Consider the following 140,823-nt stretch of genomic DNA (forward strand, 5'->3'; position numbering starts at 1 on the left):
TCGAAACCCCCACTCTGGCAACAAAAGAATATATCTATGGATACAAGTTACTCTAACCCCTAGGCCCACTTGGCCCCCAGGAGGCATTCCAGATGATAACTGGACCTGGTGGGTTAAGGTACAGAATGGTTCATTAGTTCCTAGGTATACATTGTCTCTCTGGGAGCACATAAGGCGTGGGTTCCCAGTGCCCTCTTGGCTCCCTCCTGGCACCCCAGACCAAAGCGAATACTTTTGTCCCTCATACCGCAAATGGCACAAAGGAACAATTTAGAAGTCATGCCCTTGTAAGACATTCCACTTGAGGTGTTGAGAGCTAGATGACCTTGAAAGGGTGGGAGGGAATGTTACAAGAAAATAACTGTTGTTCCCTAATGGGTGACTACACAAAGGAACATTTTTGGAATTAGGTAATGCCAAGAAACATAGATAACTGCACACTACAAGGAATTTGCTAACAAATATAATGCCACGCTTGCTACAATAAAGCGGCCAGTCTAATACACTGCTGTTGTCTGTGTCCATTTTTTTTTTTTTTCGCCGACGCTGTTCATCCTTCGGGAACCCCTGGACCTGCTGGGGCTGCACCTCGGCAGGGTGAAAATGAAATTCAATGCAGGTTCATCAGTTATAACAAATGAACCATTTTGGTGGGGGATGTTGTTAATGGGGTGGGGGAGGAGTGTGGAGGCTATGCATGAGTGGGGACAGGTGTATATGGGAAATCTCTGTACTTTCTCCTTAATTTTGCAACGAACCTAAAACTGCTTTTAAAAGTAAGTCTATTTTGGGGGTGCCTGGGTGGCTCCATCAGTTAAGCGTCCAGCTTCCACTCAGGTCATGATCTCCCAGTTTGTGAGTTCAAGCCCCGTGTCAGGCTCTGTGCTGACAGCTCAGAGCCTGGAACCTGCTTCAGATTCCGTGTCTCCCTCTCTCTGCCCCTCCCCTGGCTCACACACACACACACACACACTCTCTCTCTCTCTCAAAAATAAACATTAAACATTTTTAAAAAATAAGTCTGTTTTAAAATATGTAAATTTTATCTCATTATAAATGATTGTAGAAAATTATTTGCACGGGGATTGGGATGGTTGGAAATTTGATGAATTAAGAGCAGCAGAGTACTCTTAAAGCTGACTCTTTAAGATGACTCTTTACTCTTTAAGATGACTCTTAAAGCTGATGGGTTTATTGGGGGATCATTTTACCATTCTATTTATTCTGTACATATTCAAAATTCTCTGTAATGAAGAAAAACAGGCAAAAAATGCATTGGTTAACAGCTGTTATTCGTTGTGCTCTTCAGTTTGTTTCAAAAAACAAAAACAAAAGCAGAGAGAGGGTTTTACTGGAAAGATATTGATGGCCCCCCGGAATCAGTGGAAGGCTCGGAGAAATGGCTTAACAAACACACAGAAACCAATGCAAGTCAAGGCCAGACACAAGGAGTTATAGCTATCGATTACAGGAAATTTTCCAAAAAACGGCTCCAATGACAGGCCTGTGATCTTCCAGTTTCAAGTCTCTCCTGGGCTCTGATAGAAAAATGAACACCACCATCTAGTGGTTCCTTCCTATACTTATGTGTGGTTGCAGATCTCTTGACTTGTTTCCCAGCTCACTACCATCTGAATTATGTCTTCTATGCATCCCTCAGAATTTTTTCATTGCTTGGTTTTTTTTTGTTTTTGTTTTTGTTTTTTTGTTTTTTTTTTGCGGGGAGGTGGGGAGGGAAGGTAGAATCAGGTTTACCATGGTCTAATTTATATACGGTAAAATTTTACTTTACAATTCTGTAAGTTTTGATAAATATAAACTATTTTGACAAATAGTTATATAACCACCGCCACAATCAAAATATGGAATAGTTTCACCAGTCCAAAAAGTCCTTTGTGCTCTTTTGAGGGAAATCTCTCCACCCATCCCTCAGCCCCCAGTGATCTGTTTTCTCTCACTATAGTTTTGCTTTTCTAAAATGTCATATAAATGGAATCATTCAATAGGTAGCCTTTTGAGTCTGGCCTCTTCAAGTTAGCAAAACACATTCATCTATGTTGTCACCTGTATTGACAGTTCTCCCCTCTCCTCACCCCCTTTTTTTGTTTTAGCTGAGTAGTATTTCACTGTATGGATATGACAGCATGTGTTTATTATCCATTCACCAGTTCAGGGACATTTGGACTATTTCCACTTTGGGCAATTATGAATAAAGTCACTATAAACACTGTGCACAGGTTTTTGTGTAAACATAAGTTTTCATTTCTCTTGGGCAATTACCGAGAATAGGATTGCTGAGTTGTATAATATGTGTATATTTAACTTTATAGGAAACTACCAGTATGTTTTCTAAAGTGGTTGTGCCATTTTGCACTCCAACCAATTTTTTTTTTCTGCTTATGACATCCTACCTGGTTTTCCAATATTGCCATGTTTTACTTCTAAATTTTTTTCTTGTGTTATTTTATGGGATTTTCAGAAGACTGGGAAAATGATACCAAAATATTTTAAGTAGCATATTATGTTTATTAACTAGTGACTAATTTTTAAAATTTATCTCCCCCTTTCGTGGTTGGGGTCTTGATGTTTGTCTTAATTTCAATAATGTTTTAGCGATTACTATGCCTGTTATTTTGCTATAAAAATTTCCCCATATCTTGCCATATTTTAATGTACATGATTTTTAAAATAAGGACAGAGTACATAATGCTTTAGTAAATGATTCCACAATCATATACAGTAAACACGTTGGTTTGGGAGCATAATTCATTCTGGAAACATGCTTGTAATTCAAAGCACTTGTATATAAAAGCAGATTTCAAGAACCATTGGCTCAGTTGTGATCATGTGATGTTCAGTATCACATACTATTTGTATTACAAGACACCGTTCCTTTATCAAGTTAAAATTTATTAGAAATGGGGGCATCTTGGGGTTCAGTCCATTAAGCGGCTGACTTTGGCTCAGGTCACGATGTCAGGGTTTGTGAGTTTGAGCCCCGCATGGGACTCTCTGCTGTCAGCGAGGAGCCTGCTTGGGATTCTCTCTTTCTCTCTCTGTCCCTCCCCATGCCCTCTCTGTCAAAAGTGAATAAATAAATAAATTTTTTTAATTTGTAATAAATGTCTGCTTGCCTTGCAGAATACTTCCAGAGCAAGTTACCCGCAATCCAAGGTTTTACTGTTTTGGGTACTCACAATGTGCTAGTCATGGGACTATATTCTGAAAGTAAATAATAGTTTGTATCGTCTTTTATCATTTTAAAGTGCTTTCATATAAATTATTTAATTCTATGTAAGTTAAGCTGATTTTAAGTGGCTAAGAGGTGGAGAGAGCTGGAGAAAGAGGTAAAAATGTGTGAGGGGGAGGTTGGGAAGTGGAGAAAAGAAGGACATTCATGAGTACTATGTCGGGTAACCATGTTCGTCCCACCCTGAAATTCCCTTGGGAGTCTTTAAGATACACCTTCACATTTTTTTATAGTCTTTTGAAATGCTAATTAACTGCTTACCTACTTTTTACAATTAGTGGAATTTTACGTTGGGCCACACTACCAATAGGGAAAGACATCTTAGATAAAATAGAAGTAGGTATGGAAAGGCAAACTTTGTCAAGTTTCTCCTTTCAGGAAAAGCATCTATTCTTGTAACAGGCCCAAAGTAAAGTTGGGTCATGCTGCTTTCTTCTACTCAGCTCAGATTTGTGGCATCTTGGTTGAACTGAGGCTCTGAATGAAGAGCTGATTACTAGGAAGATGTTGAAATAAAAACATAAAAACATCAAACTATTGGGGCGCCTGGGTGGCTCAGTCAGCTGAGCTTCCTATTTGGGCTCAGGTCATGATCTCATGGTTTGTGGGTTCGAGCCCCAAGTTGGGCTCTGTGCTAACAGCTCAGAACCTGGAATCTGCTTCAGATTGTGTGTCTCCCTCTCTGCCCCTTCCGCACTTGTAGTCTCTCTCTCTTTCTTAAAAATAAACATTAAGCAATTTTTAAAAATCATCAAATTATTGGTTACAAGTAGAACACCCTGTATTTGTATAAGTATTATGATGCCTATTGCCAGAATACTAAATTCGTGCACATTATGTGAAGATAAGTGATTTTTAAAAAAATTTTTAATGCTTATTCATTTTTGAGAGAGAGAGAGATCGTGAGCTGGGAAGGGGCAGAGAGAGAGGGAGACACAGAATCGGAAGCAGGCCCCAGGCCCTGAGCTGTCAGCACAGAGCCTGACACTTGGCTCGAACCCACAAACTGCGAGATCATGACTGAAGCGAAGTCAGATGCTTAACCAACTGAGCAACCAGGCGCCCCAAGATAAGTGGTTTTAATATAGGAAAACAGCTTATCAAGTCCTAAGGTAAAAATTCCATGGAAAGTGTTACCATTACTTGTATAAAAACAGATAGCATACTGCATTTCAAAACCTGGAGGACTTCATTTTCTTCACCCTCACTGCAAGCTGTTTTATGGTTACTTCTTTCATTCTTATATATATATATTTAATTTTTTATTATTTATTTACTTCTGAGAGAGAGAGAAAGAGACAGAGAGAGACAGAGCACAAGTGGGGCAGGGGCAGAGAGTGAAGGAGACACAGAGTCCGAAGCAGGCTCCAGGGTCTGAGCGGTCAGCCTAGAGCCCAAAGCAGGGCTCGAACCCACAGGCTGTGGGATCATGACCTGAGTTGAAGTTGGATGCTGAACCGACTGAGCCACCCGGATGCCCCTATTTTTTGTTTTTAATACACAAATGCTCCAACAGCAATATTATTCACAACAGCCAAGAGGTAGAAGCCACCCAATGTCCACTGGCAGATGAATGGATAAATAAAATGTGGTATATACATACACACAATAGAATATTATTTGGCCTTAAAAAGGAAGGAAATCCTGTCCCATGTTACAATATGGATAAAACTTGAGGACATTATGTTAAGTGAAATAAGCCAGTCATAAAAAGACAAATACTGTATGATTTTACTTATAGAAGTTGTACCCCTCTATTTCCTAGCTGTGGAGACGGGACAGGATTTGGCTGAATCAGTTCCTCCCAGCAGGATGTCAGTTTAGCTGCAAGAGAAGGAGACTAAAATCTAAGAGCACAGTGGGACAGAGGGCACAGCAGGGATAATCAATAAAAATATAATTATGATAATAATATCCAATGGTCTGCTTTAATGATATTTAAACATATGAATGTATCATATATGGGTGGTTATTTTTATTATATAGTCATTCCTTCAAGAAAGGATTAACTGCAAGATTTTTTTTTAAGGAGCTTTTATGGTGTATATTATCTTTTAAAATTTTAAAGTATTCTCAAACTTACAGCAAAGTTGCAGTAACAGTACAAAAAGCTCCCATTTGCCCTTCCCTTACAGAGGGCATTCAAGTTTTGCCAATTATCCCATTATATCCTTTATAGCAAGAGGACTCAACCCAGGAGCATTTACTCAGCTTCTTCTCCAATCTAGAACAGTTCTTCAGCCCTCCCTTGACCTTCATGTTCTAAGATTATTGGGCTAACTGTATTTTTTCCCAGCATTGCCCCACATTTCCAGTTCCCCATGTTCTTCTAGAGCTCTGTCTCTTAAACCAGACAAACTCTGTGCCTCAGTCAGTCCATGAATAGAAGTAGACCTGTGTCACTTATGAGGCTGGGGTAGAAAAAGCCATATAATCTTCTATTTGGCTCTCTTTCGCACACAGACACATACACACATTCCCTGGGAAGTCCTGAGGTCATGTATAGGAAATCCAGTTACTCTGAGGCTGTGGTGATGAAGAGACCATAGAGAGGTAGAGATTTCAGATGGGCTGCAGCCATTCCAGCCCTCAGCTGTTTGAATCTTCGAGATCAGGTGTCATAGATGTGAGTGTGCAAAAGTCTTCATGTGATTCTAGCTCTCAGCCTTTGAGCCACACTAGCTAAGGCCTAGTGGAGCCAGGCTCTGGGCTGTATCAGCTGATACCTTAGGATGGAGAAGAGTTGTCCCTGCTGAACCTTGTTCAAATTGTAACAAAGTAGTGTTGTTTTAAACCACCAGGTTTTTGGGTGTTTGTTGCAAGCCATTAGATAACTGGAACACTTGTAGACCATTATTTTGTGGAATGTACCTATATTTGGGTTTGCCTGATGTTTACTCACAGTTGGGTTATGATGTCCATTTGTTCCACTACCGTTGATGTTAACTTTGATCACTTGAGAAAGGATGTGCCTTCAGTTTTGTCCATAATAAAGTTATTCTTTTTTCCTGTATAATTATTATTTTGTAGAGATCTACTTTGAGAGAATGTAAATAAAACCTGTTTGTGACCCATCTTTCATCCATAAGTTTTACCATCCACTGATGTTTCTTGACTGAATTTATTATTTCTATGAGGGTTGCAATATGATAACTTTATAATTCAATTATTCTTTTGAGTTTTATTAGTTGACATTCTATTTATCACAAGGGTTTTCTATTTAATCATTCGTTGATTTATATCATCAGAGACTGATGGGCTCATAATTTAATCAATGGGTATAATTTGTTTACTGTCACTATTTTGATACATTGTCTCAGATTTGGCTAGCAAAGTCCTTTCAAACTGACTTCCCCCAAACTGACATGTCCCCATTATTCTCTGAACACTTCCTCACTTCCTGACACAAAAAAGATGTTCCTGGTCATCCTGTCCCTGCTTTGATCCTAAATTAACCTTTTCTCCAAGAAGACCTGGTTCTTGTGGGAGAATAGTATTTAGAAACTGCTATCTAGAGGCTAGGTTTGCTTGTTGCTACTGGTGGATACTGCTTCCAGGTTTTTTCTGTGCACAGAGACAAGTAAATACAGTAGAGGGTGGTGAGTACTAATGAAAGGGATATGAGAGCACAAAAAAGGAAGAGAGATCTAACCCAAGCCTTCATAGTTTTGGGAGGGGAACAGAAATATTCTAGACAGAAGATATTTATGCGCAAAAGGCCTGAGTCAAGAGAGAACATGTTTTGTTTAAGGAACTAAAGCAGTTTAATATGGCTAGAGTAGAGTGAGGTGGCATTGGTAAGAGAGCAGGATACAGTAAACAGGGGCTAGCCAAGTCTCCAAGGACAAAATAATGTTAGAAGTTTTAAGTTTATCCTGAGAGCAATGGTGAACTATTAAGATTCTGAGCAAGGGATATATGATTAAAAATCACTTTAGAACAGTTGGAGCATCTGAGTGGCTCAGTCCGTTGAATGTCTAACTCTTGATTTTGGCTGAGGTAGTGATCTCATGATTTGTGAGTTTGAGCCCCACATCGGGCTCTGCAATGATGGCGTGGAGCCTGCTTGTGATTCTCTCTCTTTCTCTCTCTCTGCCCCTCCCCTTCTCTCACTCTATCTCAAAATTTTAAAAAATTAAAACAAATTAAAATAAAAAATCATTTTAGAACAGTTGTCTTCAATTAAAAAAAACCCCTCACATTCCACCCTAAAAGGATTTTGAAAAACAATGTACTTCCTTCCACATTTTAAGTTGGCATCTAATATTTTTCATGAGTTTAAAAGCTAATCGTTTAATTTTTATTTATTTATTAAATAATTATTTTTGAGAAAGAGTGTGCACGCGAGCAGAGGAGGGGCAGAGAGAGAGAGGGGGATAAAGAATGTGGAGCAGGCTGACAGCCGTGAGCCCCATGTGTGGCTCAAACTCACAAACTATGAGATCATGACCTGAACTGAAGTCAGACTCTCAACTGACTGAACCACCCATGTGCCCCTAAAAGTTAATTTTTTTTAATGGGAGGTTTAAAATATCTTACATTTTTAAAGATGAAATGACCTTGGATTGTACCTGAAATAAGTATTTTATGATACGATACTCGCCAAATCTGAAAAGTCATGTAAAATTTCTATCTGTGGATTTTATCCAATGTTATTACCTAAAAAAATGGCTCCAGAAACCACAAAATTACATTTGTACGTATTAGGATCACTCATTTATGTTGCCTAAGTTGTCCCGTCCCCCCCACCCCGGGCAAAACTATGTATGAGACAGGTGAAGTTCTTGTAGGTTTCAGATGCTTCAATTACTCATTAAAAGAGGTTTTCAGGGGCGCCTGGGTGGCGCAGTCGGTTAAGCGTCCGACTTCAGCCAGGTCACGATCTCGCGGTCCGGGAGTTCGAGCCCCACGTCGGGCTCTGGGCTGATGGCTCAGAGCCTGGAGTCTGTTTCCGATTCTGTGTCTCCCTCTCTCTCTGCCCCTCCCCCGTTCATGCTCTGTCTCTCTCTGTCCCAAAACTAAATAAACGTTGAAAAAAAAATTAAAAAAAAAAAAAAAAAAAGAGGTTTTCAGACTTCCCTTCCAGCAAAGATAGAGGAACAGGAACTGGATTTATTCTTCTGCTGGAACAACAACAGCAACAACAAGAATTCAGACGAAATATATGAAGCAATGGTTTCAAAATACTGGATATAAAGCATCAAAGGACAGTGACCCGTGAGAGACAAGAAACAAAAGAGATGAGCCCTTCAGTTTCCCCAGCTACTGCCTTGATAATCTCTAAATTATAGATATAACTGTATTAATTAATAATCATGTAAAGTGTGAATGATCTAAATACTCCAATGAAAAGAAATGAGTAGATCAGACAATAAAAGCCAGACCCAATTATTTGCTGCCCATAAGAAACACTTTAAACATAAATACAAAAACAGGTTAAAGAGTTGCAAAAGATACCATGTCAACAATGAGTCAAGAAAGCAGGCATGCTGTTTAATTGTATTTTTTTTTTCATTTGTTTTTTAGGTAAGCTCTAGGCCCAATATGGGGCTTGAACTCACAACCCTGAGATCAAGAGTCTCATTCTGACTGAGCCAGCCAGGCACCCCAGGCATGCTATTTTAATATTGGACAAAGTAAATGTCAGAGTAAAGAATATTACCAGGGATAAAGAACGTCATTTCATAATGATAAAGTGGTCAATAACAATTTAAACATTTATGACCCTAACAACAGAGTTTCAAAATACATGAAGCAAAAACTGATGGAACTATAAGAAGTTGATAAAAATCACAAGTATAATTGGAGATTTTAGAACTCCTCTCTCAATAACTGATAGAACAAATAGAAAATCAAGAAGATAATAGTCTTGGTGCGCCTGGGTGGCTCAGTCAGTTAAGTGTATGACACTTGGTTTTAGCTCAGGTCATAATCTCGCAGTTCGTGAATTCAAGCCCCGCATCAGGCTCTACGCTGACAGTCTGGAGCCTGTTTGGTATTCTCTCTCTCTCCTCTCTCTCTGCCCCTTCCCTGCTTGTGCTCTCTCTCTATCTAAAAATAAATAAATAAACTTAAAAAAAGAATTTAATAGTCTTGAGCAATACTATCAAACAGCTTGACCTATTTGCCATTTATAGGACACTCTACATGACAACAGCAGAATACACATTCTTTTCAAGTACACAGAGAACATTCACCAAGATAGACTATATTCTAAGCCATAAAACAAACCTCAATAAATTTAAAAGGATTCAAATCATACAAAATATATTACAAAATATATTCTCTGACCACAATGGAATTAACTTAGAAACCAATAACAGATCTCTGAAAAATCCTCTAATGTTTGGAAATGGAATAACAGGCTTTTAGATAAGCCATGGGTCAAAGAAGAAATCAAAAGAGAAATTAGACACTATTTAGAACCAAATGAAAATTAAAATATCATATATAAGATTTTGTGGGATATCAGTAGAGCAGTTCTTCGGGAGAGACATAGAGCTAAATATATTAGAAAGGAAGAAGAAAAAAGAAAGAAAAAGAAAAGATCTCAAATTGATGATCTCAGATTCCAACTTAGTAAAATAGGAAAAGAGCAAACTAAACACAAAGTAAGAAGAAGAAAGGAAATAATAAAGATTAAAGTGGAAATCAATGAAATAGAAAGCAGAAAGACAATAAACCTAAGAGCTGTTCTTCGAGAGGATTAATAAAATTGGTAAACTGCTATCTAATCAGACTGAGGAAAAGCAGAAAACAAAATTACCAGTATCAGGAATGAGAAATTTGACATCACTACAGAGTCTAGATATCAAAAGGATAATAAGAGAATATTGCAAATAACACTTTGCCTATGAATTTGACAACTTAGACAAAACTGACAAATTCCTTGAAAAACACAAAATGCCAAAGACCAATCAAGAAAAAATAACCTGAACAGCCCTATGTCTTTTTAAAATTTTATTTGGTAGTTAAAAACCTTACTACCAAGAAAACTTCAGGCTCAGATGGCCTTATTGGTGAATTCCACCAAACATGTAAGAAAGAAATAAAATGAATTCCACACCAACTCTTTTAGAAATAATAATTCTATGTAAAATTTCAGGGAGTGCCTGCGTGGCTCAGTCGGTTAAGTGTCTAAATCTTGGTTTCAGCTCAGGTCATGATCTCATGGTTCAGGATTCAAATGGCACATCTGGTTTCACACTGACAGTGTGGAGGCTGCTTGGGATTCTCTCTGCCATTCCCTGCTTGCATTGTCTCTGTCTCTCTCAAAATAAACAAATAAACTCGGGGTGCCTGGGTGGCTCAGTGTGGGTTAAGAGTCTGACTTCAGCTGAGGTCATGATCTGAGTTCAAGCCCTGTGTTGGGCTCTGTGCTGACAGCTGAGAGCCTGGAGCCTGCTTCAGATTCTGTGTCTCCCTCTCTCTCTGCCCCTTCCCCACTCACACTCCATCTCTCTCTGTCTCTCAAAAATGAATAAATGCTAAAAAAAAAATTTAAAAATAAAATTCTACACAAACTTTCAACCTTATTCTCTGAGGCCAGCATTACCCTGATACCAAATCCAAAGACATTAAAAGAAAGCTACAAGCTAATATTCTTCTTTAAAATAGATACAAAAATTTGAAATCAAGATTTAACAAATCCAATACATAAAAAGGAAAATATATCATGATTCCTTCAAACTTGTCCCAAGAATATAGGGCTGGTTTGACATTTACAAATCAGCTCATCAATGTAATTTACCACATAAACTGAAAAAAGGCATATAATAATCTCAACAGACACAGAAAGAGCATTTGACAACATCCATTCCTGATCAAAACTCTCAGCAAAACAGGAACAGAGGGGAACCTCCTCAACTTGGTGAAGGCTATCTATGAAAAACCTACAACTTATGGGTGAAAGACTGAATGTTTTCCCTCTAATATCATAGTTCCAGTGAGATTGGGCACAGACATTTGGGAAGTTTTGTTTTGGAATTGTTGATTTTGGGGCCCAAAATGCCATTGAACATCTAAACTAGGGATTTACAGGGTAATATGGATCTGGAGCTCAGAAGAGAGAGCTGTTATAGAGCCTATTAAAAGATATTTTAAAACGAATTTATATTTTTAAAAACCCCAGAGAAACAAGGTGAAAAGTTAAGATGAGAAGAGGGTTAGGAATGGAAATATTGAAGAAAAGCAACACTGAAGCCTTCTCCTGTAGGAAGATATAGGAAGGAAGAGGGGCAAGAAAAGGTGACCAAAAGAGCATGAGCTAGCCTTAAAAAAAAAAAAAAAAAGTGACCAAGAACAATCTTACAGGTGAAAAGATACCTCTAATGGTGTGTCTGTAAGAGAAATCCAGTTTCAAGAAAGAGGGAGGGGTCAAGTCAAAAGTTGCAGAGGACCTTAAGATTTAAGGATTGTGGTACATGCTGATATGCTTAGCCATAAACACAGGTGACCATCAGAACATATTTAAAATAGGCATTATCTAGTATAGATGGGCTTTAGCCAATCCTTAATACTGGCACATCATATTACATTCCATTCCATTCTGGGTCAATATTGATGCAACTGAGTCTTTCCTATTGGTTACTACACCGTTCTCTTACTACACCGTAGGTTCATATGGATCTACCAAGAGAGCCCAGTATCCATGGCTTTAGAAAGTTCAAGTATCCATTTTTCAACTCAAAAAAGGGTAAGTGAAATACTTTCGTTGACTCCAAGGCCTGATAAGATTTGGGGCCTTTTGTTCCTGAAACTAATAAACCGTCTATCCTTTCCCAGATCAGGTACCCCTTACCTCCTATAATGAGAGGCAGAGAAGAACATTATCTCACCGAGCCTCATTTTTTTTTTATTAGTAAAAAATGTATAAGAACATAAATCCGACCTCAGTACTTTCGTGGAATTGGTTAGAATAAAATGGAGGTTTCGTAAATCAGGGTTGTCTTATTCAGGCTTCTTGACACCTGGACTAGAGCCTGACACATAGCATGAGCTCAGCAAATGGCTGTATTGTAATAATTGAATATTTGTTAGAAGGCTTTGTTAATCTGGAAGCTGTTCCAAGTGTTACTTATTCTCCAACCCCGATTTAGGCTCCCAGGTGACCAAATTTAAACAACTCCTCTTGATGGGTGCTAAGGAGTAGCTGGAAGGACTATAGCCCCCTCCCCAGAATAAATAAAAACATCGGAGGCTGTGCAAACAGAACTTCATGGCCAGTTCCCTGGCCCACCATCCCACCAGATTGCCGCTCCCAAACCTCTTCCTTTTGAAAATCTGCACCCGTTGTAGAACTTTTGGGACCCTATGTGAGCAAGTCTCGCTTTGATGTCTCTGGAGATGTTACCACAAAACTCTTCATAGTAGCCTTGGCCTCTTCAACGTCCCTCAACTTGAGATGCGGCCGCGAATACGGCTAAGAGCTCCCCCAGGGGCCCAGCCCTCGGGAGGCTTCTTAGTCCGCGCCCCCAGCCTCTCACAGTGGTTAAAGGATGCCGGCAGGCAGGCCTACGAAAAGCTCTCCGAGGCTTAGGGTTTTCTCGGAGGTGGACCTTGGGGGCGAAGGTGGGGCCGCCCGCCAAGGGCCCCTCCTCCCGCGGCCCGTTGCCCGGTGCGGGGGCGGGAAGGGCGGAGCCGGGCTGTTAGCTGCGGGCTCCTCCTCCCAAGGGCAGGCCAGGGGAGGCGGAGGCGGGGCAGGTTCCTAAATGGGGCGGACTTTGGCGGCGGAGGCGGGGCCAGACGCCGCGGGCACTTCTTCCCTTGGGCGGGCAGGCCGGAGAAGCGGCGGTTTTCTTTTCCCGGGGGCGGGCCTCGGCGGCGCGAACGGACCTGGGGGCGGGGCCGGGCCCCGAAGGTCCCTCCTTCCGAGGCGGGCTTGTTTGGCCGTGGCTGCAGCTGCGGGGTGTCCGCGGTTTGGCTGCCTAGCCAAACGGGCTCTGGCTCCTCCCAGTGGCCGGCCGGGGCGGAAGCAGGAGGCGGGGGCAGCGTGTGCGCTGCTGGTCTCCTCTCCCGCGGCGCTGGGGCCCGCGTTCCGCGGCTGCTGCTCGATTCGGCGCCTCGCAGTCGGCCAGCTCCTCTCGGCGCCCGCCGGCTTCTGGACCAGGCCTCCTTCTCAAGCCCCGGCCCGCGGCGTCGACCCCGCCAGCCCTCTAACGCCCCGTCTCATAGTGTGGCCACCGCTGCCGCGGCCCCAGCCCCGATGGCTCTGTGCAACGGAGACTCCAAGGTCAGTCTTTCGCGTGGGGGTCCCTGCCTCACCGCTTCCGGGCGCAGGCGAGGCTCCGGGGCCGGGGAACCACCGCTCGACCCCCCCCTCCCCCCAGCCCGTCAGCGCAGCCCTGCGGCCCGGGCAGCTGCGCGTCGGAGAGTCCTTGGTCGGGGCCTGTGGCATGTTTTCTCCTCGGGAGCGGCAGGTGCTTTGTTGATTTTGTCTGCGTGTCGGGGTTCCTGCGGCCGCCGGTCTTTGGGCGTCGGGGAGGGCGTCAGCTCCCCGCGGCCGCGCCGCTGGCCCCCGCCTCCCCCGCGCCGCTGTGGGGCTCGGAGCCCGGGGAGCGCGGCCGGAGGGTGGAGGTAGGGAGGCCAGCGGGTTGTGCGTGTTTGCTTCCTCAGCCCTCACCCTCGTCCCTTCGAGAGGCTGGGGGCCTTTTGTGGATCTCCGGGGACCCGCCGAAGGCAGGGCAGGGTCGGGGCCTCGCGTGCGGCTTTCGAGCCGTGCCGGCCTCCCGTCTTCCCGCCACCCCATTTCCCGCCTGCCTTCGGTGGGGCCCTCCCCGTACCCTAACGCCGGCCTTGGGGTCCGCGGCGGCGAGGCCGCGTGACTGCGGCTCCCCTCGCCTCCCCCCTCCTCCGGTCCTGGTCCCCAGGTCAGTCCCTGGTCAGGGCCCATGGCCCCTCACTCCGCTGCCCTCCCCCCCCCCCCCCATCCTCCGAGGGCTGGAGCGTGGGTCTAACCCCGCCCCCAGTCGCTGGCTGCTTTTACTCGTTTGTTGGCGGTGGATCCCCCTCCCCGCGGTGCGGATCCCTCTCCGGGACGCGAGCCGCGGCCGCCACCGCCGAGGGCTGGAGAAGTGGGGAATCCCGGCGTGCTGGAAAAGTTGCTAACTCGATGTGGGGAGAGCACGTTTGGGCCGCCGCTGCGCTTCTCGTCACCTCCAACTCACTTTTTCTTTAGACCTCTTCGTCTGTCTCGCTTCTGAAATTGAGCACCTTTGCTTTCACTTCTGTATTAAAATTTTCGTTGGCTTGGCGTTCTTTCAGACCCTTACAAAGTCGTTTTTGTCAGCGGGAAACTGCAGTTTTGAATTGGGATTAACTTGAGCAAGATGTACCTCCTGTATGCTGTTTAGAGCCTCGCTTTGAGAAATTACTTTAAATTTTATTCGGGTGTGTGGGATTTTAAAAGTCAGGTGGGAATTGGTGTTCTAAGTCAGATAGTAGTGCCTTACTCATGGTATTGTTTCCAAGGTGGTGCCTAAGTGTCACTTGCTAGTAGGTCCTTTTTTGCTAATGATTGCTTAGTTCCTCGTAAACATTCAAAAACTATTTCTTGAGCAAATGAGAAGAGATAGTAAGGTAGCGATATGCGCTTTTAAACCAAGGAAACTGATGCTTAGACTCCGTGAAGCTCTTGTCTCAGGATTATGAAGGTAAATGAAGACCCTGAAGTAGTTTCAGACCTCAGAAGCGAATGTAAACCTCATTGTACAGCTCTTTACAGTCTGTACATTTGCAAAGCATTTTTCTTCTCTCTTTTGAGACTTATAACTTAGCTTTGTGCTCATAGAAGAAATGACTGTACCAACAGAACTGAAACCTAATTTACAGACTTTGAAAAATATGTAGTGGTATAAGAGTATTTTCAGGAAATTAACTGGCAGCAGGAAGTTAAAGATTCAGTTTCCAATTTATTTGTCTCAGGAGTATGGAACATAAACTTTTTTTCTAGTTGACACTTTGGTTTAACTTGCATTTTAAAGAGAGTCTTGATCAATTTGATGTATTTGAGCTTCAAGTGAACTGCTGATTTTTTTTAAATTTCAAGGTCCTTTATGTTTGATAGCATACTCAAGCATGTGTATTTTTATTTTGGACTAATAGATGTGAACCGGATTGGAAGCATTTTCAGGAGGAGCCATCAGGGAAATAATATACTTCATTAAATATATTATTATTTCATGTACGAGTAAGGAGAAAAAAAAAACCCTACAATTAAACCATGATATGTCATTGACATCGTATTGACAAGTAAAGAGATGTAGAAGTAAAGTAGGTGAAATGAGATATTTCTAAGAGGTCTGTCTGGAAATCTGAGTAGGTATCTCTTTTCTATAGTTTACTCCTGAATTACTCTTCTCTGGAGTGAAATACAAGTACTGGCCTCAAGCTTTGGCCGCAAGCTTACTTTGTGCATAGATTGTGTTTCTGACAATTGTATGTAAATCCTGGTTCATAAATTAAAGAGGCGATTTCAATTTCTATCCTGGCACATTTCAATTTGTATCAGGATTTATTTTCTTTCTTTCTTTCTTTCTTCCTTCCTTCCTTCCTTCCTTTCCTTTCCTTTCCTTCCTTCCTTCCTTCCTTCCTTCCTTCCTTCCTTCCTTCCTTCCTTCCTTCTTTCTCTCTCTCTCTCTCTCTCTCTCTTTCTTTTTTTTCTTTCTTTTCTTTCTTTCTGTAATCTCTACACTCACTGTGGAGCTCAAAACCCCGAGAAAAACCTGGAGATCAAGAGTTGCAAGCTCAGGGCGCCTGGGTGGCGCAGTCGGTTAAGCGTCCGACTTCAGCCAGGTCACGTTCCCACGGTCCGTGAGTTCGAGCCCGGCGTCAGGCTCTGGGCTGATGGCTCAGAGCCTGGAGCCTGTTTCCGATTCTGTGTCTCCCTCTCTCTCTGCCCCTCCCCCGTTCATGCTCTGTCTCTCTCTGTCCCAAAAAATAAATAAACGTTGAAAAAAAAAATTAAAAAAAAAAAAAAGAGTTGCAAGCTCTACTGACTGAGCCAGCTATAGGCGCCCCTGTATCAGGATTTTCTAAAATGACATTTTTATGTGATACAAATCAGGGAGAGACCTAAAATCTGTAAAAGCATTTGGGCTGAATGGTTAACCACCTAAAGCAGAGGTTATTGTTTTCTTGGTTAAGGAGTTGACATAATGTTATTTAATTAAGAAGTTAAGATCATATTTAGTAATGTCTTTAAAAACTTTTTACAGCTACTTGATGTTGTATATGAATTGTATATAGGTCAAGTATGAGACATAGTAACTATTTTCTGTTTTACTGAGGCAGGATTATCAGAATATTGTTCTTTGGACTCCGTGTCAGGTTTCCCTTTTTTTTTTTTTTTTTTTTTTTTTTGCCTTATCTAAGCCTCAGACTCTTGGTTCCAGTAGAGGTGGGACCTGCTCCATCACCTTTCCTGACATGTTGACTAGGGTAATCATGCTTGAATTAATGTGTCTTTAAAGTTGATTGCATGTGATACAGAATCTTTAATGACATCTAATGTTAAACTTTTTTATTTAAAAAATTTTTTTTAATGTTTATTTATTTTTGAGAGAGAGAGAGACAGAGCTCCAGAGGCAGAGGGGCCAAGAGAGAAGGAGACACAGAATCAAAGCAGCTTCAGGTTCTGAGCTGTCAGCACAGAGCCCGACGAGGGGCTCGAACTCACGAACCCGTGAGATCATGGCCTGAGCTGAAGTCGGCCGCGTAACCGACTGAGCTACCCAGGCGCCCCTAATGTTAAACTTTTAAATTTGGCATTTCTAAATTTAAGTTTTTGAATTGAGTTGAAAGATGATGAGATTTTTTACCTGGGACGCATTGACAACTGTCCTTTTATGATAATCCTATATAGTATATATTTTTTTGAAAGGTCAAAGATGATTTTTTTTGCCTCAGATTTTAAAATATTTGTGAAGATGCTCATCTAGAATGTAAGAGCTGTTACAAAAGGAATAGTTTTTATTATTTCCTGTCGTTACATGGAAGGTTTTGAGACTTGGAAGGTTTTGAAATTCCTCCAGGAACCTCAGATAGCCTTGTCTTTAGCGAGGCCAACTTGTTACTTAAGGTAGATGATTGTCTTTTAAGAATTTTTTAAAGATGTAGACTTGTCTTATACTCGTCCAAATGTATTTGATACTTTTTAAAAGGCTATTTAATGAATTATATTCCAAAGGATGCTGTTTGAAGTAAAGAATAATTATTTGCTATACAGAACAATAAAGTGTAACTCTGTTATGATGCTTAAATTGTCTTCATGTTTCCTTCTAACCTAAACTCTGTTAGATGCTCAAGATGAATGAAGTCCTCAGGGATAAAACAATTCTGAAGCACTTTGTGAATCAATGGAAAAGTAGTCTCATAGAATTTGAGTATTTGTATAGCATATATAATTCTGAGTTGTGTAGAATAGAATGCTATTTTTTTCATGCATTTTGTAGAATAGAGACATTTCTGTATTTGCTTAAGAATCACAGTGGTTCAGGGGCGCCTGGGTGGCTCAGTCGGTTAGGCCTCCGACTTCGGCTCAGGTCATGATCTCGCGGTCCGTGAGTTGGAGCCCCGCGTCAGGCTCTGTGCTGACAGCTCAGAGCCTGGAGTCTGTTTCAGATTCTGTGTCTCCCTCTCTCTCTGCCCCTCCCCTGTTCATGCTGTCTCTCTCTGTCTCAAAAATAAGTAAACATTAAAAAAAAAAAATTAAAAAAAAAAGAATCACAGTGGTTCAAAAAAAATAGCTTTACTATAGTAATGATGTGATAGTTGGTTTTCTTCTTTTTTTAATTTTTTAAATGTTTATTCATTTTTGAGAGAGAAAGAGACAGAGCCTGAGCAGGGGAGGGGCAGAGAGAGAGAGAGACACACACAGAACTCGAAGCAGGTTCCAGGCTCTATGCTGTCAGCACAGAGTCTGACATGGGGCTCGAACTCCTGAACTGTGAGATCATGACCCAAGTCCAAGCCAGACCCTCAACTGACTGAGCCACCCAGGCGCCCCTATTAGTTGGTTTTCTTATTGGTGGGCTCTTGCCATGGCTTCAGGTTCATGGTTTGAGGATTAAGGACATGGTTATATAGTTATGTTGTACATTCCCTGATATAGGCCTTTATAATGTGATAGGAAGTAAGGTGTTTGGTTATAATAGTGTGACCATATATTCTCTTTGTCTAAACTGGGGCGTATAAGGACATAAAAGAACAGAAAAGAAGTTGCTGAAAGTAAATTTGTAATTGCTGTAAAATGAAATATTACCAAACGAAAAGTTTGGATTCATGCAATATAGTAAATGAATGGCAAAACTCCTGTAGCAAGAATGCTCAGATTACTGTCTGAACATTATGTGCAGGAACACACGACATCTCTTTTTTGCATATACTTTACAAACACCTTATTCACATTTCCCATTGAGCTAGTGGATGGTGGCCTACAGGTTTGGAGCATCTTGCAAGCTGAGCAGTGGCTGTGTGGCACAACTGAGCACTCAAGACTGGATAGAGTTAGCTATCCCTAGTTGCCGAGGGTCCAAGTGTACTTCATTTTATCAGAAATGGATAAAAAAATGGGTTATCAGATTGAACCTGAAGTTAGAAGTGAGAACTGTATATTGCACCTGCACTCTATGCAGAACTAGACGAAACCATGTCAGAAGGTGGAAATAAAAAGTGAAAGTATAATAAACCCATCTGATGTTATTTAAATGCAGCTATTCATAAGCATATGTGTAAAGCTGAAGAATATGTTAAGCTGGGTTGGGTGTTGGAATAACAGGTGTAAATTAGGATCCTTCTGGGCAAACTGCCATATGGTCACTTCAGTTATAGAGCACATATTGTCCTGAGTCTGGATCTTGATTTCACAGTGACAGGTATTTAAAATTTGGCTAAAATTTAATCCTAATATATATATCAGAGTAGTTATTTTTGAGTTAATAAAATTCTGAGTTATGAAAATTCTTAAAAATTGAGTGTCAAATTGCTTGTTTTCTAAAAGATGAGAACCAGCAGTGTTGAAACTGACCAAAAGGTAAAATAATCTGCTCTAATCTACCATAACAGATGTTTCCCAAACTTTTAAAGCTGCCTGGACTTGCAAAATTCTGTTATTCCTGTTTGTCACCAGGAGAATAGAATCCTTTTTCTGTCTTAAAACTTACAGAGATCTGTGTAAATTTAAGACACCCTCACCTTGTCTATAATTTGGAGAACTAGTCTTAGTAATTCTTCTCCTCTGAGTCTCATTATGAATGTAAATTTAAGACTCCAGAATTCTAAAATACTGCTTTGGACACATTTTGGATGAACAATCCCAAATTAATTTGGGAAAATTTAGATGAATATACAGTTATTAGAAAATACAGATAAATCATTGTTTTGATGTGTTTATTAGTAATAGTGAAACTTTTTATGCTGTGATTTTTCCTTCTTTAACTTAAAAACAATTTTTTTTTATGTATTTTTTTTGAGAGAGCATGAGCGGGGGAGGAGCAGAGAGAGAGGGAGACACAGAATCTGAAGCAGGCTCCAGGCTCTGAGGTGTTAGCACAGAGCCGGATGCAGGGCTTGAACTCAAACTGTGAGATCATGACCTGAGCCAAAGTTCGATGGTTAACCAACTGAGCCACCCAGGTGCCCCTTCCTCCTTTAACATTTTTTTTCCTTTAACATTTTATGAAAAATTTTCAAGCTAACAAGTTAGAAGAAATTTTAGTCACCATTTAGGCATACACCTAGATTCTACTCTTCACTTTTATTAAAACAGTTTTATTGAGATACAATTCATATACCATAAAATTGTGCCAATATAAAGGGCACAATTCAGTGGTTTTTAGTATATTCACAGATTTGTATGACCGTCATCACCACAGTCAATTTTGGAACATTCTCATCACCCCCAAAAGACATCCTGTAGCTTTTAGCAATCAGCCCTCCTTTGGCCATCTGCCTTTTTTTTCCCAATGCTAGACAGCTACTAATCTTTTTTGTTTCTATAAGATTTGCCTTTCTGAACATTATATATGACTAGAATCTTAAAATATGTAGTCTTTTGTGACTGGTTTCTTTTAGTATAATGCCCTCAAAGTTCATCTGTCTTATAGCATGTGTTAAGTACCTTATTCTTTTTTGTTACCAAATAATGTTCCATTGTATGGATATACCACCTTTTATACATTCATCAGTTGATGGACACTCTTGATATTATACATAATGGTTCTATGAATATTCGTGTACAAGTGTTTGTGTAGACATAAGTTTTCATTTCTTTTGGATGTGTACTGGGGTCGAATTGCTGGGTCATATAGTAATTCTGTGTCTAACCTTTTGGTGAACTGTCAGACTTTTCCAAAGTGGCTGCAGTATTTTCTATTTTCTGTCAGTAGTGCATGAGGTTCTAATTTCCCCACATTTTTACCAACACTTGTTTTTTGGATTATAGCCATCATAGTGGGTGTGAAGTGGTATTTCATTATGATTTAGATTTGCATTTCCCTAATGACTAATGATGTTGAACATCTTTTCATGTGCTTATTGTCCATTTGTATATTTTCTTTGGAGAAATGTCTGTTCAGATCATTTGCCTGTTTTTGAAAGTAGGTTACTTGTCTTTTTGTTGAGTTGTAAGAGCTCTTTATTCTAGTGACAAGTCTCTTATCAGAAATATGCTTTGCAGATATTTTCTGCCATCCTCTGGATTTTTACTTTTTTAATGGTGTCCTCTGATACATAAAAGCTTATAATTTTGATGAAGTTCAACTTATTTATTTCCTTTTGTCACTTTAGCTTTTGGTATCTCACCTAAGGAACATTTCCTTTTTTTTTTTTTTTTCCTTCAAGTTTTTATTTAAATTCATTAGTTAACATATGGTGTATTACTAGTTTGGGGAATAGAATTTAGTAACTGGTCACTTAAATATAGCACCCAATGCTCATCACAACAAATGCCCTTCTTAATGCCCATCGCCCTACCCACCTCGCCTCCAGCAACCCTCAGTTTGTTCTCTATAGTCAAGAGTTTGTTTTATAGTTTGCCTCCGAAGAAGCATTTCCTAATGATCTTAAGTCTTGTGTAATTGCCTATGTTTTCTTCTAAAGCCTTTGTAGCTTTAGCTTTTACATTTAGGTCTTTGATCCGTTTTGTTGTGAGACTCTTAAGTTATAATTTGGTGGAACATTTTCGTATTATTGCATTATCGTCATGAACTGTGAAATCTGTTCCTTCCAACTCCAACATCTGACTGAGTGAAATAAGGTACCAGATTTACAGCATTAGACTGAGCAGGTAACTTTTTAAAAAGTAATTAAAGAGAATTAGGAATAAAAGTATACATTTTTAATGGATGGTTAATTGGATGCTTAATCCACTTAATGGATTTAACCTGATAGATTTTTGGTTTTGTAATGGAGTGATTCTTAGATTTGACTGAATGTTGGCCTTGTTTTTGACACCATGGCAGAGCTTGACAATCTGGTCTCCCCCCCCCCCCCCCCCCCCCCCCCCCGAAGGCTGAAAGTAAATAGTTGCTTATTGTAGCATTGTTTTTCGGTTTGTGGAGACAATTGGTTTGAAAAGGTCACTAATAGGTATTTTGTTTGGCTTGTTTTTATTGAGGCAAAATGTGCATAGTTGAAATACACAGATCTTTAAGTGTACAATTTGAATTTTTTAAAATTTATTTTGAGAGAGAGTGAGCACAAGCAGGAGAGGGGCAGAGAAAGAGGAAGAATGACAATCCCAAGCAGGCTCTGTACTGTCAGCACATAGCCCAGCTTGGGGCTCAGACTCCCCAAACGTGAGATCTGAGCCGAAATCAAGAGTTGGGCGCTTGCTTAACTGACTGAGCCACCCAGGTGTTCAGTGTACAATTTGAATTTTGACACATACACACACACACGTATACATATACACACACAAACACACCCATGTAACCACTTCTCCAATCAAGATCTAAAACATTTCTATCATTTCCAAGTACCTGTGTGCCCCTTTGACACTTAATCCCTCCACTCCTCTAGCAGCAACCACTGTTCCCATTTTTATAACCAGACATTAGTTTTTGTCTGCTTTTGAACTATATATAAATGGAATCATACAGTGATTGTGGCTTCTTTCATAATGTTTTTGAGATTAATCCATGTTGTTGTGTCAGTAGTTTGTTCATTTTTATTGTTGCATAGTATTCCACTGTGTGGATATACCAGAATTTGTTTATCCATTCACATGTTGATGGCCATGTGTTCTGTTTCCAGTTTTTGTGGACATAGATGTTCATTACTCTTGGATAAATATTTAGGAGTGGAATTCTTGGGTCAGAGGAGAGCCCCTAATAGGTTTTGGTATTTTCTATTTTGTACAGTTTAAAAATATTTAGGTTATAATAATAAATTACTTGATACCTGGAAGAGATAAACCTTGGTATAGTAAAACAAACTTTAAAAAATTACATCATAATATTTTATCTTTAAGAGTATTTTCAAAAGTACCTTGTTCAGCTGTATTTTAATGGAAATAGTATGTGGTTTGTGGGCAAAGAGGCTACTTTTGGATTGGCTTTATAAACCTGTACCAGTAGAAATGAATCACTTCTTTATTTGATAATAACAGTCTGAATTTTAAATTCAAAAATAATTTGACAATAAAGCTGATGAAAATAGAATTGGATGGGGCGCCTGGGTGGCTCAGTCGGTTAAGCGTCCGACTTCGGCTCAGGTCACAATCTCATGGTCTGTGAGTTCGAGCCCCGCGTCGGGCTCTGGGCTGATGGCTCAGAGCCTGGAGCCTGCTTCCGATTCTGTGTCTCCCTCTCTCTCTGCCCCTCCCGCGTTCATGCTCTGTCTCTCTCTGTCTCAAAAATAAATAAATGTTAAAAAAAATTTTTTTAAAAGAAAATAAAATTGGAAGCACTTGATTTAATAAGGCTGGGTTTTTATTTTTGTTTTTATTATTTATTTATTTATTAAAAAAAATTTTTTTTTTTAACGTTTATTTATTTTTGAGACAGAGACAAAGCATGAACGGGGGAGGGTCAGAGAGAGGGAGACACAGAATCTGAAACAGGCTCCAGGCTCTGAGCTGTCAGCACAGAGCCCGACGTGGGGCTTGAACTCACGGACCATGAGATCATGACCTGAGCCGAAGTCGGCCGCTTAACCGACTGAGCCACCCAGGCGCCCCCCCCTTTTTTTTTTAAATTTTTTTTAACGTTTATTTTTGAGACAGAGACAAAGCATGAACTATTATTTATTTATTTAAAGTTTATTTAGTTATTTTGACAGAGGCAGAGAGAGCACGAGTCAGGGAGGGACAGAGAGAGAGAGAGCGTGGGGGAGAGAGAATCCCAAGCCAGCCCATGCTGACAGTGCAGAGCCCTACACAGGGCTCGAACCCAGGAACTGTGAGATCATAACATGAGCCAGAACCGAGTCCAATGCTTAGTCGACAGAGCCACTGAGGTGCCCCTGTTCTTTTTAAATGCAACCTTTGGAATTGATGCAGTATTTGCATATAAAAACTATTTTCAGGTTTTTGATAAGAAAATTTCTATCAGTTTGTCTGTGAGGCGTATTTTCCTTGTATGGCAAATCTTGGATTCACCAGGACTAGCTCTCCAGAGGTTAATTAATAGTGCCTCTAAGTGGTTCCTCTTCCCTAATGTCTTTCCTTCATTAGTTACCCCCTTAAAAAAATTTAAGTATGCATTTATGTTTTAAATTTACAAAGCTAGAGAATCTGTATAATGTGTATTTTTTTTTAAGTTTATTTATTTTGAGAAACAGTGCGAGTGGGGGAGAGGGGCAGAGAGAAACCATACCCAGCAGTTTCCCTGCTGCCAGTGCAGAGCCCGATGCAGGGCTCAAACCCACGAAGCTGTGAGATCATGGCCTGAGCTGAAACGAAGATTCAGATGCTTAATCGACTGAGCCACCCAGTCACCTTCAGTGTAATCTGTATCTTAAAGACAGGGTCATAGAGACCTAAGCATGATTATAGCCATTTTGTATACTTCTGCCCTGTGTTCTTACGTATTTTTGCATGTATTTCCAGGGAAAGCAGGATCATGGTTTTTTTCTTTTTTTTTTTTTAATTTTTTTTTTTCCCAGCGTTTATTTATTTTTGGGACAGAGAGAGACAGAGCATGAGTGGGGGAGGGGCAGAGAGAGAGGGAGACACAGAATCGGAAGCAGGCTCCAGGCTCTGAGCCATCAGCCCAGAGCCTGACGCGGGGCTCGAACTCACGGAGCGCGAGATCGTGACCTGGCTGAAGTCGGACGCTTAACCGACTGCGCCACCCAGGCGCCCCAGGATCATGGTTTTTTGATTTAGAACCTGCCATGGGTGCTTTGGTGTTAGTTTTTTGTGAAATTTCACTTTAGGTGGCAGTAAACATTTTCAGAAGGATGTGTCACACTGATTTATTGCTGACAAGTTTATGGGTCAGCTCAGCACTGCTGAGATCTACTACTTTCATCCTTCCGCCTAAGCCAAGATGTCTTATGGCATGGCACTCTCACTTCTGCTCTCATTACATAAGCCAAAACTAGTCTCATGGCTGAGCCTGATGTCAAGAGTGAAGAAACATATTCCACCTAAAACAGAATGAACTGCAAAGTCACATGAGAAACGGCATGGATGTGGGGAATAGTGAAGAAGTAAGGCCAATTATACAGTTGATTACATATAGAATGTTAAAAACATGCATATGTAGAGCAGAGGGTATGAAGTCCCTACCTAGCTAAACGGTTACAAGCACATGGTCAATCTTTCTTCACATATATTTACTTAGTGCCTCACAGAGTTACATACATATTCTCTATTTTGTATGTTAAGATTGATCAGTTGATTCAGGTATTGCCAACATAACCATTTATTATCAAGTTTCTCATGAATCTTTCACCTAATGATTTTAATAACCAATGCCTAGTTTAGTGCTTGTCATAGATCTGCTGTAAAGAACCAGTTTTTAAATTTTCAGCCCACTGATGCTAATGCAATAAATTTATAGACATGAAATTTAAAAATCTAAGACATAATACATAAAGACCCCCAATTTTTATTGTAGACTCAGCAGGAATAAAATTATTTTGTCAACTTGTTATTTAAGTATATGAATGTTTATGTAGAACTTACGTACCTTTTGTTAACGTACCTTTGGTCACAATTTCAGATCAGAACTGGTCCCTGGGTGAACCACAATAGCTTAGATCCTTTAGGATTGTAAAATGGTGATACTCTAATTCTGCTATAAAGAACTGTCTCTCATGAACTACATGGTTACTTGGTAGAGTTCCTACTGGAAAAGCAGAATGCATGCTTGATTCCTTCCCATTACTTTGACCAAATTTATTAATAGTTTTTTCAAGTTTTATTATTTGCAATAAAGTGTAGTTCAGGCACATATTAGAGTAGAAAGGGCTACATATAGAAGGGAGATTGTGTTTATGAAGTAGAGTAGAAGCATCTTGAAAAATGGACCATGTGCTAAACACCTGTGAAATTGTGATATCTCAAACTTCGCATTTTTTTCCTTAAAAAGTGTATTGATTCTTTCTAAGCTAAAATTCTTTTTTTTTTTTAAATGTTTATTTATTTTTGAGAGCGAGAGAGTGACAGAGCATGAGTAGGGGAGGGACAGAGAGAGAGAGAGACGGAGACACAGAACCTGAAGCAGACTCCAGTTAGAGCTGTCAGCACAGAACCCGACACTGGGCTTGAACTAACGAACCGGGAGATCATGACCTGAGCCAAACAAAGTCAGACACTTAATTGATTGAGCCATCCAGGCGCCTCCCTAAGCTAAAATTCTCAAAGGTATTTTAGGAGTAATAATTATGTGGGAGACAAAATTGAATCTCTTCATGAACTCAGTATGAAGAGATAGCTTTTTGATTATCTTTCATCTGTAAATAAAAAGTGTTATCCTAAGGTCATCAGAAAAGTGAAGTTTGGGGATAAATCTGTATTATTTCTTATTTTTTTTGTGTTTACTTTTGAGAGAGTATGAGTGGGGGAGGGGCAGAGAGCAAGTGAGACACAGAATTTGAAGCAGGCCCCAGGCCCTGAGCTATCCTCACAGAGCCTAGAACGGCGAGATCATGACCTAGGCCAAAGTTGGATTCTTAACCAGCTAAACCACCCAGGTGTCACTGTATTATTTCTATTTCTTTGTCTTTGCAAAGAACCTTTGGTGCTTGTTTATGTGAGTAGGTCCACATATGCTCACACCTGAAATCACTTTCAAAAGAGGTACTTTTTGTTAGAATAATTGATCTGAGTCACAATAAGAATGCAGAATCAGTAGAGAAAACTAAGGGATAATATAAAGAAAACAATGTATGAGGAGGGTGAGCAGAGATAAACACAATTCAGAACTTTTCCTTTCAATATTTTAATAGTATGAGAACAGTTGTTACTGAATGTTGTCTGTGTATGTGTATACACTGCTAACTTTAGAATGAGGTTGATTTGAGCTGATTCACAATGGCTTAGATTTACCTAGAGATAACCTTGTTTGTTTCTTAGTTGGTTAATGTTCGCCATTGAATGGAAAAACTGTAATAAAACTTTAAAGGATTTAAAAATCATGAGGTAAATAATAATACACTCTGATTTTCACCAACAGTGCAAGTTTTATTTAATTTAGAACTGGTTATGTAAGTATAGTTTATCCATCAGGTAACCTTGCCATAGATTTCTGAAAAGACCTCTTTTAGGATAATTGAAATCCAAGAGGAAAATAATTAATAATTTCAAAGAGTTTAAACACTGGTATTAGAAATTATAATGTTGGACTAAATTTTTATTTCCCTGCAAGTTAGATGAGACAGAGCATATAGACTTGTGGTTTTATTTTCTTACTCAGTGTTCATATGTATAAATTAAATCCATTAGATCTGTATTTAGCTCATCTGAGAAGATGAACTTCCTCAACCACTCCTGTGGTTAAGGTTTATATATGGGAGTCTGATAGTGTTTAAGTGGATGCTGGAAGTAGTATTAGAGTCCAAGCTAACCTGCTTTTTATTTTTTAATTCATTGATTTTAGGTCGTTCATTCAGACTGTGTTCATTATGTTTAGCAGTCGTGCCCTTGAACTTGAAAGGAGTTGTTGGCACCATAAATACAGGTTAGAAGAGGATTTGCAATGATTTTGAAGGATCCAGAGACATAGTTGGTTATTCAAAAGAAGATGAAGTTCGGATCAGAAGTACAAATTGATTCAGTAAAGGAGAAAAAAATAAAAATATGGAGATGGTGGTGGCTTGGTCCTATCTAACATGTAGAAATAAAGTAGGAGTGATGAATATACCTAGTAAGTGCTTGAAATTTCATTAGGGAAAAGAATTTTCTCAATGTATGAAATCATTAGCAAACTAAGAGTAGTAAAATGCTAACACAAAAAGTTTATGTCACTAGGGCCTTGTATTTTCCAGACCTGTTGAACACTGAAAACTTAAAAAACGTAGTAATTTATTGAGGGAATTCCAATAGAAGCTTATAGGTTACATAGATTAAAGGAGATAGAGAAAAATGAACTCCAGTGAACTGAGTGATCGTAATTTTTGTTCACAATGTTAATGCCTACACATGTGAAATTCTAAGATAAATAGAACAAAGTCAGTAATCATAACTTAAACAACATGAAGCAATTGAAGATGGGTAAGCATTGCATGTACAACTAAATGTATATGCAGTATTGTATATTATTGTATTGGGATGTCTCAGGACTTGTAGATTTTTCTCAGGTATAAAGCCATTTCCTGAGGGCATTTTATACATTTGTTACTTAAAATGAACTGCATAACTATCACTTGTATTCAGTAATGGCACCTAGAACTTTTTATATATGTCATTAGAGATTTATTTAGAGAGGCTTTTTTGAGAATCATAATAGCACTTACACACAGATAAAAATATATGTATATGAAATAAATTACTTTTAGTATTGCTAAACTTTCTTCGTGTTCAGTCTGACTCTTCTAAGAAATTACTTTTTGACTTGAGTTGTCCAGGAATTGTTTTTCCGCACATCTTCCATGACATCAAGAATTTTGATAATTCACCATTTCTTGAGAGTGCTCAGTTACTTCTGGGATTTTTTTCAAGGCCATTGACAACTCATTCTGCAAGTTTTCATGCTAGTACTTCCTTGATCTTATCAGAAGATGTCAATGGAAGTTTTTCAGGTAATGACCAGGACTCAGTCCTTATTCAAATGGTCTTTAAATGTTTTGCTGACTGAAATGTTAAGGGGTTGAGCTTGTCCAAAGATACTACGAGGAGTAATAAGCCACTGCACTTTCCAGGGGTCTTACTCAAGTGTTTGTAGAAAACATAGAAAAATGATGTACTTGGTGAATTACATAAAGCTCCAGACTGTCTATCCTAGATGAATTTCAGCCAAGCTCAGCTGTATTTCTTTTGCTGAATCCTTGGGGCATCTTTCTGCTCTGAAGGAAATTTTCTAAGAGACTCCAGGGAATCTCTTTCCCTTAAGGGATTTTATGTCAAGTTGTACGTAACTATGACCATGGCAGTGACAGCTGTGTCATTGAGCTAATGTAAAACTTAAGATATTGTGTGATTTTTGAGCTGTCTGGCTTCTTTCATTTGGCATGTCTGAGATTGATTTATCCATGTTGGGATTTTTCGGCCAGAGAAGACATGGTATAGCACTCTGTGGGACCATAGAGAGTTTAAACAGCAGTTTAGGCTTAAAGAGTAGGTCATGGCCTTCCTTGTAGGGCTTGGAAGGTATTTTGGACTTAATTGAACTTTATTCTAAGGGAAAGTCACTATAGGATATTAAGCAGGGGAAGGAGGACTTAAATCACAGTTTTTTTTCGTTTTAAGCACGCAGGCTTGTTAATCACCTGATCAAAGTCAGTGTCACCAGTAATGAAACAAAATGACATTGTGTCCTTGCCACCGTGTTCTGTCAAGAAGAGGCATGATTACATCACCAGTGTAAGATTGTTGCCAGAAAAATGTTTATCTGGAATCTAATCATAAGGCAACAAGTAGATCCTGCTTGAGGCGTGTTCTGCAAAAAGCTGGTCTGAACTTTTAAAAAATGTCACTGTCCTAAAAGATCATAAAAAGATGAATAAATCTAGATTAAAGGAGACAGTGACATGACAATGTGAGTTCAAAGTGTGTGGCTTTAGATGGGGTTCTGGGATTAAAAAAAAAAAGCTATACAGGACATTATTTGGTGACATTTGGGGAAATTTGTGTGTAGATACTATCAGTGTTAAATTTCTTGGGTGTGATAATATATTGTAGTTAGGTAGGAGAATGTCCCTGTTTGTAGGAAGTACATTCTGAAAAGGTTTTTTGGGGAGAAAAATGTCTATAATTGTTTTCTAGTAGTTCAGGGAAAGAAGTATATATAGATAGGAATAATGCAAATGTGGCAAATGTTACTAATTGTTGAATTTAGGTGGACAGTGCTGTTTCACTGTGCCATAGTTTTGGTTTGTTTGTTTTTTTCTTAAGTTTATCTTACTCCCAGTATGGGGCTTGAACTCATGACTCCAAGATCAAGAGTTGCATGCTCCTTTGAGCTGGCCAGGCACCCTTGTGCCATATTTTCATCCTTTCTGTAGGTTTAAAGTTTTTCGGGGGGGAAAAAAAAAGGAGGGTTGAACAAGCATATGGTAAGGTTAAGAGATAGAGGGTCTCTGATTTAACCCTTTAGTTGTAGGATCAGACTTTATTCAGTGTTGTATGTGAGGTGATGGTTTCTTATGAAAAACCTTCAGTTAATTCTGTTGACATTTCTTTAAAAAAAAATTTTTTTTTTTACATTTATTTATTTTTGATAGAGACAGAGCACAAGTGGGGGAGGGGCAGAGAGAGAAGGAGACACAGAATCCGAAGCAGGCTCCAGGCTCCGAGCTGTCAGCGCAGAGCCCGACGTGGGGCTCAAACTCACAAACCGTGAGATCATGACCTGAGCCAAAGTCGGACACTTAACTGACTGAGCCACCCAAGTGCCCCTGTTGACATTTCTAAAGTACCTAAGGTGTTGGATAATTTTATGAAGATGTACACTTTTTCCAGAGTATAGGTGTAGTGAGATTAAAAAAGTAAATACGTTCAAACTTCCAGTAGCCTTTTGGTAATGAAAGGATTATTCTGGATAGTTGAATATCCCAGATGACTAAAATGTGTGTGTGTGTGGGGGGGAGGGGTTGTTCAAAATATCTTTAACCCTAAAACTTTTATTTTGGCAACTGAAGGCTTCTAAAATGTCTTTTCTTTTCTTTTTTTTTTCTTTTGAGAGAGAGAGTGAGAGTGCGTGTACAAGTCAGGGAGGGTGAGAGAGAGAGAGAGAGAGAGAGAGAGAGAGAGAGAGAGAGAGAGAGAATCTGAAGCAGACTCCAGGCTCCAAGCTGTCAGCATAGAGCCCAATGTGGGGCTCAAACTCAAGAACTGTGAGGTCATGACCTCAGCTGAGGTTGGATGCTTAACTGACTGAGCCACCCAGGTGCCCCCTAAAATGTCTTTTTTGAAGGACAACTACCTGAATAACTTTAGTACTGATGAAATCCAGTTTCCAAAATCATTTATGTGGTATAATACTACCTTTCTCAGATACCAGTGGAACATTATTTCATTCATGAAAGCAATCTTTCTAAAGTAATAAAGCTTACTTCCTTTAAGTACCAAAATAATAAAAAATAAAATGAAGGTAGTCTTCCAAAAATACGATGCATATTTAAAAAAACATTTTTTTCTTTTAATGTTTATTTATTTTTGAGACAGAGAGAGAGGGAGACACAGAATCTGAAACAGGCTCCAGGCTCCGAGCTGTCAGCACAGAGCCCGACACGGGGCTGAAACTCACAGACTGCGAGATCATGACCTAAGCCTGAGTCGGAAGCTTAACCGACTGAGCCACCCAGGCACCCCAAAATACAATGCATATTTACCCACTTTCCTTCTGTAGTGCTGATTGTTTTGGGGTCTGAAAAGGCCTACATTTACATCCTGCTTTTGCCATTGTTTCCCTGCGCAAGTGACATAGTATCTGAGTCTCATTCTTCCATCTGTAAAATAGAAACACATACCATTATGAATAAGAAAACATGTAAAGCACATGAAATACTAGGTGTGAAGTAAATGCTAGTTCCCTTTTATTAAAAAAAATCTTTTTATTGTAAAATAAAACATGGGCACAGAAAACTACACACAACAAATGTATAGTTGGATGAATTATAAATCGTGTGTTTTTTTATTCAAAATATTGAAAGTTTTTTTCTTTAAAGTCCTATAATTTTGTTAAGCATATGTGTTGGTACAGAGCGGATTAACATGGCTCCTGTGCAAGGATGACATAAAAATATATGAAGTGTTCCATATTTTTCCACTTGCAATGATGTGGACGGAGCTAGAGAGTATTATGCTAACCAAAATAATCAGGAAAGACAAATACTGTATGTTTTCACTCATATATGGAATTTAAGGAATAAAACGACCAAAGAGGAAAAAAAAAGGCAAACCGAGAGACAGACTCTTTTTTTTTTTCAACGTTTATTTATTTTTGGGACAGAGAGAGACAGAGCATGAACGGGGGAGGGGCAGAGAGAGATGGAGACACAGAATCGGAAACAGGCTCCAGGCTCTGAGGAGCCCGACGCGGGGCTCAAACTCACGGACCGCGAGATCGTGACCTGGCTGAAGTCGGACGCTTAACCGACTGCGCCACCCAGGCGCCCCAAGACAGACTCTTAACTACAGAGAACAAACAGATGGTTACCAGTGGGGAGGTAGGCGGGGGGATGGGTGAAATAGGTGATAGGGATTAAGGAGTGCACTTATGATAATAAGCACTGTGTATTGTATGGAAGTGTTGAATCACTATAGCGTACACCTGAAGCGAATGTTACATGGTACGTTAACTGGAATTTAAATTAAAAAAGTATGTATTGAGATTGGTCATTCTGGTTTCAAAGTCTAATTTTGAGTCGTGTTCTTTTATGCCTTGTATAATTTTCTTAATATTTTTTAGTTCATTTAGGGGTGCCTGGGTAACTCAGTCAGTTAAGCTTCCAACTTTGGCTCAGGTCATGATCTCATGGTTTGTGAGTTCGAGCCGGGCATCTGCCTTTCTGCTGTCAGGCGGAGCCTGCCTCAGATCATCTGTCTGTCTGTCTCTCTCTTTCTGCCCCTCCCCCACTGTCTTCTTTCTTTCTCTCTCAAAAGTTAACAAACATTTTTTAAAAATTAAAATGGTACTTTCCAGTTTTGATCTGTTTCTCTTTTCAGCTTGCTCTTGTAGGGATGTTGTTTTATTCCTTACTCTCTTTTTTACTTTTAGTAATTTTGTATGGGATTTGACTTGTGTAATTTCTTTTTCTCTTTTATATGAATTTAATTTTCCTGAGTTTTTAGATGGAATCTTAGTTCATAAAACTTTCGTAACTTTAGGGGCGCCTGGGTGGCTCAGTCGGTTAAGCATCCGACTTCAGCTCAGGTCATGATCTCACTGTCCGCGAGTTCCAGCCCCGCGTCGGGCTCTGGGCTGATGGCTCAGAGCCTGGAGCCTGCTTCCGATTCTGTGTCTTCCTCTCTCTCTGCCCCTCCCCCGTTCATGCTCTGTCTCTCTCTCTCTCTCTCAAAAATAAATAAACGTTAAAAAAAAATTAAAAAACTTTTGTAACTTTATAGGGCTCTTTCTTCTGTTAAAATTATGGCAGATTGTTTTCTCAGGATTCCTTGCTCTGATCCTCCCCCCCCCTCCCCCCCCACCACTGTAGTTTGGCCCTTCTATTTTCCTTCCTCCTTGTCCTTGTCCTGCTTAATTTTGATTCTGCTCCCAGCAGTTGCTCCTCATTTGTGAGCCTTGTCCTACAAGGGAGCCCTGGCCCATTAGTTTATAAGGTTCATGGGTATTAAATTCCTTCCACCCGTTTAAGCCTTACCTTGGGTCTCCTACTACCCATGCACTATTGGATGGAGTTCTCACACCTCCCAGTGCAGCTGCTGTTCTTGAATTGGCCTGTGCTTTCTAATATCTGTTGATTGTTTTTGGAATTGTCCTATTCTCAAGTTCTTCACTGAAGCTAGGTTGTTTCCCACATAAATGTTTAACACCAGAGTTTATGACTATTGTAGTTTGTTCCCACAAGCTTGTATTTTGGGATTCTTGGGAGAATATCTTGTCATTTACTGTTTCATTTTGCTATCTAGTTGTTCAGTGATACGTGGGAATTCAGGAAGATACAAAAATGATACCATCTCTACCTTATGAGAATCTCTAGATTCTTTTGTCTTATTGTTAAATTAGGGTACTGATAGGTTTGTTTTTTCCCTTAGTATTATTGATGTTTTAAAAAATGTCATCATGATAAGATAACATGATAGACATCAGGTGAGTTGAGAGGGGTGTTAACCTTTCAGGCTTTTGTATTTACTTAATAGATTTTACAAATAGGTATAATAAAGTTCTCTGTTGTGTAGTGTTGAATTTCATTTGTCTCTACTATTGATGTGACTGACAACTTCTTTTCTCATTAGGGTCCTTTTTCTAATCTGTTAAGTTTGGAAGTTTAATTATCAAACTTTACAGCTCTGTGTGAAGTAGTAGTAAATAGAGTCAAGGTTTTAAGGGAAAGGAACTTTTGCTTTCGTTACTGGTGATCTTTTTGCTTTTCCCTGAGTTGTTGAAGATTTGTGCTGGATATAGGCACATTGATAGCCGAGGTAGAAATGAGGCAAGGATTCAGTATTTCCTCAGTGACCTCTGATGTCATGTGATTAAACATTTTCAAAAGTTGATGAGGAAACAGTGTACATTTTTCTTTTAAATTAGTTGATTTAAAGAAGTACAGCTAGTCCTCACTGTATAATAGTAAAACGACCATAAAAATGGTTGTGCAAACTAAATCATGCAAAGCAATTTTAATCAATGGGAAGATTACAGTGGTTTTATGACCTTTAAAATCTTTTGTCAAAACATTAATTTTACGTTAATTATAGAAGTATAGAGAAATAAAATACTGAAACTGCCCTTTAAAATAACTTAAAGCATTAGACACAGTGAGACTTATGTTTTCTTTGTAAAATACTGATTAAGAGTAGTTTAAATACTGCTTCTCTTTGCATCTTTTCTGTGCCTTGATGGCTTTTGACATTTTATCCTTTACACTTTGAAATGTCATGAAGTATCTCCAAGAGTTTCTTTAATGTGAAGTATTTTCCTTGGGTCACTTTCTCTGGTACATTGGCATCCTTTTCAACATAGTCACTTTCCTCATTGGTGGTGGTAAGTTTACCTTCACCAAGTTCTTCTGGCTGCACATCTAACCAAGAGGCACACAAACCACAGCAGTGTCAACAGTGTCATGGCCAGCAATTTCTTCCACAGCTTCATTTACACTGGATTCATATTTCACTTCTAGTGTCACTTTTCATTTCTTTGCTGCACTTTCTTTTTTTTTTTTAAACGTTTATTTATTTATTTTGAGGGGGGAGGAAGGGCAGAGAGAGAAGGAGAGAAGAAAGAGAGAATCCAAAGCAGGCTCTGCACTGCCAGCGTGGAGCCTGATGCAGGGCTTGAACCCATGAACTGTGAGGTCATGATCTGAGCTGAAACCAAAAATCGGACGCTTACCTGACTGGGGCCACCCAGGTGCCCCTGCTGCACTTTCATCTTTATTGGTCGGTTCCCTCTTTGGATTTTCCATAGGAGTAAAATGTTATGTGGATTTATCACTGGGCAACAAGGAGGTAACACAGCTGTACTCTAGCTTTTTTGTTTTGCACTGACCAGTTGCCAATAAACTTTGAAAGAAAGGACGTATCAGTCACTCGTCATAATGTTTGTTATTTATGTGAAAATTTGTGGATTGAAGAGCTGGTAACGAAGTTTGTACTTTGTGTAATTACAGTTAATATATGGTAACTGAAATTTGAGCCATGTTGTGGCTCAGACTGGTGTTAGTTAACTGAACTTTGATACAAACAGTGGTGACTGAAATTTGTGCGTGTCAGAATCATGCAAAGCGAGAACTCTGCCTGCAGTGTAAAAAAACAGGTTAGTACTTAGATTTGGTAAAAAATTATGACCGTGATAAAGGGACTGAAATCTGAGAAATTTACACAATAATCAAGCGGTCATTCAAAAACACTTTCTATTCTTGACAAAATTAGGTAGAGAGGGGGAGAGAGGATCTGAAGTGGACTCTGTGCTGACAGCATGTGTTCCACTGCGGGGCTCAAACTCACAAACTGTGAGATCATGACCTCAGCCGAAGTTGGATGCTGAGCCAACTGAACCACCCAGGCGCCCCAATTGAGATTAAGGAATTTTAGACAAATAATTAAAAACAATTTTTTTAAATGTTTGTTTATATTTGAGAGAGGGAGGAGAGAGAGAGAGAGGGAAAGAGAGCATGAGCGTGTGCAAGCATGAATGGGGAGGGGCAGAGAGAGGCAGACTCACAGGACCTGAAGCGGGCTCTGTGCTGACGCAGTCAGCCCTTTTGGGGCTTGAACCCACAAACGGTGAGATCATGACCTGAGCTGAAGTCCAGCGCTCAACCGACTGAGCCACCCAAGCACCCCATTAAGACAAATGCCTTAAAGAATAGTGTGTATGCACCTGTGTGTATATAGTCTTAAGGGCAAAGATCTAAAAGGAAAAAGTTTTAGCATTTCTTTCACTCTGGTATATTCTATAAACTTCTTCTTTCTGTGATCTGATTTTTCTACATTGTTCAGTATTCGTATGATTAAAATATTCATCGTTTTGATCTGAATAATCCTTTCTGGCCTGTGGTTTGGTCCTTCTCGCAAATCCTTTGTAGATGGCTGTGATTGTTGCTTTTTTCATTACTGCAGCAGAAGTGTTTGTGAAGTTGTGAGGTCTGCATTTATTTTTTCACATAAATGGAGAGGGAAGAGGGATGGAAAGGATTACAGAAGTGTCTGAAGGACTGGCTTATGCTTTTTTATGTGCACATTTTACAACTGGAGGGGGAAAAACTCAGAAATGTTTATTATAAACCTTTAAAACGTACTGAAGAGTTACAAGGAAAGAAAAATTTTATTATTTTTAAAGTTTATTTTTAAGAGAGCATGCAGGGGAGGGGCAGAGAGAGAGGAAGAGAGAGAGAACCCCAAGCAGGCTGTGTACTTTGAGCAGGGTGTGTTGCGGGGCTCGATCTCATGAACCATGAGATCATGAGCTGAGTTGAAATCAGAAGTTGGACCCTTAACCGACTCAGCCACCCAGGCACCACAGGAAAGAAAAATTTTAAATCACTTGTAGCTCATTATTCAGATACAACCTCTGTTAATATTTTTTGTATAAATCTGTCTATATTATGTCCATACGTCCTTTTTCATACATGCACATACATTCTTTTACATGGTACAATGTTTTAAAATGGGATTATATATGCTTCCTACAAGTGGGTTTCCAGAGTACAAACACTTTTTAAAGTTTTTTCTTATGTTAATATACAAAAACAGAATAGAGAGTAGACTAAAATGAACACTGTGTACTTAACTTCAGTGATTTCAGCGCATAGGCAGTCTTGTTTCATCCATACCCACCTACTCCTGCGTTATTTGAAGCCAGTTCCTGGTAACTATTTCAGCATATATAGTTAAAAATTTTACATTTTGCCAAATTGCTTTCAAGAAAAGCGTTATCAACATATACTTGACGTAAGATTAAAAAATTAAAAAAAATTTTAATGTTAAGGGTTAGATGCACATATATAGCATTTCCTCGGGTAATACAAAAATACTCTGATGAAGTGAGTTTAAGCATGCTGAACTCTGGCTGCAAACTTTCAGTTCCTCATCAGAAAATCCTTCATAGGAATGCTGTGACTGTTAGATAGGATGACCATATAATTATTTATTGTTCAAGCTAGGATGCTTTTGAGATTCAAAGGGGGCATTCTTAATAATAATGCCAGTGTAACAGGCATAAACCAGGACTGTATTTTGGCACAACTGTTGTAGGCCCACCCTATTAGATAATACACTTAATACTTTTATGCATAAAGTGATTGTATCAGGTAGTCAATAAATGGTAGCTTTTATTAAAGTGTTTATGTATGCCCATGTATGGATATGTATAAAGATCTTCCATTTAAAATTTTTTTTTTTTTTTTTGTTTTTTAACAATTTCAACGTTTATTCATTTTTGGGACAGAGAGAGACAGAGCATGAATGGGGGAGGGGCAGAGAGAGAGGGAGACACAGAATCGGAAACAGGCTCCAGGCTCTGAGCCATCAGCCCAGAGCCCGACGTGGGGCTCGAACTCCCGGACCGCGAGATCGTGACCTGGCTGAAGTCGGATGCCTAACCGACTGCGCCACCCAGGCGCCCCTAAAATTTTTTTAATGTTATATGAGAGAGAGAAAGAGTGTGTGTGTGTGTGTGTGTGTGTGTGTGAGTGCGGGGGAGAGGCAAAAGTGCAGGAGACAGAATCTGAAGCAGGCTCCAGGCTCTGAGCTGTCAGCGCAGAGCCCAATGTGGAGCTTGATTGAACTCAAGAACCGTGAGATGACCTGAGCCAAAGTTGGACATTTAACCGACTGAGCCACTCAGGCGACCTGAAAAATCTTCCCTTTGAAAGAAGTGCTTTGAATTGGCAACTCAAAGTCCTAAGTTTTTTGTTTCTGTGTGTTTTTGGAGCTCATAGTGACCACTATTTTTTAAAATAGCTCTACTTTTCATAATTAAGCAGACATTTGTCTTAATATTTGCAGCTGGAGAATGCTGGAGGAGACCTTAAGGATGGCTGCCACCACTATGAAGGAGCTGTTGTCATTCTGGATGCTGGTGCCCAGTATGGGAAAGTCATAGACCGAAGAGTACGAGAACTGTTCGTGCAGTCGGAAATCTTCCCCTTGGAAACACCAGCATTTGCTATAAAAGAGCAAGGATTCCGGTAGACTTTTTACTTATGTTTTCTAAGGAGATTGAGCTTAGATTGTAGGAGATTTTTATTAATTTGCTTGGACAGTGAATTTTTTAAATGACTGTAAGACATGCAGTGGTTTTACAAGAAATTTTCCATGGTTCTGATTTAAAAAAAAGGAAATTTTATTTTTTGAAAAACCATATTCGTAGTTTATTTTATTTTTACTTATTTTTAATGTTTATTTTTGAGAGAGAGAGAGACAGTGCATAGGTAGGGGAGGGACAGACAGAAGGGGACAGAGGATCTGAAGCTGGCTGTGTGTTGACAGCAGAGAGCCTGATATGGGGCTCAGACTCACACACCATGAGATCATGACCTGATACAAAGTTGGATGCTTTACCGACTAAGCCACCTAGACACCCCAATTTGTTTTTTTGTTTGTTTGTTTTTCAATTAAAAAGATTGACTTAATTTTAATTGCACCATTACAAGAACCTTTCATTTGAATATTTTATATTTTATAGGATTTTGGGGTCATACTTGAATTTGGCTAATATGGTCATTCTTTCATTCATCCCAGAGCATTTGATCAAAGGAATGTATACAGTGGCTAGAATACCTAAATGAGAAGAATTCTGTGTCCAGTGAGTCTCTTTTGCTTCCTATCCCAAGAGACTAAGTTTCTAAAATATGAAGATTTCTCAAGTCTAATATAAGGTCTAATTCAACAGCTTACATGCTCATAACTAGTCAAAATGACAGCCAACTTCTATATAGTCTCTTCCTTTAACAATTTCTGGTTAATGCTATGCCTTTTCTCACGTAATTAATGTTTTTTCTTTACTAAGAGTGTTGCCAGAAGCAAGCAACTGCCATTTGTAACCTTGATAGGCTCTTAAACATTAATGCTATGTTTCCTCCAAATACAAGATGTTTAATTTTTCTTAAGAACATAATTTTTTTCCATTAGAGAAATGTTCAACTTTTAAAGACTTCATAGACATGTTTATCCTGTGAGTGTTGTTTCTGAAATAGAGTGAATTGGACATCAGAAAAGACAGGTTTAAATTTAACTGTGTACTAGTCTTAGAATACAGTTAAAAACAGTTCTGTCTTTTAAACTGTAGAATTTTTAGAGTAAGAAGAGACCCTTGAGTTTATCTAATGCAATTGTCTCTGTTCGCCAGTGAGAACCAGTTTTAGGGAATCAAAAAATGGTGCGAGAATTCTGAATTCCTTCTGTCATATCTAAGCTCCTTCATTCCCCTCACCCAAACAAACAAACACTCTCCAGCAAACTAACCTAGGCTGAATATTTAAGAATAGGGTAGTCAAATACTTGGCAATAGAATGCTAAGTGTTTTTCCTGCCCTCTCCCCACCATCATAAACAATTGCTAGGTCTTGCTTGTGTCTAGAGGTTCTTTCTGTATAGGAGTATAGGAACTATAGCACTGTGGCTTTGATTACTATAATCCTTTCTTCTGAGAGATCTATTTGATCACCCTTTTTGTAAAATATTAGTATTATGACAGGAAAGACCTCTTAACCTTGTTTTTGGAAATTTGACCTGCTTGTTACATAAAATTGGTATCTGGAATGCCTTATGGCTTACTGGGTTTTGTAATTGCAAGTTAGTTTCAAAATAATTGCAGAATAGAAATAGAAGACTCAGAATGAGTGATTAGCTCTTCTTGAGAGTTACTGAGATAAGAATTTTCATAATTGGCTTAAGTACTCCTTGAGTTTCATCCTTGACTAAGTCCATTACCTTTTCTTTTTAATAGTATTAAGAATCTTACAGTCCTGGGGCACCTGGGTGGCTCCGTCAGTTAAGTGGCCAACTTTGGCTCATGAGTTTGAGCCCTGTGCTGGGCTCTGTGCTGACAGCTCAGAGCCTGGAGCCTGATTCGGATCCTGTGTCTCCCTGTCTCTCTGCCCCTCTCCCACTAACACACTGTCTCGCTTTCTTTCAAAAATAAATAAACATGAAAAAAAATTAAAATTAAAAAAAAAAAAGAATCTTACAGTCCTGAGTTGTTTAGCAGATTATTGAAGGATGCTGGGCAGTCCCATGGTGGTTATGTTTTATAAAACTAAGTATAACATATTGCAGTTTTAGAGGTCTTGATTACTAAGTATATTTTATAGAATTCTAGCTTATGCATTAAAAAAATTTTTAACGCTTAGTTTTGAAAGAGAGAGAGAGAATACAAGTAGGGAGGGGCAGAGAACAAGGGAGACACAGAATCTGAAGCAGACTCCAGGCTCTGAGCTGTCTGCATAGAGCCCAGTGCAGGACTCTGTGAGTTCATGACCAAACCGAAGTCGGACCGAACCAGGAGTTCATGACCTTAGCCGAAGACGGGTGCTTAACCGACTGAGTCACCCAAGTGCTCCTTTAGCAACTTATTATACAATTAAATCTTTACTGGAGGTGCAGGTCTCTCTCTGATTCTGGTTATTTGTAGCCATGTGAGAGTGAAGGTCAGGTGCTGCCAGATTCCCCCTCCCCTTCCTAAAGAAAACCCAGAAATACAGATTTTTATGTAAAATTTTCAATATTAAAATGTTCTAAATTTTTGGAGTGAATTCTGAAGGCCAAATTGGATCTGTCAGTGGCCAGGTGAGAAGCATAGGCCTCAGTTTGCAGCCTTTTTCATAATAACAGTTCGACTCCCAAGTTAACCTATAGAATGCTCTGTAAATTGTAATATAGTGAAGTTATCATATTGACCTGAGAGAATGCCATGTGGGCAAAAGTCATATGTTAGTTCCTTTTCTTGGGTCTTTGGTAAAACTGTTGGGAATGTTGGACAAGTTTTCAGCCAACATAGGTTATTATTCATATTCTGTCATCCTTTGATGTATCTTGCTTTGAGTCATCTAGGGTCTTTCTGTGATGTGCTTTACTCCTTGGGTCCCAGAAGATCTGTATTTTCTCTTTCTCCCTCTAGCATTTTCATTTACTTCCTTCATGAATGAAGAAGACAAAACAAATTCATGCTAAATTTTCACAGATACAAATATTAGTATTTATGTATTTGAAGTTCGTACGTATTAACAAGTGAATGTTGAAATGATAGATTTTAACACATTGCAGTAGAGTAAAAATGATTAAGCTGTGTAGGAGGCTGGATTTGCTATAATATACTGAAAACATAATATAATCCCTGAATCTGTATTGAGTCTCCCTCAGTGCTTCAAAGGAGAGAAAATATAGACTTTGTGTAACAGGGGGCGCCTGGGTGGCTCAGTTGGTTGAGCGTCTGACTTGATTTTGGCTCGGGTCATGATCCCAGGGTTGTGGGATCGAGCCTGTCATCAGGCTCTGCACTGAGCGTGGAGCCTACTTGAGATTCTCATTCTCCCTCTGCCTCTCTCGTCCGCTCATGCACTTTCTCCCTCTCTCTCTCTCAAAAAAAAAAAAAAAAAAAGAAAAGAAAAGAAAAGAAAAAAATCAGCTGTTAGAGATTCTTCACTGACTCTCTTCCTTAAATCTACAGTGCTATTATCATCTCTGGAGGCCCTAATTCTGTGTATGCAGAAGATGCTCCCTGGTTTGATCCAGCAATATTCACGATTGGCAAGCCTGTTCTTGGAATTTGCTATGGCATGCAGGTACATCAGTGAATTTGCCTTAAGAATTGACTTAATTTTATCCTGTTTGTGACTCCTACTGTATTAGTATTTTCTGTCTTTAGAGCATGTAGGATATTTAGTTGTATGAGCTAATTTGTGCATATTACGAGGGTTTACAAATTGCTACAGTAGCATGGCAGAATTGACCTGAGTGGAAATCTCTTTTCAGAAAAAAACAGCTATATTACTGCATATAACATAACACTATCCATTAAAAAATAAATAAACTTAGACATTCAGATTTATGTGTTACAGAAATAGCACACAGAGCTTCTATGTATTTTTACTCAATTCCCTTACTATTGACACTTTTAACCTTTGAGAGTAAGTTGCACACATGATGTCCTGTTACTTGTATTTCCTAAGGGCTAGGGCTCTCTTCTGTGTAACCACAGTACAAATAATAAAATCCGTAAGTTAACATTGATTCACTTGTGCATCTAATCCACAGAGTGAATTTACATTGCACTGTTTGTCTCATTAATGTCCCTTATAAGTCCTGGATCCAAACCAGGACCATGTATATTTAGTTGTCATGTTTCTTATTATCAGACACCTTTACTTTGGAACCATTCCTCAGTCTTTTCCTTCTCTTTCATGACCTTGACAGATTAAAAAAAAAAAAAAGGATATTCCAGTTCTTTGTAGATGATACTTCAATTTTGGTTTATTTGCTGTTTCTGCATTGTTAGATTTAGGTTATTATTTATTTATTTTCTTTGGCAGGAGTACCATAGAAGTGACGCTGTGCTCTTCTCAGAGTATCTAACTAGGAGGCACCCGATCGATGTCTGTGTGTACCATGTCAGACAATGTTAATTTTGATTATTTTGTTAAGATTGTGTCTGCCAAGTGTCTCCAGTGTGTTATTAATATACACCTTGGAATTGTATCAAAAACAAGAATAAATAGGGACTGAGGTCTAGACATAAGCTATTCTTTTATGAGTTAGGTGTTTAGAAATCTATTTTGGCTGCTTTGGTACTTCTTTGGTTACTTTATTTTTAGGTAGTATAGGTTTATTAGACTAGTAGAATGTGATTACTAAATAAGATGATGGGAAGATAATGAACCAGAACCTGCTAAAATCTCACTTAGCAAAGAATGATTTGTTTAATACGGTCTATTTACTGACGAGGTGGGAATAGAAATAAATTAAGAGAAGTTATCCTGGGGCACCTGGGTGGCTCAGTCGGTTGTGTCCAACTTCGGCTCAGGTCATGATATCATGGTTTGTGAGTTCGAGCCCCGCGTCAGGCTCTGGGCTGACAGCTCGGAGCCTGGAGCTTGCTTTGGATTCTGTGTCTCCCTCTCTCTCTGCCCCTCCCCTGCTTGTGCTCTCTCAAAAATAAATAAATGTTAAAAAAATTTTTTTTTAAAGTTATCCCTAGTGGTTGTAAGCAACATGATTTTCTAATTGAGATAATTTTTAACAGTGTGTCTTACTTAACCATGTCATCTGAAAATTGAGTTAGCTGGGAAAATATTCCCTGAGTAATAATTATTAATTGATATGTTACAGTATTTTGACTTTTCTAGTGTCAGAAGCAAGATACTTTTTTGTTAAACTCAGAATTCTCTGCTATGATAAGAATAGCCAAATAAATATGATAACTAGATTCACTTGCTTGTGAATTGTCTTCATCTCTTCCCTTTTGCCCACCTTAAGCGGAAGGGAGGACAGGGTCGGAATACAAGTGGAATTAATCTAATTGTGAGCGTTAATCCATTGATTAACCAAATGGAATTGGTGTTAATTCAGATACTGCTTTTTACTTCCCCATGATACTCTGTTCCTCCCTAATTGATTATTGAGAACTGCCTATTAATTTTTGATTACTTGTATGCGTAGCTTAATTATTAAGACAATGTGTTCTTTGTCCCAATGACCGAGTTGTTTTAAGTTTTTGGATTGAAGATAATTTGAAATTTTAGTAAGTGGGCAAAATGACTATTTTTTTTTTAAAACAATCTGATTGAAACCTTTATGCTTTAATATGAATATTGTACAGAAGGAGGCTGTTTAAAAGGTAGAAAGTGAGCAGACCAGTATATTCTCTTTTAGCTATCTCTGGAGTATTCCGCAAAGTAAAAAAAATGTCAATCAATGTTCACAAAATAAAAAAATATAAATCAGTGTGAATATATTCTAACTTGGATATAAATTAAAAAATAAATTATTAAAAAATGTGAATGTTTCATTATCTGTATGCTTGATACAAGAGCAGAATATTAGGAATCATCGGTCTGTTAAACAGCTTTACCAGATTTCATTTCTTGCTAATTGTTGTTAAAGTTTTCCACTTTGATTTAGAGGAAATACTGATCACTACAAATATGTGACATACAGAGTCCAAAGGCTATAATAGATATTTTCTTCTCTATGCAACAAACATTTTCTAGTAAAAGGCTCTTTTTCCCGTTAATGTTCTCTGAAATGTCAAGTGGTGATTATGAATTTCACTTGGTTAATAACTTACTTTTAGATTTTCTTATGTAATATTCTAATAAATGCATTTTCTTAGAAGAGCCTGCATCTTGATTTAGTTGATATTTGGATGACTCTTTTTTTAAAATATATCTTCGCTGTAGGATGTAATGTATTTACATCATTGATTTTCCATGCTAGAGTAGTCAGTATTAATCATACAGCACGACTTAAGTGTTTTTTAGTATATTGAGAGGTATTATAACATTCTGTAAGGAAGACTCTCATAGATACCTTTTTTCAGGACCCACTTACAGTGAAATACATGTGGAAAATGTTGCCTTAATTTAAGTGCTAGTGACTGTTTCTCCCTTATGCCAGTCCCTCATATAACTGTGAGGCCTAGTTTTTCTGTTATTCATTAGGGATCTTTATTGTAGCCAGAGCCAGGCCTGCTCAGGTTAAATGTGTACAACAATCTGCCTTTATGTCCTCTGAACTTACATAGTAGGACAGTGGAATAGGCTGATCTTGGTCTTTAGACAGAAATCGTCTTTCCATAAAATACTGGTATAGATGGCACATCTAGCTAATAAGCGGTCTATAAAGGACTGACTGATATTTCTTAATGGCTATTAGTTGGGTAAGTTTAGCACCAAAGGTCTCACTCTGGGATGTACTTTTGCCCCCAACAGCATTCTGAAATTTTAGTAATTTCACTATTTTATGTACCATCTTTTCCCATTCTTGAGACTCTCTTGTCAGAGACTTTCTAATTGCTTTCTGGTAATTCTTTGCTTTAGAAGAAAAAAGTTAGTCCTGCTCGTTGCTCCATTTATCTCTATTACTCTCCACTCAGCATAAGAAATAGAATATTAGTACAACTTTTGAAACTCTCTTTATACTTTTCTCCATTCATGTTTTTTTCCTACCAGAGGCAGCACTTTTCCTGAATTTTATTATTCATTCTTTCTTTTCCTTACAGCTTTAGACATAAGCTTATATCCTTAAATAATGTTATTTAGGTTGCCCATTGATCTTTATATAAATGAAATTCTGCATGTTAATACATTTAATTGTAAGTTACTCATGTTCACTACTGAATTTTTTGTTTGAATAGCACAGATTAATTATACATTTCACTATTGGTATTGCTGGTCTTTTTCCAATTTTTTGCTATTACAGACAATACTGCCATGAATATTTTTGTACTTGTCTTTTGGCGTTCTGCATACTCTAACTTTTCTCTAGGGCAGCCATGAACTGAAATGCTGAATCTCAGCTTTACTAGTAATATTTCCCTCCAATTTACATTCCTGCAGCAGTATGTGAAAATTCCTTGTGCTCTATATTCCTGCCAAGCCTTAACATTGTCAGATTTGTTTTATTTGCCAATCTGAAGAGGCATTAAATGGGATCACATTGTAGTCTTAATGTTCATTTTCCTTATTATTGTAAGATTTGTATGTTTATTTGCCAGTAGTGTCTGCTTTAGTATAGAAGCATGTTAATGATTTTTGCCCATTTTTCTATTACAGTGTCTTATTTTACTGTGTTTGTATATGATGGATACTAAACATTAGCCAAATACATATAGCAGATACCTTCTAGATTGTGACTTGCCTCTTCACTGTTGTAATTTCACTTGGTTTCTGTTTTTATCCTTTTTTTCTTTCTCTTTCTTTCTTTCCTTTTTTTTTTTTTTTTTGCATCCTGAGAAACATCTTTATTACAAGTGTTTGGTTTCTTTACACACTTCATGAGGTTTTGTCAAATTACTTCTATTAAAAGGGAGTATCCTTCCCTTTCTCTGTCCCAAATCTAACCCTTGTTGTAAAACTGGCAAGACAAGAGCTGATCTGATTGGGGCAGGAGATCTGGAGTCCTGCATGAGTTTCTTTTGAGGCATTTATGACATTGGGGTTATGAGGAATCCATACTGAAAACCATTTCCTTAAGTCAGAATACTAAAACAAAAATTTAACAAGAAAACAAATTGTTTTATTATAGGTAAAGTTATCCCCCCTTCTCACAAACACAAGCTTAACTGATTGTCAGCTCTTTGCATTTTAACCTTAAGTAGTGTGGTCAGGAACGCCCCCCCCCCCCCCCCCAAGAAAAAAACCAAACAAACATGAAAGCCTTCTCAACAGGTAAGATAACTTCAAATTTTAGGGCAAGCCTTTGGCTTTGTAAAAGCATTTAATTTAGGTTTTGTGAACTTTTCATTTGTGTTGAGTTTGAACAGCTTTAGTTTTCTTGATCATTCAGCTGTCTTTTAATTAAGAACGGCAAATTAAAGGAGGTAGACGTGCACAAGGTTCACTGAGTATATGAAAGACAGCATTTTTCATTCAGCAAATTTTAATGACTGCTTTGGGCCACATGCTTTGGTAGGCCTCTGGGACTGTGCAGAAATCTGAAGACGTGGGGGAGAACACATGGTCTCATTGTTTTGGCAGTGCCACTTGTTTGGCTGGAGTAGAGAAGTGGGGGTGGGGAAGAGAGGCCCTACTAGACAGGGCCCATGTAATGAAAGCTTTTTGTGTAATATAAGTGACTTGGACTTTATCCTATAGACAGAGGGTCAGCAAACTGTGGCCTGCCTCCACATCTGGCCCATTGCCTCTTTTTGTATGACCTGCAAGCTAAGAATAGTTTCTGTGTTTTTATTTATTTTTTTACTTTTATTTATGTGTTTATTTTAGCACGAGCCAGAGAGAGGGGCAGAATGAGAGAAGGAGAGCCTTAAGCAGGCTCCATGCTCAGCACAGAGCCCCAACCCCGGGGCCGATCTCATGACCCTGGGATCATGACCTGAGCTGAAATCAAGAGTTGGTTGCTCAGTCAACCGAGCCACCCTGGTGCCCCAGTTTTTATGGTTTCAAATACTTGGAATAAATTTTTTTAAACTGTGTGGTTTTTTTTTTTTTTTTAATGTTTATTTATTTTGGGTGTGAGGGACAGAGAGAGAGTGGGAGAGAATCCCAAGCAGTCTCCATACTGTCAGCACAGAGCCCTACTTGCAGCTGTATCTCATGAAGTGTGAAGTCATGACCTGAGCCAAAACTAAGAGTTGGATGCTTAACCGACTCAGCCACCCATGTGTCCTGAAATAAAATTTTTTTTAGAGAATTACATTTTGTGATGTGAAAATTAAGTGAAGTTCAAATTTCAGTGTCCATAAATAAAGTTTTATTGGAACATAGCCCTAACCATTTCTTTAAGTGTTGTCTGTGGACAATACTTGTCTGTAGCTTTCATGCTATGGCAAGAATTGCATGGTTGCTTCAGAGGCAGTAGGGCCTGCAAAGACCAAAATACCTACTCTTTACAGGAAAAGTTTACCAACCCTGCTGTAGATGGTAGAGAGCCATTGAAGAAATTAATCATGGACTAACACAATCATATTTATATTTTAGTAGCTGACATTGGCAGATCTCTAGAATATAGACTGGTTAGACTGTAGCAATGTTTCCTAAACTGTGTGGTAGTTAATGTACTGCAGAAAGTGTTTAATACCTGGGTTTTTAGTTAGGGAAATTTGGGCTAAATGGGTTAACAAGTTTTGTTTTGTTTTTTTTCTCTCTTTTGGGCTTAACCCAAACCTTTATTGCAGGAAGTTTTATTTTGAATGTCTTCAGAGGAGAATGTAGAGGGCAGCATTTGCTGATGATTTTGAGGAATATTCCACTGTGCATTGTAAGAATGGACATTTATTTAGCCCTCTGCCTGCTTTTTTGTTGGGAGCTGGATCAACCTGTAACCTGCATGGGTATGGCAGGTATCTTATGACACCTGTTGTGGAACAGACAAACCCAGATGAGTTGTAGTGGTTACCTCAATCAGAGATAATGATTGTAAAAATCTTTTGTGTATTTTTTTTGGTGTTGGGGAGGAGGTTGGGCAAATGTGAATGATAAATTAGAAGATTGATTGACACAAGGAGGGGCAGAATGAAGAGACTGTTTGAAATAAGAGTCTGTAGGTGTATGGGATTTGTACAAATGTGTTTAATTGAAAGACCAGATATTCTTGCTTACACTGTGTCCACACCATAGCCTTCTGCAGGCTTTCAGACTGTTCCTTTGGGGCCAAAGATTAAATCGCTTGGAGAAATTTATACCTGTCTAGTTTTAATACTACAGCTCTTCTATTATCTGCTCTTTTTCTAAGCTCAGAGTACCTTTTAAAATGCTTTTAAATTAAACTCAGATGTAAGTATTAAACCTCCATTTTTAACAGATGAATTAAAGTACACTAAATGGAAAATCTGCCAGTATTTAATAGAAATTAACCTCAGGTCAGATATCTAATCTAGTTTTGTTTTATAACTATTCTTCTTAATAACTGTGTAATTTTATATGGTAATACCAAGTTATCTATATTTATCCAAGTCTTTGATTTTTGGGGCGCAAACATAGCAGATATTCTGAAAATAAGAAATATAAATTACTAAATTAGCATAATAAAATGGGTAATTTTCTTTTGACTTACATTAATGTCAATTTTTTTTTTTTTTTGAACAGATGATGAATAAGGTATTTGGAGGTACTGTGCACAAAAAAAGTGTTAGAGAAGATGGAGTCTTCAGTATTAGTGTGGACAACACATGCTCATTGTTCAGGTATTATAGATATTTTTAGATGAATAAGAACGGTTAGTAGAGTACCTGATTTAAAGTTGGGATTGTTACTCTTCAAAATTAGAGAATCTGGAATAATGAAATTAAGGCCATCCTAGTGGCCATCGGTGTAATTGTCATATTTGTTTTCCATTTGAGTGTCAGGATGGCAGAGGGTGGTGGGGAGGCTGATTAGGAATAGTGAAAGCCCTTATGACCTAATTTAAAAACACTTGTGCAGTCTTGGATTCCTGTTTGGAGTTGTGGACTGGGATGCTAACATTTATGGCTTTTCTTTTTTACTCTTGGGGGTACGATTTTAAACATTCGTGTGCCAGGTGTGGCAAATCGATAATGTTTTAAACTATCTTGCATCTGCCACGTGTGTTTGTATATCTCTTCCTTCATGTTTTTTGCTGGGTACTTAGCAAACAGCCAAATTGTTGGACTCATTACTAAATATGTGTTATGTTTCCCTCCTCACTTTCTCTGTGTTGAGCATAACTGTACCTAGTGTACTATCTTTTAATATAGTGAATGTATTAATTGATTTTGTTGCTAGGTGATAATAGATAAGGTGCTATAGCTCTAATCTATTTGAAGATAGGTGAATGAGCTATTCATAGCTTCCTAGAATCATTTATCTTCTGCTTGACTTGGTGGACTATTAATAGTGTTACTTACTTTCTTGATTTTTTTTTTTTTTAAGTAATCTCTACACCCAATGTGGGCTTCAAACTCATGACCCCAAAATCAAGAATTACATGCTCCAAAGACTGAGCCAGCCAAGGGCCCCCCTCACTTAATTCATTTTGACTTAAGTTTCATTTTTATTTCTTTTTCTTTTCTTTTCTTTTCTTTTCTTTTCTTTTCTTTTCTTTTCTTTTCTTTTCTTTTCTTTTCTTTTCTTTCTTTTCTTTTCTTTTCTTTTTTATATTTTAAGTAATCTGTACACTCAACATGAAGCTCAAACTTAACTCTCAGATCAAGAGTTACATGCTCTACTGACTGAGCTAGTCAGGCGCCCCTTAAATTTCCTTTTTACTTTAAAACTACATTTCCCCCTTACTGCAGTAAATCTGTAAAGTGCAGGCTGATATCGATTGATACAGAGTTAACCTGTTGTTCTTTTTTTTTTTTGGTGAATCCAAGAAGTCTGTTTATTTATAATTTAAGTATAGTTGACACGATGTCACATTAGTTTCAAGGTACAATATAGTGATTAGACAAGTCTATCCATGATGCGGTTACTTTTTTTTTTTGTTTTTAATTTATTTTTGAGAGTCAGAGCATGAGTAGGGGAGGGGCAGAGAGAGATGGAGACTTAGAATCCAAAGCAGGCTCCAGGCTCAAACTCAAACTCACGAGCCATGAGATCATGACCTGAGCTGAAGTCAGTTGCTCAATCAACTGAGCCACTTATGTTCCCCTTGTTATCATTTCTTGTAACTGCTAATTATTTTTAGTTACGGGTTTGTTATAAGGTTCTTTTTTTTTTTGTATTTGAATTAGTTAACAGTGTAGTAATGGTTTCAGGAATAGAACCCAGTGATTTATCACTTACATATAACACCCGTTGTTTGTCACAAGTACCCTCCTTGGTTCCCATCATCCATTTAGCCCACCCTACTACTTACCTCCCTTCCAGTGACTCTCAATTTGTTCTCTGTACTTAAGAGTCTCTTGGGTTTGCCTCCCTCTCTGTTTTGATCTTGTTTTATTTTTACTTCTCTTCCCCTATGGTCATGTTTTGTTTCTTAAATTCCACATATGAGTGAAATCATACAATATTTATTTTTCTCTGACTTATTTCACTTAGCATAATACACTCTAGTTCCATCCATGTTGTTGCAAATGGCAGGATTTTATTCTTTTTGATCATACTGTGTGTAAGGTTCTTAAAGGCTCCATTGACTTGTGCCTAAATTAATTCTTAATGAATAGTTTTCCCCAAATTGGACAGATCAGAAATTTTAAAATCCAACTTATTTTTATCTGAAATAGAGACATAACCCCAGTTGATACACAAAACAGGCCGTGGCTGTCTCCTCTTTAATTTTGAGGAAGAGCAAAAATAAGTGTATCTGTTCAAAGATTATCATTTTTCAAAACAGCCAAATGGCTCAAAATAATTTTATGAACTGAAGCTATTCATTACCAAAATACATTTGAAATCCAGTGCTTATCCATTTCATAATGGAGAGGTTGTTGTTTACATTCATCTGTATCCCAAGTGACTAGTCTTGAGAACCATTTTAGGAGTCATGGTGGTATATGATACTGCAAGAGGTTTTTTTAAATCTAAAGATCTGGTTAAAATTTAAAGTTTTTCTGTCTTCTAATTCTACAATTCTGGGACTCCCCTTCATTAATCCTAAACAACAATGATGACAGCAGTTAGTAAACCCAAAACATCATTTTGGCTTTAATATACTTTTATCTTCTTGCTTTATTTTTAATTAATTTTTTTTAACTTCTTAATATTCAGACCTCTTTCAGATTTTCTCATAATATAAAAAATGTCTTTTTATAGTTGATTTGTCTGAATCAGGGTCAGAGAAAGTCCATGCGTTGCATTTGATAAATGTTACTGACATTTCCTTTAATCCATGCCTTTGTTTGGCATGAGAAGTAGAGATACACATTGCTACCGGGTTGTCTTTGTTTCTAGGTGAACAAAGTTAGTCAAAATGTATTCTTTTAGAAAAAACAAAATCAGTGTACATTCTTATTTCCAATTAAAATGAATGTTTATAGGGTTTTTATCTAACTCCTTTGATTTTGCGTCTCCTTACTGTGAGGCTAAAAATCTCAATTCCTAATTATATTAATTATTTAATATTTATTTTACCCTGTGATATGTATGTATTTATACTCTCTAGCTGCAAAATAACACTACCAGTATTAGTACTATCACTTTTTGGTAGAAAACTACTGAATATTTAGTTCTCTGAAATGCCTTTTGTTCTTAAGATATTTCCTAATAGGTAAAATTTTGAAATTAGTATTTTGTAGCTTCTTGAAATTATTTTTTATGTGTGTGGTTATACCACCAACTTTATTTTTTCAGTTTTTAAATTTTACAGATTGACTTTTTTTACGTTTATTTTTTCGAGAGATAGAAAACAAGCAAGTGAGGGGCAGAGAGAGAGGGAGATGCAGAATCCGAAGCAAGTTCCAGGCTCTGAGCTGTCAGCACAGAGCTGGATGCGGGGCTCGAACCCTTGAACCGTGAGATCATGACCTGAGCTGAAGTAAGACACTTAACCCACTGAACCACCCAGGCGCCCCAACAGATTGCCTTTTTTGGTATTTAATGCTCTCATTGACTTTTTTTTTTAATGATGCATAGAATAAATTTAAATTCCAGCAGATTTGCACTGTTACATGGTTCTAAATTTTTTGATTTACACGTACGGTGAGCTAGTATTTCTAAAGGGAAAAAACAAACTTTAGTGATAAGATGAGTAAGTTCTCGGGATCTAATGTTCAGGGATGATGACTACAGTTAACACAGTATTGTATACTTGAAAGTTGCTAAGAGAGTAGATCTTAAATAGATGAAAAAAATGGTACCTATGCTAAATGATATGTGCTAACTAACCTTATTGTGGTAATTATTTCATAATACAGGTGTATATCAGATCATCAGGTTGTATATCTTTAACTTACACAATGTCATATGTCAATTACATTTCAATAAAGCTGGAAAATAAAGCATAAGGTCTCATTGATCATGTCTCTAAGATATTTGTATGTTGTGTTTTATTTTTTGTATGTTTAGGGGCCTTCAGAAGGAAGAAATTGTTTTGCTTACCCACGGAGATAGTGTAGACAAAGTAGCTGATGGATTCAAGGTTGTGGCACGTTCTGGGAACATTGTGGCAGGTGAAAATTGTTAAACCTTTGCAGATCTCATTTCAAAAAACCTTATCTGAAAAGTCTAAAAATATGTTTCTGTATGAGGTACTCAAAAAGATTTTTTTAAGAGTTATTGTAAATGTCATAAAATTGACCATTAATTTATGAAGGGAATTCAATATTAGATTATTTAGAAGTTACTTACTGGTTTGCTCTGAAATACTTAAAAAAATGTTCGTTAATTCATTCATTTTTTAAAATTAATTAATTTATAGAATTTACTTATTGTTTACATCCAAGTTAGCATATAGTACAACAATGATTTCAGGAGTAGATTCCTTAATGCCGCTTACCCATTTAGCCCATCTCCCCTCCCACAACCCCTCCAGTAACCCTCTGTTCTCTATATTTAAGAGTCTCATCTGTTTTGTCCCCCTCCCTATTTTTATATTATTTTTGCTTCCCTTCCCTTATGTTCATCTGTTTAGTATCTTAAATTCCTCATATGTGTGAAGTCATATGATATTTGTCTTTCTCTAATTTCGCTTAACATAATACCCTCCAGTTCCATCCATGTAGTTGCAAATGGCAAGATTTCATTTTTTTGATTGCCGTGTAATACTCCGTTTGTGTGTGTGTGTGTGTGTGTGTGTGTGTGTGTGTATACACTACATCTTCTTTATCCATTCATCTGTTGATGAACATTTGGACTCTTTCTGTACTTTGGCTATTGTTGATAGTGCTGCTATAAACATTGGGGTGCATGTGCCCCTTTGAAACAGCACACCTGTATCCCTTTGATAAATACCTAGTAGTGCAATTGCTGGGTCATAGGGTAGTTCTATTTTAATTTTTTGAGGGACCTCCATGCTCTTTTCCAGAGTGGCTACACCAGTTTGCGTTCCCACCAGCAGCGCAAGAGATCTTCTCTCTCCGCATCCTTACCAACATCTGTTGTTGCCTGAGTTGTTAATGTTAGCCATTCTAACCAGTGTGAGGTGGTATCTCATTGTGGTTTTGATTTGTATTTCCCTGATGATGAGATGTTGAGCATTTTTTCATGTGTCAGCCATCTGGATGTCTTCTTTGGAGAAGTGCCTATTCATGTCTTTTGCCCATTTCTTCACTGGATTATTTGTTTTTTGGGTGTTAATAAAAAATGTTCATTCTAATAAAAGTTCTCCAGATGCAAGATACTGCTTTTAGAGCTCAGGAAAAATTGGAGAATGGTCTGTTTTTCTGTTGTGCCTTATTCATAATTGGGTTTTTAAATGCCTTCCTTAGGTGTACATGGATATTTGCAAAACATCAGACTAAGCACTCAGGACATTTCTCTGAGCCAGGATTGGTAAACTGTGTTCTATAGTCTGTTTCTGTATGTTCAGGACCTAAAAATGATGTTTATTGTTATTAAAGAGTTATAATAAAAGGCAGGGATTGTGTCCCATGTATGCATGTGTCCCTAAGGGCCTAAAATTTTTACTATTTAGCCCTTTGTAGAAATTTTACCAATCTGTGCTTTAAACCCATTTTTATTCTTGACTTTTCTGAGGAAGAGGAATTGATTTTCTGGCAGTTTGTGATTTTTGACATGCTCACTTGGTTAGTTATGTAAATAATTATCAATCCTAGAAGTCAGTAGAAAATGGGTTTATCAATAAAGTTATTGTTTGAAATGCCACGCTTAAACAATAAGTTGAAGAAAAGATTTGTCATGGATAAACTGAATTGAGTATTCAGCCTGCAATTAGTTAATTAGACTAGTACATTAACATAGAAATGATTGATAATGGTTTTCGTCTTGAAATGTTTTTATTTAATATAAAAGATCAACAGTGTTAGATGGCTTATGTATTTTTTTTCATTCAACAAATACTTGTATACCTACTTTGTGCCAGTCACGGTTCTAGGTGCTAAGGATAGAGTAATGAACAAACTGGACAAAAGTCTCTGTTTAACATTTTAGTTGGGAGGAGGGATGGGACAGACAATACACAAATACAGAATATGTCAAGTGTCAGACGGTGTGTAAGTGCATTGAAAAAATACAGGGAAGAGAGGAGTGTTGCAGAATATGTGTGATTAGGGTTGTTATTGTTTTCTACAGGATATTCAGGGAGGGTATTCCTATAAAATGATACTGGGCATGAAGGAAGTGTGACCCTTCTAGATAGTTGGGGGAAGAGGAGATAGTAGTACAAAGCTCCTGGGATGGGACCTTGTTTGAGGAACAGCAAGGAGACTATGTGGTTGGAGCAGAAGAAGCCTGGGGGAGAGTGGTAGAGGTGAGATGAGGGAGGTGTTTGGGGGACCAGAACACAGACCCTTTGTGACCACTATGAACTTTTTGGCTTTACTCATAGCAAGGTAGAGTTTTGAACAAAGGAGAAACTGAATCTAATTTTAGGCTTACCTTGGCTACAATGAAGAGCAAAGAGGAATGGGTCAAATGTAGGAGTAGGGAGATCACTTAGGAGTCTATTGTAGCAATTAGGAGAGGGGAGTGTAAGGTACAGTGTGGGAGAGGTACAAGTGGTCAACAGTTACTGGTTTCTCGCATAGATCTTGTATGTACTTTGTTAGATTTATACCAAAGTATTTCACTTATTTGGGTGCTAATTGTGTTTTCAATTTCAAGTTCCACTTGTTCATTGTTGATGTGTAGGAAGGCAGTGAACTTTTGTGTATCAACCTTAGATCCTGCAACCCTGCTATGATCGCTTATTACTTCTAGTGTTTTTCTGTGGATTGTTTAGGATTTTCTGTATAGATGATCATGTCATCTGTGAACAAAGACAGTTTTATTTCTTCTTTCTCAACCTGCATGCCTTTTATTTTCATTCTGTTTTTTTCAGTGTTTTTTCTCATTGTTGTTCAGTTTTGGTTATTTCTATTGAGATATCCTGTAGCTGAGAGCTTCTTTCCTCAGCTCTGTCTGGTCAACTAATAAACCCATCAAAGGCATTCTTCATTTTTGTTAACAGTGCTTTTTATCCTAGCTTTCTTTTTGATCCCTTCTTAGACTTTCCATCCCTTTGCTTACATTACCCATTTGTTTTTGCATGCTGTCTGCTTTATCCATTAGTCTTAGCTGCTTAATCACAGTTTTTTAAATGTTTATTTATTTTTGAGAGAAAGAGTGATGGAGGGAGGAGCAGAGAGAGGGAGACAGAGCCCGATGTTGGGCTAGAACTCACAAACCATGAGTTCTTAACCTGAGCCGAAGTCAGTCGCTTAACTGACTGAGCTACCCAGGCGTCCCAATCCTAATTGTTTTAAAGCCTGATCTGATCATTCCAACATCCCTGCGATATCTTAGTCTGGGTATCTGGTTCTGATGCTTATGGTATCTCTTTGAACTGTGTTCTTTTCCTTTAGGATGCCTTGTAATTTTTTGTTTGTTTTGATTGTCATGCATGATGTACTAGTTAAAAGGAATTGTTGTAAATAGGCTTTTAGTATGTGATGGTAAGGTGTGGGGATAGGAAGAGTAGCTCTCAGTTTTTTAGTAAGCCTGGGTCCCTGGGCTGTGGAGTTCACAAGTACTCAGTTTTTTCTCACTGTTAGATGGAATGTGATGACTAGAGTGGGCTGGATTTGGAGATTTCCCTTCTAGCAGGTCAGTGGTCTCTGATAGAAAGCTAACTCTTTAAGTGGATTAAATAGTTTCTCCTGAGAGTAGATAGACCTAGTTAAGAAGAACAGAATGTCCTGGTATATTTTAAAATTGTTTCTTTTTCCCTCTCCCTGACATTTACTTTGAGAGCTTAGTCAATCTCCTGGAGGTAAGATTCACAAAAGTGTCAGGGCCCGTGATGAGTGGGTACTCTTGGAATTTTTATCTCTCAGATTTTCACACTGAATCTCTAGCAATTCATTGATTATAGTTTAAGTTTCCCTACCTCAGCAGTGGTTCCTGTGGATGTTTGCACTCATGGGTTTCTGCTATGGTAAGTTATGATTCTCTGTGTTCATCTGCAGTCTTTCCAAGGGCAGTGGTTAACTTTCTGTTTATTGTTAGGATAGAGCAGTGTCCTTCAGGTTCTTACATGCTGGACTGGATACTGGAAGCAAGACTGGGTTCTGATAGGTTTTGAAAGGAGAGACAAAGGAATTGCTGTTGGATTACATGTGGAGTGGGGAAAAAAGGGTATAATTGGGCTTTAACTCCCAAGTTTTATGACCTGAGTATCCAGAAAGGTGAAGTTTTTGTTGACCTGATGGGTAAGAATGCAGTCATGTGGATTTGTGTATTAAATTCAAGATGCCTTATTAATCATAGAAATAAAGGTATGAGTAGACATTTGTATATGTAGGTCTAGACTGTAGAGTAGAAAATTGGGCTTGAGGCATAAATTTGGGAGTATACCATCATATGGGTAGAATTTAGAGCTATGAGAGTGATAGATCACTCCACGTATAGAGAAGAGATTTAAGTGCTCAGTACTGGGCAACTTTCATTTGTAGAGATGGATAAGATGAGGAGGAACCAACAAAGATTAAGAAGGAACAGTGAAATCAGCAATGAACCAAGAGAGAATGGTGTCCTAGAATAGAACCCAAGTAAAGAAAATGTGAAGTTCGTTGGTATAGTAGAATGAGTATGAGTTTGGGAGCCTGCTAGACCTGATTTAACTACTTACCTAGCTGTACATTTCTTGATATCTCAGAGCCATAAACAGGGGTAATGCATGCACATGTAAAACATTAAGCCTAACACCTGTTGCTTAATAGGCAGTCAGTAATTTCAGAAACACATTATCCAAGTCCATGAAGTCATATCTGCAGTTAATAATATCTAAGAAAGGAGTACTTAGAATATTCTGACAGGCCTAATACGTAAAGTTGGTAGCTGCACATTGCATATGAAAGCTACGTGGGACCGAGAGCCAAAATTGAGTTATCATTGGGGTGCCTGGGTGGCTCAGTTTGTTAAGCGTCTGACTTCGGCTCACGTCATGATCTCACAGTTCACGAGTTCGAGCCCTGCATTGGGCTCTGTGCTAAAAGCTCAGAGCTTGGAGCCTGCTTCAGATTCTGTCTGTCTCTCTCTGCCCCTCCCCCACTCATGCTCTGTCTCTCTTTCTCTCTCTCAAAAATAAACATTAAAAGATTTTAAAAAATTGAGTTATCATTGTATTATGTAGACAAAGTAATCTGGGTGGAGAAGTTGAAAGTACTGTGAAATAATCTCTGTAGGACTTACTTCACTGTCATACATAAAAACCTTTGAAGAAAAATTGTGGCAATGTTGTTTTTGTTTTATGTGTTGTCTTTTTTTTCCTGTAGCTAAAAATGCACTGATTTATATCAGTTTTCACATTTATAGAGGAAGAAATTGTGAGGAATTACTATGGGTACTTAGTTGAGTCTTCAACATGAAAAAATTTTAATTTGTGATTATTTTCTCTATAAAGGTATAGCAAATGAATCTAAAAAATTATACGGAGCACAGTTCCACCCTGAAGTTGGCCTTACAGAAAATGGGAAAGTAATACTGAAGAATTTCCTCTATGATATAGCTGGGTGCAGTGGGACCTTCACTGTGCAGAACAGAGAACTTGAGTGCATTCGAGAGATCAAAGAGAGAGTAGGCACATCAAAAGTTTTGGTAAGGAATTTACATCTGAAAGTCTACAAATTTATTTCAGTAATGTTAGAACTCAAAACTGGCTTCATCACCATAGCCCTTAAATGTTGACTGGGTGATGGGATGCTTTGTGAGTTGCACTGGTTCAGAGTGCTTTTCCAATTACCATACATACTTGTGCTAAAAGCAGCGTTTTTAAAGCTGATAGTTTTGTTTGTTTACTCAATTTGATTTTTCTTTTAATTTCACCTTTTAGGTTTTACTCAGTGGTGGAGTTGACTCAACAGTTTGTACAGCTTTGCTGAATCGTGCTTTGAACCAAGATCAAGTCATTGCCGTGCACATTGATAATGGCTTTATGAGAAAACGAGAAAGCCAGTCTGTAGAAGAGGCCCTCAAAAAGCTTGGAATTCAGGTCAAAGGTATTGATGAACCCCAGAAGAGTTAATATATATATGAGGATTTATTTAACAAATCAAATCTAACCTTATGGTTTGAATGAGCTCATTGCCTTAACCAAGTACAGGTTTCTCAATAAGCTTATAGTTATGTTTTTTACATTATAAGTGTCTGGTTCAAGGGGCGCCTGGGTGGCTCAGTTAGTTAAGCATCTGACTTCGGCTCAGGTTATGATCTTGAGGTTCGTGGGTTTCTAGCCTTGCGTCAGGCTCTGTGCTGACAGCTCAGAGCCTGGAGCCTGCTTCTGGTTCTGTGTCTCCCTCTTTCTGCCCCTCTCCTGCTCATGCTTGTTTCTATCTCTCAGAAATAAATAAAACCTTAAAAAAAATTTATGAGTATCCAGTTCAAGAGGTGTCCCAGTATAAATTTTAAAACTGTTGACTATTCCTAATGCTATATACAGGTAACTAAAATTTCAGCTACCATTTTGTTCTCTTCTGTTCATTTCTCTTTTTGGGTTATCTTTTCCCATCTGTAATATTATTTATGGATGAGAATTTTCAAGTTTTCCTACAAGTATGGATGTACAGATTATTTTACAGACTGAAAGGCTTATACAGAGGAGTGAAGAGTCTGTGGTCATCTTTTCTTTTTTTTTAATGTTTATTTCTGAGACAGAGCATGAGTGGGGGAGGGGCAGAGAGAGGGGGAGACACAGAATCCAAAGCAGGCTCCAGGCTCTGAGCTGTCAGCACAGAGCCCAACGCAGTGCTCGAACTCACAAACCGTGAGATCATGACCTGAGCCAAAGTCGGTCGCTCAACCGACTGAGCCACCCAGCCACCCGTATGGTCATCTTTTTTCCTAGTTTTTTTTGAGAAATCATTGATAACACATCACTGTATAAGTTTAAGACAATAGCATGATGATTCGATTTTACATGTATTTTGAAAGGATTATCACAGTAGTTCCAGTTTACATCCATCTTCTCATATAGGGACAGTAAAATTAAAAAGGAAAAAAAATTTTATGACATGAACCCTTAGGATTTACTCTTAACTTTTCTGTGTATTATTCAGCAGTATTAGCTATAATTGTCATGTTGTACAATATAGCCTTAGTGCTTACTCATCTTATAATTGGAAGTTTGTATCTTTTAACCTAACCTTCTTCCCAATTCCCCTTCTTCCCACCCTCCACCTCTGATAGTAAGTCTGATCTCTTTTTCTATGAGTTTGGTTTTTTTGGAGTCAACATATAAGTGAGATCATACAGTATTTGTCTTTCTCTGTGTAACTTATTTCTCTTAATACATACAAGGTCCATGCATGCTGTCACAAATGGGTAGGATTTTCTTGTTTTTTTAATGGATGAATAATTTTCCATTGTATATATGTACCACATCTTTATTTACCCATTGATGGACGCTTACTTAGGTTGTCTCCATATCTTAGCTATTGGAAGTTATGCTGCTATGAACATGGGAATGCAGATATCTTTTTGAGTGCTTTCATTTCCTTTGGATATATCCCAGAATTAGAATTGCTGGATCGCATGGTAGTTTTATTTTTAATTTTTTGAGGATCCTCCAAACTCTTTTCTTTAAATTTTTTTTTTTTAAATGTTTGTTTATTTTTGAGAGAGACAGAGACAGAATGCGAGTGGGTTAGGGGCAGAGAGAGTGAGAGAGAGACACAGAATCTGAAGCAGGCTCCAGGCTCCGAGCTGTCAGCACAGATCCTGACGTGGGGCTTGAACTCATGAGCTGTGAGATCATTACCTGAACTGAAGTCGGATGCTCAACTGACTGAGCCACCTAGACGCCCCCCTCCAAACTCCCTTCTATAGAGACTGTACCAATTTACAATCCTAACAACATTGCACAAGGATCCCATTTCTCCACATCCTCGCATTTGTTAATCTCGTCTTTTTGATAATGGCCATTCTGACAGGAATGAGGTAATACCTCATTGTAGTTCTAATTAGCATTTATCTAATAGCTAGTGATATTGAGCTTCTTTCTGGGTACCTGTTGACCTTTTGTATATCTTCTTTGGAGAAATAGCTATTCATATCCTCTGTCTGTTTTTTCATTGGGTTATTTGTGTTTTTGCTATTGAGTTGTAGAAGTTCTTTACATATTTTGGATATTAATCCCTCTTATCAGATACATGGTTTGCAAACATTTTTTCTCATTCTGTAGGTTGCCTTCTTTTTTGTTTTTTTTAATGTTTGTTTATTTTGAGAGAGAGAGAGAGAGTGAGTGGGGGTGGGGGGCAGAGAGAGAGAGAGGGGGAGAGAGGGAATCCCAAGCAGCAGAGAATCTGCTCAGCACGGAGACAAGCTGCGGGGCTCCATTTCAAGACTGTGAGATCATGACCTTAGCTGAAATCAAGAGCCAGAAGTTTAACTGACTGAGCCTTCCAGATACCCCTGTGGGTTTTTACTTTATTGATGGGTTTCTTTTGTTGTGCAGAAGTTCTTCAGTTGGATATAGTCCCACTTGTTCATTTTTGATCTGTTCTTGTACTTTAAGTGTCCTGTGCAAAAATTCATTACCAAGACCCGTGTCAAGGAACTTTATTTCTGTGTTTTCTTTCATGGTTTCAGGTCTTATATATTTAGGTTTTTAATCTATGTTGAGTTAACTTTTCTGAGTAGTAAAAGACAGAGGTCCAGTTTCATTCTTTTACATTTATATATTCCATCACCATTTATTGAACAGACTGTCTTTTCTCTATTGAGTATTCCTGGCTGTCTTATCAAATATTAGTTGATTGTGTATGCTTGGGTTTATTTCTGGGCTCTTGATTCTGTTTTTTGTTTTGTCTGTTTTTATGCTGATACCATATACTGTTTGGATGAATATAGTTTTATAGGATAGCTAGAAATTAGGAAGTGTGATACTTCTGCTTTGTTCTTCTTTCTCAGGATTTCTTTAGCTATTTGGGGTCTTTTGTAGTTAACACATATTTTAGGGGTGTTTTTTCTACTTCTGTTTAAAAAAACCCGTTGGGTTCTTGGTAGGGGTTGCATTAAATCTGTAGATGGCTTTTGGTAGTATTGACATTTTAACAGTATTTTTCTAATCCATTTATTCATTAATTTTCCATTTGTTTCTTCTTTGATTTCTTAAATCAACATCTTGTAGTTTTCATAGTAGAGATCTTTCACCTTCTTAGTTAAATTAAGTATTACTGTTTTTGATACTGTTGTAAATGGGATTGATTTCTCTATTTTTTTTGAAAATTTGTTGTTGGGGCGCCTGGGTGGCTCAGTCGGTGAAGTGGCCGACTTCGGCTCAGGTCATGATCTCGCGGTCCGTGAGTTCGAGCCCCGCGTCGGGCTCTGTGCTGACAGCTCAAAGCCTGGAGCCTGTTTCGGATTCTGTGTCTCCCTCTCTCTGGCCGTCCCCCATTCATGCTCTGTCTCTCTCTGTCTCAAAAATAAATAAACGTTAAAAAAAAAAAAAAAAAAAAAGAAAGAAAATTTGCTGTTAACATATAGAGACACTACTGATTTTTGTATGTTAGTTCTGTATCTTGCAACTTTACTGAATTCATTGATCAGATCTAAGTTTTTTGGTTCAGTCTTTAGAGTTTTCTCAATATAAAGTCATGTTACCTGTAAATCCAGACAGTTTGATTTTTTTTTCCTTTCCAATTCTGATATCTTTTATTTCTTTTTCTTGCCTGATTTTTCTAGCTAGGACTTGTAGTACTTATGTTGAATAGGATTGATAAGGGTGGGCACCCTTGTATTGTTTCTGGTCTTAGAGGGAAAGCTTAACTTTACACCGTCTAGTATGATATAACTGTGGGCTTGTTGTATGTGGCCTTTATTATGGTGAGATATGTTAACTCCTGTGCCTATTTTGTTAATAGTCACTTTTTTTTTAATTTAATTTTTTTAATTTTTTAATTTTATATCCAAGTTAGTTAGCATATAGTACAATAATGATTTCAGGAGTAGATTCCAGTGATTCATTCCCTATGTGTAATACCCATTGCTCATCCCACAAGTGTCCTTCTTAATGACCCTTACCCATTTAGCCCATCTCCCACCCATTATCCCTCCAGTAACCCTCAGTTCTCTGTATTTAAGAATCTCTTATGTTTTGTCCCCCTCCCTGTTTTTATATTCTTTTTGCTTCCCTTCCCTTATGTTCATCTGTTATGTATCTTAAATTCCACATATGGGTGAAGTCATATGATATTTGTCTTTCTCTGACTTCGCTTAGCATAATACCCTCTAGTTCCATCCACATTGTTGCAAATGGCAAGATTTCATTACTGAGTAATACTCCATTGTATATCTATATATACCACATCTTCTTTATCCATTCATCTGTTGATGGACATTTGGGCTCTTTCCATACTTTGGCTGTTGTCAATAGCACTGCTATAAACATTGGGGTGCACATGCCCCTTCAAAACAGCACGCCTATATCCCTTGGATAAATACCTAGTAGTGCAGTTCCTGGGTCTTTGGGTAGTTCTGTTTTTAACTTTTTGAGGAACCTGGTCACTTTTTTTTAAGTCCACTAGTAAATTTTTAGTTTTTTTTTTTTTTTTTAATGTTTATTTATTTTTGAGAGAGAGAGACAAAGCATGAGCGGGGGGGGGGGGGGCGGAGGTGAGAAGAGGGAGAGCCAAAGCACAGAGCTGTCAGCACAGAGCCCGACATGGGGCTGGAACTCATGAACCGTGAGATCATGACCTCAACCGAAGTCAGATGCTTAACTGAGCCACCAGACACCCCTAAACTTCTTAGGTTTTAACTGCATTTATGTTTGTAGCTATCTTTAATACTTTTTTTTGTTTTTAATGATTATTTTCTTTTTTTTTTTTTTTTTTTCCAACATTTATGTATTTTTGGGACAGAGAGAGACAGAGCATGAACAGGGGAGGGGCAGAGAGAGAGGGAGACACAGAATCGGAAGCAGGCTCCGGGCTCTGAGCCATCAGCCCAGAGCCTGACGCGGGGCTCGAACTCACGGACCGCGAGATCGTGACCTGGCTGAAGTCGGACGCTTAACCGACTGTGCCACCCAGGCGCCCCTTTAATGATTATTTTCAAGAGAGAGTGAGCGAACATGAGCAGAGGAAGGACAGAGAGAGGGAGAGGGCCTGAAGCAGGCCCCAGGCTCCACGCTGTCAGCACAGAGCCCAATGTGGGGCTCAAATCCATGAACTGTGAGATCATGACCTGAGCTGAAGTCAGAGGCTTAACAGCTGAGCCACCCAGGCGCCCATATCTTTAATACTTTTTAAAAACAGGGTGTAATCAGTAGTTACATTGAAATCAAGTCCATACTTTGATACAAACCATGCATATTATTGAATTAGTTGGAATTGATGCCAGAAGGTTGACTGTAAAATGAAGACTTGTCGTTAAACACGAAGTGAAGACGAGTCTATTTCTTTCTCTTTTGAAGCTTCACTAAAATAACATTACAGGCATAAAACAAATATAATGCTACAGGACAAGGAAGAGGGGAGGTGATAGCAGTCTAATGGTGTAACAAAATGTTGGAAGGTGGAAAGCAGATGGATAATGTGGATTTTCTCTGATAAGCTAATGGCTCTTGACCAGGATGCCTCACTAGCCAAGCTTTTTCCAAAATCCTGGAATGGACCCTAGGAGTGTCTTTACGTATTTCTATATTGTTGTGAAAGGTGCAAGTAAGATATTTTAATAAATTGTAGTTAATTCATTTTGTCTTTCCACCATAACTTGAGCTTTGTTTCGTGGTGTTGAAGTGACTGCAGGCATTTTGGGATTAGGCTAAGAAAAAGTTGAGTTGGGGACACATTTAGTTTGGGTTTAATGGCATATATGTGATTTGTAATCATTTCTATGTGTAGTTTGTGTTAACCATCCTAATATTAACTTGTGATTAAAAAAAAAAAAACAAAAACCTTGTGGTTATTCATTCTTTTTCTTTAAATTTTTTTTTTTTTTTTTTTAACATTTACTTGTTTTTGAGAGAGAGATAGAGCATGAGCTGGGGAGGGGCAGACAGAGAGGGAGACACAGAATCTGAAGCAGGCTCTGAGCTGTCAGCACAGACCCTGAAGTGGGGCTCGAACCCATGAACTGTGAGATCATGACCTGAGCTGAAGTCAACATTGAACTGACTGAGCCACCCAGGTGCTCCTCATTCTTTTTCTTGAAGGGAGCCTCCAAGTTATAAAAGTTTTATCCTCACAAAAACTTGCATCTGTCCCTGGTAACTGATATAGTAGAAGGGAGGACTCTCAAACTTTGGTGGGAGGGGTGTTAAGGGGAGGAAGGTAACAAAGTTGAGACTTGTGGGGAGGCTCAGGGTTGACTTCCCAGTGTGGTGTGGTTCTCTGGGTGATCCTAAAACCGATTGGTTGAATACCTGAGAAGGAGATCCTTTTCCTTAACACAGGAATAAACTGCTTCTATCCCTCCACATCATAAGACTAGATTTACTCTCTACAGAGGCTAAATAAAATACACTCTGGATTTGGGCATATCAATACCAGGCATAGTTGAGGGTAGAAATAAGATTCTACAGTAGAAACAGTAAGATTAAGTAAAAATCTGTGTACTGAATGGCTACTCCCTCTCCTTGCCACTTTCTGTGTTCCATTATCAGAATGCTGATAGGCAGGAGATTTAGGGTGTCTATTCTGGGGTAATTGACCAGTTTAAGAGAAAGAGCTACAAATTCACGGCTGTATCCCAGTGAAATGACCAGCTGTATTTCGGTGAAACTCACCAGTTGTTCAGCCTTTCTACCAAGTAGAGATCTTAGTCAATTTTTAAGTATCTTGCTCTTTAAAAATAAAAGGACAGGGGCGCCTGGGTGGCTTGGTCGGTTAAGCGTCCGACTTCGGCTCAAGTCATGATCTCACGGTCCGTGAGTTCGAGCTCCGCGTTGGGCTCTGTGCTGACAGCTCAGAGCCTGGAGCCTGTTTTAGATTCTGTGTCTCCCTCTCTCTCTGCCTCTCCCCTGTTCATGCTCTGTCTCTCTCTGTCTCAAAAATAAATAAACGTTAAAAAAAAATTAATTAAAAAATAAAAATAAAAATAAAAGGACAGCCAGAGATTGCTACATATATGTTGATAAACATCAGTTTTTCAAGAGACTAGTTAATTCAGTGTGCACTTCTGAGGACTTTGACCCTTCTATATGAACCACTGCTTTCAATTCCCTTGGGGCTATGCTTCTTCCTGTAGCTTTTCCTTATTGCTCTGGTGGGGCATTGAATACAGGGAAAGCAGCCACCATAATTTATAATGTCATGGCCTTGGATTATTAAATGCCACAGGATTCTCAAAAGAACAAAATTTAATGAGTGCCTATGTCTGGACACTGTTAATCGTGGTTTGTTGGTAGTTCTTTAATATGTAGGCAAGGTAAGTTGTGATCAAAAGATCCATCTAGGTTTTCTTTCCGTGGTTTGACCTGTTATTTATGGTTTTTAAAAATGTTTTATTTTAAAATGTGCTTCTCCCTCTCCTTCAGTGATAAATGCTGCTCATTCCTTCTACAATGGAACAACAACTCTACCAATATCAGATGAAGATAGAACTCCACGAAAAAGAATTAGCAAAACGTTAAATATGACTACAAGTCCTGAAGAGAAAAGAAAAATTATTGGAGATACTTTTGTTAAGGTACCTTTTTGATATCCACATTGTATGCTATTTTTGATGTGAATTTTACTATTTGTTTCCTTGTTATATCAAATAAGCAAGTTTACTACCTAATTTTAATTCTTTTTTTGGTTAAGAATTTTAGTGTATGTTGCTATTATACTGATTGGTAGAAACTATTGTATGTTTTAAAAACCATGTTTACTTATGTTGCCAGTCTATTGTTTTAACTATTTTAGATATTTTCAATTGATGTTAGACTTCAGTTCTTTGGATATTTCAATGGCTACTTTTCAGGCTTTGAATGTTTGCATACCTTTTTGAATCTCTAAAGCATATGTTCTTAATTTACTTCTGGGAGTTGGTGCAGATTTTATCTCTTGGTCAGGATTGTAAAAGGACTCTGAGAAATTTTGCTGACGGTGTAAAAAAGACTGCTATCATTTTAAAAGATTTGTCTCCTAAAAGGCTGTTTTACTCCTCTTGGTTATAGATTGCCAATGAAGTGATTGGAGAAATGAACCTGAAACCAGAGGAGGTTTTCCTCGCCCAAGGTACTTTACGGCCTGATTTAATTGAAAGTGCTTCCCTTGTTGCAAGTGGCAAAGCTGAACTCATCAAAACCCATCACAATGACACAGAGCTTATCAGAAAGTTGAGAGAAGAGGTAAAAGCTTGTGAGAACTTTAACATAAAGCCTTTCTCCCTCTCGCTCATCCCTCCCTGAATCATTTTTAATTGTACAGTTCAGTAATGTTAAGTATATTTGCTTAAGTATATTTGTTATGAGACAGAGCTCCATAACGTTTTCATCTTGTAAAACTGAAACTTTATATACCCACTGAACAACAGCTACCCTCCTTTTCTTCTTCCCAACACCTGGTAATCACCATTCTACTACTTTAGATACTCCATATAAGTGAAATCATATAGTATTTGTCTTTGTGACTGGCTTATTTCATTTAGCTTAGGTCCTCAGGGTTCATCCATGTTGTAGCATGTGACAGGATTGCCTTCCTTTTTAAAGGCTAAATAATATTTTTTTGTATGTGTACACATTTTGTTCATTTATCTGTCAGTGGACATTTGGGTTGCTTCCACTTTTGCCTATTGTGAATTGTGTTGTTATGAACATGAATTGGCAAATATCTCTTAGAGACCCTGCTGTGAGTATTTTTGGCTACATACAAGAAAGGCTGGATCATGGTAGCTCTATTTTTTTTTAAAGGTGTTATTTTTAAGTAATCTCCATGCCCAACATGGGGCTTAAACTTCTAACCCTAAGATTGAGTTGCATGCTCTACTAAGTGAGCCAGCTAGGTGCCCCATTATAGTTCTTTTTTTAATTTTTAAAAGGAACTTCTTAATATTTCCATGGCAATTAAACCATATTCTAGTCCACCAGCAATGCACAAGTGTTGCTGTTTGTCCACACTTTACCAACAATTATTACTCCCCCCACATTTTTTTTTTTTTTTTTGGTAATTCACACTCATTAGGATGACTATTATCTGTCTTTATTTTATGCATCTTAGTGGATGTGACGTGGTATCTGTGATTTTGGCTTGCATTTCCTTAATAACTAATGATGTTGATCATGCTTTTACATGCTTATTAGCCATTTGTGTATCTTCTTAGAAATATCCAGATCTTCTGCACATTTATAAAAAAGTTTATTGATTTATTTTTATTTTTAAAACTTTTTAAAAGTTTATTTATTCATTTTGAGAGAGAGTGACCAGGGAAGGAGCAGAGAGAGAATCCCAAGCTGACAGCACAGAGCCCAGTGTGGGGCTTGACTTATGAACTGTGAGATCATGACCTGAGCTGAAATTAAGAGTTGGATGTTTAACTAATTGAGTCACACAGCCGCCCCAAAAGTTTATTTATTTTTGAGACAGAAAGAGAGTGCACACATGAACGTGAGTAAGGGAGGGGCAGAGAGAGAATCCCAAGTAGGGCTCCATCTCACAAACCGTGAGATCATGACCTGAGCTTAAATCAAGAGTCAGATGCTTAACAGGTGCCCCCAGATCTTTTGCACATTTGTAATTGGTTTGTCTTTTTATTATTGAATTGCAAGTGTTCTTTATGTATTCTAATTATAGATCCTTTATCAAGTATGATTAGGTTGTCTTTTCATTACTTGATAGTATCATTTGGAGAGCTTTAATTTCGAAACACTAGTATGGTATTTTTGTTTTTAATTAAAATTGTTTTTTTAATGTTTATTTATTCTTGAAAGATAAAGACAGAGTGTGAGCAGGGGAGAGGCAGAGAGAGAGAGGGAGACACAGAATCTGAAGCAGGCTCCAGGCTCCAGGCTGTCAGTAGCACAGAGCTTGATGTGGGGTTCGATCTCACAAACCGTGAGATCATGACCTGAGCTGAAGTCGGATGCCTAACCAACTGAGCCACCCAGGCGCCCATTAATTTTTTTTTTTAATGTTTGTTTATTTTTGAGAGAGAGAGACAGAGCGTGAGCAGGGGAGTGGCAGAAAGAGAGGGAGACACAGAATCTGAAGCAGGCCCCAGGCCCTGAGCTGTCAGCACAGCGCCTGATGCAGGGCTCGAACTCAAAAACTATGGGATCATGACCTGAGTCGAAGTCGGATGCTTAACCGACTGAGCCACCCAGAAGCCCCTAGTATGGTATTTTCTAATTGTCTTGTATTCTAATGAGAACTAGATCAGAGATAGTGGTTAGGACTGCTCTGATTTATTTATATTTGAAAGGTTTATGTTTAAAATGTGTTTCAAAGAGAAATGTGAGGATCAGTAAAATATTTGCCTAATTTCTTATAAACATATGGGAGGAGATATACTTTAAAATACGAAATTTTAAAGAATGGTATTTTAATCTAAGGTAAAAGACAATAGGAGAGGCCAGTAATTTGTCACTCTTTATTTTCCATGTCATTTTGTTACTAATTTGTATTAATTGGCTTTCTGCCTCTGTAGGGAAAAGTAATAGAACCTCTGAAAGATTTTCATAAAGATGAAGTAAGAATTTTAGGCAGAGAACTTGGACTTCCAGAAGAGTTAGTTTCCAGGCATCCATTTCCAGGTAAGGAAAAAAAAAAAAACAATTGCTTGATTTGCCGTTATACCTTCATGTTGAAGAAAAATCAGTTCAGACAATTTTGAAATAATTTTTTATCTCACGGAATATGTAACTTTAGAGAAAGGAAAGGGTGGGTAGGGGATAAAATTCTTCTTAGTATCTATTATATATACTTCATTTTCTTACATAATCATTTTCCATTGTATTTGTGTATATATTACACCAGCCCAGTGAGTCTGGCCTATGATGTTGCCATCAGATGAGAAAAACAAGGCATAGAGATATTTTAATAACATTGCCACACAAGAGCTGGGATTTATATGTTATTTCTGCTATACCATGATGTATCCCATGGAAGACCAGGTTAAAATGTGGTTCTCTGAAATCCTAAATCCTATGGTTAAATTGAATGGATGAATTACTTCTTTGCATAGTGCTGTATGTAACTAATTCATGAACAACAACAAAAAAAAGTACTTTGTTTAATCATGTGCTGCTGTCATATAGAAAAATAACTAATTAGAGGTGGTATTGGTTTAAATTTAGGACTGAGAGTCTTAAACTGTTTTTGTTATAAGTTCTTGAGCTTGGGTAAGTCTTGTACCTCAGTTTCTGGCTCTTTGTAATAGTTATTAGGTGATGATTTGCAAGAATGGCCTAATTAAATTAAACACAGTAAAGGTTAACATTTCTGAAATACTAGTATGTGCCAGGCATTCTGCTAAATAATTTACACATACTGTCTCATTTGATCCTCACAATAGAAACTACCATTATTCTTTTTTATAGATGAGGAAATTTTAGGGGCAGAGCCCAGTTTGCCAAAAGTTAACACAGATTAGGTATGGAGCTGGGATTCTAGCCCCGATGGCTTCACCTCACAGTTTGTACTCTTAAATACCATATTGGTTCCATAAACAGTGTTACAGAGTTATAACTCATTTGGTAATTAGTGTTGTTTGTGTCTATAAACTTCAAATCTAGGAATTCAGGATGTTTAATTCCTAACCTGTGTGTTGGCAAAGGATTGTGTATGAATGTAATGGAGGCCAAGTGGTCCTGTGTCCTTGGGCATCATTGCATTAGATTCACTTGACTTTTTAAAATTTATTTTATTTATTTTTGAAAACACACAAGCAAGTGGCAGAAAGAGAGGGAGAGAGAGAATCCCAAACGGGCTCCTTGCTGATAGCACAGAGCCTGATGTGGAATTCGAACCCATGAACTGTGAGATCATGAACTGAGATGAAGAGTTGGGTGCTTAACTAACTGAGCCACCCAGACACCGTATAGATTCACTTGACTTTTAAAAATCTATTTTATATATTGGATTTTTTTTTATTATGTTAGATTTCTTTAGTAGAAAATATTGTGCTGCTTTAAAAAAAAAATTAGGCATACTACTTACCTTAAATAAGCTGTTGATTCTACAGATGAAGAATGAAACAGGAATTAATGGAACATGGCTAAGGTTTTGTCTATAATCAGGCATCTCAAGGGATGCCTTTTCTGTTCTTACAGTATAGAAGCAGAATCCATTTTTCTTAGATCTATGCATACCTTATGTTTTTATCCTTTTTAAGTATTTGATGAAAGAGAAATGCCAGTTCACATTTTTGGAGTTAAACAGTCTGTTGTACTTTTTTTTTTTTTTTTAAACAGCATACTCTTCTTCCTAAAATTAGATTAGTAGTTGAATCTGGGTGGTGAATAATAAGGTGGTTCATTATACGGTACTCTTTACTTTTGTATGTTTAAAAATTCTTTTAATAAGTTTAAAAAAGATTGGCACATATATTGTGATTTAAAAAATTTTCAGTGGAGAATACTGTGGCAATACATGGCCTATCAAAAATAGATAAAAATCCTTGATGTAAAGAGAACTAAAGTGTTCTAAAAAATGATGAGTTGGATGGGAAATTAATACTCACATTTGAAATTAAACACTTCACAAAACTTACTATAGTTATGTCAATTATAATTCAGTAAAGTTGGAAACAATGGTCAATGGATTTTAATTTTTGGAAGGATTTTTATATTAGAAACTGATACTTTTGTATTACATTTTAATATAAATATAAAATTTATATTAAATACCATTGTTACTATTCTCTTTAGGTCCTGGCTTGGCAATCAGAGTAATATGTGCTGAAGAACCTTATATTTGTAAGGACTTTCCTGAAACCAACAATATTTTGAAAATAGTAGCTGATTTTTCTGCAAGTGTTAAGAAGGTAATAATTTGCATTGAGTTTATATATTGTAGGTGTTTTAAGTAGACACAGCTAATCAGTATAAGGAATTGGATGGATTCTTGGCAGTAGTAGTTTCATTTTTTGTAAATTCAGAGTAATTTAACATGTTAAGTTACTCTAAAGAAAATATTCTCTAGAGACTTTCAAATGCAGACTTTTCAGCCATACAACAGATTAGATAGCTTGAATCCTTAAAAATGCTAGATATGAAAGGGTGTTTAAAAATATTGTATATTTAGTATAAGAAAATAAGGAAAAATGTTTTAACTCGAAAGTGAAGATAAGTCTCCCAGTCCTTCTGTAGATTCGATGCCTGAATTCATAATCTGTGTGGTCTGAAAAACTGCAGGCCAAGAATTTCAGTTTAAAGTGAAGCTTGATTGCTCATGCATCCAGGTGTCAGGCTTAGCAGTGTAAATTCTCTTTGCAGTGTCTTCAACCAGCCCTTAAAAGATTCCTGCATATAGAGTTCCAATATATATGAACTTAAAATTTTAAAAATTGCAAAATATGTATAGAAGTGAGGCAGCATGAATGAGAGCTAGTGGAAAAAACTGTCAGAACAAGACTCTGAAACACTATTCAGATACTGGTGTTCGTAGATCGTGTAAAATATGTAGAATTAAAAGAAGCAAAGAATAATAGGGTATATGATAAATGACTGGGCAGCTTTGAAAAAAAGTAAGTTCTAGGAATGAAAACAACTAAAACTAAAAACAGCTAAAGAAAGAAGTAATGAACTCCAAAGTAGATGCTAAGAGATTGTCCAGAAATTAGAGTATCAAAGAGAAAATACGGATAGAAGAGGTTAAAATAGAATGAGAAGGTCAACTTTAACATATGTCCAAGAGGAGATAATAGACAAAAGTATTTGAATTCTTCCACGCTGGTGGAAGACACCATGCCTCAGATTCAGGAAACGTAACACATCTCAATTAGAATAATGGGAAGAAAAATTGATACCAAGTAGGCATATCTAGCAAAATAGCAGTCTGCCAAAGACAAAGCAGCTGCAGAGAAAAGATTGATTGCCCTTCAAAGGAAAGACTTACACTGAAAGTAATGGTAACAGCAAGAAGATTTCAAAGTGCCAAGAGAGAATAATTGTGAATAGTGAACAGATGAGCTGTCTTGTAAGAACTAGGCCAAAATAAAGACATTTTGAGATAAACAGAATTTACTATTAACAATCATTACTTAAGGAACTAAAGGCAGTGCTGCTCAACCCGAAATAAACACGGGCTGTATAATAAAAATAATCTCTGATTTTTGTTATTTGTTTAAAAACATTTTAACAGTATACATGTAAAATAGCATATAAGCCACAGGGATTGGAATTAAAGCATTCAAAGATGCTTGTATTGTTTGCTAGGAGGACAGAGAGATTGATTCTCTTCTGTTAAGTATCCATGCTAACACTTAAGAGGAACTGCTAAAAGAATAAAAATATGGGAGTTAACTTCAAAACCAGTAGAAGGGGGGGAAAAAAAAAGACCAGTAGAAGGGATTAAATGAGGTGGGAGAAATAGTTTAGAAAAATGTAAGAAAGGAGAAAGAAACCCAGAAACTGGGACAAAAAGAAACTGCTAAATAAAATGGTAGAATGAAATCCAACCATGTTTTTAACCCACAATTAATTAAAAGGACTAATATCTCTAGTTATGATATAGATTGTCAAACTAGATTGAGAAGTAAATCTAATTATAGTCTGTTTACTTAGAGATAGAAGGAGTGAAAGTAAAAAAATGAAGGAGCATATATACCAGGCAAATACACCAAAAAAAGGAAGTGGGTGGAGATACATTAATTTTAGACAAAAGTAACTATGGTAAAGAGTTTTAATATAAGGAAAAGGTTTGAGTCACGTGAGGTGTGGCCCTCGCTGATGATGAAGATTAAATCTTCAAAATATATAAGCTGTATTTCTTACCCTGATGCTTAAGATTTTACAGCCCTGGCCCTTAGGAGTGAAATTCTGATACACTGCGTAGCACACACAAGTCAAAGAGAAATATCAAATAGGATCTATTGCTGTAAACCAGTAAGTGTAGATACATAAGAGAGTAATAGATACCAAAAGAATACCTCATTTCTTGAAACCTTAAGAAATATCTGTTTGATTTTCTCAGCCACATACACTATTACAAAGAGTCAAAGCTTGTACATCAGAAGAGGATCAGGAGAAGCTGATGCAAATTACAAGTTTGCATTCATTGAATGCCTTCCTGCTGCCAATTAAAACTGTAGGTGTGCAGGTGAGTTGTGTGGATTCACTGATCTGTGACAGAACTTTCTGCAGTTTGTTCTTTCCATTGATACTGAAATAGGAATGACTTAGGAAAATGAAATATGAAAGTATATATATCAGATTTAGAAATGTAAAAAGGTGGTATTTTATAAAATGTTTGTAGAGTAAATGAGGTTATAGGAACTAAAAATTCAGGCTGAGATTTTGCATTTTGGAACATCTGCCATCTCTAACCAAAAGTTAAAATTCAAACAGTGATTTGCTATAGAGTTGGCTTGCTTGCTTCTGCCTTGAAGGGCAGGTACCAGGAAGTCATGTTGTCTTGTATCCCTCTTGGTGTGGAAATGTACTTTGGCTTTAGAAGTCTTTTAAGTGCAAGAAGGCTCCCAGATGAGCATTTACACTATTTAGGTCTTGCTCTCAGCTTGTGTATTCCTTAAACGAATGCTCTCCACCTCTTCAACACGTTCTCTCTTAGCTTTGATCATGTACAGCTAACGTTTTTATATTTATTGTTCTGTCTTTCTTTTTTTTTTTTTTTTTTTAATTTTTTTTTTTTTTTCAACGTTTATTTATTTTTGGGACAGAGAGAGACAGAGCATGAACGGGGGAGGGGCAGAGAGAGAGGGAGACACAGAATCGGAAACAGGCTCCAAGCTCCGAGCCATCAGCCCAGAGCCCGACGCGGGGCTCGAACTCACGGACCGCGAGATCATGACCTGGCTGAAGTCGGACGCTTAACCGACTGCGCCACCCAGGCGCCCCTATTGTTCTGTCTTTCTAATTGTAAAAGCGTAGAAGGATAATATAGTTTTCACTTTTTTTTAATGATGTATGTATGTATGTATGTATGTGAGAGCGAGCAAGCCAGGGGAGAGGCAGAGAGAGAGGGAGAGAGCAAGAATTCCAAGCAGTCTCCATCCACACTGTTGGCACAGAGCCTGACTCGGGCCAGCTGTCAGCTGTCAGCACAGAGCCCGATGTGGGTCCTGAATTCACAAACTGCGAGATCGTGATCTGAGCTGAAGTCGGACGTTTAACCAGGTGCCCCTACAGATTCATTTTGAAATTTGTTTTGATAATTCAGGCAGCTATTGCCCTACTATTAAAAAAAAGAGAAAAACAGACAAGTTATTTGATTTGTAAAAGTTTTTCCAGTCCAAGTAGATCTCTTACAGAGAATTTTCATCTCTGTATACTAACTCCTGCTAGGCAGGAAGGTGAATTGAATTAGTTCCCTACTCCTGTTTTTAGATAAGTATTATAGATGATGTTAGATGAATAGATGTTTGAGGCAATTTGTTGGATGAATTCTTTTTTTTTTTTTTTTTTAACGTTTTATTTATTTTTTGAGACAGGGAGAGACAGAGCATGACCAGGGGAGGGTCAGAGAGAGGGAGACACAGAATCTGAAACAGGCTCCAGGCTCTGAGCTGTCAGCACAGAGCCTGATGCGGGGCTCGAACTCACGGACTGCGAGATCATGACCTGAGCCCAAGTCGGCTGCTTAGCCGACTGAGCGACCCAGGCGCCCCCGATGAGTTCTTTTTTAAAAATGAAGCTTATTCCAGTTCCACTACTTTTTCCATCAAAATAAAGGTTTCTTTTGTTGTTTGATATGTTACTTTATTTTAGTCTTTTATGCTTTTGAAGGTGAGACTCTTGGGAAACTAGATAAAAATCATAATTCATGGTTAGTACAGCAATGAAGTTTATTTTCTAAATACCAAAATGAACCATACTTGTAAAAAAACAAAAAAGGTCAAAATGCAGTACTTTAGTAATTTTCCCTCCTCCTGTTCTCTAGTTGTATCTCCTTGTATGCATCCTTACAGAAACATTTATTTATGTATTTATGTATGTATGTATTTATTTTTTATAATTTAACTTTATTTTTTATTTTTTAAAATTTACACCCAAATTAGTATATAGTGAAGCAGTGATTTCAGGAGTAGATTCCTTAGTGCCCCTTACCCATGTAGCCCATTCCCCCTCCCACAACCCCTCCAGCAACCTTCAGTTTGTTCTCCATATTTATGAGTCTCTTTTGTTTTGTCCACCTCTCTGTTTTTATATTATTTTTGTTTCCCTTCCCTTATGTTCATCTGTTTTGTCTCTTACAGTTCTCATATGAGTGAAGTCATATGATTTTTGTCTTTCTCTGACTAACTTCACTTAGCATAATCCCCTCCAGTTCCATCCACGTAGTTGCAAATGGCAAGATTTCATTCTTTCTGATTGCCAAGTAATACTCCATTGTATATATATACCACATCTTCTTTATCCATTCATCCATCAAGGGACATTTGGGCTCTTTCCATACTTTGGATATTGTTGGTAGTGCTGCTATAAACATTGGGGTGCATGTGTCCCTCTGAAACAGCACACCTGTATCCCTTGGATAAATACCTAGTAGTGCAATTGCTGGGTCGTAGGATAGTTCTCTTTTTAGGTTTTTGAGAAACTTCCATACTGTTTTCCAGAGTGGCTGCACCAGCTTGCATTCCCACCAGCAGTGCAAAAGAGATCCTCCTCCTCTGCATCCTCGCCAACATCTGTTGTTGCCTGACTTGTTAATGTTAGCCATTCTGACAGGTGTAAGGTGGTATCTCATTGTGGTTTTGATTTGTATTTTCCTGATGATGAGTGATGTTGAGCGTTTTTTCATGTGTCGGTTGGCTATCTGGATGTCTTCTTTGGAGAAGTGTCTATTCATGTCTTTTGCCCATTTCTTCACTGGATTGTTTTTTGAGTGTTGTTTGATAAGTTCTTTGTAGATTTTGGATACTAACCCTTTATCTGATATGTCGTTTGCAAATATCTTCTCCCATTCTGTCGGTTGGTTGCCTTTCAGTTTTTCTGATTGTTTCCTTCGTTGTGCAGAAGCTTTTTATTTTGATGAGGTCCCAGTAGTTCATTTTTGCTTTTGTTTCCCTTGCCTCCGGAGACGTGTTGAGTAAGAAATTGCTGTGGGCAAGATCAAAGAGGCTTTTGCCTGCTTTCTCCTTGAGGATTTTGATGGCTTCCTGTCTTACATTGAGGTCTTTCATCCATTTTGAGTTTCTTTTTGTGTATGGTGTAAGAAAGTGGTCCAGGTTCATTCTTCTGCATGTCGCTGTCCAGTTTTCCCAGCACTACTTGCTGAAGAGACTGTCTTTATACCATTGGATATTCTTTCCTGCTTTGTCAAAGATTAGTTGCCCATACGTTTGTGGGTCTATTTCTGGGTTCTCTATTCTGTTCCATTGATCTGAGTGTCTGTTCTTGTGCCAGTACCATACTGTCTTGATGATTACAGCTTTGTAGTATAGCTTGAAGTCTGGGATTGTGATGCCTCCTGCTTTGGTTTTCTTTTTCAAGATTGCTTTGGCTATTCGGGGTCTTTTCTGGTTCCATACAAATTTCAAGATTATTTGTTCTAGCTCTGTGAAGAATGCTGGTGTTACTTTGATAGGGATTGCATTGAATATGTAGATTGCTTTGGGTAGTATCGACATTTTAACAATATTTGTTCTTCCTATCCAGGAGCATGGAATCTTTTTCCATTTCTTTGTGTCTTCTTCAATTTCTTTCATAAGCTTTCTATAGTTTTCAGTGTATAGATTTTTTACCTCTTTGGTTAGATTTATCCTTAGGTATTTTATAGTTTTTGGTGCAATTGTAAATGGGATGGATTCCACAGTTTCTCTTTCTGTCGCTTCGTTGTTGGTGTATAGGAATGCAACCGATTTCTGTGCGTTGATTTTGTATCCAGCAACTTTGCTGAATTCATGAATCAGTTCTAGCAGTTTTTTGGTGGCATCTTTCGGGTTTTCCATATAGAGCTTCATGTCATCTGTGAAGAGTGAAAGTTTGACCTCCTCCTGGCCAATTTGCATGCCTTTTATTTCTTTGTGTTGTTTGATTGCAGAGGCTAAGACTTCCAATCCTATGTTGAATAACAGTGGCGAGAGTGGACATCCCTGTCTTGTTCCTGACCTTAGGGGGAAAGCTCTCAGTTTTTCCTCAGTTTTTCCCCATTGAGGATGATATTAGCGTTGGGTTGCTCGTATATGGCTTTTATGATCTCGAGGTATGCTCCTTCTAGCCCTACTTTCTTGAGGGTTTTTATCAAGAAAGGATGCTGTATTTTGTCAAATGCTTTCTCTGCATCTATTGAGAGGATCATACGGTTCTTGTCCTTTCTTTTAGTGATGTGATGAATCACGTTAATTGTTTTGTGTATATTGAACCAGCCCTGCATCCCAGGTATAAATTCCACTCGGTCGTGGTGAATAATTTTTTTAGTGTATTGTTGGATCCAGTTGGCTAATACCTTGTTGAGGATTTTTGCATCCATGTTCATCAGGGAAATTGGTCTATAGTTCTTTTTAGTGGGGTCTCTGTCTGGTTTTGGAATCAGGGTAATGCTGGCTTCATAGAAAGAGTTTGGAAGTTTTCCTTCCATTTCTATTTTTTGGAACAGCTTCAAGAGAATAGGTGTTAACTCTTCCTTAAATGTTGGGTAGAATTCCCCTGGAAAGCCATCAGGCCCTGGACTCTTGTTTTTTGGCAGTTTTTTTTTACTAATTCGATTTCCTTACGGTTATGGGTCTGCTCAAATTTTCTATTTCTTCCTGTTTCAGTTTTGGTAGTGTATATGTTTCTAGGAAGTTGTCCATTTCTTCCAGATTACCCATTTTATTGGCATATAATTGCTCATAATAATTTCTTATTATTTTTATTTCTGTTGTGTTTGTTGTGATCTCTCCTCTTTCATTCTTGATTTTACTTCTTTGGGTCCTTTCCTTTTTCTTCTTGATCAAACTGACTAGTTGTTTATCAATTTTGTTAATTCTTTCAGAGAACCAGCTTCTGGTTTTATTGATCTGTTCTACTGTTTTTTTGGTTTCGATAGCATTAATGTCTGCTCTAATCTTTATTATTTCCTGTCTCCTTCTGGTTTGGGGTTTTATTTGCTGTTCTTTTTCCAGCTCCTTAAGGCGTCAGGTTAGGTTGTGTATTTGAGATCTTTCTTCCTTCTTTAGGAAGCCTTTGCTGCATCCGAGAGGTTTTGGGTTGTGGTGCTATCATTTTCACTGACTTCCATATACTTTTTAATTTCTTCTTTAACTGCTTGGTTAGCCCATTCATTCTATAGTAGGATGTTCTTCAGTCTCCAAGTATTTGTTACCTTTGCAAATTTTTTCTTGTGGTTGATTTTGAGTTTCATAGCATTGTGGTCTGAAAATATGCACGGTATGATCCTGATCTTTTTGTACTTACTTAGGGCTGACTTGTGTCTCAGTATATGGTCTATTCTGGAGAATGTTTCACGTGCACTGGAGAAGAATGTATATTCTGCTGCTTTAGGTTGAAATGTTCTGAATAGATCTGTTAAGTCCATCTGGTCCAGTGTGTCATTCAAAGCCACTGTTTCCTTGTTGATATTTTGATTAGATGTTCTGTCCATTGCTGTGAGTGGGGTGTGGAAGTCGCCTAGTATTATGGTATTACTATTGATGAGTTTCTTTATGTTTGTGATTAATTGATTTGTACATTTGGGTGTCCCACATTTGGCGCATTAGTGTTTACAGTTGTTAGGTCTTCTTGGTGGATAGACCCCTTGATTATGATATAATGCCCTTCTGCATCTCTTGATACAGTCTTTATTTTCAAGTCTAGATTGTCTGATATAAGTATGGCTGCTCTGGCTTTCTTTTGTTGACCATTAGCATGATAGATGGTTCTCCATCCCCTTGTTTTCAATCTGTAGGTGTCTTTAGGTGTAAAGTGGGTCTCTTGTAAACAGCATATAGATGGGTCTTGTTTTCTTATCCATTCTGTTACCCTATGTCTTTTGATTGGAGCATTGAGTCCATTGACATTTAGAGTGAGTACTGAAAGATATGAATTTATTGCCATTATGATGCTTGTAGAGTTGGAGTTTCTGGTGGTGGTGCTTCCTTTCTAATCTTTTGTTGCTTTTGGTATTTATTTATTTTTATATATATATATATATATTCATCTTTTCTCCCCTCAGAGAGTTCCCCTTTTACTTTTACTTTAAAAAGAAAGTAAAAGGGAATTATAGGTGCACATTGTTTGTCACCTTTCTCCCTTTAACTTGACATCATGGGCTTCTTATTACATGCCATTACAAGTAGATTATTATTTTTTCTAAAAATTTTAGAAATGTTTATTTATGAGAGAGTGGGAGCAGGGAAGGTGCAAAGAGGGGGCTGGGGGGGACAGAGGATCCAAAGCGGTCTCTGCACTGACAGTAGAGAGTCCAATGTGGGGCTCAAACTCATGAACTGTGAGATCATGACCTGAGCCAAAGTTGGACACTCAACTGACTGAGCCATCCAGGTGCCCCAAGTAGATTATTATTCTTAACTGTTACCTTGTATTCCACGTATGGTCATACCATAATTTAATCATTCCCTTACCAGTGGACATTTAAACTGTTTCACTTTTTCATTACTATAGGTATTTCAGCAAATATTAATCATAATTTTTAAGCAGTTATTTGTGCTTCTATAATATCATGTCTTGTATTAAAGAGCATGTACATTTTGAACTTTGGTAGATACTATCAAATTAGCGTTCATGTAGTCAATTCTCATATCTCAGTATACTGGCTAGTAGGTAGTTAGCTAATGAATCTTTTTAAATTGTTTATTTTAGTTTAAAATTTTTTAAGTTTTTGTTTAATTTTTTTTTTTAGTAATATCTACACCCAACATGGGGCTCAAACTCACAACTCTGAGATCAAAAGTTGCACACTCTTCTGACTGAGCCAGCCAGGCACCCCTTAATTTAAAAAAAAAAATTTTTTTTAAGTTTATTTATTTTGAAAGAGAGAGTGTGAACAAGCGAGTAGGGGAGGGGCAGAGGAAGAGAGAGAATCCCAAGCAGGCTCCTCTGCACTGACAACATGGAGCCTGATGTGGGGCTCAAACCCATGAACCGTGAGATCATTATCTGAGCTCAAACCAAGAGTCAGATGCTCAACCGAGTGGCTCAGTCAGTTAGTTGAGTGTCCAAGTCTTGATTTGGGCTCGTGTCATGATCCCAGGGTCGTAAGATTGAGCCCTGCATTGGGCTCTGTGGAGTGTGGAACCTGCTTAAGATTCTTTCTCTCTCCTCCTCCTCCCTCTTCCCCCACAACCCCCTCTACTCTTCTCCCCTGCTCCTGTGCACATGCTTGCTCTCTCCCTCTCTCTAAAATAAAAATTAAAAAAATATTTTAAATAAAAAGCAAATCACTTGCATTAAAAAGGACAAAGGAAAAGGGAATCAATATTATGTTTTATTCATTATTTTTTAATTATTAAAAATTTTTTTAATGTTTATTTATTTTTGAGAGAGACAGAGACAATGCAAGTTGGTTAGAGGCACAGAGAGAGGGAGACACAGAATTTGAAGCAGGCTCCAGGTTCCGAGCTGTTAGCACAGAGCCTGACATGAGGGTTGAACTCTCGAGCCACAAGATCATGACCCCAGCTGAAGTTGGACACTCAACCGACTGAGCCACCCAGGCGCCCCTGTTTTATTCATTATTTTTAAATTGATTTTCTTAGTTCATTTTTGAAGAAATTGATAATAAATGTTTAAGAAATTATTTTTATCTGACTTAGAAATGCTTTATCCACCTAATAAACGGGCAGATTTTTTCATAGTTTTTTTTTAATATAGTTTACACACAATGTTACGTTATTTTCAGGTGTACAGCATAGTGATTCAACTTCTCCATATGCTATGCTAATGCTCACCACAAGTCACCATATATCCCTATTATAATGTCATTGACTATATTCCCTATGTTGGGCCTTTTATTCCTGTTACTTGCTCATTTTCTAACTGGGAATCTTGTGTGTCACTCCCCCTTCACCCATTTTGCCCATCCTCCCACTACCCTTCCCTCTGGCAATCATCAATTTGTTCCTGTATTCATGGGTCTGATTCTGCCGTCTCTTTGGTTTTCAGATTCCACATAGGAGGGAAATCATACAGTATTTGTCTTTCTCAGTCAGACTGAATTAGCATAATAACCTCTAGGTCTGTTCTCCTCAAATATCCCCTCAAATATCTCCCCTCAAATATCTTCTAGGTCTATCCATGTTTTGCAAATGGCAAAATTTCACTTTTTTTATGACTGCGTAATATTCTGTGTGTATGTGTGTGTGTGTGTGTGTGTGTGTGTGTGTGTATACACGTATGTGTAGACACCACATTTTCCTTATCCATTTGTCTATTGATGGACACTTAAGGTTTTTCCTTGTTTATTGTAAATAATGCTGCAGTAAACATAGAGGTGTGTATTTTTTCAAATTGATGTTTGCATTTTTGTTGGGTAAATACCCATTAGTAGAATTATTGCATCATATGGCATTTGTATTTTTAATTTTTTGAGGATCTGTTTTCCACAATAACTCTATCAATTTACATTCCCACCAACAGTGCATGAGGGTTCCTTTTTCTCCACATCTTTGCCAACACTTAACTCTTTTTGATACTAGCCATTCTGACAGGTATAAGGGGATATCTTACTGTGCTTTTGATGTACATTTCCCTCCTGATTAGTGATGCATCTTTTCATGTGTCTATTGCCATCTGTAGGTATTTGAAAAAATACCTGTTGAGGTCCTCTGCCCATTTTTTAATTGGATTGTTTGGTGTTTTTAGTTTTGAGTTGTAGGAGTTCTTTATGTATTTTAGATGTTCACTCCTTATTGGATGTATCATTTTTCAGATAATTTTTTCCATTCACTGGGTTGCCTTTTGTGTTTGTCAGATTCCTTCATTTGCAAAAGCTTTTTATTTCAGTGTAGTCCCAGTAGTTTATTTTTGCTTTTTGTTTTCCTTGCCTTAGGGGATATATCTAGAAAAATGTTGCTGTGGCCAATACCAGAGATTTTACTGCCTGTGTTCTCTTCTAGGGTTTTCAGGTCTCACATTTAGGTCTTTAATCCTTTTTGAATTCATTTTTGCACATGGTGTTAGTGGTTCAGTTTTATTCTTTTACACGTAGATGTCCAGTTTTCCTGGTGCCATTTATTGAAAAGACTGTCTTTTCCTTCTTACCTCCTTTGTCATAGAGTAGTTCATCATATAAATGTGGGTTTATTTCTGGCCTCTCTATTCTTTTCCTCTGATCTATGTATCTGTTTTTGTGCCAGTATCATACTGTTTTGATTACTGTAGCTTTATAGTATATCTTCCAGTCTGGAATTGTAAGACCTTGTTCTTCTTTCTCAAGATTGTTTTAGTTACCCAGGGTCTTTTGTGGTTCCATACAAATTCTAGTATTACTTGTTCTAGTTATGTGAAAAATGCTGTTGGTACTTTGATAAGAATTACATTGAATGTGTAGATTGTTCTGTGTAGTAGAGACATTCTAATAATAGTCCATGAGCATGGAATCCTGTCTTTCTGTTTGTGTCATCTTCAGTTTCTTTCATCAGTATTTCATAGTTTTCAGAGCTAGGTCTTTCACCTCTTTAACTTTATCCCTAGGAATTTAATTCTCTTTAGTGTAGTTGTAAGTGGTATTATTTTCTTAATTTCTCTTTATGTATGGTGTATAGAAATGCTACTGATTTCTGGGCATTAATTTTGTATCCTGCAACTTTACTGAATTCATTTATTACTTTTAGTAGTTTTTTTTTTTTTTTAATTTTTTTTTTTTTAACGTTTATTTTCGGGACAGAGAGAGACAGAGCATGAACGGGGGAGGGGCAGAGAGAGAGGGAGACACAGAGTCGGAAACAGGCTCCAGGCTCTGAGCCATCAGCCCAGAGCCTGACGGGGGGCTCGAACTCACGGACCGCGAGATCGTGACCTGGCTGAAGTCGGACACTTAACCGACTGCGCCATCCAGGCACCCCACTTTTAGTAGTTTTTTGATGGAGTCCTTAGGATTTTCTATGTATGGCATCATGTCGTCAGCTAGTGACAGCTTAACTTCTTTACCAATATTGATAACTTTTTTTTTTTTCCCCTTCGCTGATTGGTATGGCTAGGACTTCTAGTACTATGTTGAATGAAAGTGGCGAGAGTGGACATAATGTGTCTTATTCCTGCTTTTATAGGAAAAGCTGTTAGTTTTTCACCATTGAGGATGATGTTAGCTGTGGGTTTTTCATATGTGGCCTTTGTTATGTTGAGGTAAAACATTGGTAGATCCTGTCTGCCAAATTAAGTATGCCGGCTACATACAGTTTGGCAGATATTTAGAATGAAATCCCAGTGAGCTTCTGGCATGTGTTGAATAATTATTTTTTTAAATATTTATTTTGAGAGAGAGAGGGCGCAAGCAGACCAGGGCAGAGAGGGAGAGAGAATCTGAAGTAGGATATGGGACTCTATCTCATGAACCTTGAGATCGTGACCTGAGCCAAAATCAAGAGTCAGATGCTCAACCAACTGAGCCACCCAGGCTCCCATGCATTGAATGAATTTTTAAAATTACCAAGATACTTTCTTTTCTTTTTAAAAAAAAATTTTTTTTTAATGTTTATTTTAGAGAGAGAGCGAGACTGAGAATGAGTGGGGGAGGGGCAGAGAGAGAGAGAGAGGGAGACACAGAATCCAAAGCAGGCTCCAGGCTCTGAGCTGTCATCACAGAGACCGACATGGGGCTCGAACTCACGAGCTTTGAGTTCATGACCTGACCCTAAGACGCTCAACTGACTGAGCCACCCAGTCGCCCCTAAAATTACCAAGATACTTTCTTTATGTCTGAGCTCATTTAGGTAGAATTTAATATGGGATTTTAATTTAGGATTTATTTATATCATTAGAGAAATACTTAAATATGCATTTATTCAAGCATGTTTTTGTTTAAAAAAAAGAAAATGATTATTGATGGTGTTATCATGACTGAAATATTTTCCAATCCGTGTTTTGATTTCTATAAAACCATTAAAAATTATTGATTGTATTTTTATTTTCAGGGTGACTGTCGTTCCTACAGTTACGTGTGTGGAATCTCCAGTAAAGATGAGCCTGACTGGGAATCTCTTATTTTCCTAGCTAGACTTATACCTCGCATGTGTCACAACATTAACAGGTATGTTCTGCAGGGGACAGGGGGTGAGGTGAAATGGGAAGATGTGTTTTTTTTAAGATCTTCTCACTGTTGAGAGACCAAAAGACTCAACGTATACATAGATAACAATTGAACAGATACTTAATAATAGCTTGTGTTTTCTTCCTTCATCACAGTGTAGTCACTGGCTTATTAAAAAGCTTTCTATTGTTGTTTAAAGGAAAACTAGGAAGGATTTTTTATTTAGTATAAAATATTAAAGGCACTTTTAAAACTTGTGTTCCAGGGGCACCTGGGTAGTTCAGTCGATTGTCTGATTCTTGATTTCAGTTCAGGTCATGAGCTCATGGTTCATGGGTTTGAGGCCTGCACCGGGCTCTGTGCTGACAGTGTGGAGCTTGTTTGGGATTCTCTCTCTCTCTCTCCCTCTCTCTCTCTCTCTCTGTCTCTCTACCCTCCCCCCACTTGCGCTCAATGCTCTCTCTCAAAATAAATAAACTTGAAAAGAAAATGTATCTTTCATATTATCATCTTATTAGTTCTTGGTTTATGATAATATGTTTTCTTCCAGGATTTCTCCCAGGGTTTCTTCTACTAGAAGGAATACATACAGGTTATAGAATTTTCAATAGAGACTTTGTTAATTTAATAACAATCCCAAGGGAAATCAAAGAGAAGAAATGGGCATATGCCAGATATCATTAAAATACATGCAGAATTTATGTTGATTTTGGTTTTTTCAGGTCTAGCTTTCCTTTCATTTGCACATTAACTTCTTATGTTGGGAGTATCAACAGCTGATTTATAATCTGCTTGTAATACTCAATTGCATTGTCCCATCTATAGTTCAAGAAGTATCACTTGTTTAGTACCAGATTGCTAATTAGATGTTCCAGTTTCACCATTGGGTACTTTTTTGTTTTCTGCATGAATATGAAGCAATTCACAACCAAAAATATTTTTTTAAATATACTTCATTGTCAAATTGGCTTATATATACAATATCCAGTGCTCATCCCAACCAGTACCCTCCTCAGTGCCCATCATCCTTTTTCTCTCTCTCCCACCCCCCATCTACCCTCAGTTTGTTCTCTGTATTTAAGAGTCTCTTATGGTTTGCCTCCCTCCCTCTCTGTAAAAACTATTTTTTTTCCCCCTTCTCTTCCCCCATGGTCTTCTGTTAAGTTTCTCAAGATCCACATGAGTGAAAACCTATGATATCTGTCCTTCTCTGACTTACTTCACTCAGCATAATCCCTTCCAAAAAAAATTCTTGAGGTTTCAGTTTACTCAAGTTTGCTGCAGTAATTAAGAACCTACCCATTGGTGTCCACCCGGCAGGATGTGTATAGTTCTAGAACTGCCTCCTGGGTTGTGCTCTCAGACAGGGAGTTGCAGGGAAGCCAGTGTTTTACTAAAAAGGCTTATTATCGTGATGAATCTAAGGCCTGCAAATACAGAAAGCACCTTTATGACACTGAAAAGAAGTACTAATAAATAACAGTAAATTTGTAATTGCTTATTTTGAATGGAGATAATTATCTTGGTTACAATAATGGTTCATAATCCATCTTCTAGAGAATACATAATGCCTAAATAAACTTTTTAGGTCATATAGAAAATTCCTTTTCCCTGAATTTGACTCAACTGTTTTTGGTTTTCATTTCACAGCATTCTTACAGTTTGAGCTCTCGCTCAGTTTTTCTTTTGCTAAAGGACACTCACCTTTTTTAAACTTTATCTCTGTCCTTTTGTATGCTGGTTTCTCTGCCTGTCTTCTTCTTCCCTCGTGTGTTCCTCCCTCCTTTCCCAAACATTTCCCCTACTGCCCAAAAAATAAAGTCTAACAAACAACAAACAAAACAATAGATCTAATTTTATTAATTTTTAAAGTTTATTTTGAGAGAGAGAGGTGAGGGTAGGGGAAGAGACAGAAGGAGAGAGAGACTCCCAAGGAGGCTCTGCACTGTCAGCACAGAGCCCGATGCCGGCCTGGAACTCAGGAACCGTGAGATCGTGACCTGAGCTGAAATCAAGAGTCGGACGCTTAACTGATTGAGCCTACCCAGGTGCCCCCCAAAATAGCTTTTAATACATGAATCACAAACCCTTAAAAGAGTCTTGGTGAATTTTAGATGTCTTTGTCAGGGTCCTTTTTGGGAATTGGAATTTAAATAATTAAAGAAATTTTTTTTTTCTATTTTTGCCAAATATTTTCCTAATTCACATTATGGAATCTTTGTATAGGGAGGGACTGTTCCAGTTTCACTGTTCTGTACGGTGTAAAAGACTACCTATTCCTGTACGTTCTGTGAACACGCTTGTTTGTAAAAAATAAGACAGAGCAAGTTCATGGCATTCTTTTTCCTAGTTGCTTTTTCCTCAGGGGATCATTTATGAACTCTAGGGACTGTATTGCTGAGTCGAAGTGTAGCTTTTCATGCATGGGATAAAAACCTGCTTGCTATCATAGGTTTAGGAGGAGGCAGTCAATTAGTTGGTGGTAGTGGCAGTTTTGATGTGATGCAGTTTTCTTCTATGTGTTTTTATTCCAAGTACTTACTAAGAAAAAAAAAATTCATTAAACTTTATCATGGAAGTTGCCAAGAGATATTTATTGTCTTTGGTAAAGATAGATAGGGCTAGAGAAGAGGGACAGTTGTGTGCTGGCTGGAGTCAAGAGTGGGGAGAGCTAGGATATGTCATACCCGCGTCCTGACTGCCCCTTGTTTCCTGGGTGAAGGTTGTGGAACAGATCCTCCCAACCAGTGGTAAGACTCCTCAAGTTGTTGTACTTACCTGATCCTAATTTCCTCAAGCCTTGTTCCTTTTATTATAAGCTACTTTTATTAACACCGTTATTAAGATAGGAAGCGTATATCTTTCTTTTAAACATATACTTAAAGAAGTAGTGATTTATTCCTTTGGCAGGGAATAGTAGGATGCCAGATTCTATTTTGGTCACACTTTTTTTTTTTTTTTTTTAATTTTTATTTTATTTTGTAAATTTACACCCAAATTAGTGTATAGTGCAACAGTGATTTCAGGAGTAGATTCCTTAATGCCCCTTACCCATTTAGCCCATCACCCCTTCCACAACTCCTCCAGTAACCCTGTTCTCCATATTTAAGAGCCTCCTATGTTTTGTCCCCCTTCCTGTTTTTATATTATTTTTGTTTCCCTTCCCTTAGGTTCATCTGTTTTGTCTCTTCAAGTCCTCATATGAGTGAAGTCATATGATTTTTGTCTTTCTCTGATTTCACTTAGCAGAATATCCTCCAGTTCCATCCACGTAGTTGCCAATGGCAAGATTTCATTCTTTCTGATTGCCAAGTAATACTCCATTGTGTATATATACCACATCTTTTTTTTTTTTTTAATTTTTTTTTTTTAACGTTTATTTATTTTTGAGACAGAGAGAGACAGAGCATGAACGGGGGAGGGTCAGAGAGAGAGGGAGACACAGAATCCGAAACAGGCTCCAGGCTCCGAGCAGTCAGCACAGAGCCCGACGCGGGGCTCGAACTCACATGCCGCGAGATCGTGACCTGAGCCGAAGTCGGACGCCTAACCGACTGAGCCACCCAGGCGCCCCTATACCACATCTTCTTTATCCATTCATCCATCGATGGACATTTGGGCTCTTTCCATACTTTGGCTATTGTTGATAGTGCTGCTATAAACATGGGGATGCATGTGTCCCTTCGAAACAGCACACCTGTATCCCTTGGATAAATGCCTAGTAGTGTAATTGCTCGGTCGTAGGGTAGTTGTATTTTTAGTTTTTTGGTGAGCCTCCATACTGTTTTCCAGAGTGGCTGCACCAGCTTGCATTCCCAGGTCACACCTTTTAGAATGGGGAAATGAGAATCTTTCTTTGGGATCAGTGTTTACCAAAGTGAAAACAAAATTGAGTAGTCAGATAAGCCTGTAGTGCATTTCCCAAACTTATCTTGGAGGTTTCTAGTGCATATTAGTATAGTACAGTTTCTGAAGTTTTGTCATAAAGCAACCTATTTATTTGTTCAATTCAGTGTTTCCCCAGACTTCTGTGGATTGATTTCTTAGGGGTACTATAACAAATTATCACACACTCAGAGACTTAAAACAGACGTTTGTTCTTTCACAGTTCTAGAGGCTGGAAGTCTGAAGTCAGGGGGTTAGCAGGGCTATGCTCCCTATGATATAAGGCTCTGGGAGAGGATCCTTCCTTGCCTCTTCTTAGTTTCTGGTATTTACTGGCAGTCCTTGGCTTGTGCAGTATAACTCCAATCTTTGTTGCCATTTTCACATGGCCCTCTTTTTTCTATGTGTGTCTGTTTGCAAATTTCCATCTTGTCAGAAGGACGCCTTCATAGACTCTGGTCCTTACAACCTTCCCTTAACTTGATTACTTCTGCCGGGACCCTATTTTCACTTACAGATTCCAGGTGGACATGAAGTTTGGGGGATACCCATCTATCCAGTACATTATATGAAAAGGGAATCGTGATAATTCCATATATATTTGTACATTCTGAGATACTATTGTTCCAAAGAATACACTTGCAGGAAGGTACATGGAACATAGACCCTTCTATAATCTTACATCCTGTCCTACCCATGTGGTGATTGGAAGTAGGAGAGGGGCCTCAGGATAAAGGGAAAGAATGATACTCTATTTGCCTTGCTTCTACTAAAATGTAATTTCTCTATAATTTTTACTTCCCTTCCAGAGTTGTCTATATATTTGGCCCACCAGTTAAAGAACCTCCTACAGATGTTACTCCCACTTTCTTGACAACAGGGGTGCTCAGTACTTTACGCCAAGCTGACTTTGAGGCACATAACATTCTCAGGGAGTCTGGTAAGTTGCTCATTTTGTTTATCAGTACATGCTGTAACTAGAATTTGGAAGTGTGGCATTACAGTTTCTAGTAGGAGGATGCAAGTTTGAATTTCGAGATGCTTTTATTTTTATTCATTTCTGTGGATTGTTCTGTGATATTGCCTGCTATACAAAATTATTCACCTTTATGGTCATTTGTGGACATGTCCATAGGGGCAGAAAATTTGAGTTGCCTGACTCCCATGTTCCCAGTTTAGGTTATATAAGGTGATTTTTTTGTTTCACTCTATTACTGTAAACAAGTGTCCTTTTTGTAGTCTACTTGGTACCATATGTTTTGCATTTCTGTGCTTTTTGTTTCTGCTTTTACTATTTGAAATGTCCCCCAAGCATAGTGCTGAGGTGCTGTCTGGGTTTCTAAGCACAGAATGGCTGTCATGTGCCTTATGGAGAAAATACGTGGGTTAGATAAGCTTTGTTCATGTATGAATTACAGTGCTGTTGGCTATGAGTTCAGTGTTAATGAATCCAGAATAAATATTAAATGAGGAGTCTTTAAACAGAAACACATGTAAAACCAGGTTATGTATTGATTGGTTGATGAAAATGTTGTGACCAGAGGCTTACAGGAACCTAACTCTGTTTTTCCTCTAGGGACAGTGGTTTACTGTTTACTAATTCACTGTTTGCAGAATAGACTATAACTACCTTGGGTAACAAGAATAAAATCATATCACTGTAACATTAATACAGTCATCAAATTCTATTGTTTGTATTTGTGATTGAGTTTACTTACAACGTTGTTGAAAACAATGCTGCATGATGATGGTCTTAACTGTTATGCTTTTGTATGTGATTTTAGATATTGTCTGGGAAGATTTAATGGAACTAGGTTAGAGGGCTTTTTCCATGGTACGTGATTGGTTCTGCATGTTAACTTCCTTTCTCTAGGGTATGCTGGGAAAATTAGCCAGATGCCAGTGATTTTGACACCATTACATTTTGATCGAGACCCGCTTCAGAAGCAGCCTTCATGTCAGAGATCTGTGGTTATTCGAACCTTTATTACTAGTGATTTTATGACTGGTATACCTGCAACGCCTGGCAATGAAATCCCTGTAGAGGTAATTTATATATTTTTTTTCTCATACACGTTTTTAATATCTCTTATAGTTTGTAATTTGGTGAATGGAATAGGCTATGATAAAATTAGTATTTCTCGGGTTGGTTTTCTGTTTATAAGATAGGCTTTTTTTTTTTCAATCTCCACATAATAATTTAATGTACCGAAGTAGAAAAGACCTTAAATTTATTATACCCTCCAGATGTCTGATTACTATATGGAGAGTATCCACCTCTAATGTGTAATTCTGTCTAATCTTGCCAATAATAATATTTTTAAATATTGTTTTCTAAGAAAGGGTGAAAGCCCTGGGAACGAAGAAGAGTTTATTAGAAATAAGGATGAGATTTGATGCAGTGATGGCTAGACACCCATGAATTGCTTAATGCTCTACTTACTGTTTTTGATCACCATCTTCCTCTCTTGTTATCTCTCTATCCACTGGAGTATTCCAAAGCAGCTATTTGCATAATAGCAAATGAAAACCAAAGTGAAACTTTATTAGGTGGCCCGCAGCTCCCATACTCTAATACAAGGCTCTGGTTATAGCTGGATAGCTAGGCTGGGGAGTGTGGCTGTTTTCCCTTAGGCTCAAATTTGCCAAATCTCTGTTCTTTCAAGTGACCAGGCCTCCTCCTCCTCATGTACACTTGGTAGTGGTTATTGTTACAGTGCATTATGTGCCACCTTGCTGGCCTCCGAGTTGTATGTTTCAGCCACACAGAATTTGTGACACATTGGCTTTAACATATAAAATCACGTGCTTGGATGTCACATTGCTATCAGTGTTTCTAAACACTTGTTATGCACAAGCAACAAACGTAACTTGCAGACTGGCAACTGCAGACTGCACTTTGAGTAGTACTGAGTTAAGTCACTTCAATCTATAGAGGGAAATTAGGTTCACCTCATAACACTAATCAGAGACCATGCCATACACATGAAAGACAATAATACAGATAGATCACATTTTAATTGTAAATGCAAGCCTACTAAGTCTGTTGGACATGCACTGGATCCTGGTTCTTCTATTTATGATCTTTGTTTTATAACAGGTGGTGTTAAAGATGGTCACTGAGATTAAGAAGATTCCTGGTATTTCTCGAATTATGTATGACTTAACATCAAAGCCCCCAGGAACTACCGAGTGGGAGTAATAAACTTCTTGTTCTATTAAAGTATTGTGTTCAGTTTAAATTGATTAGAAACCATTCCCAGTATTGACATGCGGTACTGTGAAAAGAGTTACTGGAGCGGCTGCATCACATCTGAGTTCTCTACAGCAAAAATCTACGGCTTAAGAGCTGAGTTGGGGATAACTAAAAGGGACTGAAGAGTTTGTACGGGTATAATCAAAGCACCATTGCCTACACTCAGACAGATTGACACTGCTTTTGCCTTTGCCTCACTTGTTCTTTATGTATAAACTCACTGTTGCTATTAATGTCTCTGTCAATGAAGATGTATGAAGGTGGCTGAGTTTGGGATTAGTAATGAGTCTCTGTCCCCTTTCCAGTTTCTAAGAGCTGTTAGAAACACCCATTATTTACCAGTGTGACTTAGTATGTATATCTTCCAGAGAATCTGAATTTTCATGTAAGTAACCTTACTCCTCCAAAGGTGGGGATAAGGGATGAACATAATCAGATAAAGTGTAGGTGGGTTGTTTCAGTCACTTTTGCAGAAACTGGGGCTATCAAATGTAAGCTGCCATATCACAGTCATGGGAGGCCATGGGAGAAGGAAGCTATGAATGGCCTCAATTTAAAATGTTTTCAAATCCTGTTCCACATAGATGCCTTGGTGTTCACCGTCAACCTGTTCATTAGTAAGGAGCTTTATCACCGCCCCTCCCCCACCGCCTCCCCAGTGTTGCCAGCTCCCATAGCCTTGCCGAGGAAGTTTCTGTTCTTTTTCCCACAAGAGGCTATCTCTGGTGTAGCATCGATAAAGTCTGAGCATTTTAATCTCATTTGGTCAGAGGGCCAGCTCTGAGCCTACAGAAACCATCATGCATGCCCACAGTTTATATCTTCTAGTAAAGAGTGTAAAATGAACTCTTAGATGTAATCTGTAGGTGGATTTATTATTACCCACTGCTCAGAAGACTTGTGACCAGTTCTTGGTCCATGCAAGATATTGCCAAACCTTATAATCTTTCTATCATTCATAAGAAAAGATTCAAGAACTTGTGTAGGACTCATTGCCATTGCCACTGGTTTCTACCAGATCCTTTATAACATCCATGTATGCAGTATAAAAATAGTACTAGACTTAAATTCTACAACCATTTCTCCATGTTTTAGCTGATCTTACTATTTAAGAACATAAGTGAGTTTTTGTTCTGTTTGTTTTTTTTTTAATTGAGGTTAACTGACATGTACTAGATTAGTTTCTGTTGGCATACTAAACCCATTTCAGGTTGCTGCCTCTTCAAGATCCTTTGTATCAATCAGGTACAAAATTTTCTTTGGGATTCAGTGTTAGGTAAATCGTAAAATTATGCGATGTAGAAGTCTACTTTTTATTCTGGCTGGTCCAGAGGACAAGAAAACTGTATTGCCAGACCTGCAAGGGAAGAACTTCTGTCTATTGTAACAGAGACCTGTCCCCAAAGCAAAGGGGTATTTGACTTCTACAGAACTTGAAGGGTTTATTTTCTGTCCTGAAGATGAGGTATTCATACTGCCTTTTGGAAAGAGGAAATGTAAGTGATCTGGCCTTAACAGATTTGGACTCATGTTATCTTAGACCTGGAATAGACAACCTCTAAAAGGCTTACAAATATTTACATTGTGTGAAAAAATTCCTCTTGTAGCAGAAGTGTCTTACAGTTTTGTATTCAAGCAAATAGGAAACTAGGAAGAATATATAAGTGTTTTCTTTTTAATGTATCTTCTGTGGAAAACTGCTCCACCAAGATGAACCTTGTCAAAGGGTTAGGTGGTCATATAAATTGGGAAAGTGCTGTTCACTTGTCCTGTCTTGGAAAGTCATGGTATACATTATATTCAAAGCTCTGAGAGATTTTGATGTTAAAAGCAATTGTTAAAACTTTTTAACTTAATGTTTTCCTGATACTGTCTGCGAAACCCTTTTTATAATTCTTAATACTGGAAAAAATGGTGTCTCCAAAACATATCCTGACATCATAAAGTAAAAAAAAAAAAAAAAAAAAAAAAAAAAAATTTTTTTCTGGAATTGAGAAATCTTCCCTGATGTTTTTTTGTATCCTCTTTTCCTTTGCAAAGTGCTGTTTGCTTTGTGCTGTACAGTATTAGTCTGTATCTTCACAGTCTGTCATCCAAGCAGCTGGGAAAAGTTAAGATTTATGGTCCATTTTACATTAGGGAAATAAGCTCAGCTTAGTGATGGTTACCTAGTGAAGTTCAGAATTAAATATGATCCTTGGTAGATTAAGACTGCATTCCCATCACTTACCACGTGCCTGGGATACCTATTTAATTATTTTGTTTATTTGTACTGATGAGGGCTAGGTAGGCAGATCAGTGGAAACATCATTTATTCCCCACAATGGCAGGCACAAAAGAATTTTCAAGTACCCAGTTTCACCTTAATGGTGCCATTTATACTCCTCAGCCGTACAGGAAATAACAGCCTGGCTTTTAAGTTCTTTTAATATTAGATGCGACCTTACCCCAGTCATAGGTAAACATCACAATACATTGTGAAATCAAATATTAATTACCTTGTTTTTTGTAGCTGTAGTATAGATCAGCGAAATTGGACCACTTAATCTTCTGTTGTGACCACAACACTTGGAAACTACCCATTAATATATGTACCTGATAGCAGTCTCTTTACTGTGTGTTTTTGGAACAGTTGACCAAGAATGTGCTTTGGCTTCGAGACTAATGAAAAGTGTCCCATTATCTGTTATATACAACAAATTGTTGGCAGAGCTGGAGCTAGAATCCAGGCTTTGTCTTCTCTGTATTGAAGAGGTTATGTTTGAAGGCCCTTCAAGGCAAGGCTTAACAGGAGGTTCTCAGCGGATAGTTGACCATCAAGGATAAATGTATTTACAAAGTGTAAATTCTCTCCTTATTTACAATAATAGAATGGTTAGTTTCTGTCATGCCCAGTGTTATACCTCTGTTTCTTTTTTATTCTATTTTATTCCTTTCCACCACTCCATACCCTCCTCCTTTCTCCCACTGTTTCCTGAATTCTCACTGGAATGTGGTAAGGACACACCTCAGCTAATGGGTACTCCTGTCATTGACCCAATTCAGAAAGTAATAGGGAACTGAATATAAGCTGGACGTCTCTACCCTTAGAAAGCACCCTCTTTGTTCTCACTCTGGTAGTTTAGCCATGCAGGTAACATAGGGAACCAGGGTATCTTTTTTTTTTCTTTTTTTTTTTTTTAACCACTGTAGGGTTATAATGGCGATAATGGTGGCATCCTTGGCTTTTTTATTCCCTGACCATTTAATGACAAGTGAAGAGATTTGGAATCCTGCAAAGAGTACCAAAATGCCAGCAAAATGCCATATTAAAGAGGCCCAGGTATTCCACCCAGCTCTGACCCTTCGTCTGTGGTTCTCAACCCTGGAGAGGAATTAAGTCTCAACCTGAGGAATTAAATCTGTATAATGTCTAGACCCCACAATCAAATCAATTAAAATAGAATCTTGGTAGGGCCCCATTATTGATAGTTTTAAATCTCAGCTGGAAAAAAACTATTGCTGAAAGATATACCTGGTCTGTCTAGTTATGGCTTAAAATCGTAGTCAAATCTATAAGAGAAATGCTAAGAGCAGGCCACAGATAACGTCTTGTTGAACATCTCATAGCTAAATTACTTCAGAACTAGCGGCTCTCGACAACTTCTTTTGCTTTTTGTCAAAGAGGAGCAATCCACCCCTATGTTATAGCCACCTCTCTGAATCTGACTCCAGCTAGATCATGAAACAGACTGAGCTATTATTGCACCCACTGAAATCCTTCTGGAGCTGTGTCATTTGGATATAATTCATTAGAGAGCTGGAGATTACCTGCCTGCAACCTAAGTTCCCTGAGGGAGGACTTTTTGAACAGCTCCATTTCAAGTTATGTATCCATTAGTGTCTTTGTTTACTGGTGGATCCCGTGGCATCTTTTGACCTTGTTAAGGGCTCTTTGATTAGCAGAATTATGAGACTTTGGGGAGAGTTTCGTTATTTCTTGGATATACTAAGTTCAGTAGCTCCAAAATCTTTCTGAGTTGTTCAGGAAGCCTGAACCTTACGTAATCCAAGTGGAGTATTGCCTTTGGAGAATACAAATATTTAAGGTAAGTAATTTTCTGTCTTTGAACCTAATGTGGCATTGTTAAAACCTTATGGTATTAAACGAAGAAGTGAATGTAACCTTTTGAACAGATTTTTTTTATAAAAAAGTATTTTGTTAATTGGAGTAAGTAGTATAGTTGTGAATTGTTCATGGTATATTGAAATACCTTGTATGTTGTGGTGATGTTGGCATAAAATAGCTTTGCTAAATTAATATGAAATGACTTTAATGCCTTTTGTTTTCAATACACTTCATAAGGGAGGCAGTGATGACTTTCATAATTTGTCATTAAACATCAGTGTTTATGAGAAGGTGAAGGAGGAACAAAGAGGACAGACGTTATCGGGGTATGGGAAGTAAGAAATTGCATATACTGTCGGGTTTCTGGATAATAAGTTGAATCTGTCTCTGTAGGAGGGTGTCAGGATTTTGCCCAGAGTATAACAGTGGACATGATAGACACAAAATATTAGATAGCTTTTTAAGTGAATAGTTAGCTGTGTGTATGTGTTTTGAAAATTAAAGTCCTACACACACACACACACACACACACACACACTTATTTGACTTCATGCATACTTATTTATATTTGATCAACTCTGTCCTCAATTATTTCAAACATCTATTACCTTTATTAATTTGATACAAAAGTTGGATCCTATTTGTTGAGAACTGTGAGCATTGATCAAACCCATGAAAGTAAATGTATTAAGTCACTAATATGATTAAGGGAAATAACCATGTTCAGAAACTGAATTAAGTAATTACTTTCAGGTAGCTACATTGCTGTGGTGTGATTGACCTGTTCTTAAGAAAAAGCTTCTGGGGCACCTGGCGGGCTCAGTTGGTAGAGAGTGTGACTCTTGATCTCTCAGGGTTGTGAGTTTGAGACCCATGTTAGGTGCAGAGATCACTTAAAAAATTAAAAAGTTTCAACAGACAAAAAATATTCAGCTAGGTGCAAGAAAATTCCATCTTCTGACTCTTTTCAAAAGCAACTTCTCTTATAGTGTGGGTGGTGATGTAATGAATTGGACTTGTTCATAGTGCTTATTGTTTTGGGGGGAAAAAAGCACCAAGAACGATATATACCATGACCCTTTTGTGTTCAGGAATCTCCTTAAAAATTTTCAAGCCTACAAAAAGTGAACTAGTGCAGCTAGCACTCTCTACATACTCTTAACTACTCTGATTCAAAAATTAAAATAGTGCCTTTCCTTAATTACTGAATAAACCATAGAGCACATAGTTGAAATTTCCCCAAAGTTGATAAAAGTTCCCAGAGATTTTTAAGTAAATGCGGTATCTTGGAATATTTCAGTATGTTGCCATTCTAGCCTGTTTTCAGATTTTTGCTTAAAGAGAAATTTAATAATTTGCCATTGAATAGGAAACATTTTGGAAGATCTTTTTTACTTTTTTTTTCTTTTCTTTTTCTGGTCAGGTTCTTAAAGCAACTGATGTGAATTTAGTAGGGGTTTTCACGCTTTCCTTTCACAGTTCCGTTAGTGATTTTTTAATAGCAACCCTAGACCAAAATAAGTAATAGTTCCATTTTTTAAGTGATAGTAATGTTGAAACAACTTGAAAAATATTTGTCCTAACAACATAGTAGCCACTTGAAAAAATATTACACATCCATTGAAAGAAACAATGTATCTCATTTTTGAATAACTGGAGTTAATTACTAAATGTATGCTCTATTGGGGACTGTGCAACTTGATAAACTCTGGCATAGATGAACACTGCTATCTCCGTTTTCTAGTCCATGCTGAGTTTTGCACAGTACTTTTTTATCACAGCAGCCACTGAATACTTAGCTTTGCAAAGATAAGACATTGAAAGGAGTGCAGCATGCTGCTGTGTTGAAATGGACCCACCACAAGCTAGTAGTTCACCTTGCGTGTATCTGAGTTTGCTGCGGTGTCTTGGAGTACCTCTGAATAGTTTGAGAACCGTGGTGTCTTGAGTATTTTGATTTTTTTCCTTTCTGCACATCAAAGGATACACATAAAATATACTTGTATCCTTAACAATTGAAAGAGTTGTCTTTCTTGGTTTTGATGTTAAGAGTTGGAATATTTTGCAAAGATAGAGATGTTTAAAAATCTCAACACATCTTAGGGGAGAGACAGGTATACCATGCTACATAAAGTAAACATGTATAGAGTCTGCCTACATCCAAGTTGGATGTGTACTTCTCACTTTGGAGCTTTGCTTTGTTAGTTACAGTTGTTACTACGGAGGCTTAAAACTATCCTGTGCCTTTTAGGATTAGACTGTACACCCTCTATACTGTATAAAAGTGAATATTTACTGGGTTTACACATGCCAAATATGCTTTCTACACATTAAATACTATATTGATTTCTCTTTGTAAAACAATGGGAAACAGTCACATAACACACTAAAAAAAATCTTTTTGTTAAATACACAGTGATGGCCATCCCTTGAATGTTTTTAGAGTTCATGAAGACACAAAGAGGGAATTAACATTCATCACAGTTTCGGAATAAATTGAATTTAAAGCTTACTGAAAGCATAGCTCTCTTATATACAGTTTCACCTTTGTGTGACTTCTCTGGATCTCAGAAGGGAACCATTGTAGAAAAACATTGAGAATTGGGAATAGGAATCTTGTCATGAAATCTTAGAATATTAATGACCTAGAGTAAGATTCCTAGTTCATTTGCTAGGTGTTCTTTTGGGAATCTATTTTAGAAATATTTCTTCCTAATTCTGCTTATAAAACATTAGCCTGAAATCTAATTAACTTGATGTATTTCTGACTCCATGTAGCTGTGCTGCCTTCGGCAAGGCAGCAATCTCCTGGGCAGTGGTTAACTCGGATGTGATGTAGGAATAATATTACCTGGTTGGTCAAGTGACAAAATGTAGGAAAAGTGAATACATTATGAGAATATGCCTTCTCTGTAAAATGCTGGTGTAAGCATAGTCAGTTATTTAAAACAGATGGCAGTACAGATGTAACAAAAGATACGGGATTAATAATCCCATTGTGCTCATTTAGCTGGGATAATTCAAATAAAATTATACCATGTCAGATCTCAGATTTTGAGGATGGGGTGGGATGGGATCATCTGTTTTCAACTATGCAAGGGCTATGTATGCATGCATCTTTATGAAATTTACGCCACTTGATATTAACTAAGAGGGAACAGAACTGTCTCTTTTCTCCTCCAGTCTTACACTTGAAAACTACACAAATTTCGTGTAGTTTTCTTTCTGTTCTGATTCTAGTGGTGTATGCAATAATGAGACATTTGTCCTCTCAATCTCATAGTTGAAGTGATAAGTCAGCATGTGAGTAATTGCAGAATTAAATATTCAGGCAGCACTTCCCATAAAATGTGGAGAGGTGAGGGGAAACACCTCAAGCTCATGTGATGTTCAAGTGCTTTAGGTCTCCCCCTGGATTGGAGCGGAGTCTTGGTGATAGGCTCCAGAGAGGTAGAACATATTCCAGGGGAGTGGAGGCCAGGAGGAGCCCCAAGCGAATCAACTTTGACCAGCTTGGGTGGTTTGGGAAGGTAAAACTGGAGAGTTGGTGCGAAATTGTGGAGGACTGTGATTCAACCAAAGGCTGGAATTGTGTCCAGTTAGGAGTACGTGCTGTATAAGCCAGGAGCGCTCGAAAAGCTCCTGTGTGTGGTGGCCCGGCTACCTTTGAGAGTCATACCAGCCCTTTTCCTTTGCTGTATGTGACGTCTCTGATAAGCTGTAGTCAGCTAGGCTTTTCCCATGCTGTTTGTATGGTTCAAGTGACCTACTGTATGTTTGAGGCTGTACACAGCCTCACTCTTGCTCACCAATCTGGCCTAACTGCCTTCTGCTGGCAGGCTGATCCCCTCCGGGTCCCTCACCTCCCTTGCTGCTCCACTTCTCACCTTGGCCCCTACTGCTCTTGCGCCTGGAGCGCCAGCCCCAGGGTCCTCATGCCCCACAGTGCACACATTCAGTCAGCTTTGAATATTTGTGAGGGTTTCCTCTATGAAAACTTGTTAGTTCGTCATGTCTGTAGAATGGAGCACTCCTCAGCTCCCACTACTGCTGGTGAATTCCATGACTGTTGATTTCGTTTATTTCTGTTGTACGAGTAACACTTCTTCAGACTATAAACTTCTTGATTTATAGGACCAGTGATTTCCTCATCTTTGAACTTGTAGAGCCTGGTTCATAAAATGTAAAAATGGAATGCTTTTGAAAGACCTGCAAGAGGACAAGGCATACTTCAAAGGAATACATGTCTAATAGTAGAATTCCAAGCATCAGACACCTAAGCGAAGAAACTGAGCTCAACCAGGTGACCTAGCCTGCATAACTTGAAATCACCAAATAGGAAACCACTTATATTCTAACCTATGTGTAGCTTCAGCTTTTTGTGTTACAACCCTAAGTGCAGTTGCTGTGCTTCTAAAAATTACTGTTTTAACTTTCGGCAGACAGTCTGGTTCTTTGGCAAATTGTTAGAATTGTAAATTAAAATATGAGTGCTTGGAGAATACCATGCAATTATTAGGGATTTGTTCGATCTTCTGTATTAAGTGAGATTGGGTGGTGAAGGGCCTGGCTGTGTGGCAAGCAGAAAACCACAGAATTAAAGAAGTGGGGTGGTAGTCCTGATGTCAGGTGGCCTTAGCAGTTCCCATGGTGCTTATGGTTAGACTGGCCAACTGGCAATTGAGGTTTCTTTCAGAAACTGTCCTCCCCTTATCTCTTCTTTAAAAAAAAAAAGGATTTTTTTTTGTTTATTTTTGAAGGAGAAAGAGAGTGTGGGGGTGGGGGGGTGGGGGCAGAGAGGGAGGGAGACACAGAATCTGAAGCAGGCTCCAGGCTCTGAGCTGTCAGCACAGAGCCGGATGTGGGGCTCAAACTCACAAACTGAGATCGTGACTTGAGCCGAAGTCGGTCGCTCAACCGACTGAGCCACCCAGGCGCCCCAGCCTCTTATCTCTTGTTTAGACATCTTGTAAGTACTCTTCTTGATGAAGATATAAGCAGAGTTGGAAGAAAAGAAGGTTAGACGGGTCTTAGGATTTCAGTGTTTTCACCTTTTTGCTATAGCAGGGAACACTAGTTCATTATCCAACAAAAATAATAATGGGATTCATCTTCCAAGGTTTATTGGTGCTGCTGAGTGGACTGGCAAACATGAGGCAGCCATGGGCTGCATTTATTTCGTAGTTCAATGATAGAAGAGAGATTTATTAACCCATCATCACAATTCCTCTAAACATTTTGCTGTATTTAGTAAGAAGAAGGTGTATGTAACTTGACACTTCTTACCCTCCAAGCAGACCTGAGTTCATTCGGGGCAGTAACCACTGAGCACCTGCTCTGTGCCCAGCACTGGAGCCCCAGCTGGACTCCAGAGAACAAGTCTCCAGACCCGGAGGAGGTCCTGTCATGCTCCATTCCTCTGGCTCTTCACCATAGCCAGCCCTCCACACCTATATCCAGTTTGCTTCCTCCTTCCCAGATGGCCCTTCAGTCGGCTCCTTTCCATTCCCAGCTTCCACCACAGTCCAGGCCCTCAGTTGTCTCTGAACTATGTTCTTGCAGTGACAGTAGTATTCTCCACCCCTTGTTTCTTCCCTCTCCAAGCTAGTACCTCCATTTCAAGACACAGGTGATGGACTCAGAACCTTCTGGTCACCTTACTTGCCCAGAACACATCAATAACCTCCTCTGTCCACAGAATAGCATCCTGGCCACTTTACCTACCACATAATTATTTTTCAGATTTATCTTCTAAAACTATTTTCTAGCCATTCCCCACACTTGAGGCATCTTTCTTCTCTGTGGGGGTCCAGGCCATGCTCTACCCAGGCTGGTGTGACCACCAAATGACATGAAACTAGCTCCCGCTTTAGGGCCCAGCTCCAGTCACCTCCGAGAAGCCTTCCTGGGTTTAAGTCAGAGCATTAGCTCTCTCCTCTACATTCCTGTAACACATGGTATACATCTGTTCTATGGCATTTATTCCGTTTACTTTGCAGTTGTTTGCTTATTCCCCATACTCAGTTGTAAACTTTGTGAGGGGAGAGAATGCGTCTTGATTTTTGTGTCCCATCAACGCCCATAATGATGCTTGGCCTGCAACAGGTGCTCAGCAAATGCATGGTCAAGGTTATGTTCTATGCTTTATATTTGTTTTTAATTGCTTGCTGTTTGGCTTAGTTTTCATAAAGTACCATTACCTGTGCTTGAAAGAGAAATTGGACTCTCATCATCCAAACTTAAAAGGTTGGGTAAAGCAGGTCAAAGGCGGCTGGTACATGACAAGCAGGTCAGCAGCAGAGAAGTAACATGGGATAGGGAGATTTCTTGAGGCTGTTTCTCCAGCATTTGTGATCAGCTGTATAATCTTGGGCAGTTTACTTAATCTTTCTGAACCTTTTTCCTCACTTGTAATGAGATGAAAATATTACTTACCTACTAGAATTGTTGTAAGGACGAAATAAGGTATTTGAAATGTAGCACCCGGTGCAATGCTGACATATAACAGTTTTCCAGCAAATGGTCATATGTACACATTGCCTGTTCCGCCCACAGCCTCCGCTGCTTCAGTACACTGGTTTTGTCTCGTGTGACCTTAAACATTCCAAGCTACAACTGACAGGAACAGAGCTGGGCAGCCTGTTCAAAGACTGGCCAGTGACCTGAGACATGGCCAGGCATGAGGGCTTCTCCTAGATAGTTGGTCATTATTTCCTGCCGCAGGAAGTTAAGCTAGGTGATTCTAAAAGAACGAGTGGGAACTTAAGGTAAATTAAAGTTGGGTTTTGAGAGGCTGTGTTGGCCCTGTGCAAGGTGCAGTTGTGAGCAACCAGGAGAAGGTGGATGGACAGAAAGCAGGGATACTGTACTGGGGCAGCAGTCGGGGAGGGAGGGTGGGAAAGAGATGGCAGACCCAGTTCTGAGTAGCTCTCAACAGCTTTCTGGAAAGTATGAGTAGTGTGTGGCTTTATTGCTCTTATGTCCTGTCCTCCTAGGGCTGTGACTGTCTAGCTGGTCAGGCAGGTTCACACAGTATCTGCAGAGTTGGTGCCTGGTGTGCTTCTCCAGACAGGGAGTTACTGAGGAATTGTCTGCAATCTGATCCCTAGGTCCTTTCTGCACTGGAGAGGCTTGACAGAAGTAGTCTTTTCTCCCCGGGAGGCTCAAATGTCTCTTGTGGCCCAAGGGTACAGAGCACTGGGCTGGTAGGTCACACTCATGACTCACGTGATGGATAGGAGCTTGGCATTAGGAGCCAAAAGAACTGAACCAGAGAGCAGGAGTCCACAGACTATGCCATTTACAACTGAAGTTAAATGCTACCTGTGTTGAAAATTTGAACAACAAAGGGGAAAATAATCTTAGTTCAGTTTTGCAGTTTAGGCAGTGAAATTATGGGCCAATACAATCCATCCATTCTATTCTAATAGTTCAGGAAATAAGATTTACTAAGGGTCCTCTTTGCACAGTAAAGTTTAATCATGTCCAGAATATCCCATCTCCCCTCTTCCTGCCCCCAACACCCAAGTTGAGGCACAGCTCTTACCAGCTAAGTTTCTGATTCAGCCTGGAAAGGAGTTCCTGTTTTAATTGGTTCCTTTCTCTTTTCATCCTTTAGCACCAAAAATCATCCTGTCTCAAATACATTTGCAACCAGATGTCTAGGGGAAAAAATGATGTGAAGTCAGTTTTAATTTGTTGTAAGCAATTATCAGTTATTACACTTCTGGAGCTTTTTGGTCTCTAGGAAGAATAAAAATAGGGTATATAAATTGGTGGGTGCAGGCTGTTGGAGCTTGTGTAGCATGACTTGGTACAATTATAATTTAAGCTGAAAATGCTTATTGATACCTATCCGTGCTACATGCAAGCCCAATTATTTATGCTTTCTGCTTTCTGTCTTCTTACCACCTGGCTTTATAGCTACTGAACTGCTTGTTATCATCTTGGTCATTGGGAAGGAAAGAAGAGGGAAAGGCATAGAAATGCAAACTAGCTAATTTTATTTCTTCATAACTTGAGCCTGTAAAGACGTTTAGTGGGGGAGGAAATACTGTTGGCCTCAAGGTTATTTGAGACTTATCTGTGGTTCATTCCAGTCTGTAGAAGATGAGAATTGGTAAAGATCTGGGAAAACGGTTGTATTTAATCCTGAAGTGCAACTCAGGCTCCAACAGTGGGAAGTTTGCATACCTGGTTAAAGGTGGAGAACTCCGATTTGGGGGGTTTCTTTATAGCTACAGGCTGCCTTTCAGCCCTGCAGATACTAATGGTCAGGGAGGCCATGCCCCCTCCCCCTCCCTCAACCCCTGAACCTCCACACTTGACAGCCAGTGCCTCTTCCTATTAGTCTTGTCCATGTCTTGGGTCACAAAAGTAATGTTTGGGGCATCCCTGTCAAGTTTAGTTTGAAACTAGAAATGCACCATGCCTCTTGGAAGCAGGACCAGAGTTCTAGCAGAGAGAGAAACACCATCTGCAAGATCTTTTCCTATTTCAAGCTAATTTGTATTAGATTATAGACGGTGATTTTTCAGTCTTCAGAGGTCTTTGGGAAAGCAGAATTTAACTTTTTAAATGTTTGAAGAAAAGATAGTTAATGCCTTTGAAAGCTAATTCATTTAATTATTTATTCAACATTTGAATGCCCACTCCATGGTGAATCATCTCATGACTTGAACAGAAGAGAGTCATTAACATGGTTCTCAGATATATTGATTCTGCTTTATATTTTAATCTCTAGATAGAGCTATGAAGAAAGTGATAATTCTGTTTTAAACCTGTGCAACTTTTTTTTCATGGTGTCTCCTGGGATCTCAGTGGTAGGCTTGGATGAGATAGATAAGCTTCCACTGTGAGGGCCTGGATGAGTATACCTAACATGGTTCAGGGTTATTCCCAATCCCCACATGTCTATGAATCCCAACCTCAGAAAGGGAGGTGGTCCCAGACTGAAGCAGCACTCAGGCAGGAACAAGGCTCAGCTCCCATTAGTAAGGGCTACAAGAGAGACAGGGTGTTCAGTGGTTAAAAACACCAGACTGTGGAGTCAAACCTGAGTGCATTACTGTGTGCTACATTTATCACAACTAAGGAGCAAACATTGGTATATTGCTATGAACATTTTTTATTCATATTTCACTGGTTTGTCCTAATGTCCTTTTTCTGTTCTAAGATCCTATCCAAGATACCACTGTACATTTAGTTTCATGTTTCCTCCACTGCCTCTTATGTGTGACAGTATGTAAGACTTTGTTTTTGATTACCTTGATGATTTTGAGGCATGCTGGTCAGGTATTTTGTTGAACATGCCTCCATTTTAAAAAATACTGGCTTTATTGTGATAGAATTCACATATCATAAAATCCAACCATGTGAAGTGTACAATTTAATGGTTTTATGTATATCCACTAAGTTGTACAGTCATTTTCACAGTCTGTTTTAGAACATTTTCATCACCCTCAAAAATCAGCCCTAGAATCAGCCATTTCTTCAAGGAGCCTGGCTTCTTTTATTGGAGAATGGTATTAGAAACCAAGATCTGGGTGCTGAGTGTGCTTGTTGCTATTGGGGTGTGTATCGCTGTTTCTGGGTTTTCTCAGTGGACAAAACTAGGAAATAAGTATGTGTAGCTTAGCCCACATATATACATGTTTCTGTAACTATTTTGGTCTCTGTGTCTAATGCTGAACGTGACTTTGAAGATCACTTTTAAAGAAATGTACTGAGAGATGGGTAAACCCCTCAATAGAGGTTTAATGTTTAAACATTATAGTTTCTTCGTGTAGGATAGAACCATTTGTTCCGTCAGTGGAAACAGTGGTAAAGAATCCTCTATCTAACATAATTACTGCTCCACATTTAACCACAAATGCAGTCTTTTCCTACCCATCAGATGACGACTGCCATCATACCATGTGGCTCCTGTTCTCAGGGTCTCTGGTTGTTCATTCTCTTCTAGGTACCAGTCCTCAGGGACTGGTAACCTGAGGACAATAGCATACTGGTTAAATGAATTAAAGCATATCCATGTGAATACTAAAATTGACGTTACATAAAATTGCAGCAAGAAATTAAAAAAATACTTTTGTATATAAAACATTACTAAAGGAACTATTCAAAAAATATGCATGTGGAAAAAGTATAAGGATATTCACTAAAATGTTATTAGTGTGTTAACTCAGGATAGTGAGATTAGAGGGGATTTGGTTCCCTACTTTTCGTTTGAATTTTCAAAATTCCCCACATGCTACTTAACACATGCTAACACATGCTTACATGCTTCTTGTGTGTAAGAAAAAAATTCTCCCGAAAAGTAGATACTCTTATTAGACGAAGGCCTAATAGTACTTTAATTAGACCATGATTTTGCTTAACCATTAACTAAAGAAACCAGGAATAGGACTTTTAAATGAGACTAATGGATTAAAAGTAATTTTCACAGTCTAGGGAAATATGAGGAAGGACAAGTCATGATAGAAGCAAAACTTTCTGATACTTCGCAAGGGAATAAGAATTCTCTAAAAGTCCAAGAAAAACTTGTGGTGGGGTGGGGTGGGGGATGGACATGACAGAAAAGCAATTGCCTAACCGGAAACCTCCAGCCTGTGGTTTAGCCTGATGCCCTTGTTGAACTGGGTCTTTGAAACTAAGGATGCCTACAGAACCTGGGCATCCTATAAGGTGAAATGAGCGCCATGTTAATTAACTTGTTTAAATGTAAATCCACAGCTAGAAGCCACACAACTGGGGGCCTGGATTAGAGAGGGGAGAGCCCTGAATCACCCACGCATGGGAGATGCTGCTCAGGCCATTTCGTAGAAGGTAAAAACACTGTCTCCGGGAAGTTGCACATAAAGAGGAATGAATATGGGAGGCTTATACCAATGGCATATACTAATGGCATACTTGGAAATGCAATTTTTTGTCTTTGGTCACTTTGTTTCTTGCATGTTAATGTTGGATCACTATCACTAACATGTGGTTAGTAATTGCCCAGACTAGGGAAGTTTATTTAGAAAAGCACAAACTGGCTTACCATTCAACCAGATCAACCGAAGCCTGAACAAATTCCTTTTCTACTCCAAAGATCAAATTTTGTTGTCAGGTAGTAGTTAAAAGGAGAAGATTTCATAATTTCTCAAAACTATTAAAAAATTTTAGTTTTATTCATTTATATTTTCTATTTATGAGATTTTATTTTTTTAATTTATTATTTTTTTAATTTTATTTTTTATTTTTTAAAATTTACATCCAAATTAGTTGACATATAGTGCAACAATGATTTCAGGAGTAGATTCCTTAGTGCCCCTTACCCATTTAGCCCATCCCCCCTCCCACAGCCCCTCCAGTAACCCTCAGTTTGTTCTCCATATTTATGAGTCTCTTCTATTTTGTCCCCCTCCCTGTTTTTATATTGTTTTTTTTCCCTTCTCTTAGGTTCATCTGTTTTGTCTCTTAAAGTCCTCATATGAGTGAAGTCATATGATTTTTGTCTTTCTCTGACTAATTTCACTTAGCATAATCCCCTCCAGTTCCATCCATGTAGTTGCAAATGGCAAGATTTCATTCTTTTTGATTGCCGAGTAATACTCCATTGTGTATATATACCACATCTTCTTTATCCATTCATCCATCGATGGACATTTGGGCTCTTTCCATACTTTGGCTATTGTTGATAGTGCTGCTATAAACATGGGGTGCATGTGTCCCTTTTAAACAGCACACCTATATCCCTTGGATAAATGCCTAGTAGTGTAGTTGCTGGGTTGTAGGGTAGCTCTATTTTTAGTTTTTTGATGAACCTCCATACTGTTTTCCAGAGTGGCTGCACTCTTTCATTGCCACCAACAATGCAAAAGAGATCCTCTTTCTCCGCATATGATGAGATTTTAAACCAAGATTTAAATGAATATTTAACAATGTTTTCCTATATTGTAAATTTCAACTGAGCACCCATTAAAAACAAGTACTAAAAAACTTGCAGATGAGTGAAAGGTATCGAATAGATCTTTCAGATGAATCCTACCTCTGTCATTCTTTGCAGTAAATTGGGAGAATGAATGAACCAGTAGTGAAGGGAAGCAGATGTTAAACCAGTTGTAAAGGAGATGGAGCATGGTGTTAGATACGTGGCCTCAGGCAAGTTACTTAACCTCATATAACCTCCTGACCACTCCATGAAGTAGGTATTATTATTATTACCCCTAGTTTATAGATGAGGAACAGGCAGAGTGCAAACAGCTTAGAGCCTGGACTGTAGAAAGTTCTGTATGAGTTGGTTAAATAAATACATACATAAAAGGAGACTAAAAGACCATGCCCTGTCTGTGACCTTGTCTGTTTTTGGATCTTCAGCCTCTGAGAAATGAAAGATGATTAGTGTCAAGTTATTTTCCGGACTAATAATTAAAGTCAGATCTTCAGTTGCGTCTTGATCACTCGATACTACACATTCTTGATACGGTTTTTTTAAAGTTTATTTGTTTTAAGAGAGTGAGGGAGGGGCAGAGAGGGAGGGAGAGAGAATCCCAGGCAGGCTCTGCACTATCGCTGCAGAGCTCAACGTGGGGCTCAAACTCACAAACCATTAGGTCATGACATGAGCCAAAGTCAGACCCTTAACCAGCTGAGCCCCCCAGATATCCCAGTAAATAGAGTCTTAAAAGAATTCCAAGCTTGGTGACTAGAACTGCAACAGAGAAGAGGATAAACTGTTCCCCATCTGATCTCTACCTTTGCTTAATATGAGCTGGTCCATGTATACAGACAAAAATGCACTTTCCAAGGTATTTTGTAAAAATATTCTAGAACTTAGGGGCTTGTGGGACAAGGGTGTTATTCTACGAAATTCAGCTTCTGGTTCCTCAAATCTGTAAAGCCATTTTCTTTGGTCCACAGTGGTGTTTTTTTGTTTTTTTTTTTTTGTTTTTTCCATTGAAAACTAAGAAAACAGAGGATCTGAGGAAAGTTTTCTCTTTTATATTTTACATAGGAATTCTTAAACTTGGCAAATTTATCCATATCTTTGAGCTTTGAAAAGCAGAGAAACTTTGTTTTAGAAAATGTGTTAAGTGTGTTATTAATACTTTGCCCGTTGAGCTTCAGAAAGAGTAAAGATTTTACCTGTGTCTTCCTTTCTCCTTCACAACTCTTCCCTGTTTCTCCCTTCCCCATGCATGCTAAAGAAATGACACTTATTTTTAAAATTACATATATTTAATAAAAATTGTGCTTTTTGGTCTTAATTTTTTTTCGTTTTAATTCTATTGGAACATTTCACAGTTCTTATAAAGGAAAACTGTTTAAGTTGACTTTAATTATACTTCAGTTTATGTAATAATTCATGGCACATAGATCCTTATATAAGGATTATCTTGGTAGAAATGTATTTAATAATACAATAGGAAAAAAACTCATTGTCCATCCAGAAAATGTCAAACAAAATAGGATTCATGCATAATCTAGTATTCATGTAGCTGTTAAAAGAATAAAAAGTTCAATGTGCTTATATGAAAAACATATAGCTTAATGATGCTTATATAGAAAAAATAGAATTATGTAAATTCATAAAAAAGAACTGTAAATTGTCTAAATTAGTTACCTTTGGGATAGGTCAGTGAGGGGGGAAATTGGGGTTTCAACATTTACTCTGTATTCTGTATGCTAGAATCTTTAAAGAGAATAAATTAATGTATTATTTCTATTTCTGTATTATTATTATTTAAGTCCACATTAGGGATACAATGATTTTTACCTTTTGTGTAGGTGGGTAGAATACTGTAGATATCTGAAGAGAAGTTTTCTTCCTCTTGAAATCCTTTTCCCATTCTTAGCACATAGGCTAAACTTCTCCAGTAGCCAGCAGCTTCTGAAGAGTTTCCATTGTGATGTTAATACTCAGGGTTGCTGCATTTGTTCCCATTAAAATTTCTCTTTCTTGGGGACCTTTCCTTCCTATTAAGTGAAAATGGGAATGTAGTACCAACAACAACAAACCACCTCAAAATCCTTTGGAAGAAAAGCATTATTCAACAATATGTTGAAGAGTAACCATGCATTAGCTGGTAATGCTTAAAAATATGAATTTTTCACAATCTACTTAATCTACTTTGCTTGGTGATACTCTAGTTGGTCCAATCCAAACTCCAAACACAAATACAGATATAGAATCTCCTTTTTTTGCCCTCACACCTGCAGTGTTGAGTGATCCCCTTGACTAAAGGCATTTGGATGGCAGCATCTTCCAGAGGTAGTCAAGCCACTAGATGCAGGATGATGTGAGTCAGTTGCTCCTGTGATGATGGAAGGTTGGTGGTGAGGTGTCTGAGCATGGGCCATCCAACTTTTTTACTCCAAGAATGGCAGCCACTGGCAAATTGATCTTGGAATATGAGATGGGGCGGAAGGCGGGGGGGGGGACCGGGGGGGGGCGAGTCTGTGGCCCCTCAGAGCCTCTGGGCCCTGGGAAGTGGCTTTTCACAGCTACCTACCTATCCTTTTAACCTTGGCCGTTCTTCACAGCAGGCTCACTTTTCCATCTTCATCAGGATGGGATCCCTGGTAGCCAAATTCTTGGATATACAATCTGTCCTCATTCTATGTCAGTCCTTAATTTCTCTTAAAAGCTTGAGTCCACTTGACTAGCACTTTACTGTTATAATCTCCCAAGTATTGTTCTCCCAAGCAATGACCTAAAGAGCAGAGGTGGAATCTTCTTACTATTTTGTCTCTAGTACTTAGCCTGACATATAGTAGGCATTCCTTAATTGTGAAAAGAGGAAAACAAAGGCAGGAGTAAATGAAAGAGAAGGAAAGAAAAATTTGATTTCTTTGCCTCTCCTCCATGTGTGACACTGCTTTTCTCTTGCCTCCTTGCCCTTTTTCATTTCATTTTCAGTACCATTGATCTTTCTTCTAGTATGCATTTTCCCCTTCTCTTTTCCTGTATCTACATTTCTTTATATTCTCAGTGTCAACTTCAACTCTATTTGTTTGAAGCTCCCTCTTTTTTGTGTGACAGACTTTTGGTTTGTCTCACCCTATTGTCTTAATTTTTTTTTTTTTTTTTTTTAATGAATCAGACCTCATGGGAATCCTTCTCATTTGACCACCTGCAGGGCAGGGCCACTGACCCAGTCAATAGTTTTAGTATGTAGATCTTTCCCAATCTTGTCCTGTTTCCAACTTAGCCTTCTAGGTGTTATCCTAAACCAGTTTCTCTTGGGCTCCTGTTTATTCATCCTAAAGCCCTCCCAATTACTGTCAACAAAGGAACTAACGTTTTCAGGGGCCCAGAGCCTCACCAATCACAGGTACTGATTAGCTGGTCCCTATGAATAACTGGCCATCCAAGTTTTGCCTTACCATTTGACTCCAATCTCATTAGTCACCCTGAAGCTCTACTAATTACCATCAACAAAGGAACCAACATTTTCCAGTACCTTGTTTCTCCTTCAATGTAGATACACCAGGATTGTTTCTATGAATAAAAAAATTGGCTAAGTTTTATCTGTTTGACTATAGGCTCCTATATGTGACTGTAAAGCACTAATTACCATCAACAAAAGAGCTAACGTTTTCCAGCACCAGTCCCTGACCTAGTGTGAACACTGCCAGGGTTGTCTCTGTTAACTAAGATTGGTCACATGTGCTTTGTCCTACCACAGTTTCACTCTTTATCCCTCTGTAGTCTCTCCTTCACTTCTGTAGTTATCATTAGCAGGGCAGCCAACATTTTCTGGAGTTCAATGCTCACTAATGTGGGCCTCACCTGGCTTTCAGGATTCAAGCACACTAATAAAGAAGCCACTTTGGGACCCAGTTCCTTCCTAATTAAGATGTTAGTTCTCTACATCCTGGAGAAGACTCCCTAACACCTCTGCTTCTGTCCTTTTACTCCCACCAGTATTGACACTTGTCAGTCCAGTGTTCCCAGATTTAGTGTGGATTCCGTATGTCTGGACATCCTCCCAGTAGCCCCATAGGTGATACTCAGTAAGGGGTAACACTAGGACCCTGGTTAAATCTCCATTGACTGGGAGCTTCTCCCTTTCCTTGTGCCCTCATATCTCATTTTATTGCTTTCTACTATTCTCATCTCTGTCCCTCCTTTGTCTACATGATTTTAGAAGTGACACCATAGACTCTCTCCTGTTGGAGTAAAACAAGTGCCATTCTCCTCAAATTCAGCTGACCAGTTCCTCGTGTTCTGGTCCCAGCTTTAGACTAGGAAGTGGCCATGTTTCCAATAGTTAGTCTTAGACACTTGAGAAGCTCTGCCTTAAGATATGTGAACTCTAAAATAAAACATTAAAAAAAAAAGATACCCTAAGATTCTGGATCATCAATCCCCTTTGCTCTGTCCTATGACTGGCAATACTTTCCCTTCTAGGGAGAGAGAAATTCTTTAACTTTTCCCTGTGCAATGTCCCTTTGTGTCTCAAGACCCAGCTCAGCCCTCAGGATTTTTCTTTCCTCCACAGAGAAGAGGCACCTAGAAATTTCAGATGTCAAACAAAGGTAAATATCTTTCACAACAGCCAGAACCAAAGTGGCTAGTATGTAGACATTCAGAATATGAAGCCAAACATATTAGAATATGTCACAATTAATTCAATACTTTCCATGAATCTCCTTTCCCCTAAAACAGTCTTCCTGGTACTCTGTGGGTCTGGGTTGGCCCCATGCTACATCTAGTTCCAGTCACCTTTATCAGCCCAAACTCCTTAAAGCTTCTTAGTTGGATATGCTGCCTACCTCCTCCCTACCATTATCTATTGGTTAAAAAGAAATCAATCTCTACCTTTTCCCAGTGGGAAATATGACTAGGCACCTCACCAGAGATATCAAGTCATGCCCTGCTTCGGTCCCAAAGCCTTTAGTGTCCCTCCTGTGAGTAATTTGTCATGATTACAAGACCACTGTGTAATCATGTCTGAGCACAGACAAGAACATGGTGCAAAAATATCAAATATCCCCTCACCTGACTCTCACGAGTGACCACTGCTCTGCTCCTTACCAATTACAGCAGTAGCCCCTGCTCTGTTCCTCCTGGCTTCTGAGCAGAGTCTAAGAGCTGACTGGGGGGGTTTCCAGAGCTTCCAGGCAGGGGTTGCAAGACTTCCTGTCAGAGCTTCCAGGCAGGGGACCAAGGGCTTTCTGTCAGAGTTCCCAAGGGTTTCCACAGGTGGTGCTGGAGAGCAGCAGCTCATTCTTCAGGGAAGCTAATTTGGGGCCTGCCGTTAGTGGTGCTTTCCTCAGCCAGCTGGGTCAGTAGCATTCATTCAGCAAACATTTAACAGGACCTTAACAAGCTCAGTTCTGGAAGATGATTATGAGACATGGTATCAGTTCCGAAACACCTCATAGTCCTCTCTAGGAGGACTTTCTCTTGAGAAGTTTATTTCTAAAACACAGGCCTGTCTTTAGTTCCCAGGGAGCAATGGTTCTCTGGCTACTGGGGCCAGCAGACCCCACAGTTCTCTATTCCATTTTGACCTTCACATCACTGAGGGAGATCCTAAATGAGTTCCCTGCCAGTGGTCCTAGTCCAAGCTCCTTCAGAGAGTATATCCAGTCTCTTCCTGGTTGCTGTTAAGAAATACTCTTTTAGGTTTCCCTTTAAGTTTTTGTTGTTTTGTTTTATTTTTGTGTGTTTAGTTGTGTGTGTGTGTGTGTGTGTGTGTGTGTGTGTGTGCTGTTTTCTGAGAAGAAAAGATTCTCAGATTATCTTTGCCTCTAGGGAGCACCTAGATTCCCACTGAGGTGTTCCAGGGTCCATAGGGTAGAGCTCAAGGAAATAATTATGGAATCTTAGGATCTACAGTGATCTCTGAGGTATGGAAATGTGGAGGAGATCATTCAGCCAATAATCAGCCCTACTTAGCCCAGCCCAGTAGACCTATTACTTTCTGCCTCAGTTTTTTCATACTAGGTGTGGAATCCCATTGATAGCCACCCAAAATGAGTGGATGCTTTGAAAGGACACACTTTGTTATTCAAAGCTGTTCTTCATGATGCTATATAATTCTGTAATTGGGAAAATTACAAAATTTAACATTAAATTAAAATAGCAAATTTCAAAATTATATTTTCCCTATCATCATGCTTTGATAAAAATGTGGGTGCTTATAGACCAAATCTGGAAGGGAATATGAAACTGATCTGCATCATGTGTTAGGTGGGTTTGTGATTGTGTTGTACAAATATATATGGTGTGTGTGTGTGTGTGTGTGTGTGTGTGTGGTGTGTATGTGTGTGTGTGTATGTATATATTTCTTCGTCTGGTTCCTCCTTGACCTACTTCTTTACTCAACCCTGAGGACAGTGCATGGCACAGGCGTTTTTGAGCCCTGTCACTGGTCTGTGCACCCTGTAATTGCACTGGCACCCTGAGACACAGGGACTTGGCCTTCAGAGTTCTTACAACAGAAAGGAACAGATAGCTGCCAACATCTGTATAAACATCTGTCAAGCATTTGCTTCCTACTTTCCATACCACAGGCTAAGGTATACTTAGAACTAGCTGTTCTTGTAAAAGGAAGGAGTCTACACTCTGTTTAGAAGGGCAAACTCAGCATCCAGATTGGCCTTACTTAATTGTGAAACTATTTTTGTTATAAAGTTACAGGGAGTGAATTATATACAGGAAAAAGCACTGTACTACAAGTCAAGAATTTAATACGTGAGTCCTGGTTCGATTATTCTTTGTGTTCTTGGCCAGAATTTAAATATTTGATGGTTGAATTAACTCAGATTATCTTAAAAAACCCTTTCCCCTGGACATTTTTAAAGAAAATCATGTAAGTAGATACTCTGGTTCCCTCAAATTACTCATTTTTTAAAAATATAATTTATTGTCAAGTTAGCTAACATACAGTGTATGCAGTGTGCTCTTGGCTTCAGGAGTAGATTCCCATGATTCATCACTTACATATAACTCAGTGCTCATGCCAACAAGTGCCCTCCTCAATGCCCATGACCCATTTTCCCCTCCTCACCCCCATCAACCCCCAGTTTGTTTTCTGTATTTACAAATCCCTTATGGTTTGCCTCCCTCTGTGTTTGAAACTATTTTTCCCCTTCCCTTCCTCCATGGTCTTCTGTTAAGTTTCTCACACTCCACATACTTATTTTTTTAATTAAAAAAAAAATTTTTTTTTAATTTTTTTTTCAACGTTTATTTATTTTTGGGACAGAGAGAGACAGAGCATGAACGGGGGAGGGGCAGAGAGAGAGGGAGACACAGAATCGGAAACAGGCTCCAGGCTCTGAGCCATCAGCCCAGAGCCTGACGCGGGGCTCGAACTCCCGGACCGCGAGATCGTGACCTGGCTGAAGTCGGACGCTTAACCGACTGCGCCACCCAGGCGCCCCTAAAAAAATTTGTAATGGTTATTTTTTGAGAGAGAGACAGAGTGCAAGCAGGGGAGGGGCAGAGAGAGAGGGAGACACAGAATCCGAAGCAGGCTGTAGGCTCTGAGCTGTCAGCACAGAGCCCAACATGGGGGGTCAAACCCACGAACCATGAGATCGTGACCTGAGCTGAAGTCGGATGTTTAACTGACTGAGCCACCCAGGCACTCCCAGACTACTCATTTTTTAAATGTTTGTTTATTTTTGAGAGAGAGAGAGTTTGTGCATGCAAGCCGGGGGAGGGGCACAGAGAGGGGGACAACAGGTTCCAAAGCAGGCTCCACACTGACAGCAGAGAGCCTGATGTGGGACTCAAACTAACAAACCATGAGATGATGAACCAGAGCCAAAGTCGGATGTTCAACCGACTTTGAATTCAAGGTGCTGGGCAATTTAAAGCAAAAATAAATAAGAAATATTTCTTATAAGAAATTTTTAGATGACAGTCATTATTATGCAGGCTATGTGTTGTGTAGATTTGAAATTATGTAGTGATAAATGGTGGATGGGCATCTGAGTATTGAGAGACATGCTTGCAGGATTCTGTGCTTTTTTCTCTTTTTAAAATTTTGTTCATTTGCTACTTTTTTTCAATAAATTTTTGTTTGTTTGTTTATTTATTTATTTAGAGGGAGGGAGAGAGAGAAAGAGAATCCCAAGCAGGCTTTGTGTTGTCAGCACAGAGCCCGACGCAGAGCTCCAACTCAAAAACCATGAGATCATGATCTGAGCTGAAGTTGGGTGCTTAACCGACTGAGCCACGCAGGTGTCCCTGTTTGCTTGTTTTTTAGTGAGGTCTATGCCCAGTGTGGGGCTTGAACTCACGACCCCAAGATCAAGAGTCAGAAGCTCTACTGCTGAGCCAGCCAGAGGCCCCTGTGCTTTTTCCTCTTGTTAATGCAAACCGTTCTTCTCAGCATTTCTCTTTCACCTTTGGAGTCCCAACCATTGTTTCTGTTTTCTTTACCCTTACCCTTTCCTTTCCTCTTCCTCCTCTCTGTGCCTCTCCTTTTGTTCCTTCTTTGCTTGCAGTGACTCATTTTTGTTCATGTTGAATAGTTTCTTTCAGTTATTTGGTGACCTGAGTTGATAAAAGTTGGTCTTTACACAGTTAGCATCTTTATTACTTTGTTAGGGCTCCTGTAACAAAGTGCCACAAACTGAGTGGCTTAAATGAGAGATATTTGTGGTCTCACCGTTATGGAGCCTTGAAGTCTAAGATCAAGGTGTCGACAGGGTGGGTTCCTTTTGAGGCTGTGAGGAAGAAGCTGTTCTAGGCCTCTCCCCCAGCTTCTGGTGTTTTGCTGGCCATCTTTGTGTTCCTTAACTTGTAGATACATCATCCTGATCTCTGCCTTTCTGTTCACATGGCATTCTGCTTGTGTCTGTGTCCATATCTGTGTCTAAATTTACCCTTTTTATAAAGATATCAGTCATAATGCCTACCTCTAGGATGACCTCCTATTAACTTGATTACCTCTGTAAAGACTCTTTTTCCAAATTAGGTCACATTCTGAGAGTTAGGACTTCAACATCTTTTTGAGAGGGACATATTTCAACCCAAAACAGTATCTAAGGGAATATGTGTGAAGCAATCAGGTGTCTAAATGGTTCAATAAAGTAATTACTAATGTTATTGAGCATTCGTATGGGCTGGGCACATTATGCATGTTACCTTCTTAAAATAATGAGATAGGTGCTATGTTGATCCTCATTTCACAGATGAAGAAAGTGAAGCTAAGAATAAGTGACCTGCCCAAGGTCACACAGATGGTGTGTGGCAATGCCAGGTTTCAGGCTTAGGACTGCATCTCCAGCATCTGAACTTGTAGCCATTATGTGTATAGTACTTCCAGGATGGACCACTGGGCCCAGGAAAGAAAAATGCTCCCTGCTGCTCATTTAGTTTTTATTAAGTGAAATAGGTTTATCACTTTCTCCATTTCTGCCAGTAAAACTGAAATCTATAGGCCAGGTTCCCCCCTCTTATTGTTTAAGGTATTATTTTGATGAATTTTAGTAATTTTATGAAATCATGTAACCATCAGCACAATCTAGATATAGAACAGATCCTTAATCTAAGAAGTTTCCTCCTGACCGTTCACAATCAATCCCTATCCTCCAACCCCAGGGCTAGGCAACCACTGATCTGCTTTTTGTCATTATAGTTTTATACAGGCCTTGTTTTAGTTTATAAGTGCTGAGATCCTAAAAAAACAGAAAACAAAAAAATAGCCTTTATTGTTAACCAAATAACTTTTTCAGTTTAAAAAAAGAGAAGCAGCAAATGTTTTTCTCTCTTGCAGTTAAGAGGGAAAAATAACTTTTTGTTAAAGTTATTAAAATAATCTGATTTGGTAAGAGTTAATTTGATAATATTCTCAAGATTATTAATTTTCCTAATCTGTTTAAACAGTTAATTCATCTGTTTTGCAATTTTAATTGAGCTTTTCTCCATGCATAATTTTATAAGCTCCTACATGGGTCATTTGGAAACTATTGGATTGTCCTTATGTAGATCTTCCAAAGTGGCATATTTCATTATATCATAAAAGAAAGTCACATTTGTTAATATCACCACTAATCTCATCAGAAAAGTCTTTGGGATTAAGAAACTGTCAAGTTCATGGTGGTGATCACAAGTTTTCAAAAGTCCAAATTTCATCTTTGAAACTTGAATTTTATTATTAGCAACACATATTGCCAGTTGTTTGTCTTGAAGTGACAGGCTCACTGTTCATTTTTGAGAAAATGTCTACCAATCCCAAATCAGAAAAACCTACTTTATCTATCAGCTATTCTTTCAAAGAAAAAATGGTATTCCATGTGAAAAGCAGTTCACCTTGCAAATCAAACTGATGCATAAGTGATTTCCCTTGAGACAACTATCAAACTTGGGTATGACACAGAAGACCTCTATGCCAAAGGATAGGTAAGAGACTATTACTCAAGAAATGAGATACTATAAAATGTAATGGTATCTAACTCCTTCCCCGAGGACATTTGTAGTTGGAACTGGTTCCTTCCTGCAAGCCTTCACCTGCTGCTAGTGAGGAATGCAATGACTACTAGTGTAGTTTGGTGCCGCTATCCTGATTCATGCTAAAGACCCAACAGTTTTATTCACCGTGGTTTTTGCAACAGCATTGCAAATGTTAACACACTTCAAAAAAGTGCCAACAGTGTTTTAATGTTATCATGAAACTAGTTTCGACCTCATGAAATTCTTTTTTTTTTTTTTTTAATTTCTTTAAATGTTTATTTTTGAGAGAGAGGATGCAAGTCAGGGAGGGGCAGAGAGGGAGAGAATCCAAAGCAGGCTCCAGGCTCTGAGCTGTCAGCACAGAGCCAGGTGCGGGGCTTGAACCCACAAACCATGGGCTCGAACCCATGAACCGTGAGATCATGACCTGAGCCGAAGTCGGAAGATTAACCGTCTGAGCCACCCAGGCTCCTCAACCTCATGAAATTCTTGAAAGGGTCTTGGTCCTCCCAGCAATATTTAAACCATATTTTAAGAACTGTTCTTCTAGTGGAAAAAGCAAAAACCAGACTGAGCTGCTAATCAAGCAATATATTCTCAAACCAGTAGCACACGTGTGATAGGCTACAGTGCTATATAAAGTAGACATATCAAAATCCTCTGAAGACAGAAAAGGGAAAATGTTGACAAAAGTCACCCTGTATCCATGAAAATCTGATTAATCGAAATAGAATTTTCAAAGAAAAAAATTAGAACTTCTTGCTCTAGCAGTACAACTTAGCCTCAGCAATCAAAATTTAGATTATAGGTAGTATATAACATTTCTTGTATAAGACATTTAAGAGTTAAGACTCTCAGGACATGTTAAGACTGTTAGAGAGTCTTATATGGTGAACGACTAAGGAGCTGCCATGCTTCATTCAGATCTTCTAGAACTTAAGGCTACTGCCAATCAGAAATCAGTTTCATAGTCTAAATTTGTATTTGAAAAACTAACATTTTATTTATATACAAACATGTACAACATAGATGCAAGTTGTAAGGCATAATAATAAAAAGAACACTGATGAATCCACAAGCTAGTGTGAGAGCTAGAGCTTTAACATGCCATTTAACCTCCTCTATTCTAGCCCTCTGCCTTTCCCTTCAGAGGGAGACATTATCCTATATTTTAGATTTATTACTCTCTTGCTTTTTTAAAAAAGTAGTTTTATTGTATATGTATCACTAGATCACATATTGTTTTTGTACTACATTTATTCTTTTAAAACATGCTTTTTTCAGTCAACTTTATGTTTAAGATTCATCCGTGTTGCTTGAATCATAATTCACTTTCATTGCTGTATAGTATGCCATTATATGAATACACAGTTTACTTATCCATTCTTTTGTCAGTGGTTCTTTGGGTGTTTTTAGTTTTTTCTATCATTAACACTAGTTATATGAAAAGTAGTTGTACAAGTCTCCTAGTACACATGTGTAAGAAATTCTCTTGGGTATATATACCAAGGGGTGTAATTGCTGGTTTGTAAGATACACACGTTTACCTTTACAAGATAATGTCAAGTTACCTTCTATAGTTTTTGGTATCAATTTATAATTTCACATAGTGTATAGGGGCATATGTAGTATATTTACCCATATGCATATAGGGGTATAGAATTTTCCATTTATCTACTTCCTTCCCAATACTTGCTATTGTGAGTCAAAGGAGGGGGTATACAATGGTGTCTTGATGTGATTTTACTTTGTTTTCTTGAAAAGATTGAACATCTTTCTGTATTTATATTCACGATTCTTCCTCTTCCTTGAATGCCTGCTTATGTCTTTTGCACATTTTTTTGCTGCATCCTTTTTTATTGGTTTGTAGGAGTTCTTTACTAATTCTTGCTATTGATTCTTGGTTAGATATCTGTGTTGCTAATATCTATGTGTTGATAGGTCACATAGCTATAATTCTTAGGTACTATGAAGATGGCTTGGTGATGCAGCCTATGGGCCAGTATTACCCAAACTCAAATCCTTTTTAGAAATATTCAGATGATCTTTTAAGTTAAGAGTTAGAAAAGATTTGCTTACAAGTTTTTAAATAACCAGGTGCTATTTACTGTTGAATGATATTATAGGCTGTGATCCCAAAGTCTTGGTCCACTTTCAGCACAAATGTAGAATATTATATACCTTAGAAATGTCCGCGTCAAAATGTGGACATGACCCGGTATCCTGATAAAATAGCTAGGGAATGCTAAAATACTTATTATAACAACTGGATGCACATAGGATTTCCTTTCTCCCTAGGAAGCCAGATGGAAAGTAAGGAAGAGTTTTCAGAAATAAAAATAGAAGAAAGAAACCTCTAGATATTTACATGAACTTCCCTTGTGTATGCCCTGAATTTCTCTACTGTCTAAGAGAAACCCAACCTTCTTTAATTGGCAGGGCTGTCCTCAGAGCTTCAGGACTAAATGGATGTTGGGGATAGTATTGTAAGATACTTTACTGGTGTTTCACTGCTTCACTTTCACTGGGCTGCTGGCTCCCCTACTTTACCCTAGAAGGTGACAAATCCAATAGCAAAGGGAAACCTCACCTCTTTTCTGGCAGGTAAAGATGTTGGAGTGTTCACAGCTGTAATTGGTTATTTTTTTTTTTTCATATTCTTCCATCTCATCATTTTGAATGATGCCCAAAGGGAAGCTGTCCTTTAAAGCTAACGCTTTGAAACTCAAAGATTCCAAATAGAGATGTTTCTATGTTTTTTAAAATTTACATTTTTATATTTAAAGCCCTAAATAATAGAACCCTTGCCATATCTTGAAGCTCAGCAGTTTTTTTCCTCAGGCATGTCTAGTCTACTAACAAGCCTATCAAAGACTTCTTCTTCATTTTGTTACTATGTTTGGTCTTCAGCATTTCTTTTTGATTCTTTTTTTGGAATTTCCATCTCTGTGCTTACTTTACCCATCTGTTCTTGCATGTTGTCTACTTTTTCCATTAGAGCCCTCAGCATATTAGTCACATTTGTTTTAAATTCATGGTCTGATAATTTGAACATCCTTGCCATATCCGAGTCTGGTTCTGACGGTCTGTATTTTCAAACTGTGTTGTTTGCCTTTGGGAATACCTCGTAATTTTGTTGAAAGCCAGACATGATGAACTGAATGAAAGGAATGCCAACAAATAAGCCTTTAGTGATATGATGGTGAGGAGATATGAGGTGTGGGGGTAAGGGAAGTGTCCTACAGTCCTGTGATTGGACGTGTAGTGAGTCTCTGGCCCTGGGCTGTGAATGTCTCGAGTGCTTCTTAGTTTCAGATCTACTGCCGGGACAGGATGGCTGGCTTAGCTGGGACAGGATGTCTAGCGTGGCCAAGGTTGGCTATTTCCCTTTCCCTAGTAGGTTAGACCCTCATAAAATAGTTTCTCTTGAGGGCAGGTCTTGTTAAGAAAGAATGTTCTGGTATATTTCAAAATGGTTCCTTTTCTTCTCCCACTGCTGGAAGCCTGAGGGGCTTTTTGTCTGATATTCACTGTGAGAAGTAGGTTCAGCTCCAGGAGGTGAAGCATAAAACTATGTCCCTCTTCCCTGGGATTTTTAACTCTCATATTTGTCCACCCTGAGCCTCCCAACAATTCAGCAGTTACAGTTTAGGTTTTTCTACCCCTGTACTGGTTTCCATGGAGGGTTCTGCTCTGGTAAGTTGTGATTCCTTGTATCTGCCTATCTACAATTTTGAGGGTAGCAGTTTGCCCTGTGACCTCTCTTTTCTGACATACCTAAAAAGAGTTGTTGATTTTTTCTGTTGGCCCAGTTTTTTACTTGCTGGTTCGGACAAAATGGCAACTTCTAAGCACCTTACATACGAGACTGGAAACTGGAAGTTGGTACATCAAAGAACTCTTAAAATTAAAAACAAACAAACAAACAAAACCTTTTAAGTTGAACTCACTCCTAAGTTCTCAAAGCACTTTTCAAGGACATTAAGTAAGCAGTGTGCTTAGTAGTCTCGTGAAAAGAGTACTTGGTGTTAGGGGACAGATGCCATGACAGTAATTGTATTTATTAACAGATCGTTTCAAAACAAAACAAAACAAAATCACCCAGTACTTCGAAGAGAATTCACAAGAGAACATAACGCTCCATGAATAGTTTGGAAGGAAAGTGTCCAAGATGCAAGTAACCTGAATTTATTGTGGTAAATTTTATCTGTTAACTTAGGCTAACTTGTGCTGTGGTAGCAAATATACCCAGGATCTCAGTGGCTTATGACAACACAGGCCTATTTTCACTCGTGCTACAAATCCACTGAAGGTCAGCTGAGCCTTTGCACCATGCCGTGTTCTTCAACGCAGTTTGAAGGAGAGGGTGCTCTCTGGGACATGCCAGTCAAAGGAAGAGAGAAGATTTTGCTCAAGAGAGCCACACAGCCCCTGTGTTCACCTTTCTTTGCTCAAAGAAAGTCATCTGGGTGCTCTTGTGTTCAGTAAGGTGGGTTCCAGGAAAGGGTGCTGTAAGTCACATGGCCAAGCATGACATCAGTGTGATGGGAAGTATAACCTTTCTACAGAGAGGGGTACAGATGTTTTGAATGTTAATACAATTTACTATATAGCTTCTACCAACTTTGCCCCAGGAGTAAGGGAATTGTCGGTGTAGAATTCTCTCTTTTTAAAAAAAATTTTTTTAAATATAATTTATTGTCTTGTTGGCTAACATATGGTGTATACAGTGTGCTCTTGGTTTTGGGGGTAGATTTCCATGCAAAAAATTTTTTTTAATGTTTATTTTTTGAGAGAGAGTGAGTGAGCATGAGCAGGAGAGGGGCAGAGAGAGAGGGAGACACTGAATCCGAAGCAGGCTCCTGTCTCTGAACTGTCAGCACAGAGTCTGATGCGGGGCTAGAACTCATGCACCACGAGATCATGACCTGAGCTGAAGCTGGACGCTTAACCCACTGAGCCACCCAGGCGCCCCTGTGTAGAATTCTCTTATCTATGTTGCAGGACTGGGCAGTTGTTACTGGCCACCTCCATGCTTACTTTGAGGCTGAATTCTTTTACATTCCTTTGCTAGAGGATGAGGGAACAAAGGAATTCATCAGGTAAATACTTTTGTGAGGCACTCTTGGGCATCAGGTGGGGCTGAAAACAGGCACTTGCATTTGAGGTACTTACAAAACAGTGCTCTCCAGCAAGTCCTTGGTGTAAACCTTGTTCCTGGAATCTGCATTGGGAGACAGATGGTAGAAAAATGACTCCTCTTTTATGCCACATCAGATTTTGGTTCTTGAGAAGCATGTGGCTACCCCATTGCCAAGATACATCTGTGTAATAATAAGGAAATATGCCGATGGAGTGATGGTCAGCTATTCCATCTGTTCAGAGATGGGGATAAAATTAGTAAATGGGCAGGATTAGGAACACGTTAAGGATAGGTAAACTAATAAATGGGCAGAAAAAAATGCAGGAAGTATTTGTTCTAGCAATAGCTGGAGTACAAAGCTTCAGAAGTCAGGTGAAAATATTAAAGAGATACTTTGTGATTCAAAGACCATAAGCTGGCAGCTCGCAGGATAAATCTGGGCCATATATACCTTTTGTTTGGGCAACACAATGTTTTAAATATCAGGAGATGTTGGGGAGCCTGGGTGGCTCAGTCAGTTAAGCATCCAACTCTTGATTTTGGCTCCAGTCATAATCTAATGGTCACGAGATCGAGCCTCAGTCAGGCTCCACGCTGAGCATAGAGCCTGCTTAAGATTCTCTCTCTCTCTCTGCCCCTGCCTCCCATCTAAAATTAAAAAAAAAAAAAAAGGAGATGTTACATTGAAAGAATCCAGGTTTCTGGCTTCTCATGAAAAGTAGTAAGGTTCGTTAACTTTTGCCAACATCGCTGTTTGGCAAAATTGGCTGCAGCATTGCTGTTGCCCCCTTGGGAAGCAACATGAATCTCCAGCTTTCTATTTGGAATCTGGATGGATTAAACATGTTAATATGAAAAATAAAACTTTGAAGTCTGTGGAAGAAAATATAGGACACCCTCTTTGTCATGCTGTTTGAGGATAGATTCTTTTTTGTTTTTTCAAAAAATTTTTATTTTTTGAGAGAGAGCGAGAGAGAGAGAGAGAGACAGAGACAGAGACAGAGTGTGAGTGGGGGAGGAGCAGAGAAAGAGGGAGACACAGAATCCAAAGCAGGCTCTAGGCTCTGGGCTGTCAGCACAGAGCCTGGCATGGTGCTCGAACCCATGCACTGTGAGATCATGACCTGAGCTCCACCCATGCACCGTGAGATCATCACCTGAGCTGAAGTTGGATGCTTAAACGACTGAGCCACCCAGGCGCCCTGAGGATAGATTCTTTTTTTGTTTTTTATTTTTTTTAATGTTTATTTTATTTATTTTTGAGAGACAGAGAAAGCGTGAGCAGGAGAGGGCAGAGAGAGAGAGAGAGACCCAGAATATGAAGCAGGCTCCAGGCTCCGAGCTGTCAGCACAGAGCCTGATGTGGGGCTTGAACTCATGAACCATGAGATCGTGACTTGAGCCGAAGTCAGACGCTCAACCGACTGAGCCACCCAGGCACCCCCCGAGGATAGATTCTTAAACAAGAGTCCAGATAGTCAACACTATACATTAAAAATTTATTTTTAATCAAAATTAAGGATTCTTCTTCAATTTCTGAATATAACCAGAAAAATGCAATTTATAATAAAATGACTCCATCTTGCAACAATCCAGTTGGCAAAAATTATTAAGTCATGTAACACCGAATGATGGCCAAAGATCGGGGGACATGAGATTCCTCATATGTTGCTGGTGGAACTATAAACTGCTATTCCAGTGAGCTGTCTTGGCAGTAGGGGTGAAATTAAGAATACACATATACTATGCCTAGAAATTCCTTGCCTGGAGAAATTTCAACATCCAGAGAATCACTTGCATAGAGTTTTGGAAAAATAAAAAACAAAAAAAGACCTCCGAAAGACATATGAGAATGTTCATGGCAATGTTACATGTTCTAACAGACAGAAGGTCGGAAATAACATAGGTGTCCATCTTCAGGGAAATGTAGAAGTAGAATGTGGTAATGCATTTTAATGGAAGACTATGCAGCTGGCAGAAGCTTGATGTAAATAAGATTCACATGTCACAATACAGATACACATATTTGTAAGTGAATATATATGAAAGATGGTGTGAAAGATCAGACTCTAAATATACTAGAGTGGGTGTCTATATCAGACTCTAAATATACTAGAGTGGGTGTCTATACCTGGGGAGAGATTGGGATTGGGCATAAAGAGAATCAAAATAAGACAAATCGAAAAAGAATAGAATAGCCTTGCAGGTGCCACCAATGGTAGCATACTATGACCTGAGGAATATGATCCATTCAGTTCTGTAAACCTAAAGATGTAAAAAAAGTCAAGAAAAATTTTCCAGTTTTAAAATTTTGTTCTAAGATAACCTCTTAATCTTTTTTTTTTTTTTTTTTTTTTTTTTAAACTTGCGGGTATGGAATGAATTGCATGTTTCGGTCTGACTTGAGCAGCTCCATGGCCAAACTCTACTGGGGCCATGCACAGTAGACTCAGTAGCAACAGTAGCAACTCTGCTGTTGCTGCTCTTTCCTGTTACCCAGGCATACATCTGTGGTCTTCCCGCTGTGTTCATTTATTTCCACCCAGTAAAGTCCTCCGGCAGGAAACTGCCAGATAACCTATACCACTTTTGCCTAAGCAGCGCCTTTATAGGAACCAGAGGGAAAATTCCTGCACGTTAAACTACCTTAATGCTGCTGGGTTTGAAGTAGCAGATGTTCGTTGGATTTTACAAGGCCCCTTTGCCCTCTTCCTTCATTTTCTGCCTGTTTTTACATTAATCTTCTCTGTGCAGATCTGGCAAGGTGTGTGAATCACCCTCCAAGGAGCTGCATTAATGATAAGCCCAAATCTGGGTCTCTAAAGAGTCACCTTTCATTCACAGAGTCTGGGGAGCCCCTACTGGCCTTTCCCATATTAAGGTTTTGCAGCAACTGTGGTATTTAGAGAGAACACACATGCAGGATGGGGAGGTAGGGCTTGTCTGTCTTCTCCGCAGAGAGCCTCCCAGCAGGCCGGATTTATTGGCTTTTTCACTCTCCTTTACCATTTGGATTTCCAAATACTTTTTACTAGTTGGGGTTTTAAAGCTGAGAAATTCAGCCAGATTGTAATAAAACACTGCAGGCTTAGAACCCCAGGGTCCAAGAACAATCGCTGAACTTTTCCAACTTGGCTGCAAAGCAGCATGTGCTTAAATGTCGTGCCTCACCTCCCCAGCCTCAGGGACACCACACTCACAGGGTGCAATTTTTGTGAACAGTTGAATTAGTATATCTTGTGCCTCTCTCCTTTCAATATCTTATGCTTAGTGTTAATGTTTCTAGTTTAGGAGTAAATGAAGCGACTTCACAATGTTTAACATAGCAAGATTTTTTCCCTTAGTTCTGAGTCATTCATTCGTTCATTCATTTATTCACTGAGTGTTTTCTGAACGTAGGTGTCAGTATGTGGCTCTAACTCTAACCAGGTAATTGCTAGGTTGTCCTCTTCCTCTGGTGATGAGATTTGTACTGTGGGTATTGGACTGATCTGATCATAGTTCTGTCAGGCAAATAAATGCTGGAAATCAAGTTGCCATTATCTTGTCAATTTGCTGCATGCCTTTCAAACTAGTAGAGAGTTGATCTTCTTGGAAATAGGAAGAAGAAATATGGGTGTCTTACCACTGACTTAAATTTTCAGTCAGCCGTAAGCTTCACTGCTAGGTTTTAGTAAATATCACCTGCCTTCATGCTGTGCTTGAGTGAGGCATAGTATAATGTGATATGGTATTTATTGTATGATGTGGCATGGTGTGGTGCGGTACTATATCGTGAGGTGTGGTAAGTATGGTATGGTATAGTGGATAGTACAGTACTATATAGTAGGTGGACCCCAGATTCACATAATAGCTTAAGCATTAAGTTTTCCATTAACTTCCCTTGTGATCTTGGGTAAGTGTCCTCAATTTCTGGGGCTCAGTTTACTTAAAATTAGATGAAAGTTGATAATTGGAGTTACTGAAACAAATTAAGTGAGGTCTGTTTGTGCTAAGCACATAGTAGATGCTCATTAAATGCCAGCCTCACCTATGGCATTCTAAGAGAAATGTGCAATGGATAGAAAGCACAGTCCTAGTCCTCAGGAACTAAAAATCTAGTTAGGGAGATGAGACATAGCCCCTGTGTGCAATCACCAGAGAAAGTGCCTCTGAGAAGATAGCTTAAATGGAATGAGTTAACTTTCTAACTTTCTTTCTTTTCTTTTCTTTTCTTTTCTTTTCTTTTCTTTTCTTTTCTTTTCTTTTCTTTTCTTTTCTTTTCTTTTCTTTTCCTTCCTTCCTTCCTTCCTTCCTTCCTTCCTTCCTTCCTTCCTTCCTTTCTTAAGTTTATTTATTTATTTTGAGAGTGAGAGGGGGGAGGGCAGAGAGAGAGGGAGAGAGAGAGAATCCCAAGCAGGCTCCACGCTGTCAGTACAGAGCCCGAGGAGGGGGTTGAACTCATGAACCTTGAGATGATGACCTGAGCCAAAATTAAGAGTTGGCCACTTAACTGACTGAGCCACCCAGGTGCCCCGAGAGAAGCTTCTTAGAGGCTGTGGGTGTGTGTTGGATGATTCAAGGTGGGTTGAAGAGAGTGAAGGCCAATTCTGGATTGGATGTTTCCGGAAGCAGGAACAATTTTATGATTGTGTATCTTAACAATGTTTATTGATCACACAGGAGAACCGCAGTGGGGTGGGTGTTCTTGGTAAAGCAGAGGAGCAGCAATCACTCTGTTAGACAGAAGAGGGGGATATTTCATCATTTTTGTGGTTCAGGAGTGTCCTTATCTTTGTCCCCTTCCAAATATGGTAAAGGAGTAGCCTTGGTTAGACATTGTTCCTACTCTGTGAGTGTGGCTTATATTCAATTGGGAGCATCACGGCCTAGCTGCCAGCAGAGCTGTTTTCTCACCTGGTTTGGGGTATATTTATTCACCCCCTTTCCCAGAAGGCAAAGAAGGAAGTCATATACTAGGGCATGCCAGGGCTGAGCACTAGGGCAGACTGTCCCTAACTGGGTTTTGGAGGTTGTATAAAGAATAAGAATTAAAGTTCACAAACAAAAGGGGGAACCAGCTGATAGACACCAAGGAGCGGAGCCTGTCAGGGAGGGTGAATGAACGGGGTGTGGGCCTGAAGCACTTCCAGAGACAGAGTGCAGCTTCTCATCGGGCGCGGGTCTGTACATGGGTACGTGTGAGAGTCCACAAAAGCCAGGCAGGATTCCTATTTCCTGACTTTAAATCCAGTGACCAGATTTTCTCTCCAACCCCAAGGCCAAATTATCCCTTCTTCCTCCCTATTACCTTCCTATGATTCTTCTCTATATAGTCTGCATCTAAATACATAGTCTTCATTTTAAACTTTATCTAGATAAAAATGGGAGAGGTAAACTATTAACACTGGTTACTTCTGGGAACTGATCCGTAAGGGTTTCAGACGAAGTCATCAAACTTTGCTCTCTACGCTTATATATTATTTAAATTTTATGGGTTAATTTATTTTTTAATTAAGTTGTTAAAAACAAAAATGAAACAATGTTAAAATGGCAGTGATGGTGGAATGTGTGATTTGTCGCTGGTGATGCTCTCTGAGGTATAATTTTAGAATTAATATTTCCTTTTTTTTTGGAAGGGAAATTTGAAATTCCCTTTGGGAAGAGCACGGTGTGGATGTCTTGGATCTGTTTAAAAGATTATTTTAATAAAATGCTAAAAATCATGATTCTCATACAAATGTAAAATGAAGAATGGCAGTGATTTTATTTGATTCACTAGTTAAGGTAGAACCAGTGAGATGTGGAACCATTTCAAGAGAATTCAAAGAGCAGGCATGTATATAGACAACCAGGAATGCTGAAATGAATTTGCTTAATAAATGTAAAACTGGCTTCTTGGCGAGAGAAGGACATCGATTTGCACCTCTACCTGACAAAATTCATTTGCAGTCTGTAGACAAGAGCCATTTGCTTTTGGAAACTTAGCGTAAGAAGGACACATTGGAGGTGGCATCAGTCAGATTCTTTCCCTGTTTGCTTCCCAGGGACAGTATCCACATGTCCTGGTAGAGGGAGGAGGTACTGCCTCTCAGGGTGGGGCAGTAAAGTCTTTTCTAAGTCCTCTCTTTTGCTTGAAAGACCAAATCTCTGAAAAATTTCAGAAAACTTTTGTTTATTAGAATACTATTCACACTTTCTTAAATGTAGACTCTGCTAAGCCAAAGAAGTGGATTACTTCTGAAGACAGATATCCTCTAGGGGAACAACAGCTTGCCTCTGGTTCTAAATGCTATAAAGTCTCCTTAGTTCAAGCTCCACATAGTTTAAATTCCGGAGGGACGAGTCTGAGGTTTGCTTTGCAAACCCTTTCTTCATAGATGGTGAAAATTAATGCTATAAATAAGATTCTGGTAGTGTCTGGGGTGTGTGTGATTTATAACACAACTATATCCCAGGCATCTAAGAAGTATCATTAAGACATTTAGTTAAATTAAACACTAATTTATTATTTAGACTGCTAGGTTCTAAGAGGAAAATGGAAAAATTGTGCATTCTGGTATGGGTTATTGAAATTGCAAATCTGGCTCATTTTGAAGATCTCTCTCAACCACAGTTGAGTGAATGAACCAATGAACAAAGAAATATCATTGCCTGATTTGAGTTATTATATGTATCTCAATAAATTAAATAAAATTTCTTTTATGCCCCAAATATTTCCATCATGGTGATTTCTAAAGAATTGCATTTGGTTCAGGGCAGTTGTATGATAATCTTTTGCTATTCAAGCAACTTTGATTGAGTGCATGACTGTGAGCCAAGTAAATTTATTAGCTTGTTTCATTGAACTGCATTTGTACAATGAGACAAATTGTTTCAGCCAGGTTTCAAAGTGCTTCTCATCCACTGAGAAGTGACTTGCGCAATAAAGCCACAGTAATCAGATCTTCCTGAACACTTAATAATTGTACATGGAAAACTGTATACTGATAATAGCACTTACTAAATAGTATAGAGACGTTTTCAATGCTAATAAAACATATGGTATTAAATAGATCATTTGAAATGTGCATGTACCCTTTCTAGATATATCTGCTGTCTGGTTTTAATGTGCATGTGTGTGATAGACCCTAGATTTTCACCTAAGATTTTTGTCAAGATTTTTGTTGGTTTGAACTATGCCCTTACTCCGAAATCCAGAACACATTTTCCAAGGTCTTAATAAATTCTACTCAAAGCAACATTGCCATCCACGGTTAGTCAGGCATCTCAGCAATGACCCTCTGCGAGGAGATCTAAAACACTGACGGTAGAGTTTTATTGTTGTTGTAGGAAAAGAAAATAATGGATATCCTTCATTCAGTGTTCCTTTTCTGCATATGAAATTCAATAAGGTGAGTGAATGACTACTTTAGTAGTTAAGGGACAAAGAAAACACTTCGTTTCTAATGTTAGCTAGGTACTTCATTGTGTGCCAGTGACTATGTTGAGTGCTATACCTGCTATTTCATAGTCATTCTTGATCCTCATCACAAGGTTAGTATTGTCTCTATTTTTTATGTATCAGGAAACTGAAGTATAGAATAGTTAAATGACTTGCCCAAGGTCATGCAGTTGGTAAGTAGTATAGCTGTAAGGCTCCAAATCCTGGAGACAGAGCCTCATACTTTACCATTGCTGTTGTAAAGAAATGAATATTTTGAAATAATTCTTCATGTCCTTGTCTTTTGGTTATGAAATTTTTCTTTTCTGTAGTCCTTCCACCATTAGGGTCAGATCATAAGGCTTTTTCTGCTAAGGAAAGGAAAAAATATCCATCCATCTGTAGAAAAGAAGCTCATGGGTTGAGTCATGTATTAGAGAATTGTCAAATAAATATGTTGTACACCTGAAACTAATATAACATTGTATGTTAATTATACTTCAATAAAAATTTTTGATTAATGAGAAAAAAAGGAAAAGCTCATTGGATAAGTAAGAAGGAGGCTATGACATAGAATTCCTTCCAGAAGGGAAAGTTAGGTAGAAAATCCTTCTGGTGCTGTCAGAAGAAAGGAGCTGAGAAAGAGAGGAGAACCAGACAAGTTTCTTGGCTCTCCATATCCTCAGGGCTGAACAGGGGTTGGTGTGGTTAAGCATCTAAACAGGTTTGGGACTGTCAGAGGGTATCCAGGCTGGGGAGACTATATGTTGTTGAGGGAAGCCTTGAGTTTGTTATGGCACCTTGTTCAACACAACGCCATGGCATGGGCTCAGTTTAGAAGTAATGTCAGGGAGGAGTCCCTAGGCAGCTCAGTTGGGTATGTGTCTGACTCTTGATTTCAGCTCAGGTCATGATCTCAGGGTTGTTGAGATTGAGCCCCATGTCAGTCTTTGCATCGACAGTGTGGAACCTGCTTGGGACTCTCTCTTTTCCTCTCTCTCTGCCCCTCCCCTGCTCATGCATGCGCGCTCTCTCTCTCTCTCTCTCTCTCTCTCAATAAATAAATAAACTTAAAAAAAAAGTAATGTTAGAGAGAGGTGCTTTTATGGACCGTATGTCCATATTCCCCAGGGCTTGTATCATGGCCACTGAAGAGTTAGAGTTCCTCCCCAGTCCTCTTCCAACTCTACGTCAATGGCTATCAGCAGAAATAGAGCCAGAGCAAGCTGGTGCAAGATGAGACCAGGTGAGCAGTAACTTCTTTTAAAAACAAACTGACCAGCATGACCCCTTCGGCACAAGAAATTCCTTGAGCTTTGAGCAGATGTCAGTGGGCAGTTTCTGGCTACATTTTCCTCTTCAGTGGAAATCAGTGGAGTGGGAGACCAACTGGTGATGCCTCCTACTTTTTGTCTTTACAGACAGATGGGCAGCCGGGATATGTGTACTCTCATGGGCAGGTCATTGGCTAGAAAATTCATCCAAGCCACTCAGGACTTTTGTGACCTTGAGAATATTGCTTAACCTTTCTGAGCTTTAGATTCTGTATATATAAAGTGGAAATGATAGTAAAATAACATTTTCTGTGTATCGTTTTTGTAAGGGTTGATGAACAGTGAGACAAATATACTATGGAATATAACGCTATCATTATTAATACTATTATTGCCATTACTGTTATTAATTGATATATTTTGAGCTAACAATTGGGGGACCTTATATGTATAAAATAAGCACATGCAAAGCTACATGTATGGTTTTGTGAAGCATCACAACATCATTCTTTTAAAATCCAAGCTGTATACCTTAACATGTTATTGCATATTGCCTCATTTTCTATTTTACTTAGTTTTGTTGATTCTTTCCATCTAAATGATCGTTTCTATGCAGGCACTATGTCTTATGGTGCATAAATAGTAGGGGTTTTAAGATGATATGTATAGTACTTACAAAAGCTATAAAAAGTGTGAACTGGAGATCAGAAATACTCATTTTCAACCAATTTACAAGACAGTAAAGTTCTTGAGAGCAATGCCGAACAAATAATACAGGAAAAGCTGGATGCATAGAAATTAGAAATTAAGAAATCAAATCCAATCAAGCTTTTAAAAATTCCAAATCTTTTTCCTTTATTTTCTCATTTCTTTCATTTTTTAAGTTTATTTTATTGCCTTTTCTCCCTTATCGTTACAAAACTGATGCAGCCTTAGGCTCACTGCGGATAAAACAAAAACAAAAGGATAAGCATAATGAATAATAATTATTCTATATACTTTAATAACTTGATAGATAGCCTTCCAGATAATTGTTAATTCATTTTTTAAAACGATCAAAACACACCTATTCTTTCAAAAATTATCAGAGGCTATACAACCAATTCCATCCTGTGGACATTTAAGTTGTTTACATTTAGGTTGTTTCCAATTAACTCTCTTATTGGATATCCAGATTGTTTCCATGTGGTCCCTTTTGTTGGCTATTAGATTTTTTTCCCAACTCATTACTATCGTATTCTCTTGTATTACTTATTGCTGCTGTGACATATCAGTACAAATTTAGTAGCTTAACACAACACAAACTTACTCTCTTACAGTTCTGGAGATCAGAAATCTGAATCAGTTTCACTGGGCTAAAGTCAAGATGCCAGCAGACCTGGTTCCTCCTGGAGGCTGTGAGTGGACAATTCATTTCCTTGCCTTTTCCAGCTTCTAGAGGCTGCCAGCGTTCTAATCTCTGCTTTTGTCACATTGCCTTCCCTTTGGTATGGTATCTCCCCCTATTTTTCTCTTATGAGGACACTTGTGATTAAATCCTTGGGCCTACCTGGATAATGCAGGCTACTCTCCCCATCTCAAGATCCTTAATCACATCTGCAAAGTCCCTTTTATGATATAATGTAACATATTCCTAGGTTTGGGGAATTAAAATATGCACATCTTGGGAGGCCATTATTCAGCCAACCAAAGACAAACATTATAAAAAATGTGAGCAGGTAAAATAGTCTGGGGAAAATTATAGGAAAAATCACCCTGAAAATTTTATGAAAAGTGATAACAATGTTTAAAGACATATGAGCAGTATAAGCCTTGCAAAATTTCTAATACTGCCTAAAATAGGGATCAGTGGTGTCCATTTTAACCGAGACATTTCAACCAGTTTGAGGTCTTGACCAGCCTGTTTCCCACAAATTCCCCAAAGTCCATCATGTGAAGACAAAATAAGGTAGAGTGTGGGGGGTTGTGCATCTCACATATGAGTCTCAGAGGAAGTGAAAACTAAGCAGAGATATGAAGGAAAAGAAGTGGATCAGGTGATGTGGCCTAAGGAAGAAAGGTCCTGACATGAGCAATGTGGTGCATATGTGAGTGAGAAAAGACCTGGAGATGGGAGAGGGTCCTGTGTTTCAGGAACTGATGGCAGGATTATGTGGCTAGTAGTATATTTTGAGTTGGCAGTGGGAGGAGGATGCTGTAAAAGAGGAAGCTGGTTAGTTAACTAGGAGCTGGATCAAGATGGGCCTGTTGTGTATGGATTTTATCTTAAGGCAACTACAGAACCCTTGAAAATGACCTGGATCTTCTAATACATGAACTTAATATTGCTAATATGGCAACACTCCCCACACTGATCCATATTAGCCTCGCTCTTTTTTAAGTTAGCTCTATGCCCAACGTGGGGCCTGAACTCATGATCTTGAGATCAAGAGTTACATACTCTACCAACTGAGCCAGCCAGGCACCCTTCCACATTGATCTATCGACTTAACACAATCCCTATCAAGATTCCTCCTTTTTTTTTCTTTCCTAAAAATTAACGAGCTGATGATTGTAAAATGAAATGGAAAGGGCTCAGAATTGTTAAAACAATCTTGAAAAAGAACAAAAAGTTTGTAGGACTTAAAGTTCCTGATTTTAGAACTTATGTCAAAACCAGAGTAATGAAATCGCACAACAGTGGCATCAGGATAGCTAGACATATAGACCAATGGAATAAAAGTCCTTGCATTCACAGTCAATTGAGTTTTGACAAGGGAGCCAAGATAATTCAATGGGGAAGTAAATAACCTAATGGTGTTGGGATAGTTGGTTATTTAAAATTTAAACAATGACAGCATGAACTTAGGCCTGACTATATATCATACATAAAAGTCAACCCAAAATGTGTCGTAAACCTAAATTTAAGAGTTAAAATTTGAAAATATCTAGAAGAAAATGTATAGTTTTCTTTGAGTCATTAGCTATTAGGGACACACAAACCAAAACCACAATGAGATACCACTTCATATCCACATTATAACACCCACTAGTGGCTATGATAAAAGAAGGCTAATAGTAACAAGTAGTGGCAAAGATGTGATGTTGGGACTGTCATACATTGCTGCGGGCATGGTTCAGGCACTTTAGAAAAGAGTGTGGCACTTTCTCAAAATGTTAAACATACAGTTTAACCATATGACTCAGCATTTCCACTTAGGTATCTACCCAAGAGAATTAAAAACGTATGTCCACACAAAGCCTAGTACAGCAATGTTTCCAGCAGCATTGTCCATAGCAGCCAAAGAGTGGAAAGACCCCAAATGTCTATCAATTGATGAATGGATAAATAAGATGTGGTATATCGATACAATGGAATGTTATGAGTAATAAAAAGGAAATAATAAAAAGAGTAAGTACTGATATGTGCTAAAAATGGATGAACCTTGAAAGCATGCTATATGGAAGAACCCAGTAAGAATGATCACATAGTACATGATTCCATTTATATAAATATCCAGAGTAGGGAAACCTTTAGCAGTAGAAATGTGGATCAGTGATTGATTATATTAGGTTTGAGAGTAGAGGTTGGGGAAAGTGGGGAATGATTGCTAATGGTTATGGGCTTCTTTTTGGGGTGATGAAAATGGTCTAAAATTAGATTGTGGTGATGGTTGCACAAGTCTGTAAATATGCTAAAAACTTGAATTGCACACTCTAAGTAGGTGAATTTTATGGTATGTAAATTATATCTCAATAAAGATATATATACTTTTTAAGAACATACTGGGGATTGACATAGTCAATTTCCATCAGTGTGGGAATGGATTAGAAGGAGGACAGGATTGGAGGCAGGCAGGCATGTTAAAATTTTCAGGTGCGAGTTACAGCTGGCCATGCTGTTTTAATTTCACATTTTATTAAAAATAGATGCTTATTCTCTAGAAGACTGTGATTATAACAGTTTCCCAGCTCTAGTCAATTGCTTACCATCATCACATAATCTTTGTTATAGCCACAGCACGCCGTAGCTATGTCACATTTGATGCATCCAAGGAGAAAGGATGCTTTAGGTTTTATATGGTAAGAGTTTGCTGCTTAGCGACTCAGCTGATTTAGAGGCAGGGGATTAATCAGGCTGTCAAATTGTTTCCCTGGAAATGGATGCAGCAGAAGAGATAGTAACCTGTGGCTTTCTCAATTCAGCAAGGCAGCTGTTTAAAATTTTTTATGCCTGCAGTATCTGAGTGTCTCTCTCCTTGACTATAATTGAGGGCTTTCTCTATTTAGATGTACAGGAGGCTCTCTGTAACAAGTACTTAGTATTGGCATATTTAAAAAAAAATCCCGAAGCCTGCTTTTTATGTACCCCAAGGCCACTCATCGATAACTAGCACTTCACATAATAATACACTTATGAAAACTAATTTATTTTTAGTCTTCCTTTCTTCTCATGATAAAAACACAGACAAACCATAATTTCCTAATGTCACAAAATTCAATACAAGTAGTAATTTTTAACTGTATTTTTTTACATTAAAAAACACTAGTATATATTTCACAAAGCAAAAACAGCAATTTAAACAAATAGTGTTCATTTCTTGACTGTTCAGAAGGACAACTCTGGATGAGATATAAGAAAATGAAGTAGGATTCATTCATCATGAATATCCATTCATCTGAAGGTATGGCATGGATATTACCTAGGATTCTAAATGATTATAAAGCTGAGGGAAAGGCAGAGAGGAATGTAAAAGCCAAATATTATCTGACAAACTGTATCTGACCAAGTGCCTGTAATCCAGCTGTGAGTTCACTGATTGTTATAATGCTTGGGCTTTTCAGAGGCACGCAGAAGTGTCATCTGCAGTTGGTTTGGAATTTGAGCTTTTCCTGTAAATCTCATAACAGCCTTTAAATATTCTTTTAGCCTTTTTAATAAGATGGTTCTCATAAACTTTAGAGGCTCAGGTGTTTTCCTTTGCTTGAAGCCAGAGACAAGTCTGGACAGAATGTGTTATTATTCCTGGAAGGGAGCCTGACCTTCACCAGTGCCCTTGGAGAACAGCTAGAATCAAGCAAGTCCAGGGGTGGGTGGTAAAAACATACAGACTTAGATTTAGGAGTCTGGGTGTGGACACATGGCCATTTGCACAAACATTCATCTGGTGTCTTTTGCTTTGATGGAGAGTTCTTGAAATCAGAGTCCTATGGAAATGGTACTTAGGTTCAAAGTATTATTGAAGGAACAATCTCATCTTGACAGTTAACAAAACAACTTGCTACTTCTTGCTCTGGCAGCATATTGTTAAGCTCTCATTGAATATGAGCCTCGGAAAGACTCACCCAGAACTAGAACATCACTGACTCCTTACAACTCATGGACTCTGAAAAACGCCATTGAGTCTAAAGCCCCCCTGTTTTAGGATGAGGCTGGTAGTCCGAAGAGATGAAGGGAGGGCTGGATAGTGAAGAAGCTGGATCTAGGACCCACCCTGTTGGACTTGATCTGTGTCCTCCCTACCACAAGGGCTTTGCTATCTGCATGTCATCATGTACTAGCTGTGAGAACTCACGTTTCTCCATTTGTAAAATGAACAAAAGAAAGCCAGTCAAGTAGGATGTTATAAGGAAAAAATGAGGTGTTGAGCATCCATCACTGCATTTAATAAAAAGCCTCTGTGCCAGAGCACTGATGTTGTTTTCCTAGTCTTTGCCTCATCTTTGATGAATTCTACTGCATTTGGAGAATGTAGTCATTGTGGCCTTGGTAAAATATACTATCACCCTGGGAATTATAAAAACATTAGAGACCAGATGCTGCTGCACAAATCAGAAGCCTCATCAACATTAAATCTTGTTCCTGACCTAGAGGAAGAATAATATATGTGGAAACAATCTGCAAAATGTAACATGCTATAAAAATGCTAGTTTTTGTTATTAATGTAAATTAATCTATTTTAGTGATTTTTTTTTGTTTGTTTTTTTTTTTTTTAGCGGTCCCTAGCACAGCTTTTGCCCAGAGGATTAAGACAAATCAGCTTTGGTGATAAACATATCTTTGTGCAAGGGGTAGCCCTTGGCAACAAGAGGGGTAATTGCTTAGAAACAGCTGCCTTCTATCTGGTAAGAGAGAGAAAGAGCAAAAAAGAGTGAGGAATACTTCCAAATAGTTCCCAGAAAGGCCATGGACTAAACCTTTACGGCTCAAGAGGGGTATTCTCAGACTATTGGTGAGGAGTGGTCTGTCACCCAGGAGGCCAATTTGTTTGGACGAAGCCAGACTCTGAAGCCTATCAGGGAAGAGAGTCCTCCGGAAATGTGTCTTTTTCCTTAAGTCTTTTCAGTATTCTTTTGAAAGAGGGTAGAACCCGTGGACCATCCACATTTTAGAAAGCTGAGACTAGTCAGACATTCAGCAGATGTCACTCAAAGGCCAGGGGTATGCTCACCTGTGAGGCTGTGGGGAGACTGAGGCATGGGAAGTAATAATAGGAGAAACTCTCTTTTGGGATTCCTTGGGTAGGGTAGAGATTACACTCAACCAACAAATATGTGCTGAAAATCCTTCAGTGGGTTGAGGTGAAGAAATGACTTCTGTGTGGAAGTTGGTGGGACCCACGTGACTGATAATGCTAATGATACGAGGGTGGGGTGGGTGGGTGTGTGTGGCAGGGATGGTATTAGGGTTGAATGTGCCTGTGTGGAGGAGTTATAAAAAAGATGTGGGAGGGGCGCCTGGGTGGCGCAGTCGGTTAAGCGTCCGACTTCAGCCAGGTCACGATCTCGCGGTCCGTGAGTTCGAGCCCCGCGTCGGGCTCTGGGCTGATGGCTCAGAGCCTGGAGCCTGTTTCCGATTCTGTGTCTCCCTCTCTCTCTGCCCCTCCCCCGTTTATGCTCTGTCTCTCTCTGTCCCAAAAAAAAAAAAAAAAAAAAAAAAAGTTGAAAAAAAAAAAGATGTGGGAGGGACGTTTGGGTGGTTCAGTCGGTTAAGCGTCTGACTTCATCTCAGGTCATGATCTCACAATTCGTGGGTTTGAGCCCCACCTCGGGCTCCGTGCTGTCAGCTCAGATCCTGGAGCCTGCTTCGGATTCTGTGTCTCCCTCTCTCTCTGCCCCTCCTGTGACTGTGCTTTGTCTCTTTCTCTCGAAAACAAACAAACATAAAAAAATCTTTTAAAAAGATGTGGGTTTTTTTCGGTATTATTTCTTTGTTTATAAAAGAAATATAAGAGTATTGTTGGACATATGGGAAAATATAGAAAAATATAAAGAAGAAAATTAAAATCACCCACAATCTGCCACCAAAAAGTAATTAAAAGTTCTATATGGTTGTCGATATGGACTGGAAATGCACACGAAAATATGACAACTATTGGTTTGTTAAAATAATGAGGAAAGGGATTTTTTTGTCCTTTTTTCTTTTTTTGATTTCAGTTTGCAGTGTTTTTTTTTTTTTTTTCCCCTAGTGTTTTTAATGGGAATATTTGGGTGAAAAAGAACTATAATATATTGGTAAATTTTACAAATTTAGAACGTGGGCTCCTGGGTGACTCAGTCGGTTAAACGTCCGACTTTGGGTCAGGTTATGATCTCGCAGTTTGTGGGTTCAAGCCCCACATCAGGCTCTGTGCTGACAGCTCAGAGCCTGGAGCCTGCTTCAGATTCTGTGTTTCCCTCTCTCTCTGCACTTTCCCAGCTTGCACTCTGTCTCTCTCTCTCAGAAACAAATAAATATTTAAAAAAATTATAAATTTAGGATGTAACTGTATATTTCTGTATAGAACTGTATACTCTATACTATATAGAACTGCTTTGTTCTCTGTTATCTTCACTTTTAGCATATTGTGAGCTTTTCCCTTGTGAGTAAATATTTTTTTTAAATATGATTTAAATAGCTCCTTTGGGGGCGCCTGGGTGGCGCAGTCGGTTAAGCGTCCGACTTCAGCCAGGTCACGATCTCGCGGTCAGGGAGTTCGAGCCCTGCGTCAGGCTCTGGGCTGATGGCTCAGAGCCTGGAGCCTGTTTCCGATTCTGTGTCTCCCTCTCTCTCTGCCCCTCCCCCGTTCATGCTCTTTCTCTCTCTGTCCCAAAAATAAATAAACGTTGAAAAAAAAATTTTTTAAATAGCTCCTTTGTATTTCATTATGCAAATATAGATTATAATTGATCTTAGAAATTCTCTATTGTATATATATAGTTTCATCTTTTATAAATAAAACTTTACTTAATCTCCTTATACACAATGTTCGTGTGGATCTCTAATACTTCCCTGAGATAACTGTTTCAACGTAAAATCACATTATCAAAGGGAATACACATTTTTTATGCTCCTGATACATTTTATTGGGTTTTTCTCTGAAAATATTCTATGAATTTACACTCCAAAAGGAGATGTTTGAGAAGCATCAAAGGTGGAGGCTGGGAATCTATGATGAG

At 38.6% G+C, this 140,823-nt stretch overlaps 1 protein-coding gene and 1 non-coding gene across 2 annotated transcripts; both read left to right on the forward strand.

Moving 5' to 3' along the window:
• The first annotated feature begins 13,049 nt into the window (after window positions 1-13,049).
• GMPS (guanine monophosphate synthase) lies at window positions 13,050-94,071 on the forward strand. Its single transcript, XM_030329466.1, has 16 exons — window positions 13,050-13,481; window positions 37,986-38,167; window positions 41,646-41,760; window positions 48,739-48,836; window positions 52,618-52,721; window positions 58,112-58,305; window positions 58,541-58,706; window positions 66,185-66,336; window positions 66,809-66,982; window positions 69,277-69,382; window positions 71,498-71,613; window positions 73,764-73,889; window positions 84,823-84,938; window positions 89,633-89,763; window positions 90,697-90,869; window positions 91,924-94,071. Exons 1-16 carry the CDS (start codon window positions 13,455-13,457, stop codon window positions 92,023-92,025), a joined length of 2,082 nt encoding a protein of 693 aa, XP_030185326.1. The 5' UTR covers window positions 13,050-13,454; the 3' UTR covers window positions 92,026-94,071.
• Window positions 31,519-31,620, forward strand: LOC115524335. The gene has a single exon (XR_003972044.1). It is a non-coding gene; the product is annotated as a U6 spliceosomal RNA (small nuclear RNA).
• Window positions 94,072-140,823: the final 46,752 nt, after the last annotated feature.

The sequence above is a fragment of the Lynx canadensis genome, chromosome C2, assembly GCF_007474595.2.
Source record: "Lynx canadensis isolate LIC74 chromosome C2, mLynCan4.pri.v2, whole genome shotgun sequence".
NCBI lineage: Eukaryota > Metazoa > Chordata > Mammalia > Carnivora > Felidae > Lynx > Lynx canadensis.

What these genes read in the sequence shown, in the direction of transcription:
- GMPS (XM_030329466.1), top strand. Translation starts at nt 13,455, where the DNA reads ATGGCTCTGTGCAACGGAGACTCCAAG. An exon ending in ATAAAAGAGCAAGGATTCCG is followed by an intron (nt 38,168 to 41,645) that starts GTAGACTTTTTA and finishes TTAAATCTACAG; the next exon opens with TGCTATTATCATCTCTGGAG. An exon ending in TCAGAAAGTTGAGAGAAGAG is followed by an intron (nt 66,983 to 69,276) that starts GTAAAAGCTTGT and finishes CTGCCTCTGTAG; the next exon opens with GGAAAAGTAATAGAACCTCT.